This window comes from Temnothorax americanus, unplaced genomic scaffold (genome assembly GCF_048541705.1).
Source record: "Temnothorax americanus isolate GAGA-0224 unplaced genomic scaffold, ASM4854170v1 Scaffold19, whole genome shotgun sequence".
NCBI classification, from domain to species: domain Eukaryota; kingdom Metazoa; phylum Arthropoda; class Insecta; order Hymenoptera; family Formicidae; genus Temnothorax; species Temnothorax americanus.
This window is the reverse complement of record NW_027509329.1, coordinates 3,585,834-3,687,061: the sequence shown is the minus strand read 5'-3', so window position 1 is coordinate 3,687,061 and position 101,228 is coordinate 3,585,834. Positions and strand designations below refer to the sequence as shown.

The window sequence follows — 101,228 nt, the reverse complement described above, 5'->3', positions numbered from 1 at the left end:
CCTATAAAAGTCAGTATATACACGTCGTCCGCCATTTCGGTGCCAACCGCATGTGTGCGTATGTGCGAAAGGTTATATGTTTTTGTATACGTCAATACGCCTTTTAGTCTCGCTATAATGAAATGGAGTAGACACAATGTGACTCCGACACTTAAAAAACGAATTCTGCTGCAGTTTGGTTTCCTTCTCTCTATTCTTCATGGGCCGGTCTATCTATATAATTCGATGGTTTAAACATTCTATTGATGATGCAAAGCATGCGCGAGCGCTCCTGGTGGCAAAATTTGAACTAGCTTAAAGTTGATACACTGGAGCTGATTGGAGAGACTTAACTTCTATAAGTCCCAGTCTACAATAGGTGTTTTAAGCCTCAAGCCCGAAGAAATTGACCAATCAAAGTCAATTATTCTCCTCAAATTCAACTGTAATTGAACAATTTCTTAAGGCTTAGAGATTAAAACACCTATTGTAGACCGATACTGAGTCTTAAGTACAATGAGGACCAAAAATGAGTTTCTTTTTCAATGTAGATGAGCTACCTTTCAGCCAATTACGTGTCTAAAAATGATGCGCTTATTTACACTTATCTATATTGAAAAAGAACCCATTTTTGCTCCTCAATGTACATACGTCTCTCCAATCGGCTCCAATGGGCGCGTTCAGCAGATCAAGCCGCTCAGTAGCAGTCGAACGTGATTGGCTCTTACTTTTAGAACCAACCAATCAGCGCAGAGTGTTGATAAGACAAATTCAACAGTTGTGTCTGCTGAACGCGGCCATAGGCTGGTATTCACAGTCTTCAAGACCGTCTTAAGTAATGTCTTAAGACGCTAATACGACTCTGTGATTGGTTCATGACATCTTAAGATTGAACTTAAGACGGTCTTAAATAACTATGAATACTGGCCATAGTGTCTACTTTACACTAGTTTAGATTTTGCCACCAGGAGCGCGCTCGCGCAGCGCTTTGTGTAAAGTCACTAGATTTATAAAGTTTCATAATCATCCGCCATTTTGGCTCCATCACACAAATAGCGTATATATATATACGGGTACAATTTCATGATGACGTTGGATTCGAGCGTCAAATCTGGTCACGTGACTACGTTTGACGCTCTATCTGTGGAGAGGGCAATAGCATCAAACAGCCAGCATCCATGCTTGCTCGTTTGAACGTCTACGGAGTTATGGCTTATGCACACAGGACGCGGAAACGCTTGCCGCGCGGCAAGGAGCAACGCGGTAGCCAATCAACGTGTTGTTTTTCCGTAAGAACCAAAAGTTTATTGGCTATCGCGTCACTTTTTGCCGCGCGGCAAACGTTTCCGCGTCCTGTGTGCAGAAGCCATTATAATATGTGTCCGTATTTCATTGGTCAAGGTGCAATTTCATGGAAATCTGGTCACGTGATAGATTTTTGAATTCCCGCGTCGAATGAAAAAAACTAAACTGTGTTTAGCTTTGACGTTCGACGCTCATTTTAGTAAATAAAGTTGCAATTTCATGGACGCTAGAAACCAGCGGCAAATATAGTCACGTGACAAATTGCCGCTCGTCTAATGGAGGGAGAAGTAAGCGGTAAAACGTGCGCGTCGTGAAATCGTCGCTTGCGATTGGCATTCATCGTTGATTATTGAATTTCGCGGCACGCTGAAAAAGCTGAGACGGTTTGAACTTTTTCCCCCCACTACATTTTCTCGAAGTCGCCGCTGGTTTCTAGCGTCCTTGAAATTGCACTTTAGCGTTTTTCATTGGCAGAACTGGTGCGCACTCAGTGCACATTAAGGCCGTTGTACACTGATTTAATCTCTAATATTTAAAGTAAAATGCAAATATTTTGACTGATAAAATACCTAGTACATATTTTACCAAATAGTGCAATAAAGAATATTGAGGATTTCATGATTTAACCCGTTTATTAAACATACACATTACGTTGATTTGTGTACAACGGCTTTAATGTGCACCGAGTGCGCACCAGTTCTGCCAAAGAAAAACGCTTAAGTTACATGTAATATGACAAATGTGCACTTTGGTGCACTTTTTGATGCCATTTTTGCTCCAAATGCTAAAGGATTGGAACTATACGTTTACACGGCCGAAGTTATAACATTGATGTTATAACTACTGACGTTAAATGTTGTGTAAACGCTCTTTTACGAAGTTATTACATCAATGTAATAACCTCGTCGTAAAAAAGCGTTTACACGGCATTTAACGTCAGTAATTATTGTTATAACTTCAGCGTAAATCGGGCCGTGTAAACGTAGTCAATGCGGATTGCGGTACTTTATAAATCTAGTGACTTTAGCTTTGCGTCGCCAATGCGACATAAGCGGCCGCTGCGTAAACTAATAAATATGGCCACCGCGTCGACAATGGTTGTTTTCCAGCAACGACACAATGCGACACAAAGTGACACAGTGTTCGACACAATGCTTTCCTACAAAGACACACCTCGACACAAGTATACACAGCTAAAAAGGTGAGTTGAGAGATTTGTGTTCAATTCATGGTTGCCAATTATTTGACGAACATAGGGAAATTTTAAGTTGTAAAAATTAAAACACTGTCTTTTTAGCGCTCTCCTCGTACTGTCAGTACGAATCTGATAGATAATCGGATCCGCATGTGTGATTAATTGAATTTTCGACATACTGCAAACCATTATAAAAATAAAAATGTTGGTATTTATTTAGAATAGCTACTGCACCTCGAAAATTAATAAAAATAGGCTCATTCGACGTATTTGTGGCCATCTAATAACCGTATCCAATTTAGTCAGAAGCCAGTTTACAATTCGTCGTAAAATTCGAAATACGAATGAAATTGAAACATCAAATCTATCAGACAAGGTTCGTAATGGTTCGGTATTTGCAATATACCATAAAAATAATAAAAAGCTCAGTTCTGCAGAGACTGGTTTTGTTCTAAAAGAATGTGATGGAATATAACCAGAAAGTTCCAATTCATCTAAAAATAAATTTTATTATTTTATACTTTTGCATAATGTAAACGACCCAGAAAACATTGAGGTCTTGCAGATATCTAAAAGATATCTTATTAAAGATATCTTCAAGATATTTCTAGAAGATATTTAAAAGCTGTCTGAAAGATGTCTAAAAAGATTTTGTTGAAGATATCTTTGTAGAATTGCTAAAAGATATCTGTAGACATCTGAAAAACATCTTAAAAGATATCTTTGAAATATTAGAAATAGACATATTAAAGATATCTAAATTATATCTCGCTGCGCGAATTCTTCCCGTTATTGATGGTGACCATTGGTGACAAACGAGGTTAAGATGCCATTTGAGAGCGTTACTTTTATCGAGAGGTAATCTTTTTTTTTTTAATTAAACTCTTATTAAACGTTATATAAATTTATGAAAAATATTTCTACACTTAATTTATTTAATATTTGTTATATAGTATATATATACTAGCTTTTCGGCCCGCGCTTCGCGCGGGCCTCAAAGCTATTCCCCCGCCAATCAGCTTTTTGGCCCGCGCTTTGCGCGGGCCTCAAAGCTAATCCCCCCGCTGACTCACTATATTATTAGCTCTGATACAATTTTTTATTTGTTTAATTTATAAAACTTCTTTGTATACGATATTTTTTGTATAAGATTCTGGATTTTCTTCAATGAGATGTCCTTGATTGCTTGTTTCATCAATCTTAATTTTGACATTTTCCTTTTTGGTTGCTCTAGAAAATGCCACATAGAGTTGACCATGAGCAAATACAGGATGTGGCAGATAAATCCCAACTTTTTGTAAAGTTTGTCCTTGAGATTTATTTATTGTCATAGCAAATGATACTCGAATAGGAAACTGTCTCCGTTTAAGCTTGAATGGAACTTCCGAGTCATTTGTAATGAAATCGATTTTTGGGATGAAGACAATCTGGCCTCGAGCAGGACCAGTTAGAACCTCCGCATAAATAAGATTATGTTTCAAATCTGTAACAATAAATCTTGTGCCATTGCAAAGTCCTTTCTTAGTATTTAAATTTCTTAATAAGATAATTGTAACACTGACTTTTATTTTAAGTCGATGAACTGGCATTCCAGAAGGTGTCATAGAATTTAAAAACTCAGTCGGATAATTCAATTGCTCTTGTGGATCATCACTTACAATAGAGTCAATTGATAGATATTCCTTTTCTTCTCCTTCCATTAAACGAAGGATTTCGTCATTAATTTTGAAAGTATCTTCATTTTTAGGACAAAGAATCGCTCGATCTGGATTTTCTCTAATCTGTTCCATGGTGATTCTATCACCAAAAATCTCAGTAATAATAGATTCTTTTGATATAAAATCCTGGGGGATTTCAATTGTATCAAGATGTAATCCATCTGTACTTAACAATTTACCATCTCCTAATTGCATTAGCCAATTTGCAAATTCCTTTTCATCCGCAGTTCTCATATTTTGCTGTAATTTAACCTGAGTTACATTTCTCCATATAGGATTGTATTTGACAGTTGACTCAATTATGGCTGCTTTATGTGCATGAGGTACTACTGGGAGATTTTGTCTGAAATCTCCTGCAAATAAAATAACTTTTCCTCCAAATGGTCTAGGATTCTTCATTAAAACATAAATTATTACAATTTTGTGTTAAATAAATTATATTCATCCCATTTGATTTTAAATTAATAAATTTGATTCTCTTTCTCTCTCTCTCTCTCTCTCTCTCTTGCTCTCTCTTTCTCTAAAAAAATTAAAGAAATTACAAAAAACTATACACTTTATGGCACTCCCCGGGAAATTCTACCCCTATTTCATGTACTCGTAGTAAAAATTCGGTCCCTCTCTCTCTCTCTCTCTTGCTCTCTCTTTCTCTAAAAAAATTAAAAAAATTAGTTTCTAAAAGGTTGTTAACAAAAAACTATACACTTTATGGCACTCCCCGGGAAATTCTACCCCTGTTTCATATATAATTCTTTTAAATTTAGTCAATTATTTCCCAAAAAATTAGAAGAATTATATATATATATATATATATATCAATTAAATAATTTATACTAACTATATATTCTAATTAATAAAGATATATAACCTCGAACTTGTAGGCAGAATAGTTTTATAATCAATTATTCTAATATATATTATGTAACAAATATTACATAAATTAAAAATGTGGAAATACTTTTAACTAAATATTTAGAAATTTTTGAACTTTTTGATATAGGGTGTCTACATGACGTAATAATTTTTTATAATCATAGTCGAAATTTGGAGGCTAAAAAATTGGTCAGCGCTTAATGAATGTATCATTTAATTTATTGTCAAAGAAACGCTCTCAACTGAAACAGGCTGTTAGATGGATTTCAAGAATGTATACTTATTATACGCATAGACTTATTATACGCATAGACTTATTATACATAGAAAATGCCTAATAAAGAAACGATGGTGAAACTATACAATAGAAAACTCTTTGTTCGGTACAATAGAAAAGGTAAATCATAATAAATATACATCATGTAAAATTTGAAATCTACATGTTTAATTTGTATTGTCAAGATAGTTTGTTTGACATATTTTATCTAACAAGGGCAAGATTATTGTATAACTAAACAGTTTTTTAGATTTTATTGATTAATGTTTACTAATCATAAAATTTTTGTATGATTTACATTTACACTAATAAGAATTTTGTTTTTACAAAAGATATATGTGGAAGTGGAAAGAGTAAATACTCAACATTAATTTTTTTTGCTACGATTTGAGTTCTTATAAAATCTTGTTTTACCAAACAGTCTTATTTCTTCTAAAATAAGAGAAGCTTTCTCCTAACGATATACTGTATTGCCATATATATGTTTTTTATCCTATTTAGTAATAGAATAGGGATATCCTATTTAGTAATAGAATCTTTAACATATGGAAACATATAGCAGTACAATATGTCACGTTAGGAGAAAGCTTCTCTTATTTTAGAACAAATAAGACTGTTTGGCAAAACAAAATTTTATATAAGAACTCAAATCATAGCAAAGAAAATTAATGTTAAGTTCTTCAGATGAGAACGACGAAGAAACTCAGACATTGAAATTAATATATTACGAGTACGTATGCCATATTTTGTACCCAAATTTATTATACAAAAGTTTTAATAAATCACATTTTGTATCTAGTTTGATCATAAAATTGGCATGTCATAAGGGTTTTGGCATTTGGAGTTGTGTCGATATAACCGAGCAGTACTAGAAACTCCGACAATTCGGGACGATCCGGAGACATATTGCGTTTTCTCTTTTATCTTATGCTCGCAAATGAGTAGGCTGATTTAATTGACAGATTATGCACTGATAAACTCCTTGATGAGATACACACTTTTACAAGTAATGATTATGATTATTTTGAAATATTTAAATAAAAATATTTAAATGTTTAAATATAAATAAATATTATAAATATTTAAATATTTAAATATTTAAATATTTATATAAAATATTTAAATATAAATATTTAAATATTTAAATATTTAAATATTTATCTATTTCTAATTTTTTTGTAGTCATTTGCGCAAACACGACCTTTTGTTGAAATGTAATATAATATAGGAATATGTAATATGCTGCTATATGTGAGTTATGTGTTGCTATTTGTTTTCTGTAAACAGCAACTCTTAATTAATAAACTTAACATTATTGTGCTATATACATGTAAAATTGGGAACACAGACTTCTGCATAACGCATAATACGTAACGCATAAAGGAATGAACCAATCAGAGTCCTTTACTTTCATCGATTGAAATAATGGATTCTGATTGAGTCATTTCTTTACACGTTATGCATTATGCGTTATGCAGGAGTCTATGCTCCCTGCTTTATAATTCATTTTTCCAATATATGGATTTATCTTTTAAGACATCTTTAAGATATCTTCAAAACATCTCAATCATACCGCGTATATATCTTAAAAAATATTTCCAAGATATCGTCAAAATATCTTTAAGACATCTTAAATGTATCTTCCAGATATCTAAAAGAAATCTTTTAGACATCTGTAAGTGTCACATAAGATATCTCAAGATATCTTGAAGACGTCTTAAAGATATCTCAAACTGTTGCGTAAGACATCTTTTAGATCCCTAAAAGATATCTTTTCGGAAAAAATGCAAGATATCTAAAGACATGGCAAGATATCTTTTAAAATTCTAAAAGATATCTTTTTGTCTATATGGGTAGTCATTGATTGATAAGACCTTCATTGTTATACCAATTAACATTTATGCAGTTTGTTGATTTATTCTCATATGTTGTTTAAATTCTTCATTAGTTCAAGGGTTAATAAGTTCAAGATAATTTTTGACACAGTGTCTTCTCTGACCACTTGTTAAAAATTTTAACAATGGAAATAGTAACAAATCTTCATCTTCACTGCTTGATGATGATTTGATGTTATCTGTACTATCACTACTACTTGATTCATTCAAACTACTATTTGAAGAAGAACTAATAATTAAATTATATTTTTCTATTAATTGATAAATGAATCTATTATCGTTATTTATTTGAAAAATTAAAATATTTAAAAAATTTATTACTTATAAAATTAATATTAAGCGCTAAATGTGTATTTGTGTAAATTATACTTACTATGTGTAAATTATACTTAATTATACTTAATTATATTTAATTATGTGTTACGTTCTGTCGTCCGTTTTTGGGTCAAAACATTTAAGTTATTTACCCGGGATTTGGACCAAGTTGTGTGATTAATCAAGGCCGAAAAGATAGCGAATTTTATAAGTTTTATAACGAGGATCAGACTTTTTAATTATTTCAAAATTAGGGAAATCAACCGTAAAATCCAAAGTAATTAATTTGTATGAAGTTAAGGGTTTTTTAATTTGAATTTTGGTTTCAACTTCCTTTAATTTTAAAAATAATGGAAAGGGGTCGTGATCAAATAGAATAGCTTGTTTAATAAGATATTTTAATTTTTTGATTTGGAATCTTTTGCCCCCTTTTCTGGGCATTCAGGAATCCTGTTGCCACGCTTTTGGCAGCGACAAGAATAATAGGAAATCTCCTGTTGCCACGCTTTTGGCAGCGACAAGATTAATAGGAAGTCTCCTGTTGCCACGCTTTTGGCAGCGACAAGAATAATAGGAAGTCTCCTGTTGCCACGCAGTTTGGCAGCGACAGTTAGTAGTGATGAAATCAAAAAGGTTTTGGATATGAAATTAGTTTCAAAATTAAAATTACCTTTATTCCGGAAAACTCGATTACAAATGTTAAATACGGTTTTTTAAAGTTGTTACTACGAGTTTAGATTTTGACAATAGAGTATCGATTACTCAAAACTCCGGACTTCGAATAACTGCTGAATTAATCCTTCGCTCTTATTTATACTTAAATGGCGAGAACCTCCCCGCCTGAGCTTTCCACCATTTCATTGTCTTATCCTAAGGGGGGAGGAAGGTCTTATTACCAAGTGTAACTCGATTCCCTGTGAACCACGGCCAGAGAACTGTCTCCATGAGAAATCGGATAATTAATCGATATCGATTAGCATTCTTGGCTATTTAAAGACTTTAATATCAATTAGCACTCTTGGTTATTTAAAAGACTAAAATTTTGTTCACACGTAACATATGCTATTACTACACAATTTTTAATATTTTTTAGAAACTGATAGGTTAGGCGAGGTTAAAGATGTAGAATAAAATTTTACGAGAAAAATCACTATTATTAAAGCGCAAACTACCGGCTGTACTGAGAATTAAATAATGTTCCAACAAGCAGCTTTACACAACTCTCCAGTGTCTGACACTGTGTCTATTTGTGTCTCATTGGTGGAAAACGCCCAGTATTAGGTCGATATTTCATGTGTCAAACGACAAATTTTTTAAGCATGTTAACTGACTGTAAGATAGAGAAGTTCTTGAGTTTCTAGAAATTCTCTATCTTGCAGCCAATTAACATGCTTAAAAAATTTGTCGTACACACATAAAATATCGGTCTTAGCATTAGCTTTATGTGGGTAATGATGTAAACAATTATTATTTTGCTAATTTTACATGAGAAATGTTGACACTTCATTTGGACAATTTGTGTAAACATATTTATGCATCACTATATCGTCAAAAAACATGATCATGTTTCTTGATAGTAATGCATAGATATATTCACGCAAGTGTCAACATTTCTCATGTAAAATTAACAAAATAATAATTTTTTCACATCATTATCCATATACAGCTAATGTCAATACTGCATGTCGACGTGGCGGCCATGTTTGTTATGCTAGTGTTCCTTTTCCCACGGTAGATGTTTTCTTTCCCAATAGGCCAGTATTCATTAGTCGGATCTTATGTTTAAGACCGTCTTAAGTACAATCTTAATATGTCATGAACCAATCAGCTGTATTAACATCGTAAGACATTAGTCCCGGTCTACAATAGATATTTTAAGGTCTAAAGGGCCATCTACAATAAGTCGCAGTCGTAAGAGTCATAAGAAATTGACCAATCACAGTCTATTATTCTCCTTGCGGTCAAAGAATAATGAACTGTGATTGGTCAATTTCTTACGACTCTTGTGATTGCAACTCATTGTAGATGGACCTTATGCCTTAAGAAATTGTTCAATCACAGTTGAATTTGAGGAAAATAATTGACTGTGATTGGTCAGTTTCTTATTTAAAGCTTAAAACATTTATTGTAGACCGAGACTTACATAAAACGGTCTTGAAATAAGATCCGACTATTACGAATACCGGCCATAGTCTACTGTTCTTATTTCAAGACCGTCTTAAGTAATGTCTCAAGATGCTAATACGACTTTGTGATTAGTTTAAAACATCTTAAGACACATTCCATTTACAAATAAAAAAATATTAGAAAAAAATTACTTTAGATCGTTTTTCAACACAATTATAAAGTGTTCGGAAAGCTAACATTTTCCCTCGACAATTAATAAATAATCGCGAAAAGAATGTGATACGAAGCCTAGTCATGTGCAGCTTACAAACTTTGTTAAGGAAAAAGGTCAGTTTTCGGATTTTTTTATAAGTGTGATAATATAAGCGATCTAAGGTGTAGTCTCTTTAGCCAAATATCTTTTTATCTGCAAGTACCAGCTAAGAAATACTATATATCTTTCAACGTGTCGTTTCGCGCCTTTGACAAAATTTGTTAAGGCCGTGACACATAAAAAAACTTAAGCAGTAAAACTGAAGCAGTAAGCAAATCAGTCAATCACAGTCAAGAACTTAAGGCACGGCCCTAAGCAGTAGTGAATCCATACTGTTGATTTCTTAAGCGTCGTCTACAATGGCAGCGGGAGTATACAATAAGACGTAAGCAGTAAGTTATTGACTAATGGGATGTTTACAATTCAAGAATAATCGACTGTGGTTGGTCAATAACTTATTGCTTACGTCTTACTGCATACTCCTGCTGCCATTGTAGACGACACTTTACTGCTTAAGTTTTACTGCTTAAGTTTTTTAACGTGTAAAGAAATGACTCAATCAGAATCCTTTATTTCAATCGATGAAAGTAAAGGACTCTGATTGGTTCATTTCTTTATGCGTTACGTATTATGCGTTATGCAGAAGTCTGTGTTCCCAATTTTACATGTATATAGCACAATAATGTTAAGTTTATTAATTAAGAGTTGCTGTTTACAGAAAACAAATAGCAACACATAACTCACATATAGCAACATATTACATATTCCTATATTATATTACATTTCAACAAAAGGTCGTGTTTGCGCAAATGACTACAAAAAAATTAGAAATAGATAAATATTTAAATATTTATATTTAAATATTTTATATAAATATTTAAATATTTAAATATTTAAATATTTATAATATTTATTTATATTTAAACATTTAAATATTTTTATTTAAATATTTCAAAATAATCATAATCATTACTTGTAAAAGTGTGTATCTCATCAAGGAGTTTATCAGTGCATAATCTGTCAATTAAATCAGCCTACTCATTTGCGAGCATAAGATAAAAGAGAAAACGCAATATGTCTCCGGATCGTCCCGAATTGTCGGAGTTTCTAGTACTGCTCGGTTATATCGACACAACTCCAAATGCCAAAACCCTTATGACATGCCAATTTTATGATCAAACTAGATACAAAATGTGATTTATTAAAACTTTTGTATAATAAATTTGGGTACAAAATATGGCATACGTACTCGTAATATATTAATTTCAATGTCTGAGTTTCTTCGTCGTTCTCATCTGAAGAACTTAACATTAATTTTCTTTGCTATGATTTGAGTTCTTATAAAATTTTGTTTTGCCAAACAGTCTTATTTGTTCTAAAATAAGAGAAGCTTTCTCCTAACGTGACATATTGTACTGCTATATGTTTCCATATGTTAAAGATTCTATTACTAAATAGGATATCCCTATTCTATTACTAAATAGGATAAAAAACATATATATGGCAATACAGTATATCGTTAGGAGAAAGCTTCTCTTATTTTAGAAGAAATAAGACTGTTTGGTAAAACAAGATTTTATAAGAACTCAAATCGTAGCAAAAAAAATTAATGTTGAGTATTTACTCTTTCCACTTCCACATATATCTTTTGTAAAAACAAAATTCTTATTAGTGTAAATGTAAATCATACAAAAATTTTATGATTAGTAAACATTAATCAATAAAATCTAAAAAACTGTTTAGTTATACAATAATCTTGCCCTTGTTAGATAAAATATGTCAAACAAACTATCTTGACAATACAAATTAAACATGTAGATTTCAAATTTTACATGATGTATATTTATTATGATTTACCTTTTCTATTGTACCGAACAAAGAGTTTTCTATTGTATAGTTTCACCATCGTTTCTTTATTAGGCATTTTCTATGTATAATAAGTCTATGCGTATAATAAGTCTATGCGTATAATAAGTATACATTCTTGAAATCCATCTAACAGCCTGTTTCAGTTGAGAGCGTTTCTTTGACAATAAATTAAATGATACATTCATTAAGCGCTGACCAATTTTTTAGCCTCCAAATTTCGACTATGATTATAAAAAATTATTACGTCATGTAGACACCCTATATCAAAAAGTTCAAAAATTTCTAAATATTTAGTTAAAAGTATTTTCACATTTTTAATTTATGTAATATTTGTTACATAATATATATTAGAATAATTGATTATAAAACTATTCTGCCTACAAGTTCGAGGTTATATATCTTTATTAATTAGAATATATAGTTAGTATAAATTATTTAATTGATATATATATATATATATATATATATATATATATACTATATAACAAATATTAAATAAATTAAGTGTAGAAATATTTTTCATAAATTTATATAACGTTTAATAAGAGTTTAATTAAAAAAAAAAAGATTACCTCTCGATAAAAGTAACGCTCTCAAATGGCATCTTAACCTCGTTTGTCACCAATGGTCACCATCAATAACGGGAAGAATTCGCGCAGCGAGATATAATTTAGATATCTTTAATATGTCTATTTCTAATATTTCAAAGATATCTTTTAAGATGTTTTTCAGATGTCTACAGATATCTTTTAGCAATTCTACAAAGATATCTTCAACAAAATCTTTTTAGACATCTTTCAGACAGCTTTTAAATATCTTCTAGAAATATCTTGAAGATATCTTTAATAAGATATCTTTTAGATATCTGCAAGACCTCAATGTTTTCTGGGTCGTTTACATTATGCAAAAGTATAAAATAATAAAATTTATTTTTAGATGAATTGGAACTTTCTGGTTATATTCCATCACATTCTTTTAGAACAAAACCAGTCTCTGCAGAACTGAGCTTTTTATTATTTTTATGGTATATTGCAAATACCGAACCATTACGAACCTTGTCTGATAGATTTGATGTTTCAATTTCATTCGTATTTCGAATTTTACGACGAATTGTAAACTGGCTTCTGACTAAATTGGATACGGTTATTAGATGGCCACAAATACGTCGAATGAGCCTATTTTTATTAATTTTCGAGGTGCAGTAGCTATTCTAAATAAATACCAACATTTTTATTTTTATAATGGTTTGCAGTATGTCGAAAATTCAATTAATCACACATGCGGATCCGATTATCTATCAGATTCGTACTGACAGTACGAGGAGAGCGCTAAAAAGACAGTGTTTTAATTTTTATAACTTAAAATTTCCCTATGTTCGTCAAATAATTGGCAACCATGAATTGAACACAAATCTCTCAACTCACCTTTTTAGCTGTGTATACTTGTGTCGAGGTGTGTCTTTGTAGGAAAGCATTGTGTCGAACACTGTGTCACTTTGTGTCGCATTGTGTCGTTGCTGGAAAACAACCATTGTCGACGCGGTGGCCATATTTATTAGTTTACGCAGCGGCCGCTTATGTCGCATTGGCGACGCAAAGCTAAAGTCACTAGATTTATAAAGTACCGCAATCCGCATTGACTACGTTTACACGGCCCGATTTACGCTGAAGTTATAACAATAATTACTGACGTTAAATGCCGTGTAAACGCTTTTTTACGACGAGGTTATTACATTGATGTAATAACTTCGTAAAAGAGCGTTTACACAACATTTAACGTCAGTAGTTATAACATCAATGTTATAACTTCGGCCGTGTAAACGTATAGTTCCAATCCTTTAGCATTTGGAGCAAAAATGGCATCAAAAAGTGCACCAAAGTGCACATTTGTCATATTACATGTAACTTAAGCGTTTTTCTTTGGCAGAACTGGTGCGCACTCGGTGCACATTAAAGCCGTTGTACACAAATCAACGTAATGTGTATGTTTAATAAACGGGTTAAATCATGAAATCCTCAATATTCTTTATTGCACTATTTGGTAAAATATGTACTAGGTATTTTATCAGTCAAAATATTTGCATTTTACTTTAAATATTAGAGATTAAATCAGTGTACAACGGCCTTAATGTGCACTGAGTGCGCACCAGTTCTGCCAATGAAAAACGCTAAAGTGCAATTTCAAGGACGCTAGAAACCAGCGGCGACTTCAAGAAAATGTAGTGGGGGGAAAAAGTTCAAACCGTCTCAGCTTTTTCAGCGTGCCGCGAAATTCAATAATCAACGATGAATGCCAATCGCAAGCGACGATTTCACGACGCGCACGTTTTACCGCTTACTTCTCCCTCCATTAGACGAGCGGCAATTTGTCACGTGACTATATTTGCCGCTGGTTTCTAGCGTCCATGAAATTGCAACTTTATTTACTAAAATGAGCGTCGAACGTCAAAGCTAAACACAGTTTAGTTTTTTTCATTCGACGCGGGAATTCAAAAATCTATCACGTGACCAGATTTCCATGAAATTGCACCTTGACCAATGAAATACGGACACATATTATAATGGCTTCTGCACACAGGACGCGGAAACGTTTGCCGCGCGGCAAAAAGTGACGCGATAGCCAATAAACTTTTGGTTCTTACGGAAAAACAACACGTTGATTGGCTACCGCGTTGCTCCTTGCCGCGCGGCAAGCGTTTCCGCGTCCTGTGTGCATAAGCCATAACTCCGTAGACGTTCAAACGAGCAAGCATGGATGCTGGCTGTTTGATGCTATTGCCCTCTCCACAGATAGAGCGTCAAACGTAGTCACGTGACCAGATTTGACGCTCGAATCCAACGTCATCATGAAATTGTACCCGTATATATATATACGCTATTTGTGTGATGGAGCCAAAATGGCGGATGATTATGAAACTTTATAAATCTAGTGACTTTACACAAAGCGCTGCGCGAGCGCGCTCCTGGTGGCAAAATCTAAACTAGTGTAAAGTAGACACTATGGCCAGTATTCATAGTTATTTAAGACCGTCTTAAGTTCAATCTTAAGATGTCATGAACCAATCACAGAGTCGTATTAGCGTCTTAAGACATTACTTAAGACGGTCTTGAAGACTGTGAATACCAGCCTATGGCCGCGTTCAGCAGACACAACTGTTGAATTTGTCTTATCAACACTCTGCGCTGATTGGTTGGTTCTAAAAGTAAGAGCCAATCACGTTCGACTGCTACTGAGCGGCTTGATCTGCTGAACGCGCCCATTGGAGCCGATTGGAGAGACGTATGTACATTGAGGAGCAAAAATGGGTTCTTTTTCAATATAGATAAGTGTAAATAAGCGCATCATTTTTAGACACGTAATTGGCTGAAAGGTAGCTCATCTACATTGAAAAAGAAACTCATTTTTGGTCCTCATTGTACTTAAGACTCAGTATCGGTCTACAATAGGTGTTTTAATCTCTAAGCCTTAAGAAATTGTTCAATTACAGTTGAATTTGAGGAGAATAATTGACTTTGATTGGTCAATTTCTTCGGGCTTGAGGCTTAAAACACCTATTGTAGACTGGGACTTATAGAAGTTAAGTCTCTCCAATCAGCTCCAGTGTATCAACTTTAAGCTAGTTCAAATTTTGCCACCAGGAGCGCTCGCGCATGCTTTGCATCATCAATAGAATGTTTAAACCATCGAATTATATAGATAGACCGGCCCATGAAGAATAGAGAGAAGGAAACCAAACTGCAGCAGAATTCGTTTTTTAAGTGTCGGAGTCACATTGTGTCTACTCCATTTCATTATAGCGAGACTAAAAGGCGTATTGACGTATACAAAAACATATAACCTTTCGCACATACGCACACATGCGGTTGGCACCGAAATGGCGGACGACGTGTATATACTGACTTTTATAGGGTTTTATTAGTGTAGACTTCTATCCCTACCAAGCAATCAAAAGAAAGAAAAATAACTACAATTGAGGCTATGTCTGCCGTCATGTTCCCACGCTGCCTTTTACGGCAGAAGCCGGTTTATATCTATATAAGTCTATGGTTCAAACTCCCAATAACAGACATTATTAAGGCCGGTATTCATAGTCGGATCTTATTTCCAGACCGTCTTAAGTAATGTCTTAAGACGCGAATGCGGTTCTGTGATTGGTTAATAACATCTCAGGATTGTACTTAAGACGCTGGTCTTAAACATAAAAACCGACTAATTCTTATTTTAAGACCGTCTTAAGTAATGTCTTAAGATGCTAATACGGCTCTGTGATTGGTTCATAACATCTTAAAATCGTACTTAAGATGGGATTAAATATAAGATTCAACTATGAATACCAACCTATGAAAACCGGCCTAAATAAACGTCTTAAAGACGTTATATCATAAGACGTCTTGAACATGTCTTTATGATGTCTTTATGACGTCATTTGTCTAGATTTGAGACATGCATGTTGTCTAGAATACCACATTATTTAAAAATAAAAAGTTATAATATTATATTATAATATTATAATATTGTAATATTATAATATTATAATAAAAAAAGGAGTCAGCATATATAAAATGTTTTAAGTCATCTAAAATCAAGATTTCAATCGTGATGAAAAGTCATTAGTTTGGTCAATATGACATCACAGTGATATTATTTTAACTTTTCAATTCTCCTTAAGACTTGGGATGAACATGTGTGCAATGTGTATGTGCGCAATAACGTTATGTGTGCAATGTGCTAATATGATTTTCTTATTTTATGTGCGCAATAATATTATGTGTGCAATGTGTATGTGCGCAATAAAGTCATGTGTGCAATGTGTATGTGCTCAATATTATCATGGCTGGGTTCCACTTATCGCTCACAACGCTTGCGAGCATCATTTTGTCCTTGTTTAACATTTGACAAACAAGAAGGATGAAATGATTCCACGAGCGTTGCGAGCGATAAGTGGAACGCACCCCATGTGTGCAAAGGGTATGTGTGCAATAACGTTATGTGTGCAATGTGCTAATATGATTTTCTTATCTTATATGCGCAATAATATTATGTGTGCAATGTGTATGTGCGCAATAATGTCATGTGTGCAAAGTGTATGTGTACAATACGTCATGTGTGCAATGTGTTAATATGATTTTTTATTTTATGTGTGCAACGTGTATGTGCGCAATACGTCATGTGTGCAATGTGTTAATATGATTTTTTATTTTATGTGTGCAATATAGCCATGTGTGCAATGTGTATGTGCGCAATAATGTCATGTGTGCAAAGTGTATGTGCGCAATAATGTCATGTGTGCAAAGTGTACGTGTGCAATACGTCATGTGTGCAATGTGTTAATATGATTTTTTATTTTATGTGTGCAATATAGCCATGTGTGCAATGTGTATGTGCGAAATAATGTCATGTGTGCAAAGTGTATGTTTGCAATAATATTATGTGTGCAAAGTGTTGTTGTGCAATACGTCATGTGTGCAATGTGTTAATATGATTTTTTATTTTATGTGTGCAATATAGCCATGTGTGCAATGTGTATGTACGCAATAATGTCATGTGTGCAAAATGAATGTGCGCAATAATGTTATGTGTGCAAAGTGTACGTGTGCAATATGTTATATGTGCAATGTGTATGTGCGCAATAATGTCATGTGTGCAAAGTGTTAAGATGATTGTTTTATTTCATGTGTGCAATATAACCATGTGTGCAATGTGTACGCGCGCAATTAAGTCATGTGTGCAATGTATGTGTGCGCAATAATGTCATGTGTGCAATCTGCTTGTGTGCAATAAAGTTATGTGTGCAATGTGTTTGGCCATGTGTGCAAACGTACGTTCATATTTTTAACTGTAACATGTGTGCAATAATGCTTGTAGGCAATCGCTCTGTAGGCAATCGGGAATGTCGGCAAACGAAGCTGTAGGCAAAATGTTGTGGGCAAACGAAGCTGTTGGCAATCGGGATTGTAGGCAAACGGGACCCCCCCTTTTTTATTATGTCTAGACATAATAAAATTTTTATTATGTCTAATACACCTAGACACCGAAAACTACGAAGCGCGCTATCTGGACCTCGTCATCGGCAACCTGGGACACGTAGACATCAAGTTCAACGTACGATTACACCTGGATACCGAAAACTATGAAGCGCACTATCTGGACCTCGTCATCGGCAACCTGGGATACCTAGACATCGAATTCAAGCTTGATTCATAAGAATCGACTTAAAAATTCCCTAGCGGCAGAATTAAAATTATGTCAAGACATAATAAAAATTGGCTGAATTAAAATTATGTGTACACATAATTTTAATTCATTTTTATTATGTCTAGACCACGGTCGTATACACAGGTCTGGCAACTCCGGTGGTGGGGGGTGACTCACTTATTGAAGCTAGTCGGGCTACTAGATCGCAACGACAGCGGCGGCCAGACAATGAATTACAAAACGCGCCAAATTTAAGTACGGTTATAACGAGACAAATAAAGAACGCGATGCTGACTAGCGGGCAATAAATTCGTTGTACATGCAGGCGAGCACGATAAATATGACCGAGTCTTATTATACCGTGATTTTAAGTAACGTTTAGTCGAGTGTCTTTAGCTATGGCATGAGACATTTTGATGATATTGATGTTCGATTCTGGATGAATCATTCACCAATGAATCATTCACCAATAAATCATTGATACAATTTTAACATTATTTACTCATGAATAATGTTTAAATTGTATAAATTGTATCAGAAATGTGTATAAAAAAACACACATTTCAGGTTTACATGGTAAAAAAAGTACAATATAACATTATTATATATAGAGCAGTTTATTCATTCGTCAATTTTGACAGCTTTTTTTACAACAAATATTTTGCTTAATTTTAAGTTTTGTTGATGAGCGTGTGTTGCCTCATCCTTAACCGAATGTAATAAATCAATGCAAAATATAGTATGTCAGAAGCGTGATCTTTGCACGAAAACGTAAAATCATACGTTGTAATAACGTCATCAAATGTTAACTTAAAAACATCCACATGATATGCATATTTTGCGAAGCATGCTTCTACGTGACGGATAAGATTAAAAAATCTAGGATTGGCGTGAATCAAGCCACCACAAGTTTTTATATCAATCAGTTTCGTTGACGCGTTCGGTACTGAAGCTCGACTGCAGGAATTAATTTTCACAGCTTTTATACAGGTGTCACACGAGTTATAAATTTTTAGAACCTGCTTGCACAAATATCTTACGCCTTTTATTGTTATATTTTTTCTGCATTGCCATCACTTTATGTTTCTCGACTGGGTTTGAAGTGCTCCGAATGCGAAGCAGCGTTTTGCGCTTATTAAACCTCACTTCCTTTTGTAACTGCAGTTTTCTTAGATAACTGCAATTATGACACCTCTTCTTTTTTGTAATTAGAGAACATTTTAGAGCAAGGCAAAGGAAAGGTCGGTGATGATGCAAATGCTGAGGGAGATGGCTAGCCACAGCAGCAATAGCGTCGTTATAGGTTACGTCGTCATTTTGACGGTTATTACTGTGAAGAACGGCGTTCCGGGCCCAATTCAGCGTAAGAAGGAGATAATGCTGGCAAAGGTGGTGAGCAAGTAGTTGAGAAACTGTTGGATAAACGACGTAGGCACTCAGATTAGATTTTTCAAAATTATTAGCTCAGCGGCTATACACGTAACACGACCGTACATTGAACCACTGAACATATGATATAACGGCGGCCGAGGTCGAGGTACGACCGTGATGGCGGCTGTATACTAGATAGTAGCGACACGTGGTGGCGATATCATAAATTAAAAAACCTGCTTCAATAAGTGCTACCTCCACCACTAAAATTCGGCCCGAGTTGCCAGACCTGTGTATACGACCGTGGTCTAGACATAGTAAAAATGGGATGAATTAAAATTATGTGTACACATAATAAAAATGCGGAATTATAATAAAAATTGGCTGAATTAAAATTATGTGTAGACATAATAAAAATTGTATGAATTAAAATTATGTGTACACATAATAAAAATGCGGATTTATTTTTGTCAGACATAATTTTAATTCATCCAATTTTTATTATGTCTAGACATAATTTTAATTCATACAATTTTTATTCTTTTTAATAAAAATTGGATGAATTAAAATTATGTGGGTATAATTAAAATTCAAAATTTGATCATCTAAACATTTATGTATTTAGATAAAATTTTTATTCGTTGAATTAAAATTATGTCAAGGCATAATTTTAATTCTGAATTTTAATTATGTCTTGACATAATAATAATTGTAGGATTAAAAATTATGTCCTGCTATAATAAAAATCTGGTTTTATTTTTATACACGTTGTGCGTTGTATTTGGGCATAATTTTAATTTAGTAAATTAAATAATGTCAGGATGCGTAATACAAATTTTAATTATTTTTATATTTGGACATAATTTTTATTCAGTAAATTATTGTGTCGAAACATAATTCAAGAGACACGGTAGTGTCTCGCGCCAAGTACACGCGGAGCGAGACCGACCGTGACTCTTTTACGCGACGCGACGGGTTGCGAGTACCTGAGATGTTGAGATCTCGATAACGAGTGAACGAATCAAGTTCTAAGTAGGCTTGATCGATAGCTTGGGGTCCAATTAGGGGGGGGTTTCTCTCATAACATTCCGCTACGTGCCCTACGAGCGGAGATATTGCGACGCAAAGTCCAAATGCGAAAATTTATTTTTAAGATACTCCTCCTCCTAACGCTGACGTCTCAATATTATTATGATTATCAGAGAAACGTCCCTTTCACTTTTTCGACGCTGGCGGCGCAGGTATCGCCAGTTTCGATATCGCGCGCGTATTTCGAAATTAGGTCGATAGATTTATCGGTCAGGAGAAAGATTTCTATTTAGGTAAATTAGGTATATATATAATAAATATTGAGTCAACGGAAAAGAAGGTTCTCTACGCTTGGCAGAAAGTGCCGCTAGAGAATTTTTAAGTCGATTCTTATGAATCGAGCTTGAATTTAATGTCTATGTATCCCAGGTTGCCGATGACGAGGTCCAGATAGTGCGCTTTATAGTTTTCGGTGTCCAAGTGTAATCGTATGTTGAATTCGATGTCTAGGTGTCCCAGGTTGCCGATGACGAGGTCCACATAGTGCGCTCCGTAGTTTTCGGTGTCTACGTGTATTAATATTTTGAATTCGATGTCCACGTACCCAGGTTGCCGATGACGGGATCCATATAGTGCGCTTTATAGTTTCCGGTGTCCAGGTATAATCGTACGTTGAATTCGATGTCTAGGTGTCCCAAGTTGCCGATGACAAGGTCCACATAGTGCGCTCCGTAGTTTTCGGTGTCCACGTGTCCCAGGTTGCTGATGACGAGGTCCAGATATCGCGCTCCGTAGTTTTCGGTGTCTAGGTGTAATAATACCTCGAATTTGATGTTCACGTGTCCCAGGTTGCCGATGACGGGATCCAGATAGTGCGCTTTATAGTTTTCGGTGTCCAGGTGTAATTGTACGTTGAATTCGATGTCTAGGTGTCCCAGGTTGCCGATGACAAGGTCCACATAGTGCGCTCCGTAGTTTTCGGTGTCTACGTGTATTAATATTTTGAATTCGATGTCCACGTATCCCAGGTTGCCGATGACGGGATCCAGATAGTGCGCTTCATAGTTTTTGGTGTCTAGGTGTAATCGTACGTTGAATTTGATGTCTAGATGTCCCAGGTTGCCGATGACAAGGTCCAGATAGTGCGCTTCGTAGTTTTCGGTGTCCAGGTGTAATAATATGTTGAATTCAATGTTTAGGTGTCCCAGGTTGCCGATGACAAGGTCCACATATTGCGCTCCGTAGTTTTCGGTGTCTACGTGTATTAATACCTTGAAATTGATGTCCACGTATCCCAGGTTGCCGATGACGGGATCCAGATAGTGCGCTTCATAGTTTTTGGTGTCTAGGTGTATTAATAACTTTAAATCAGAATATGTGCGTTCAGCCGATACTCCGCTAGCCTAGCAATCGTGAGCAGTTGCTCGTTTTTGCTCGTTTCCTCTCTTTTTAATCCAGTAAGTCAAAAAAGAGGAAACGAGCGAAAACGAGCAACTGCTCACGATTGCTAGGCTAGCAAAGTAGGACACGTAAATATCGAATTCGAGGTATTAATACATGTAGACACCGAAAACTACGAAGCGCACTATGTGGACCTCGTCATCGGCAACTTGGAACACGTGGCCATCGAATTCAAGGTATTAATACACCTGGACACCGAAAACTATAGAGCGTGCTATGTGGACCTCGTCATCGGCAACCTGGGATACCTAAACATTGAATTCAAGCTTGATTCATAAAAATCGACTTAAAATTTCCCTAGCGGCAGAATTAAAATTATGTCATGACATAATAAAAATCGCTGAATTAAAATTATGTCTAGACATAATAAAAATTGGACGAAAATTATGTCTAGACATAATAAAAATTGGATGAATTAAAATTATGTCTGACGTAAAAATAATTATCAAAAATATCGATACCTGAAGATATCGGTACATATACAGTTGCGAACAACATTCAGTAAGACACGCAAATAAAAATAAATAAAGAATTTCACAGTTAACGACTTATTAACATTAATCATGCTTTATTGCGATTATGTTTTATGTTGAAATTGAAAAATATATACAAGGTGTACAACTAAAAGGGTTACAGATTATTATTTTTAAAAAACTGAGCAAAATATTAAATTGTTGTTTTCTTTAGAAATAATAGTCCGTAACACTTTTAGCTTCATACCTTGTATTATATACGGTTTATGAGATTATAAGATATATTGTTTATAAGATTAAGATGCGTAACACTACAAAAAGGCGTGATATCCGTACAAAATTACCTTTTTAAAAAAAAGGTAAAATGAGCGCCAAGTACACGCATAATAGTGTATATGTCTTATGTTGTTACTCTGTTATGTTGTTACCTCGAAAAAAACAAAGTGATAGTATAAGAGGTATAATAACCTCCAAATAGCTTTATCCTGTACATACTGTTTATACAATGCGTAATATACTACAAAAAGGCGTGATATCCGCACAAAATTACCTTTTTTAAAAAAAGGTAAAAAAAGGCGCCAAGTACACGTATAGTATAGTGTATATGTTGTTACCTAAAAAAAAAAGAAAGTGGTAGTATTATACCTCGAAAAAAACCTAAGTAACAAGTGGTAGATCTTTATATCTCGAAAAATCTCGAAAAAATCTAAGCAGTAGTATCTTTATTTCCGAAAAATTATAACCCAAGTGATACACGTCACAAAATTATGTTACCTTATCAAAAAGAAGAGTCGCGCTTCAAGTGATCTATTACAATTACAAAAAAGAAATGATATCTCTTTAAGTTAGAGCGCCAATTACAGAGAGGACATGTATATTGCCTCAAAAAATAATTGTTGCACTACATTGAAAAATCTTTACATTGTGTCAATTAGAAAAGAATGTATAATAACAATTTTATAAGATTAAAAAATTTTATTTAAATTTAACAAGGGAATACAAGATATTTAAATACAAAGTTATTTACATGTGTATTTTTTAATGGCCACAAAGAATTACAGAAGTAACAGTACAAAATAAAAATATTTTATTAAAATACATAAATTTTTCTTGTAAAAAAACTTGGCGCTGCTAGACCTCGAAATTTTAAATAAATAAATAAACTTATTCTATACTTAATTATAAGCCGCATTATCCGCCGTCCGCGTAGTCACGCACACCCATATCACTCACTCCCACATCCACGCTGATAATCATTTAATATTACTCCCATTGTATTCTTCTCTGAATTATTTTTATTTATTGTTGTCCTTATTTATTTAAAAGGTCTAGCAGCGCCAAGTTTTTTTACAAGAAAAATTTATGTATTTTAATAAAATATTTTTATTTTGTACTGTTACTTCTGTAATTCTTTGTGGCCATTAAAAAATACACATGTAAATAACTTTGTATTTAAATATCTTGTATTCCCTTGTTAAATTTAAATAAAATTTTTTAATTTTATAAAATTATTATTATACATTCTTTTCTAATTGACACAATGTAAAGATTTTTCAATGTAGTGCAACAATTATTTTTTGAGGCAATATACATGTTCTCTCTGTAATTGGCGCTCTAACTTAAAGAGATATCATTTTTTTTTGTAATTGTAATAGATCACTTGAAGCGCGACTCTTCTTTTTGATAAGGTAACATAATTTTGTGACGTGTATCACTTGGGTTATAATTTTTCGGAAATAAAGATACTACTGCTTAGATTTTTTCGAGATTTTTTGAGATATAAAGATCTACCACTTGTTACTTAGGTTTTTTTCGAGGTATAATACTACCACTTTCTTTTTTTTTTAAGTAACAACGTATACACTATACTATACGTGTACTTGGCGCCTTTTTTACCTTTTTTTAAAAAAGGTAATTTTGTGCGGATTTAGTTTACCGCATTATTGACTCAACATGATAATATTTTAAAGAAATATTATTTATCTAAACCTTCTTAAGCTTTAAATAAGAAAAGTGGGTAATACGGAAATAGTCTTTTATAAAAATAAGGTGAATAAATTTTTTCCTTTACTAAGAATGGTTTTATAAAGTGATTTACTTTCATAATGCAACGCAAAAATAAAATGCTTCTAAATTTAAATAACTGATGTCATAATAAAAATTGACACGCTTAAATTGTGGCAGCATGTAAATTACAAAATTTAAAAATGCGATTTAATCTGTACATTTTAAATAATGCACGCCTTCAATGTGTTTCTACAAAATTGCATTCAATTTTTCAAAATTTTGCAAAGTGAAAGATTATATTATGTTAAGACATAATAAAAATGCATTATAATTATGTCTACACATAATAATAATAATGCTACATTTCTTTATAAAACGCTGTGAAACGCCGTTTTATTTTTCAGCAGCATAAATAATATTTTACTCGATATAAACGTTTTAAAAAATAATTGTCTGAGAAAAATTGCAATTCTTATTCATGAATTAAAATTATGTCTAGACATAATTTTAATTTTAATTAAAATTATGTCTAGACATAATAAAAATTGGACAAATTAAAATTATGTCTAGACATAATAAAAATTAGATAAATTAAAATTATGTCTTGACATAAAAATAATACCGAATTTTTATTATGTGTAGACATAATTTTAATTCGTCCAATTTTTATTTTATGTCTAGACATAATTTTAATTTATTAATAAAAATCGCAATTTTTTTCTTAGACAATTATTTTTCGAAACTTTTATACCGAGTACAATATTATTTATGCTATTGAAAAGTATAACGGTGTGCCATCCAATTTTCATCAAATTTTACTTTGACGAATTAAAATTATGTCTAGACATAATTTTAATTAATTATTTTTATGCCTAGACATAATAATAATGTTCCTAAACCATTTTTCTCTTTATTGTAAATTGGAGAATTAGTTTTTATTTGTATACTAAAAATGTTTGCTATTAAAAAGTAAAACGGCATGCCATACCCAACCGTCGAAAACCGCGCGGACACACGCGAGCGAACCCCGCCTGAGCGGTACACGCATGCCGACCCCTTGCAAATGTCGCGAGGGTATATTGTGAAATAATAAACGTTACTATTGTCAGTTAATTGAGGCACGACTTCATTTCGCTAACCTCGCCACCCGTCTGCTTCTCCGCACCTCCTTCGAACCCAGACCCGCCGCGAGCTAGATCCGCGCTTCGAAGTTAGGTTGTTTTATGGCGCCCGAACAGGGACTCGAACCCTGGACCCTCAGATAAGGGTACATTCGCGTAATATTTACTTTGTCAAAGAGCAGAAAATTTAAAGAACAATGTTTCACACGTGTCTATATATATATATATATATATATATATATATATATGTAGGTCTGGAAGTATGTTCCGGGACTTTTATTTTTGATATCGGTATATTCCGGGACATTTGGCAGTTTCCAGGACTGTCCTGGAAAAAATTGATGTCCTACGGCATTTTTTGGGACAGTTTTTTGAATCTGATTACATATATATGCGTTATATTCCAGGACTGTACATTTCAAAAAACGTAAACAGTCCCGGAACATACCTCTGGACCTACATATATATATATATATATAAGATTTACATTTTGCGCATTAAACATTACTTCTACTTTTCTCATGAATTCATTCATTTTTCACATATATATATATATATATATACTTAATATTAAAGTAATAAACTGTTATATAACTAAATCGATGAAGTTTTATGCAAATATATCACATTAAGTAATATTATAAACATTTCTTATTATACAAATTTAACACTTCAAATAGTTCAAATACAAATACAAACAATAATTTCTAATAGAATTCTGATTATGCTTGATTCGTAAAAATAAGAAAGTTCATTATTAACACGTATATTCAAATATGTATAAGGGAGACTGGGGCAAACTTGACACTAGGTTTTTTGCCAATTTAAATTTATCGTAGAAACTTGCCTTTCCTACTGTAAATGTGTCTATATGTGCCAGTATATTATCAATGGAATTTGGTAACATTTCAGTTATGGTTGACTTTTTAGTGCGACATAAGCGTTTTTGATGGTAAAAAGTAATTTTTCTGATCTCTCGAAAATTTCTACTCTTTCATCGAACTCTAACTCTTACGAACCTATATGTAAGATTTTGACGGGAAAGATGCTGTATTCAAATCCAATAATAGATTTTGAATATTTTCAAAATTTTTATGTTTTTGGAGTGACAAAAGTGAAAAACGACGTCCGGGGCAAAATCAATGCTTCGTCGACTCCCAATAACAAACAATGCTTGTCATGCAGCCGTATGGCTCATGACAAATGTGTATATGCACGTCCGCGATCGCGAGTTTACTTGCATTAATTGTTTTTCAGACATGAGTTTAAATGAAGATAATTGAAAGTTCAACAATTTTTGTTCTTATTATTTCATTTATTTCCAATAATTGTTTTTTACTTTGTTCCGAATTTTTGTACTTTCTAAATACACTATAAACAATGTATTTTTATTTTCAAACAATAAAAAATAAGTTCCAGATCAAATTGTGCATGTTGATCAGACAAAGTATCGAGTTTGCCCCGGCATTTTTCAATTTAAAAGTTTGTGTTCGCGTCACTTTTCCTTTTCTAGGAGCAAAACAAAGTGACGTACAGAAAAACTTCCTGAAGCAATTTTGTATCTGAAAGAATACTATTTAAATGTGTACCATTGAATTCGCTTAAAAAGTTTAATTAATTAGAGAGAGAGAGAGAGAGAGAGAGAGAGAGAGAGAGAAAGAGAGAGAGAGAGAGAGAGAGAGAGAGAGAGAGAGAGAGAGAGAGAGACTATTTGCGTGTCTTATTATATATGTAATTATCGGTAATAATTACCTTGTTATGTAATTTATCGTCAATGAGTGGATGTACAATAATTAGGTACATCGCTAAACCGTCCACAAATTTTTTTATCTAAAACAGGATTATTTTGGTATTTATTTATCTTTAATTAGTACGTCAATTTTATATCATGAAAAACCGGCGCTATGTACATAATATTTTGTAATCAGCATAATTAGAACAACATGTTTGTGATGTATATAGCATATACTTAAGTAAACAACTTTAGTAATAAATATTGAATAATCTATACTAATATATATAAAATCCTTACGGGTGATGTATGTTTGAACGTTAATAACTTAAAAACTATTAGACCAAATTTTTACCACAAGTATATGAAATAGGGGTAGAATTTTTCGGGGAGTGCTATAGAGTGTATAGTTTTTCGTTATCTATTTTCTGGACACCAATTTTTAAAATTTTTTTACCCGTAAGAATTAGAAAAATTAAAAAAATTGGTTTTCAGAAAATCGGTAACAAAGAAATACACACTCTATAGCACATTCCAGAAAATTCTACCCCTATTTCATATACTTGTGGTAAAATTTCGGTCCAATAGTTTTCAAGTTATTAACGTTCAAACATACACCACCCGTAAGGATTTTATATATTACTAGCTGGTTACCCGAGCTTCGCCCCGGAGGACATGTGTAATAATACACGCAAATAATCTCTCTCTTTTCTTTTCCCTCTCCCTCTCCCTCGCCCCCTCCCTCTTCCTTTCCCTCTCCCTCTCCCTCTCCTTCCCCCCTCCCTCTCCCTCTTTCTCTCCCTCTCCCCCTCCCTCTCCCTTTTCCTCTCCCTCTCCTTCTCATAAAAAATTGGATTATTTTACACACATATTTTATCAAAATTTTGGCGTCATTCTTTTTTGTGTAAATTATTTCTTGGAAATTGTTCTTTCCATTAATCCAAATTTTTAATGATAATCTTATTTATATAAAAATTGAATAAGTTGTTTCTTTTGTTTTAACTGCAGGTTATTGCAAGAAAACTCCAATAACTTTTCTATCACTCGCGACAGTCACAAAAACCACGAATTGAAGTGACTCTGTTCACATATAATATGTGAAATAAACAACTTATCCTACATAAAAAAAAAATTGTTATCGAAAAATAATACACATCGTGGCAATTAAATCCATCCTCTAAAAATTAATAAAATTTTTGAAAGATCAGTAACGAAAAACTAATACAGTTTATAACACTTTCCGAGAAATTCTACCTCTGTTTTATATACAATTCTTTAAGAATCAATCAATTATTTCCCGAAAAATTCAAAAAATTTCTGATAACTATTTCCAAAAAGATCAGTAACGAAAAATTATACACTTTATCGATTAAAGGAAAAGAGGCAGTAAGAGCCGGCGCGGTAAATAGGGCGCAAGTTATATATATTTTTCTTATCGTCAATACATAAAAAATAAAATAAAAAATTCGCGAACGTTTCGACCATTTTTTGTGGTCATCTTCAGCGCAATAAATTAAAAACGTGTAAAATTAAAAACTATATTGTAACGCGGTCATTGGGCTATTGTATACTCGCACGTTGCACGTTCCTTTTTCCATGCGGTCATTCCGGTGTGTGTGCGCTACTCCATAGGCAAGCAACCTTGAGTCTCTCCCAAGTTGGAAGGCTAGGAGGACTATGCTGATGCATTTGGTACTTCATTATATGTTGCGCGATACCTGCGTACATACGGAGCGACACACTGATTTACGGTTCACATCGATATAAACTGAAGTTACTTACAATGAAATCGTGAACGGTATAGCGCACAAAACGGTAGACAACAGACGCAAGTTATCTTGGCATTGTTTCGAGAGATAATACTTGATCGTAGAACGGTACAGCGCACAGATAACGGACGCAAACTGTCTCGACAATGTTTCAAGAGGTAATGACCGATCTAATATGTTTCGCTTGTCTCGAGGTTAAAAGATCGATGTATAAGAATTCGGTAACAAACAAATAGCGGTAATGTCAGTTGAGAGATCGATGTATAAGAATATTCGTTGCAAAACAAATAACGGTGATGTCAGTCAAAGACCTTGTAATACGGTAATATATGTATAATACAAATTCACAATAATATAATAAATAAAGCGTGAAACGAGGGACTCTCAAATTTTTGGAAGTCCCTCGATTACATCGAGATAGTTTTCGGGTAAATCCTCGGTGTCCGTCTGCATATTCAGACCATTCTTCTGTCTTTTTATACATATCATTTCAGATATTAACCGTTTATTGATATATGGTTCGCTGTCCAAAATTTCCACCGCATTCCACTCGAAATCATGACCAGACTCTAATCTATGCTCTGTGATTACCGAGCGACTGGTTGTGTTCCTTCTTATGTGGGCCTGATGTTCTTTAATTCTGGTTTGTAGTTGCCTACCGGTCTGACCCACGTAAGAAGCATCACAGTCTCCAAAGTTAATCTTATATACTACGTTGCTATGTGCAAATTTCGGAAGGGCGTCCTTATGTGTTTTAATACAATTCTGCATTTTATTCAGGCTATAATATGATAGCCTCAACTTGTGATTTTTTAAGATGTTTCTATATTGGTCGTTAATATGCGGAATGTACGGTATCGTGAAAAAGGACGCCGCTTCTTCAGGTTGCACATCAGGAGATCTATCTGTCTCAGAACGCACTCTGTTAATGAGCGACTTAATGCGCTCGTGGAAATTTCTAAAAATGAAATCCAGCGGGTAGCAGTTATTTAGTAAAATTTGTACAGCTAATTCTAAATTCTTTGAATGGAACGATGGGTGAGACAACAAAAAAACTCTATCAATTAAACTTATGACTGTACCTCTCTTCTGGCAAACAGGATGTTGAGATATGAAATTCAAGTATCTGCCCGAAAACGTTGGTTTATGAAACCAATCAAATATTATCCGATTGTTTCGACGAATCATTGTAATTTCCAAGAAGTTCAACCTCCCACCCTCCCCAACCTCTACAGTAAACTGGAGCCTTGGATGGAAGGAGTTGAAGACCTCCAATGTGTGGTCTAGTGAGGAGGAAGGAGTTGCGAGAGCAATGTCGTCGACGTATCGCACAAAAAATGGGGGTGTGTATTTTAATGTTGCGAGGGCACTGGCTTCTAAGTCCTGCATAACTATATCCACAGCTGTGGGAGAAAGAGGAGAGCCCATTGGTGAGCCGAAAATTTGTTGGTAAATAATACTATTGAACGTGAAAAAAGTTGAATTTAGAACCAATCTCACCGCTATCAGAAATTCAGATCTTGGAATTTTGCATTTTTTAGAAATTAAGTGCCATCTAACACAAATGCTGTCCAGTACCATTTCTGTCGGTACGTTCGTAAAAAGCGAGACTACATCAAGTGAGATTAGTTCAAAATTGTCACTTAAATGTATTTTTGAAAGTCTTTCAACTAATTTGAAGCTATTAGCGACATGACTGTGAGCGGCCGGGAGGCTTTCATGTATTGTGCGGTGGAGAAAAGCAGCCAACGCGTATGTTGGACTGTTCAAGGACGAAACTATCAGTCGAAACGGGCAATTTGGTTTGTGGATCTTCGGGAGGCCATAGGCTCTCGATAGCACTCCGTCACTAGTAAAAATCCGTTTGTGAGTTGATCTCGAGATGAAATCCGACTTACTCCATCTTGTTAACAAATCGTGTATGCTGTTAGTGAGTTTCCTCGTGGGATCTTTATTAATTCTTATGTATGTATCCGTGTCTCTAAGTATCTCCTCTATACTCTCAACATATTTATCTTTATCCAGAGCCACGGTTACATTACCTTTATCTGCGCGCGTTAAAATTAAATTATCGTTTCTTTTCAGAAATTCTTTTGTTGTTGAAAGTAGTTGTTTGATTTTAAGATTGACATTACTTTTTGGAATCGGGACCTTCGCAATGTTGTTAACAATATGTGCAGTGCGATTTCTTATTGCTGACTGAGTAACCGGAGGGAGCCTTCTCAAATTATGTTCAATGTTTTTGATAAACTCTATCGTTAGTTTCTCTGTGTTGCAAACCGGCAGACTGAAATTATCTCCAAATTGTAAAAGGTTCTGCACATCATTAGGTATAGCAACCGACGATAAATTAATGAACCATTTATCGTTTATTTGCGTAATAGGAGGCTGAATGTCCCTGAATTTTCCCGGATTGATCCTAACTTCGATATCAAGGTCAGAATTATTTGGAGGATGATGGAAAGGTTCCATAGAGAACTTAACGTCATCAGAGGTCGGTTCCGCACGAGAGACTCTACAAAAATACTTAATCGGTTTAACATCGTTAACCCGATTGTTTGATCCTGAGGCTAAGACCCTGAGCTTCGCATCTATCCCGTCATGTAGTTTTTTAAAAAAGAAGTACAGTGCTCTATTTTGTCTAATGAAAAACGAATTGCAAACGGACATCGGGATCTCGAGATCAACTCACAAACGGATTTTTACTAGTGACGGAGTGCTATCGAGAGCCTATGGCCTCCCGAAGATCCACAAACCAAATTGCCCGTTTCGACTGATAGTTTCGTCCTTGAACAGTCCAACATACGCGTTGGCTGCTTTTCTCCACCGCACAATACATGAAAGCCTCCCGGCCGCTCACAGTCATGTCGCTAATAGCTTCAAATTAGTTGAAAGACTTTCAAAAATACATTTAAGTGACAATTTTGAACTAATCTCACTTGATGTAGTCTCGCTTTTTACGAACGTACCGACAGAAATGGTACTGGACAGCATTTGTGTTAGATGGCACTTAATTTCTAAAAAATGCAAAATTCCAAGATCTGAATTTCTGATAGCGGTGAGATTGGTTCTAAATTCAACTTTTTTCACGTTCAATAGTATTATTTACCAACAAATTTTCGGCTCACCAATGGGCTCTCCTCTTTCTCCCACAGCTGTGGATATAGTTATGCAGGACTTAGAAGCCAGTGCCCTCGCAACATTAAAATACACACCCCCATTTTTTGTGCGATACGTCGACGACATTGCTCTCGCAACTCCTTCCTCCTCACTAGACCACACATTGGAGGTCTTCAACTCCTTCCATCCAAGGCTCCAGTTTACTGTAGAGGTTGGGGAGGGTGGGAGGTTGAACTTCTTGGAAATTACAATGATTCGTCGAAACAATCGGATAATATTTGATTGGTTTCATAAACCAACGTTTTCGGGCAGATACTTGAATTTCATATCTCAACATCCTGTTTGCCAGAAGAGAGGTACAGTCATAAGTTTAATTGATAGAGTTTTTTTGTTGTCTCACCCATCGTTCCATTCAAAGAATTTAGAATTAGCTGTACAAATTTTACTAAATAACTGCTACCCGCTGGATTTCATTTTTAGAAATTTCCACGAGCGCATTAAGTCGCTCATTAACAGAGTGCGTTCTGAGACAGATAGATCTCCTGATGTGCAACCTGAAGAAGCGGCGTCTTTTTTCACGATACCGTACATTCCGCATATTAACGACCAATATAGAAACATCTTAAAAAATCACAAGTTGAGGCTATCATATTATAGCCTGAATAAAATGCAGAATTGTATTAAAACACATAAGGACGCCCTTCCGAAATTTGCACATAGCAACGTAGTATATAAGATTAACTTTGGGGACTGTGATGCTTCTTACGTGGGTCAGACCGGTAGGCAACTACAAACCAGAATTAAAGAACATCAGGCCCACATAAGAAGGAACACAACCAGTCGCTCGGTAATCACAGAGCATAGATTAGAGTCTGGTCATGATTTCGAGTGGAATGCGGTGGAAATTTTGGACAGCGAACCATATATCAATAAACGGTTAATATCTGAAATGATATGTATAAAAAGACAGAAGAATGGTCTGAATATGCAGACGGACACCGAGGATTTACCCGAAAACTATCTCGATGTAATCGAGGGACTTCCAAAAATTTGAGAGTCCCTCGTTTCACGCTTTATTTATTATATTATTGTGAATTTGTATTATACATATATTACCGTATTACAAGGTCTTTGACTGACATCACCGTTATTTGTTTTGCAACGAATATTCTTATACATCGATCTCTCAACTGACATTACCGCTATTTGTTTGTTACCGAATTCTTATACATCGATCTTTTAACCTCGAGACAAGCGAAACATATTAGATCGGTCATTACCTCTTGAAACATTGTCGAGACAGTTTGCGTCCGTTATCTGTGCGCTGTACCGTTCTACGATCAAGTATTATCTCTCGAAACAATGCCAAGATAACTTGCGTCTGTTGTCTACCGTTTTGTGCGCTATACCGTTCACGATTTCATTGTAAGTAACTTCAGTTTATATCGATGTGAACCGTAAATCAGTGTGTCGCTTCGTATGTACGCAGGTATCGCGCAACATATAATGAAGTACCAAATGCATCAGCATAGTCCTCCTAGCCTTCCAACTTGGGAGAGACTCAAGGTTGCTTGCCTATGGAGTAGCGCACACACACCGGAATGACCGCATGGAAAAAGGAACGTGCAACGTGCGAGTATACAATAGCCCAATGACCGCGTTACAATATAGTTTTTAATTTTACACGTTTTTAATTTATTGCGCTGAAGATGACCACAAAAAATGGTCGAAACGTTCGCGAATTTTTTATTTTATTTTTTATGTATTGACGATAAGAAAAATATATATAACTTGCGCCCTATTTACCGCGCCGGCTCTTACTGCCTCTTTTCCTTTAATCGATTTAATCACGAGAGCCTTATAATTTTTAATTCTTATACACTTTATATCACAAAATTCAATTCTTTGAAATTCGGGCAATTAATTCCCGAAAAATTGGAAAAATTTTGGTACCATTTTCTAAAAAGATCAGAAACGAAAAATTATACACTTTATATCACTCCCCGGAAAATTCTATCCCTGTTTCATATATAATTCTTTAAGATTTGGTCAATTATTTCGCGTAAGAATTGAAAAATTAGAAAAACCGGTTTCCAGAAGATCGGTAACGAAAAACTACACATTCTATAGCACTCCCCGGAAAATTATATTCCTATTTTATATGGTTCTAATACAAATTCGGTCCAATAGTTTTTAAGTTAAAAACGTTCAAACATACTCCACTTGTAAGAATTAAAAGAATTAAAAAAATGGGTTTCCAGAAAATAGATAACGAAAAACTATACACTTTATAGCACTCGCCGGAAAATTCTACTCCTATTTTATATGGTTCTAATATAAATTCGGTCCAATAGTTTTTAAGTTAATAACGTTTTTTTTTTATTTTTCTAATTCTTACGGGTGGTATATGTTTGAACGTTTTTAACTTAAAAACTATTGGATCAAATTTGTATTAAAACCATATAAAATAGGGATAGAATTTTTCGGGGAGTGCTATAGGGTGTATAATTTTTTATCTATTTTCTGGACACCGATTTTTTTAATTCTTTTACCCGTAAGGATTAAAAAAATTAAAAAAATTGGTTTCCAGAAAATCGGTAACGAAAAAATACACACCCTATAGCACATTCCAGAAAATTCTACCCCTATTTCATGTACTTGTTGTAAAAATTCGGTCCAATAGTTTTTAAGTTATTAACGTTCAAACATACACCACCCGCGTTAGGATTTTATATAATAGTATAGATGAGGGACTACGTTGTTTAGAATTTTTATAGCTTGATGACTAATTATTATTTATTAATACTAAATGTGTATGTGTATGTATATGTTTTTAATCAACCTAATAATTTTATTTTAGATAAAGAAAAACATAATGGATGACGTACTAATAGATGCAATAATTTTTAGGAAAGTTATGCTTCTTAAACTCAAAATAGAATTACGCTCATCTGAAATAATGCAACACGTACTATAGCTGTGTACATTTATACTTATTATATGTACATTTTTATATTTTTTATAGACGATATCAAATGCTTATAAGACAATATAGTATAAAATAAAGTAAAATTTGTTAAATTTTGCAGAAATTTGAGTTTTGGTTATAATAAGTTTAATTTCTTGAAGTTTTAAATTCTATGAATTCTGAATTTAAACTTTGAGTTTTATGTTTTGAATGTTAATATAAAAAAAAAACAATGTAAAACAATGTATTGTACGGAATCCAAAGCCTTAACATATGATTAAATATATACATATATATATATGTATATATATATATATATATATATTATATTTGTTGCAAATTCTACACTGCTCAATACATGTTTATTCAAGTAAACTTTCTTATAATAAAGAATATTCATGAGTATTTTTCAAAAAGTTATAAAATAATATGAAAATATAGATTAATATAAAAAAAAACATAATAGCGACTAAAAGGAGATTACAATTTGCAATGTGCAATCACCGTTATTACTTTTAATACGATTATGAAATACATGTAGTAAAATCATGATATAATTAAGAAACAAGAGCTGTTTATGTTCCTGAGAGTTAACGATAAAGGAATAAAAATATAAAATATAATTTTTATTTTTAACTAAAAATAATCTTTTTAGCTTTTTAACAAAAATTATTATAAAATCCATCTAATTATATATTGAGTGATAATATTTATTAACTAATAATTGTTAACGACCCAGATAACACGTACATACGCATGTCTTTACGATTTTTTTGAAGATATCTTAAAGACATTTTTGCGATTACTTTTAGACATACATGCTATCTAAAACATTTATTTATAATACACCAAAAACGTTGTTAATTTTCGGTTATTTCTTAAGAATATAAAATCATGATTATGTAATATTCTGATATTAATTTCACTCTTTATTTTTACGTTTTTTCCGGTTATTGTATCGTCCCAAACCTGCCGTTAATGCCACCCGTTAATGGCAGGTACCTGAGATTATTTTGAGATAAAAATCGTAATACTAAAATGCCAGGCTATAATAGTTTTTTAAATAAAAAATGTTCAATGTTTACCAATCTAAAATGTTCGAATTTCGCGCGCTCAGTTATGCACGGACACGGACACACACAAGTGGAGACTTTATCGACAGTGCCAGAAAATGGGTATGCTAAATAATGTTGAAAATGGATGCTAGTGGCGTATCAAGCAGTTCAGTAATTCAGTGTCCAGTAAATGAGTAAAACGATACATTGGCGCGCGTGGCCCCTCTCAGCTTTCTCTCTGATTATGCTTATCGTGTGAGATTTTATTATTTATCTTTAAAAAAGCAGTACTTTTGCATGTTGGCGATAGCATTTCGTTATTGATTAATTCTGGCCGTCACTCTGTAATGTAATCAAGGAGCAAATGGAGAGAAAACCGAAAATTATCGTCTTTGACTTAGGTACAGGCAAAATCGTAAATGTTGCATTAATAATTTAAATGTGTAACAAATTCACAAAAACTATTCTTTTCTTTCTGTTGCAATAAAAATTATTCAGTGTGATTTCTGGAAAAATGGAAAGAACAATTGAATTTCAGATTACACCTTGTGGCCGTTTTGGGTTGATACTCATGTAGATCCGCCGTTTAGAAAAGGGTGCGTGCATTAAAAAAATAATAAAATAAAAAAAAACTAATAAAATAATGTATTTTAAGAATTTTTATCAGACTTACATAAGGAAAATTTCAGTGCACAAAATAAAGTAGTAGACGCACATGGTCGTACCGTACTCCACTACTCTGATGTACCTGATGTATTGAAACAATTATCAGGAGAAGGATACGAACTCGGTGTGGCGTCACGTACATTAGAAATAAAGGGAGCTAAACAATTATTAGATCTATTTGGCTGGAAGAGGTACTTTAAGTATATTGAAATATTTCCTGGTAGCAAAGTCACACATTTTTCTAAGTAAGTCTCGTATAAAACGCATAAAGAATCGTGTCGTACACAATAGCTTAAAGCTATAACTTAACTGAATTGTTTTCAGCATTCATAAGAATTCTCATATTGATTATAAAGATATGTTATTTTTTGACGATGAAGCCAGAAATATCATGGAAGTTGGTAAACTTGGGGTATATGCTGTGTTAGTTGGAGACGGTGTGAATCGTCGTGTTGTAGAAGATGCTCTGCGATCATTCAGCAAGCAATAACCGTATAAATATATTAGTATAATTTGTCTATGTTAATTTATAACTCTGTTTCGTAACATATACAAAATATTTATTGATAGGATTCTTCAACAACATGGATTAAACAATAATAAATACTGATAAGGATAGGCAGTATAAAAATTGTTATATAAATTTTTCAATATAGGAAATTAAAATCTATATTAATCAGCCATTCTTTGGTAGTATTGTACCGGACTTTTGATAGTGACATCGTTAACGTCGTCTTTGCGTACAAGTTTTAGAAATGCAGTGCAGAGAACTTCTGGATCTTTAATAGATATATTATTTACAAATTTCTCAATTTTGCCTTCAGTTAATGAAGTTCGTAAAAGACTTCTGAGTGCACTCATATCAAAATCCTTGAAAGGACAACCACCCTCGTACGTTGCTCCACTAATACCAGTCTACAACAGTTTTGATGTTTGAGAAAAATAGCTCTAATGATGAAGTTCAGTATAAAATTATAAAAGAATTTCTTATGCGTGCGTGAAAATTTTTATACTTACGCAAATCAGATTGCAGTCAGGTGTCTTATAATTTCTCCGTGATCCCTCCAAACCGTACATATGTCTGATACTGTATATGAATTTCTTTTCGTTGGATCGCCAATTATGCGAGCATACTGAGGTGCAAGTGTGTGGCTTGGAATATTCCTGCCTCCAAAATACAATTGAATCTTCCAACGTCATTCCTATTTCTTTCAGAAAAAGGCTGTAGTATAAGCGCGCGTAGTGACTGAGACGATGTCTACTTCTTAGTAGAGAATGCAAATGTTGCATGCACAATGGGAATTTCTGTGCTTCCGTCTCTATGTTATTAACAGTTACTTTTCCATGAGCAATGCCCTCTTCAAAGAGATAAGATTGAATTTTCTTATTCAAAATGTGGAATCTAAGGTCGTATTTTACGGTGTGTTGCGCCTGTCTCTTCATGATACTCATTTCACTCGTTACATAACTACTAAATAATGATTGAAGCACTTTTTTCCAATTTGAACAGTACGTGATGATATTTCCATTATTAAGGACTAGTTCTCTCTCTTTCACCAAGTCCGGTACTATCTCGAATCTTACTGAAATGTGAAATAAGAAATATTAGTTAGCTTATTTGAAAATCTCTTGTATGCAAGTGATACTCGTACTTGTACATACCTTTGTATTGAAAATCATTGCAATCGTGACAATTTGACACAAGATGTTTAAAAACTAAGGGTTGCGAATAAAATTTGCATAACTCAATCAGAGTTGTATCAATTGCATTTTTCTTGTCTTTAAATACTTGCAGCTTCCATATAATTTGCTTTAATAATTTATGTAATTGTCTAGGCGATATATTATCTAATCTATGCTTAAATAACAATGATTCTTTGGCTATCCAATACGTACATAAATCTGACGACATGGAAGCTAATAATCTGAAACAAAAAATGACAATCATTAATTGATTAGAAATATACAATATTTTTACAATTCTGACAGTTGTTCAATTCTTTCAGTTGTTCTATTATTTAGGACACGAACTTTTCTTCATTGTATATTACTATTACTGTACTAATATTACTTATCATTCTTTAAATATTCAAGTCATATTGTATTTAATATTAAAGATTGATATACAAAATTGTAACATATGTGCTTACCGTAATACAAAGTGTCCAATTTTATCGTAAGCAGAATTTTCTAATAAATATTCGAATTTTCCATCAAATCCATTAGCAGATCCTTCACTCAAAAGCCTTAAATAATCTAATCTGGTCAAAATACAATCTTCCAAAACATAAAGGGGTATCTCACCATTTGGTGGTATGATGTAAAACATGTCTATGTCTATGTCAATCATATCAGATAACTTCAAGTTTCGTTACACATGAAAATACACAATATTTATAAAAATGCTCCGAATTTAATTTTTGCAAATGACATAATTTTTCCTTCGGAGCACAGATGAAACAGCCTTTCTTTTTCTCTTTTCATAAATTTATAAGTTAACTCGTATTTCTCTAAGTTAACTCGTTTTTGCAAGCATTTAGTATATCTCGTCTTTTACACGTGCATCGTGTATACGTCAACATTCTCGTTCCAAGTTTTTCATTTACATCCTATTCAATTTTCCAACGATGAATCAAACCCATTTCTGTAATTCATATGTATATAATATTCCTAAGAGATTACCATTTCTTCAGTTTATTATAATAAATAAACAGATTTTTTAACAATACATAATAGATATCTTTTTCTTCAGAAAGACTAGCACTTAATTCCCAAAAACTCCAAACATAATTGATATGCGTGACGACGATTCATGCATTCGCTCACTCAAGCATCGAATGAATATTATTAAAGATCTGCCAGTCGTATGAGTCGCATAGCTTGAAAATCTGACGCCTTAAAAATCTAACGCCCTCTCAGCAGATGTTGTAAAGGAAGAAGCGGAAAACCAGAATGAGCACGAATGATAAAAAGGAAAATAAAATCCTCTTCTTTTAAAGAAGGAATGAAATCTCGAACTCGAATGTATCGAAGTCTTGAAGCCTCTTTTTCTGGATGCTGACTGATCATCTCGCTTGTGTGCACGACTTGCTTCGCATGTCATTGCGCGAGTACATCTGTCAAAGAATAACGCAGGTGTCCTAAGGCCAGCTCAGCGAGGACAGAAACCTCGCGTAGAGCAGGTTTACTTTTGACAGTTTGACCGAATGTCGGATAAGAAAATTACGCCCGTATAGAAAGGTACGTATATAAATTTTTACGTCGATGATGAAGACGCGGTGATAGCATTCGTCCATAATATCAATTCTGTTATTTTTCGTGATGAGAGTATCATTAATATAAAGTTAAAGAAGACGAATAAGAGAGGAAGAGACGAGGAAAATCTGCTTAAGAGAAAGTAAAAAGAAAGAGAGAGAGAGAGAGAGAGAGAGAGAGAGAGAGAGAGAGAGAAGGAGGGATGGAGGGAGGGAGGGAGGGAGGGAGGGAGGGAGGTAAATATTTCAAAAATATTCAAATTTATATTGTGTATATACGTATATTTATATTATGTATATTTATATATCTCATGCTTAATGTGTTATAATTTATATTAAAATAAACAATCACGTCAAATTTGTCCATTTCTGACAGATTAACTTTACGTCCCAGTCGTTCCACTCGTTACATACGTACATTATTTTTTATCAGTTACTGGTTTAAAAATTTTTGTTTTCTCGTGTTTAACACGTTGATATTGTCGCTATTATAATCCAAACTTGAATCAAGCTTTGAATTTTCATTTTTTTTTTAATAAATATATTAATTTATTATTAATAAATAGATATTAATATATTTATGTAATTAACTAAAATATATAATATCTAATACATACAATTATATGGAGGGGTAAAAACTACAGTGGTGTAAGTCAAAATTTTTAAAATATTCTCTCGTGTGCATAGATGCAATCTGTACAATATATAAATTACATCTATGCACACGAGAAAATATTTTAAAAAATTTGACTTACATAACTGTGGTTTTTACCCCTCCATATAAATATATCACATGTTATCATTTTTATTAATTTTATATAATAGACAATGTATAAGTACGATATAAAATAAATAACTTTCAGGCACATAAAATAAGTGATTTAAAAAAAAAAGTGCCAACAGTACGCGGTGTTCCCAAACGGTCACCCATTTAAGGGGGGAACCTCGTGTAAACAGCACTTTTTTAAAGATTTTATTACAAAAAAGTGGGAGTAATTATTGAATTCAAATAAAATACATTGTAATATTTAAATTTAAGGGGATCCTAAAGTGAAGGCTGAACTTCCTCGACGTCGGTAATGTTAACATTTCTAATCCTGTTTTCTATGTCATATATCTATATCTGTCCTTGTCTAACGAGAGGCATCTGTCCTTGTTTCGATTGCTGCGCCATCTCTCGCTACACGCAATGTCAACCTGAATGTGCTTTTGCACATATAAAAGTTTATTTAAACTAATCTTTTTTTCTAGGCTTTTAATCTTAGATCTAATTGTACGATATTGTTCTTAAATGTTGTCCCTAGGTCATGCCGGTCTAATTTTGTGGATATTTATTGTGGAATTTTTGTACAAAGCAAATATTGTCGTCACGTATACCAAAAATTAACAAAAATATTAATTTTTTCTCGTTTTTGATGTAAATTCGACCACCATGACCTAGATTTTGATGCGTACTTTAATTCTAGACAAGAATTTTGCATTTCTATAAAGCCAATTAAAAGATTAGTGCTAAGAAAAAAAGCCGGTATTACAGACGGCTTTAGGATCCCCTTAAGGGGGGAGACTCGTCTCTTTGACCCTTTCTTTGATAATTTTTTATAAAGAACTGAGAGTATTTATTGAATCCTAATAAAATACATGATAATGTTGACGATGAAATGTACAAGAAGAAATTTTTTTATAGTACAAAAAATACAAAATGGCTGCGCTGCAGCTGCTCGAAGTTGTCGTCTAGATTTTGCGCGGGAGAATGCCCAGGTCCTTGTAATGAACTGAAATCAACAAACCAAAATTTTTTTGTTAAATTATGATCCTCCGATGCGCATGAACCTAAATTTAGCAAAAAAATTTTTTTTTTAAATAAAGGACGTTTTAAAAACATTTTACGATTTTTTTTTCAAACAAATGGCTAAAAATAATATTTATTATAAAAATTTTAATGTAAATTTAGGTTCATGCGCATCGGAGGATCATAATTTAACGAAAAAATTTTGGTTTGTTGATTTCAGTTCATTACAAGGACCTGGGCATTCTCCCGCGCAAAATCTAAACGACAACTTCGAGCAGCTGCAGCGAGTATTTTTTCTACTATAAAAAATTTTTTTCTTGTACATTTGATCGTCAACATTATCATGTATTTTATTAGGATTCAATAAATACTCTCAGTTTTTTATAAAAAATTATTTAAAAAGGGGTCAAAGGGACGAGTCTCCCCCCTTAACGGGGACAGGAATGCCTTCTCACTTGAAATTGCACGCGTATCGGGGCATATTCAGAGCGCGTGCTCCGTCTCTAGATATTCGTTCATCATGACTGTAAGGGTATCCTCACAAGATTCTCGTATAGTAATGCAGCGTAAACGTAACGTGGATCAGCGCACGAAAAACGTATCGGTTAAGGTGTTATACGTTTTTTGTGCGTTGATCTAACAAAGGCTTTTTCATGTAATTTAACGACACCATTATCGAGCCATAATCACCACACATTACGCGCGTTTTTTTTGTCATCAGAGAAGTCGCTATGTACTTTGAACAAAGCGCTCATCTACGCTTATAATAGCTCACGGGAAGTGTATCGAATGTCAAATTTGATGAAAAATTATTATTAAAATATTGATAAAACATGATACACACACACACACACACACACACACACACACACACACACACACACACACACACACACACACGCGCGCGCGCGCGAAAAGATTAAAGATAATTTGAAATATTATTAGCAATCATTATAAGTTTAATCATTTTCTGTGCCTATTATATCTTAGTTTTTCATCTTTTCTTATCATTGTTAATCAGAGAATACTAATGAAACGTGTCTTTATTGACTGAGTTTTCTAAATTCTTCAATCGTACTTTGGAAGTTTTAGAGTCACTCGGACTGTAAATTTCAAGTGACTCTTTTTTTCTAACACCCACCGCGAAAAAATGTCTTGGCTTTCTCGCATCGGGGAGGATCGTGCCTCTTATTCGATTCACTTTACGAGGTATCGCGTGCGGAATTTCGCGTCGAAGTAACACCCGTGGAACGACCTGGGCTAGGGCTATATAAGGCGTATATATCCTCCTAACTGTCTCATATTAGAGGCGAAGTGCTGCGCACCGGTAACCGAAACAAAATCGCCCGTTTCGCTACGAAACAGCGCGCGCGCGCCCGAACGTTCGTCTGAACGTGTGCGCGCACGGTTTTTTTTTGTTTTTTTTTTCTTGCGGGAAAGCAGTAAAAGCACCCACTTCGACTCGTTACACGCTATTACGGCCGCGCGCAATAAATCGTTATAAAACCACGCCTCCTTTCTTTCAGAAGTTTATAACCTGAGGGTCTCGTCCGCCCACGTTTCGCCGATGATGCGCTAGAAACCAGCTCGTATCCGTTTCGAACAGTATTGCTCTTATAAACGCTCAGCGATATAAGAGGGAAACATGAAAACCATATAATTTTATTCGTGATCCAAGGTTCGAACCGTTTAGCAGTAATTCGCGTAAAAAATGGGGGAACCAGCTTGCCATAAAGCTGGGACCCCCCCATATCAGAAAATAGTCCTACAAAGAAGATAAGTACACTATAATTTAGTGCTAATTAAGTGCTAATTAAGTGCTCTAAAAAAACGATAAAATATTGACAGATTATAACATTTATTTAAATATACCACTATACATATATTGAACACAGTACCGTCGCGGTCGACACAATCACTTAAAAAGATTGCTGCATGAATATATTTGTTACTAAAATGATCGAAAACGTATATTTCCTAAATCTGAGTTCATTGCTAACAGTAAAACAATTATGCCCGATCTACAATAGCTGTAGTAAGCTGTAGTAAGCCTCAAGATGTAAGAAATTGACCAATCACAGTCGATTATTCTCCTCACATTCGCCTGTAATTGGTCAATTTCTTACGGCTTGAGGCTTACTACAGCTTACTACAGCTATTGTAGATCGGGCATTACAATAATTAACTTAAACCAGCCGTTGGTGCTGAGCACTAAGTTCCGTTATCTGATCGTCTACGAATTAGTTGCTCGCATGATAGTATTAAAATAATTCTCAGACATTGTACTTTAAAAGAATTACACGATTCGAATTTAGTGTTAGCTGCTTAGTGTTGAAATTAATTAATTAATCAATGGAGCGCGCGTTTCGCGGATAAACTAATTAATTTCAACGCTATACAACTAGCACTAAATTCGAGTCGTGGTACTTCTTAAAGTATAATGTCTCAGGATTATTTTAAGACAATAATCACGCGAGCACCTACTTAATTCTTTGACGATTCTGTAACGAACTTTAGAGCGCGGCGCGCGCGCTTCATGAGTTAATTAATTGATTTTAACCCTTTGCAGCTAGTACTAAATTTGAATCGTGATATTTTCTTAAAGTACAATGTCTCAGGATTATTTTGGGACCAAAAACACGCGAGCACGTAATTCTTTGACGATGCATAGCGTAGAAATTAATTAGTTTATCCGCGAAGCGTGCACGCTGCGCTCTAAAGTTTGTTACCGAATCGTCAAAAAATTAGGTGCTCGCGTGATTATGGTGCCAAAATAATCGTGATACATTGTACTTTAAGAAAATATCACGATTCGAATTTAGTGCTAGCTTTAAAAGGTTGAAATCAATTAATAACTCATGAAGCGCGCGCGCCGCGCTTTAAAGTTCGTTACAGAATCGTCAAAGAATTAGGTACTCGCGTGATTAAGGTCTTAAAATAATCCTGAGACATTGTACTTTAAGAAAATATTACGATTTGAATTTAGTGCTAGCTGTATAGCGTTGAAATTAACTTATTTATCCATGGAACGCGCGCGCCGCGTTCTATAATTCGTTACAGAATCGTCAAAGAATTAGGTGCTTGCATGATTATGGTCTTAAAATAATCCTAAGACATTGTACTTTAAGAAAATATCACGATTCGAATTTAGTGCTAGCTGCAAAGGGTTGAAATCAATTAATTAACTTATGGAGCGCGCGCGCCGCGTTCTAAAGTTCGTTACAGAATCGTCAAAGAATTAGGTGCTCACGCGTGATTATGGTCTTAAAATAATCCTGAGACATTGTACTTTAAGAAGTATCACGACTCGAATTTAGTGCTAGTTGTATAGCGTTGAAATTAATTAGTTTATCCGCGAAGCGCGCGCTTTATTGATTAATTAATTAATTTCAACACTAAGCAGCTAACACTAAATTCGAATCGTGTAATTCTTTTAAAGTACAATGTCTGAGAATTATTTTAATACTATCATGCGAGCAACTAATTCGTAGACGATCAGATGACGGAACTTAGTGCTCAGCACCAACGGCTGGTCTAAGTTAATTATTGTAATTGTTTTACTGTTAGCAATAAACTCAGATTTAGGAAATATACGTTTTCGATCACTTTAGTAACGAATATATTCATGCAGCAATCTTTTTAAGTGATTGTGTCGACCGCGACGGTACTGTGTTCAATATATGTATAGTGGTATATTTAAATAAATGTTATAATCTGTCAATATTTTATCGTTTTTTTAGAGCACTTCATTAGCACTTAATTAACACTAAATTATAGTGTACTTATCTTCTCTGTAGGACCATTTTCTGATATGGGGGGGTCCCAGCTTTATGGCAAGCTAGACCCCCCATTTTTTACGCGATTTCCTGCTAAACGGTTTGAGGACCAAAATTCGGACTAGGACACTTAATTAGCACCTAAATAGCACTAAATTTTTGACCTAGTGCGAACTTGATTTGCGCTAATGGGGGGTCCAGCTTAATAGAGGTGCCTTTAGAACCACGACGTGTCAACGACGACCCCGGCGGTCGTAACGGCGCCCATGGCCATGGCGACGACGTCGACGACAGCAACTGCTCCGACGGCAACTCAGCCGATCGTATTAAACGTAAGTGTTAAAATAATGGGATAATTTCTTATCATTATTAATAATGTTAACACTTTGCAACGACAGTTGCATATATCACATGTGACGCATACGTGACAGCGTTCGACAAAGTGTTAATAATGAAATTTATTTACGTGTATACATATATACATATATATATATATAACATATGTGTGTGTGTATTGCTCTGAAAAATAATTGTTGTGCAATTACTTTTAAAAAATAAAACCCAAGGTGATTTTTGCCCAATTATATATATATATATATATATATATATATATATATATGTCAGACGTATTTTTTGGGACACCCTATTTTTTTAATTGCAAACCATGTTAGATAATCCCCCGAACTTTGGATAAGTGTTCTTTTTTAAAATAAAGCAATATTTTGGGTGTTAAAACATTTTTTATACTCAACGTTTACTATGAGGACTCATGAATGTAACGTATTTTCCTAGGACATGTCCTCGAATTATACTTTAAACAGACTATTCGCAATTAAAGTTAGATGTCCCAAAATAATACGTTTAAAATAAAGCAATTAAGATATTTTTTATACTCAACGTTTACTACGAGGACTCATGAACGTAATGTATTTTTCTAGGACAGTCCTCGAATTATACTTTAAACAGGCTATTCGGCAATTAAAGTTAGATGTCCCGAAATAATACGTTTAAAATAAAGCAATATTTTGACTGTTAAGGTATTTTTTATACTCAACGTTTACTACGAGGACTCATGAATATATTGTATTTTTCTAGGACATGTCCTCGAATTATACTTTAAACAGACTATTCGGCAATTAAAAAGTTAGGTGTCCCGAAATAATACGTTCAAATTTTACGTAGTTTATTTATCGTAAGCTTACTTCGAGGTCATCATATAAAAGATGTCCCGAAATAATACGTTTAAATTTTACGTAGTTTATATATCGTAAGCTTACTTCGAGGACATCATATAAAAGATGACCTCGAAGTAAACTTACGATATATAAATTACGTAAAATTTGAACGTATTATTTCGGGACACCTAACTTTAATTGCCGAATAGTATATATGTTTAAAGTATAATTCGAGGATATGTCCTAGGAAAATACATTACATTCATGAGCTAACTTTAATTGCCGAATAGTTTTTATGAATAAAGTAACTTTTGAAGTTAAATTACTACATGTTTGTATGTGATATGTTACCTTATATTATGTGGCATATTACCTATATGGTTGGGTAATATGCCACTTTTTTATTTCTTTTTTAAACAATCAAAATATTTTATTAAAATCATATACAAATAACAGATAAAAGAAGGAAGAAGGAGACCAGTATGCAAAGATAGTTCAAGGAAAAAGAAAAATATGAAAAAAGTCAAATTTTTGTTAAGTGTGGCATATTCCCCTGAGTTACCCTATATTTCGGAAATTATGTCTAACTAGGTTTACATGTTTCTACGTATACTTTGAGGACGTTGAGAGTTTGAGGACATTTATAGAAAGATAATTCGATTTAAATAAATTTAGAAGCAAGTTAGATATATCATTTATTTTATTTCGGAACATTTATATTAAAATGTAATATGTTACATTACATAAAAATATATATCTTTTATAAACGATTATTTTTAATATAATATATCACTTTGACTTTTTAAAATAGGAACCTGGCGTATCTATATAGTTGACGTCGAGATGTTTTCGAAATATTAGTTACAAATTCTTTTTCGATTAGGACTTCTTCAATTATAACCATAGTAACCTTTGCGTGATCTTAATATCTTCATCTAACATCAAACAAATAGTTTTTTATGACCCTCTCAGAACTAAATAAATTTTGTCTGAAACACGAACATGTCATTTATAAGATATTTGAGGAGTGCAAATAAAATGGGACACCCTATATATTATACATTAGATGTAAATAAATAACCATTTAAAAAATAAATATAATGTTCGAGTAAAACATTCTACTTCACCAAACCACTTAGATTTATTAAAAAACTTTACCAAGTAGTTTGTGTGTGTGTGTGATTTAAAAAATATTATTAAAAACAAAGGCAATCAATTTTATATACTTTTTGAAATACTGATGATTAATGTTATTACACAACTAATATACTTATTAAATATCAACATCGATAATATTTTACTGATAACTGACATTGAATGTCACTAATTTTTATATTATTGACTTCTTAAAAATAAAAAAATTACACTTATTATTTATTAATATTAACAGACTTATTCATTAGGCAATATTGTAGCAGTAATTTTTTCTTACTAACCTTATCGAATGGCAAGAATAAACTCTATCTGATCGAATCCGAATAGCTCGGATAAGTATGCCGCAGTAATATGATAATCGCAGCTCACTATGTGCACAAGCCGAAACAGCGTGTGTCGAAAGTTATTGTTTACGTTTCAGGTTATCGTTCCGCGTGTACTTGGCGCGAAAAACTACTAGTACAGGGAAATTAAACAAAAAAATGTCAAATCTGCGGAATAATTCACATGTAGCTAAATTTTTGCATGGACCTTTATTTCGTCGTTAAAAACAATATGTGAAAAGTCCCCATCGATGTGACCCCTGCTAAAAATTTTACAGAGGGTCAAAGGTAAAGAAAAACAGTTTTTCGCGAATATTTCTTTATTCATTAGTCCTACGGTAAAAATAGTTATTACAAAATTTGTAGCTTATAAAATTCTCTACAAAAAATGTTCTATAAGTTTTTTTGTACAAGCAATACTTTTCACGTAATAAATTTTGCAAGATATGCGCTGCGCGGTAAATTTACGGAGCGCGCTGACAGACGTCAAATAAATTGAAGCGTCGCACGCGCGCACAAAAAATGTCATATCTTTTGAACGAATCATCGTACAAAAATGATCGAAAAATCGTTGGAAAGCAAAAACTTTCAGCTTTTTAATGCAATTTGGTTCGTTATTCTATGATAATTTTTGAAAATTCTACGATGGTTTAAACAAATTGTTACATGCATTTTTTGCCTTTTTTCATAAAATTAGCCACAAGTAGGTTCCAAATTGTTTAAAAAAAAAAACGCCAGCAGGATATTACAGTATATACTTCATACTTTGACCCTACCAGAGGAAAAAAATTACAAAAATTTTTTGCTTTAAAATCAAGCTATTGACATTTTCAGTAATTTTTAAAATTTTTGATGAAACGTTAAAATTAAAATCGTCATAACTTGGCGAAAAATTGAGCTAGAAATTTTTTTTAAAAAGCAATCGAAAGCTTGAAATGTCTACTTTTAGGTCCTACATTGCAATAGTCCTCATTTTCTTGCATTTTTATTTATTTATGTAAATATACGAGTTGTCGCGAAAAATCTTATTTAAACAAAGGACTATATATTTACTTATAGTAGTTTTGTATAAAAATTTACGTTTCTCGGGGATAATGCACTGTTTTTCACACCACCTCGGAGGTACAGTGCTAAGCGCGTTTTTTTCTACGTGATGTCCCCATTAGGTCTAATCCACTGTTTTTTTAAAAGGAATAAAGCAAATCAATTTCTATTGCTTCCGCCAAGAAATCTGGAGATTCGTCTTCGTAGCTGACATAGCATTTTTCGATTATATTAGGTGCTGCGTTAAGGCAAGTCTGGCAAGGCCATGGCAATGTCTACATACTGCTGAACATTTTAAACCCATTTTTCTGCAGCCACAGTTGAATCCGCAATTTTTCGAGCAGTTGAAAAAAATGGAGTTTAACAGAGTGTCCGAAGCAAGTGGTAGCAAAGATGGAATCGACTCCAAAAAATATCATTCCTCCTTATCCATCCCCAGTGTTTAGGATTGAGATCGTTCCCAAGCCATGTTTTCACTTGATAGTACACCCGATACAAATGCTGTTGAGCAGCACTAGATGTTGGTGGAAGAGTAAATAAATAAAGGTAAATTGAAAGCTTTAAAATTATTAGAAAAACGTGATGATTTGAGAAATTCTGCGAAAGTTTTTAAAATAAAAGGATGTTCGCCAGAATTAATTTTTAGTAATGGAGTACGCTTTCTTTTGGCGATGTATGGCGTTCCACATAATGAGGAATCGATAGATATATTTAGGTATTATTGTTTTGCTAAATCAACGCGGCTTACTAAGGCAGTGAAATTATCTACTCTTCCACCAACATCTAGTGCTGCTCAACAGCATTTGTATCGGGTGTACTATCAAGTGCAAACATGGCTCGGGAACGATCTCAATCCTGAAGATTGGGGATGGATAAGGAGGAATAATATTTTGGAGCCGATTCCATCTCTGCTACCACCTGCTCCGGACACTCTATTAAACTCCATTTTTTGCAACTGCTCAAAAAGTTGCGGATTTAATTGTGGCTGCAGAAAAATGGGTTTAAAATGTTCAGCAGTGTGTGGACATTGCCATGGCCAGTCTTGCCTTAACACAGCACCTGATGCAATCGAAGATTGCTATATCGACAGCTACGAAGACGAACCTGCAGATTTCTTGGGGGAAGCCATGGAAATTGAAGAAGTTGACGCGGAAATTATGGATATCGAGCTAACGGAGGGAATTGAAGAAGAAGCAGAGACTTAATAGCAAAATGTGTGTTTTTTCACGTTTGCAAAAGAATGTTTACCATGGAAATTGATTTGCTTCATTTCTCTTAGAAAAACAGTGGATTAAGCCTAATGGGGACACCACGTTAAAAAAAAAAAACGCGCTTAGCACTGTACCTCCGAGGTGGTGTGGAAAACAGTGCATTATCCCCGAGAAACGTAAATTTTTATACAAAACTACTATAAGTAAATATATAGTTCTTTGTTTAAATAAGATTTTTCGCAACAACTCGTATATTTACATAAATAAATAAAAATGCAAGAAAATGAGGAATATTGCAATGTAGGACCTAAAAGTAGACATTTCAAGTTTTCGATTGTTTTTTAAAAAAATTTTCTAGCTCAGTTTTTCGCCAAGTTATGACGATTTTAATTTTAACGTTTCATCAAAAAATTTAAAAATTACTGAAAATGTCAATAGCTTGATTTTAAAGCAAAAAATTTTTGTAATTTTTTTCCTCTGGTAGGGTCAAAGTATGAAGTATATACTGTAATATCCTGCTGGCGTTTTTTTTTTAAACAATTTGGAACCTACTTGTGGCTGATTTTATGAAAAAAGGCAAAAAATGCATGTAACAATTTGTTTAAACTATCGTAGAATTTTCAAAAATTATCATAGAATAACGAACCAAATTGCATTAAAAAGCTGAAAGTTTCTGCTTTTCAACGATTTTTCGATCATTTTTGTACGATGATTCGTTCAAAAAATATGGCATTTTTTGTGCGCGCGTGCGACGCTTCAATTTATTTGACGTCTGTCAGCGCGCTCCGTAAATTTACCGCGCAGCGCATATCTTGCAAAATTTATTACGTGAAAAGTATTGCTTGTACAAAAAAACTTATACAACATTTTTTGTAGAGAATTTTATAAGCTACAAATTTTGTAATAACTATTTTTACCGTAGGACTAATGAATAAAGAAATATTCGCGAAAAACTGTTTTTCTTTACCTTTGACCCTCTGTAAAATTTTTAGCAGGGGTCACATTGATGGGGATTTTTCACATATTGTTTTTAACGACGAAATAAAGGTCCATGCAAAAATTTAGCTACATGCGAATTATTCCGCAGAAAAATCCTAATTTCCCTGTACTATACCGTGTCTGTTGATTCAAATTCGTCGTCGTCCGTGAGAGCGTGTGTTTACATGTGACGCTTTTGATTGTTTTCATCGACATAAAGGCGGTCTAGAAAAGAATAGAGATGTGCAACCAATATCTATCTCTTTCTATTCAACACCGTAATATTGGTCGAAAAGAGACAGAAAAGGCCGGTATTCATAGTCGGTTCTTATATTTAAGACCATCTTAAGTACAATCTTAAAATGTCATTAACCAATCACAGAGCCGTATCAGCATCATAAGATATTACTTAAGACGGTCTTGAAATAAGATCTGATTATGAATACCGGCCAAGAGATTGGCCGTACATGCATTCTACTCTCTAATTTTGAGGGCCATTTTGGTAAAATTAAATAATAAAAAAATCAAATACGGTAAAAAACGATGAAATAAAATCAAACACGGTAAAATACGGTGAAATTAAGTCAAATACGGTAAAATACGGCGAAGTAAAATCAAATACGGTAAAATACAGTGAAATGAAATCTAATACGGTAAAATACGGCGAAATAAAATCAAATACGGTCAAATAAAATCAAATACGGTAAATATGGCGAAATAAAATGAAATACGGTAAAAAAACGTTGAAATAAAATCAAACACGATAAAATACGATAAAATTCAATCAAATACGGTAAAATACGGTGAAATATAATCAAATACGTTAAAATATGGCGAAATAAAAACAAATACGGTAAAAAACGTTGAAATAAAATCAAACACGGTAAAATACGGTGAAGTAAAATCAAATACGGTAAAATACGGCGAAATAAAATCAAATATGATAAAATACGGTGGAATAAAATCAAATACGGTAAAATACGGTCAAATAAAATCAAATACGGTAAATACAGCGGAATAATATCAAATACGGTCAAATAAAATCAAATACGGTAAATACGGCAGAATAATATCAAATACGGTAAAATACGGCAAAATAATATCAAATACGGTCAAATACGGTCAAATAAAATCAAATACGGTCAAATACGGTCAAATAAAATCAAATACGGTAAATACGGCGGAATAGTATCAAATACGGTCAAATACGGTCAAATAAAATCAAATACGGTAAAATACGGTCAAATAAAATCAAATACGGCGAAATAAAATCTTGAATACGGTAAAAAACGTTGAAATAAAATCAAACACGGTAAAATACGGCGAAATAATATCAAATACGGTCAAATACGGCAGAATAATATCAAATACGGTCAAATACGGTCAAATAAAATCAAATACGGTAAATACGGCGGAATAATATCAAATACGGTCAAACTTTTGTGAATTATTTTGTTAGGGAGAAATAAAGCTACTACTATTTAGGATTTTCATACATTGCGCGTGTACGTGGCATCTTTTTTTTTTACCTTTTTTGAAAAAGGTAATTTGGAGTACACTTCAAGCGCGCGATGGATTATAGTTTAATGTCATATGTCAGACTTGCGGCGACTGGATTATAAAGATCTATCGGCTAAGCCGTAATGCAATTCGATATGGTGAAGATAAGGCGGCGAACACGTAGGAGATTAATGAATTAAGCGATATCGGACGTAGTCTGAATGGAACACTTGACGGGGAACGATTCTCGTGCATAACTTGTTCATAATGCTGCTGCGATTTGTGGTAAGAACGGTAATTTTGAAATATTGCATTGACAAAAAGATATAAAAAAGTTATACCAATATATTAATTATGTAAAATATTGTATATATTGAATATATTGTAGCAAAGAGAGAGAGAGAGAGAGAGAGAGAGAGAGAGAAAATTAACTAAAAAAGTAGTTTTGCTTTCTCATAGAGAAAGCTGTTTTTGTAAATTTTTTTGAGTTGCTTTTGCCAATGTGTTCAGAATGTTCTAAAACGTCGAAAAATCGCTATTTTAAAAAAATGTCGGTATATGTGTATGTATGTGTGTATGTGTGTATGTGTGTTTGTGTGTATTTGTGTATGTGTGTATGTATGTGCCAAATTTACCGAAATTTCTATAACTCCAGAACTAATCAACCAAATCTTAACGAATTATATATGAAATAGAGGTAGAAAAAACTGGAGAATATAACAGAATTAATAAAAATTGCTAATAATCAAGGGGTTCTTTTTTAATAAAATTTTGAATTTGCAGAAATGTTTGTTTATGCTTTAATTTCCGCAAATTTGGAGATATCGATCTATTTCTAATTTTATTATATTTTTCAGTCTTTTCTACCCTTATATTTCATATATAATTTTTTAAGATTTGGTTGATTAGACTCAGCTTTATACGCGATCAAAGGTCCCTAATTTTTAGAAAAATGTCTGTAATAACTTTAACTTCTAGAAATTTTAAGATATCGGTTTATTTTTTATTTTGTTATATTCTTCAGTCTTCTCTATTTCTATTTTTTTTTAAATTTCACAATCATGAAATTAGAATTCTTATTTGATTGTTTACCTGCTTTCCAGCTTTCAGACAGAATGCGACTCTCACTGTCTTGTATGCTTGTATTTTCGTGCAATATTTCCATAGTGTTCTCCATGAGTAAGTCTTTCATAATCTAAAATATCGGAATTAAATATGATGAAAGGATATAGATTAAACCGTACGTTATATGAATAAAAGTAATTAAAGTTCTTAAGATAAATGTTTAAACTAAACTATAAGCAAAATCTGCAAGAATTCTTCAATGCTTTGCCTTTAACAAAATATATAAATTGTATAAAATTCATAAATTGTATAAACGAATACGAATAATATTTTCCAGGATTATTTTAAATAAGAAAAATTGTTATTACTATTTTTGAATAAAAATATTTATAACAAATTTTCTGAAATGAAAAATTTCTCCATCGAAAAATTCTATTAAATAGATTTCTATCGAAAACACATAATGCTGTAGTAAATTTAATGATTCATCGTAGTCGATGTAACGAAACATCCTAGCTGGTCACTGTTGGAGCACAATAACTGTGGTAATTCCAACAACGATCGCATTATCGGCGGCAAAAATGCGAGCCTCGGCGCATATCCTTGGATCGCGAGAATAGGATACAACATGCCTAACGCGCCTGGCACATTAAGCTACAGATGTGGCGGCACGATCATTAATCGACAATACATAGTCACGGCTGCCCATTGCGTGGTAAATCTACCCGAAAAGTACGTATAAATATCATTAAAAGAAAAGTAAGGAAATAAAACCTTTACTATATATATTACCAAGTACGCTCAGCGTTCAATCAAAGATAAATTATTTTTAGTCCTTGAGATGGGAAGGGACTAAATAAACATTTCTTCATTGAACTTCATTTCTTCTTCATTAAATTTTATATTTTATTTGTAAAATAGACGGCGCCCTGGTGGAAAAATATCTCAGAATTTTTTATATTATTAATTAGAATTTCTATAAAAATTTTTAGATTTATTCAAATTTTTTTATACAAATTTTATACGAACGTTTTTCAGAAAAACTGAGACAAAATAATAATAAAGTATTTCAGATTTTTCCCGCCAACATATATCTTTGTAAAAATTTGAATAAATATAAGAGAATTTGTGCAATTTGTCAGAAATTTTCGTACATACGGAAATATTTCGAAAACTTTTATCCAATTATTTCTAAAAGTATCTGTGATATATATTCTTAGAATTTTTTATAAGTCTCAATTCTTATAAAATTTCTGGGAAAATATAAGAAATTTTTTCACCAGAGTGACATTGTACGATTTCGTAGTTTTGTTATCTTTTTTAGAAGAAAAGTATCGAAGAGACGCTCCAGATAATTTGATAATTTTTTTTTCAGAAAAATTATTACAGAATATAATAAATTATATTCTATAATTTGACTTTTTGTTATTTAATGTACATAAATCTAAGTTTCAAGGTGGGTGGAATTATAATATCCTATAATAACGTTGGAATAATATATTAATTATTCCTCTTCTCCTTTTCTTCCACTCTCGTTTGCGTTTGCGGTATCATAATCTTCTCTCGCTCCCTCACTTTGCCGTCTAACCAATGCCGCCGTTATTCACCTTTCCCTTCCTCGTCCCAATTTAAAGAAGTTTCTCAAGCCGTGGTTTTGCCATGTCCCCCTTCCGTTCCTTCCCCGGATTAATGATGAAATCTGCCATTGCCAGAACGACCGTTCACTAGTTAAGGTTTGAATACGCCGGGTTTAATCCTTGCGCACATAGTAGCGCGGGTAAGTGGCAATTTCCATAGATAATGTTACTCGTAATTGTACGGAAATAGGATGATGCGTCGGAGATATGCGATTGCGATGGTGCGGGTGCAACGATCATGCAGGATACAGCCGAGTTGAAGCTCGATTATGCACATTAAATAGCATAGCTGCCGCTGTTATAATATTAAGTGATATATAGCAATGTATAGTTTTTACGTGCGAAATATCAAATTGATTGAGGCATAATTCCTCGTGAATATTGTGACTATTTTTGACTTATTTGAATACAATGCAACAAAGTCTTGTGTTTACTGTTTGTTTTTTTTAGAAATAAATTTTATTTTATTGAGATACGTAAAATATATGTAATTAAAGTAAATAGATACGTGAATATTTAATTTTTTTTATTAAAGAAGGAAAGGGATTTGTTATCGTGCGTTCGACATACTGTGAGAAAGCGAAAAATTCTACCGTTTTATTTAATAACAGAAAGACAGAAACTCGTATTACATCATACAATATTATATAGTAAAGCACATCGTAGTTATTGAAGTGAAATATAAGAAGTATCCGTGCTCTTTTCTCGAGATCCTCTCTTATCGGCGATGCGGGCGATTCAAAACTCGTTATTTCTCGAATCTTTTTCGCATGCCTCAAAGTCAGCGAAAGAAAGCTTCCCTCTCTCTCTCTCTCTCTCTCTCTCTCTCTCTCTCTTTTTCTCTAAGATATTCCCACGAGTTATACTTTCCGTAATGGCTTCTCGTTATTCATTTGCCAAGTCTGTACGCATCCGCTCGTCGATACGATAATTAAATAAGCTGATGCAATAGCGATATAGGAAGCAGAGCTCGATTCAGTTAAGCTACCGAAGCGGCAACAATTCAGCGGGAAACAAATACGGAGATATCGTTATTCAAATATCACGTGTATTATAACGTTGTACCTGCCCGCGTACCGAAGCGAACGGGATACATAATACAAACGTTTTAGCGATTCTTTCTTGCAGGAATCACTCCGGAGGAGGCCGGACCTGCCCGCGCTGCTCTCGGTCGCGACGTAGGGTTCGTTGCACCCGTAGCGTTTGTTGTATACTTTACGGTCTTCCGCCGTTTCGTACCGAAATCAAATTGGCATTCTCGAGATACGGCCAGACTCTCTCGCATCCCATCTGTAGCAATCTAATCCCGCGCTCCAGGGTCCGCTCTCCCAGCTTCTCAGCGGCAGGCGGCTGCAGCGGCAGTGATGGCGCGGCGCGGCGCGGCGCACCAACCTTCTCGCGCGCGCGCCGACCTGACCTGACCCCCTTTTCCCAGGTTCAAACCGACGACGACGGTCAGGGAGGAGGGGGCGCGTATAGCCGGCCGGCTACTTACCGAAAAACTTCGTCTCTCTCTCGTGAGATTATTCTGCATCCCCTCACCCTCTTGGCGCTCGTCCGGCCGGAGTAGGTAGTAGGTAGTCCCTGGCAAATGCACCGCCGTCGCGCTTTCTATTTTAACGGCGCCCGCGCGCAGCAACTCGCGAGAGCACTACGTCGTCGCGCTCTCGTCGCTTAAGAAATCTCCCTCCGCAAGCAAGTAGGCCGCCGGAGGCGCGAGGTTGGCGAGGGCTAGAGATTGGGGGTTGAACCGATTCTCCTTCGGGAACTCGCTCCCTTACGCGGAGCGAATCGCCTCCGGTTATATATCTGGTAAATAACGCCGTGTTCCGGGGACATGCAGAACGAATGGTCTCCGGAAAATGTAACGAATTCGTTCGCGGTATTTTTCTAATCTTGGAATGGCCGTTATAGAAAGATGCTATTGCTTAGTAACGGCGCATGTTTAATTTTGTCAGCTGAATTAATCCAATGCTTCACAATTTAATTAAATTAAGAACATGTAGATAAAGAAATCGCTGCTGGACCATCCCTCATCCTCATGTACTTGTATATCTCGCTGTAATTGTTACTGCAATTCTGATGTCAGAATTTATAGGACTGCATATTCATTAATCGCATTTAGGTCAGCTTTAAGAGGAAACCTCAAATACACTTGAGAAATCTTCTCGCGTGTAGGAAAGAGAGTGGCTGGCAGTATATCATGAGTACACAGGAGGAAACTGATTTTCGGCAGAAGAGGTTCTCCATGTATAATTAGAAACTTTAATTTAGATGAATACTAAACAGGTTCTATCTCTCATTTTGAAAGTACGTTTTATATTATTTCATATTATTTGAGAATTTAAAATACCTATGTTACAAATATAAACACATAATTTAGAAAATAATATCTGCAGTTGTGTAATTTTGTATGCTTATATAGATTATATCATGATTCGTACACTTTAAATAAGTTGTAAAACGCCAAATAGACTTCCCATATTGTAATTCTCCGTCGATGACGTAACGACTTCACAATACGCTACAATCGGGAAGCATAAAATTACATTACCCGGTAATTGATCCGCCAGATGTACAGTGATTAACTGTTGAATGGTCTTATTGTACATAATTGAACTCTCGGCCTTCATATATACGTTGATAATGCGACTCGTCAGATAATGTTTTCGGGTTTCAATTATCGGGGATCCCGGCAACGTTTCCGTCGATGCACGTGCGCGCTTGCGTTATCGTACGTACGTACATACGCAGGCGTACACTGACGATATCGTGCACGTGGGATTTATCCGGAGAAACTCGCGAATAAATCTAATTTCTTTATTCGCAATGTCAAAGTCTTCTTGAGTCTATCAAAGTTACATCATGTCGTCTTCCATCAAGGATATTATTGTTTTATGGACATTGATGGCACACAGTTAATCAATGTTGCTCGAGAAAATGTAGAATTGATACATTTAAAAACTACACGTTTCTACAAAATCGATTTTCGCGAGACAATTTGAATAATTCAGTGGCGAACGAAAAAAGCGTCTTATGGCTGCGTCGCGCCAATAGTTATACGAATGAAGCAATTTTTGCCATCCGTTGCTTTAAAAATTGCGCTTAACGTGCAGTTACTCGGGGCGAATAGAGAGAAACGCTCACAACCAGAAAAAAGGGAAGCGTGTTGAGTGGCAAAAGAGAGAGAGTGAGAGAGAGAGAGAGAGAGAGAGAGAGAGAGAGAGAGAGAGAGAGAGGAAGGGAAAAAGGAGGAGCACAGGTTCATGAGGTAGGAGAGAAAAAATGAGGAACGAGCGTTGTGCGCTCGCGACCGGGGAAAAAGGAGGGGGGAGGGGGAGGCACACGACTTTTCATTTCCGAGAAGGGCTGTAAAGATTGCTCGCGTGCAATCACCCTTCCCCGGCCCCACACGTTGTTCCCTGGCAAACTCGCGGCCCGTATTACCGCCGTAATAATAAGGTTAATGCCTTGCAAATTAAGCGGACGCGAAAGGCCTCTCGCGTGGGTTTTATGCCCATTTTAGTGCCAATGCCTGATCTTTGTCGACGAGCCGCAATTATCGCGATAGCGGATACCGAACGCGATCTCAATGAGCTTTTAGCGGGCTTCAACGAGATTTGTTGGGATTCTCTTTGCATCTCGAATTGCGTAAGCAACTATAATCGGGCCGTCGATATGTGGGTCTCGATGTGGGTAAATAGACATTTAGTTATATACAGTTAGAAACTCGAAAGTAACTCGGGTATATTTTAGATCGAATGAAAAGTATGCGCTACAATTGCGCTGTCATTACGTAATCAACCGGGCTGTTTTGTGGAACGCTTACATAAACTTGAGTATGAAACATAGTTGTATTTTCACTCTATTAAGAATTCTTTGTTTCATAGTTAATTATAGGATCCAAGAGAAAATGCTAATTAGGCTGGGAAGGAGGGTATCGGCGGATCGCGAATTAAAGGAAGAAAATAGATCGAGAGATTCTTATTCGTTGCGAGTACACTTTGATCTTCGTTAATGTCATCCTATTATAAGATCCGATAAGAGACGATGCACTTTCTCTTGTTTTAATGAAATTTCGCATTGCCGTGTAATTCGCGGAACAACGTAGGAGATGGGCTTTGCTGTTCCTCCTTTTCCACATTAATGCAGTTTTCAAGTTCAGGTAATTAGCCCGTCGATATAAGACGCGTTCGTTTATCGGGGATATTGTCGTGGGGATGAAAATATTAAAGTAAACCGTTTATATAACAACGTTTGCGCATGACTGTCACTCTTTTGTGCTGAATTCTCCAGACGTCGGAGATGGAGCCGTAAGTAATCTGCGCGAGTATTGTCGAGACCTGATACAGGAGAATCGATCGCTTTGTTCGGATGTACTCGCGTCACGAGCATCTGACGACAGTGCTCGTAAATCACGAACGCGTTTCGTTTTGTTGAGGGCCGGCGAGAATCTCGTTTATTCTGTAAGCGAGGGAGGACGACGCGTTTCTTTTATACGCCAATCGATTCTCTATTCTGAAATCGTCCAATTAACCCGGCGAGAGATCGCATGCTCATATCCCGGAATAAGCTTCATTCGCCCCTTCGAGCGGAAGGATGGGAAGGATGTCACGTGGCTATCGGCCGGCATCCGGTATACAGGTCATTGTCAGAACGTCCACGTCACGTTGACGCTGGCCCGCCGATATATGGACATAATGCATGTTATCCTCAGGGAATCTTGACAGACCGTGGGAAACTACGGCTAACTCTGCACCAGTTTTGATTTAATTGAGGCGACTAACTGTCTCCTGTGTAATTCAGGTCTGCCACGCTAAATTAATGAAACGTAAAAACGTCGGCTCTTGTCTTATTTACCAATTTACCTGATTGACCATCTTTCAAATTTTTGCGTATATAACGGAAATATAATAAGTGTAAAGTAAAGATGTTTTGAGCTGCTGCTATAATATTATATAATTTAAAATATTATAATTTAATCTTCTTAATATCCTTAAAGGCTACATGGTCCATATATGGACCTCGCGGAACCTCGCATATGGACCTTTGATCGCGTATAAAGCTGGGTCTCATCAACTAAATTTTAAAGAATTGTATATGAAATGAGGGTAGAGAAAAAAAAAAGACCGAAGAATATAATAAAATTAAAAAAATTGCCAACAATTACTATTAAATTGTTGAAAGACATCAATTTTTGGAGAGTCAAGTAGTTGAGATTCGAAGTGTAGCCTTTAATATACACGTAAGAAATTAATTTACCATGTTATTTCATTTACTTCTCTTTACACGCTTACGAATATATTGATCGATCAATGTGCGATGCATATTAAATTACTTCTCGAGTATTCCGTGGCACATAGAGAGATCATACGTCTGCGAAAGGGAGAAAAGTTAAACTTGCTCTATATAACCCGTAAGAAATTCGGATCGTATGTGGTATACGTATAAGTTTACCGTTGCATCGGGGGCGACGTACACGATCCCAGTTTTTCGACTGGCCGGATACGGATCGCAATTTTCGAAGCACTCGTGCGTGCTTTTTTAAGTCTTTCACGTCGTGCAAAACGTGAACGGATACACTTCTAAATTCGACTACGGCGGCGCGGTAGCCTATTTCGCTGCAGAAGTTTGCAACTTTTCGCAGCACGCTTTGCAAGTCCATTTCCGTTTCCCCGATACCTTTATCCGGTATCTTTATCCGCGCGGGCAAAGTACAAAGCGAAACGGGAGCGCCCGCCGACGTTAGCGATGGCGGACGGGCAGTGCGGCGCGGCGCGGCGCGGCGAGCTGATTTCTCGCGCATATATACACTCCGTCTTTCTGTAAATATTGCGTATTGGATATATACGTACATAATGAATACATGAATGTGGCAATGTAACATTTAATATTACGCAAATACATAATCGACGTCGCGCCCGATCGTTCCCACTGTGGCGATCGAAGCTTCGCCATCAGCGTCTCGCGTTCAACGTCAAATTTTCATTAATTACATCGATATCTCGCCGTACGATGTGAAACGACGTAATGAATTTTCATCTCGCACACACGATGAAACCAATTTCAATTTTATCGATATATCGGGCTATGGCTGCGCATCGAAACGTACGATTTCGTCGTTTCTCATAAATGATTTATTCCGAGAAATATCTGAAGAACGCGAGGAACAGATTAGCATTGTACGTGGAACCGTGGAAAAGATTAGCATTGTATAATACGATCACTTGCCAACTTATGCGTGAAGTAGAGAAAAGGAGAAAAAGAAAGAGGGAGAGGATGGAAAGAGAGGTTTAGTCAAATTAGATGGAACAGGGGCCTAAATAAATGAGAAGAAGGATATAGTTACCTTACTCCGAGGCCACTTCCTGAAAGATAAACATCTGCTCCTCACTTCGCGAAGAAATTTCGAGTACCGCGGTCTCGACGGATTTATAACGCGATATTCCGCGCTTATTAAAACAGACAGAAATATTTACTCAGAAGAATGCTGGAGAATACGACGAAGACGGAGGAAGACAATTAATACTCGCTATCAAGTGGAAGTAACGGATGCTTTTTGAGCAAATTTTCGTGCGTTCTTACTTGAAGTTTCCATCTTTTTCTTTTCAATATTAGACGTCTCACGTTATTACCTTGGTAAATATGCTAACGTTGGCGAAGGTTTCTAAGAGGTCAAGTCAAATAAATAATCCATTATGACAATCAGGCTGAAAAGATGAATGTTCGTATCCGCGGGGATTTGCCCCAATTGTGATTCACGTCGCGGGAAATTCAATAGAAGCTCGAGGCATAGAAACGTTCTTGCGATAGACTTTGTCCGCGCGGGAAATAAACGAAGAATAAGATCGTTATACTTTGCGGCGAACTCATCGCAGCGGGTGGTTAACTCTTTCTTGCTCTCTCGCTTTCTCTTTTCTCCCATTGCGCAAAGAGGCCTCAAGTACAGAGTTTACGGCGAACTTACGACGCGATGGAGCAGGATATTTGCACCTCTAAAAACGACCCAATCCGTAGTTCCATGATGTCGACAACGTCGCGAGAACGCCGCGGATCGGAGAGGTTCTCCCATGCGACAACGGGCAACGCGCTGCCCCAGATTGAGTACATTTCGCGATACTAGAAGCGCCGAGGTAATAGCGGTTCTCCGACGGTCACAATGACAGCGTCGCTGACGTCGCGGTGGATGTTTTCTACGGATTATACTCGAATACCACCGAAACGAAAGTTTACGGCGTTAAGCGAACGGCGCAAAACGCAATCACCGTCCCCGTTCGCGTTCTATATTCCGCTCTCTCGCAAAAGTTCGGACAAAATTCGCGTTTGTCCCGGTTTGTCCGATCGGACAATACTTTTTTGGCGACAAAAAGAGATTCGTTTTGCGCCTCTGTACTTCCGTACTTAGAAGGGAAATTATTTCTGCAAATAATTTTCCCGAGAAACGCCGCAAATTGTTTTAACTGCGCGTGCTGGCGCTGTTATAAAATTTCTCTGGCGGCAAATCCGCGGATGCAATCGTGGCAAATCGATCGAGGTAAGGTTAACAAAACGAATCGGAACTAGCTGAGTATTACTTTCAGGATGATAGTTTCGTAAGCTATGCAAAGTGATATTTTGGATTCAGCATGCTGGTATATCTTCTCTCTCTTCTCCAACACGTTTTTCATTAGCATTCTGAGTGCCCAAACCACAAAACTGAATTAGATTGCTCTTTTCTCTCTTTCACCGAATGAGGGAAAAAAGTAATTTCTCTCACATATAAAGTTTGATAAACATGATTACATTTCAGAGTGTACAAATATTATACATGCAAAAGATACTATATTGTGTACATACATAATTTATTATACAGGAGATATGATTCGTATTTACGATAAGCAAAACAAATATTCATATAATTTTAATATTTACACGCATAATATGTATATTGTAGTTTCGCGCTTTCAGTTTCTCATTTGTATCGCGCGATGTCACCTTCGAGAAACCAATTGCGAATCTTGATCGTGGGAGTTTCTCAAGAATTTGACATCTTTCAATCCACTATGAATCTTTCACACGGACTACCTCGAAATTTCTCCAAAATGCAACGCATGACAGTCCAACGTCTCAAAGAGCTTCGTGATAATGGAAAATTCAAGCGCGCGCGCGGTGTCCGTTTTTATTGTATACACTATGCAAGCCGGGCTTCCCGTGGGATAATGTGACCGCGAAATTGCGAGAACGAATGCCAGCGCATACCGCGGGATATGTGCATTAAGAAGTGCATCCTGATACGATAAAATGCGAATGAGCACAAAAGTCGCGTTGAATTTAACGCTCCACTTAAGTGCTATCAATTTAAACTATATTCCACTTGTATATTTACAGGGGCGCGTATACATAATTCAGTGAAATTTTGCAGAAATAGTTGCCTGCGAATGTAACGTCTGTATTAACTAACGGAGGAACGCTCCCCGGCTCTTCTGCATCTGCTTGACCGGCGCTATGAACCTCGCTTTGAGGAAAAGTTAAAAAGGAAACGGATAAAGAGAAGGATAAAAAGCAGATTTTCATTTTCCTCGCGTTGAAAAAGCTACTGAAGATTGCGCACATTCTCTCTGTGTCTCTCTCTCTCTCTCTCTCTCTCTCTCTCTCTCTCTCTCTCTCTCTCGGAGATATATCCTATAAATAATTTAAAATAAGAATAGAATTTCAATACCGTACTTTATCTCAATGTACATCGCGTATATATGCTCTGAAAATATTATACTATATATATAAATATATATATATATATATATATGGTGTCTTTTCAGAGCTCTACCAAATATAATAATATAGAGATCCAAAGATTAACAATGTATGTCTTTGCATCTTACGTCACTACCGATATGTTTTACATAATTCGATTGTACCTTATTAAAAATTGAAGAAACCAATAGTCTAAAAGTTTGAAAATCTCAAAATATTCGGATAGCACGAACTTTCGCGAGCAAGACCGCGCGTGAGTTTAAGTGAAAAGCAAGGGAAGAAAGTGCGAGCGACGGGTCGTCGTATATTCTTTTTTGATGGCCGCCAGCAATTTGATACGGTGATACCTGCCGGCGCCATTTGAGCCGCTTTATGTACCGAGTAAATAAATCCTCGCTTCATATACATACACACATACACACACACATGCACACATGGACGCGGTGCTTCTCGTCCGTCGCGGCCGCCAGGAACCGACTGATTTCGATTAGGGACCTGGATTGTCCTGCGGATCGTGTATCCCGGCAAAGTGATCTATTGTTCCAGCAAAGCTTTGCGCGCCTCGGCCGAACTTTCCGGCGTTTCCGCCCGCTGTGCAACCCCCGCCTCCCCGCGATACCGGGGACACACTTTTATCTTCATTCTTTATCCATCGCGCCTCTCTGTCCATACTAATATATAACACGTAAAGAATTTAATTACATAAAATAAGAGAAGGTTTAAGTAGTACTAATTTAAAATTTAGACGGCGTATTGCACACAAAATTACCGTAAAGCCTCCCGGAATTCTTCTACCGTATCGCGTTAACGCCCATTTGTCCGGAGTTTAACGAAACAACGGACAAGAGGTTGTTGATCGTAAAGACTGATAATTGCCGTGCTAAAGTTCCCGTATACGTGTCGCAGTGGGTCAGTCGAAGGCCGAACGAACGTTAAGGGTCGCGCAACAAAGAACAGGCCCACGTCGTCTCGAACGTCGTACCAATTAGGAGGCCCATTGTTACGCGGGGTCGGTTCATCCTATTGGCGTCACACGTGATATATATCGCGAGATATATTACCGCCCTCGTTTCGGGACCTACATGCACGCGCGCGCGCGCGTCACGTCCCGTGAGTCATCTCACGGCTTTTAATCGGGCCTCGTTAACGTGAATAAACGCCACGCGGGTCTATGCGCAAACCCGCGCAAACCCATCGGCATCGTTAGCATCAACGACAGGTAAATATCGGAAGCGCCAGCCTGAAATCGGAATCAGAATGTGCGAATCGCTGCCCGCGGAGTTAAGAGCTTTGATATAATATTACACACAACTGTCAAAATATGCTATGACAACCGCTCACGAAGTTGGCGCAGCAACAGAATCAATCAGCATCGCGGAAAAGAGCCAACAAAGCAATTCGAGATTTTCGAGAAGACTTCGAGAGATGCGAGTATCGATTTAACATGCCTTTTTTTAGAAAGGATTTTATGTACAAAAGTGTCAAGGTAAAGTAGTTGAAAGGTGAATACTTTAGACTAACGAGATATTTCTTATTTTATATTATAAAAATATCACGAAAAAATTTAAAATATCTCAAGAAATCTTTAACGAAAGAGAGATTAGTGTTTCGAAAACGTCTCGAGATCTGCAACTTTTCTCTCAAAGGCAAAATCAAGTTATTTAAAAAATTAATTGCCTTTAAAATTTCTTAAAAACGACATCTACGACATAACTCACGTAAGAATTATGTTCCTCTTTTCAAACCAAACAACTTTTGTCTAAAGCAATTTTTTTCTACAATCAAAAATGAAAAAGTTTTGGGTGTAATTTGAACAGTCAAATATCGATATCTCATGTAGTTTTAGGAAAAAATGTTTTAGACAAAAGTTGTATATGACTTGGAGGAGGACAAATAATGGTAAAATCAATTTTTTAAATTAATTTTTTAGGTCACATAAAATCATCGTCATATAAAATTCTATTTTTTTAAATAGAATTGTATGATTTTTTTACACTGCAATAAAGTTCTCTTTTGTTAAGGAATTTTCTTATATTTTAAATTATATCATGATATTTTTAATATAAAATATGAAATATCTCGTAAAGTATTCACTTTTCGATGACTTTACCTTCATATTTTTATACACAGAATAGTAAAAGAAATCGAATAATAATATTAGTTTTTATATTTGCAATTTGCAAATTAAATGCGTCTACAAAATGCGGTTTTTAAAATAATTTTTTTTGTTTTCTTTTTACAACAATCGATTCCTTTCATTATTCTATGTATAAAATTATCGAGGTAAAGTCAATCGAAAAGTTAATACGTCACAAAATATTTCATACTTTATATTTAAAAAATATCATTAACAAAATTTAAAATATCTTATAAAATTCTTTGATTCTTTTATGAGCCTTTTTTCATGTAATCCAATTATTCTGTTTCTATCTGTTTAATGTAACGGTAAAGATAAGTTATTTATTTCAATGAGTAATGAGTAACGGTAACAAGTTACTTCTTTCAATAAGAATAACGAGTTATATACTTACAGTAACGATGAGTTACTTTTTTCAGTGAATAACGAGCAACGGTAACGAGTTACTCCCGGAAAGAACGGTTTTGTTGAAGTATCTAAAAATTTAGCTAGATACAGAAAATAATTTTGTTGCAAGATCAAAATAATTATAGCAGGTCGCTAGAATATAATAATAATTTTGTAAAAAATTTTGACATTTTAGAAATCAGTTTGAACGTTCTACATAATTATTTTGATGGTGCAACAAAATATAATCAAATTATTTTCAGATCTGTATCTAGCTAAATTTTTTAAATTTTTAGCAAAACCGTTCTTTCGGTGTTTTTATTGCAATGAGAATAACGAGTTACGGTAACGATAAGTTACTTTTTGGAATGAATAACGGTAACGAATAACGGTAACGAGTTACGGTAACGATGAGTTACTTCTTTCAATGAGTAACAAGTAACGGTAACGAGTTACTTCTTTTAAGAATAACGAGTTGTATACGGTAACAATAAGTTACTTTTTCAATGAGTAACGAATTACGCGGTAACGAGTTACTTTTCAAGCGTAACTTTTCCTGATATTATATTATTAATTAATACACCCTAAAATTATATATATTATTAATGAATTATTTATTTATTTGAAATATATTATTATAAAATATTCTTAAAATATATGTTGGGACAACTTTGCCGAGTAATTAAGAGCTTCTGCACAAGACTCTCGTATAGTAATGTAGCGTAACGTAACGTAGATCAACGCACAAAAAACGTATAACACTTTAACCGATACGTTTCTCGTGCGCTGATCCACGTTACGTTACGCTGCATTACTATACGAGAGTCTTGTGAGGATACCCTTACAGTCATGATGAACGAATATCTAGAGACAGAGCACGCGCTCTGAATATGCCCTGATACTCATGCAATTTCAAGTGAGAAGGCATTCCTGTCCCCGTGGAAAAATTTTTTTGTTGTAAAAAAAGAACAAAATAGCAACGCTACAGCTACTTGAAGTTGGCTCTTCGAGTTTGCGCCGGACAACGCTCAGGTCCTTGTAATTATCTGAAATCAACGAATTAAATTTTTTTCATTGAAATAAATTATTTTGTACTTCATAAACCTAAATTTAGAAAAAAAACAAAAAAATATAAAATTGGGGACATTTAAAAAAAAATATATAATTTTTTGTTCCAAACAAATTGTTAAAAACAATATTTATTATTACAATTTTAATATATTTTTAAGTTCATGAAATACACGATACATATACAAATATCTATACAAAATTTCAAGTTAATCGGCTATTAACTTTTTGAGTTATATTGTCCAACGCAAAAAAAAGCGTTTTGAGAAAAACGCGTTTCAAGTTTTTGCTACCAAAAAATTATGTTTAGAGTGACTTATCTTTATCTAAGCTTAATCTGCGATGCCAGGGCCGTAAAGTAATCCTTCCTCTTCTAGAAAAACATTTAATTGTGCTGCATTTTTCTCTTTTCGAGCAGTCCTAGCCTCTTTTGTCGCGTTTTGTGATCGTCGATTTTGCCTCTTTACTCGATTCTTATCATAAGTATCAGCAAATTTGTTGCACTCCGGGCCAATTTCCAGTTCTAGATCGTTCATAACTCTCAATACAAACATATAGCCGTCGTTGAACATACCTCCGGCCAAGTATGCAGCAATTTTGATGATTTTTGAACCGCAGTTCAAATGCTTCAGAGCCAAACGCCACACAGTTGCATTGAAAGATTCGTTTGCATTCTGTGTGAAGCCACCCACACACCGTTCCAACAAGTCATAATATACATCGAATACGTTGCAATATTTTCTTTACAGAGCAAACTAATAAATTTTGTTGCACGAGAAATAGAAAGGTAAACGTCGAGAGCGAGTGCGCTCATATGTACCTGCTTTTTATACCATTAAAGCGCATCACTTTAATGATTTCTTAGGGACCTTTAGGATTTAATTTAGGCTTTGAAACTTTGGAAATATATTCTTCAGATAGTACATGAATTTTTCAAGCCATAAAAAAATGCAAAAAAAAAATTTTTACACGAGGTTTCCTTCTTAAGGTAGTCGTCTCGTCAGGGAATGTATTAGATAAAGTTTTCGATTTCGGATTTTATATCAAATTATATGATCACCTTTGCAGTCGATTTTTTCTGTGGCTCCTTACCGACTATTTACTCTAGAAAATCGATCTCGAAAATCACAAATTTTGCATTACTTCATACAGACGGCCAGAAAAAGAAGGCTCTATCACGGTTTCAATCACATATTTTCACATTTTTCGATTAGATGAAATGAGAAAAAACATTGCTTTTTGTACATTAGATTTCGAAGAATCCGATGCAACCATAAAATATATAGTTTACCGGAGATTTTGCTGCTAATTTTTTAGTTTATTTTAGTGAAAATGCGGTAATCGAGCAGACATTTTTTGGTCGAGGTGAGGTTGGGAAGACTTGGCAACGCCGCTGGCTAATCACTGTAGTTGCAGATTATGGGGCTCGTCTTTCTTAGCCGAATTGGATAATGATTGACACCCCTTCATGCGTTTTGAAAAATCGCCATTTTCAGATAGCCAGAACTTTTTCTTTTCAACTCGAAATTCTTTGAAATTTTCAGGGAATATACTTTATTATATCCTTAAACAACCTTAAAATCAATTTTGGAATAAAAGTGGTTTCCGAATTATAAAGTTTTAAATGTCAACTTTTCGATTTAATGACATTTTTTGTGGTTTTATCATCAATTTTGTAAATTTAATGTAAATAATTAATATTTTTCGGAAAATATATATTCCAAAATAAGGAGCAAAACAGATTGTTTGAGAAAATTGAGGGAAAAAATTAATATTTTTTATTTTGATTTATTGGTTAAAATTGTTCAAAGTTTATAGTACTAACGTTAATACTGTTATTTTTAATGTAATTTTGTTGTTATTTGGAAATTTGTATTCAACATATTATTAAAAAAAATAAACAAATATTAACTTTTTAAAAATTTTAAACAAATAAATCAAAATAAAAAATATTAATTTTTTTCTCTCAATTTTCTCAAACAATCCGCGTTTTGTTTCTTATTTTCGAATATATTTTCCGAAAAATATTAATTATTTACATTAAATTTACAAAATTGATGATAAAACCACAAAAAATGTCATATTAAATCGAAAAGTTGACATTTTAAAAACTTCATAACTCGGAAACCACTTCTATTCCAAAATTGAAATTTTCAGGGTTGTTTAAGGATATAATGAAGTATATTCCCTGAAAATTTCAAAGGATTTCGAGTTGAAAGAAAAAAGTTCTGGCTATCTGAAAATGGCGATTTTTCGAAAATCGATCGACTTTAGATAGCCAGAACTTAACAAAATAAAAGCAATCAAGCAAAAAGTGGGTAGATTTCTTCAGAGTATACCTGAACAAAAAATATCAGTTGCTGATCAACCCTTTACTTCGAAAACTGTAGATATGACAGCATTTGAAAAATGGGCAAAATTTCTCTAAAACAGTGGTTTAGTTAGCAGCTCGCTGTGAAGCCGGACTTAAGTGTAAACTAATGACCAATTTTGTCCTTAAAAGTAGAGAGTTTACAGAAAAGAATGCGGCCTCAAACGAGTCTCTAAGTTATATAGAAGCTGAGATATAAATTTTTGAAAATGACTAAAAAATCGATTTTCAAAATTCAAAAAATTGTCCAGCGGCCGGATTTGATCGAATCGGGTTCAAATTTTCAGGATTATCTCCTTTTCTAGTGTACTTTCGAGGAAAAAATCGGCATTAAAATCGGTGACCCACCCCCGCAACCTTTGGTCGAAAAGTAATGGATCTGCCCATATATAATATATACATATGTCAATTTATTATTGATATTAATAAATAAATATTAATATATATTTATGTATTCAACTAAAATATAATAATATATATAATTATAATACATATTATATTATGTTATCATTTTAATTAATTTTATATAACAGACAATGTATATATGTGTTAATGTATAATTTACTCTTAAAAAAGCATTAAATCGAATCAAATCCATTGTTATATTAGTTATATATGGGAGAAAAAAAGAAACGACAAAAGATTGATAACTACACATATATTATAGAAACAGGAACGAAATGAGAAGATAGAGGACATATATAATATAATATAATATAATGCATGTCCTGACATTGTAAAGCAACAAGAGACGAAATTCAAATAGAGATTTTAAAAGAAAGATGGAATATATATTTAATTTTATTTTCGATTTATATATATATATATATATATATATATATATATATAAAGTTTCTAATACGTTTTTGTTTTTTATTAAAGACAGAAGTATAGAGATTAATAAATTACGTAAATTTAAGTTAATTTTATAATGTGATATTGTGTTTATTTCATGTTTCAATTCAACTTTTAAGCGAATTAAAAAATTTGAATATTAATACAATAATATATTCAGAAGTTAAAATAGGAAGGAAAAATATTATTATATGGATTAGTATGTTATTATGTTTTTGTATGTGGAAACTAGAAGTCATTTAAAGCATCAAAAAAAATATATATATGTATATATATGTATGTAACAGCGATAATTTATCTTTCAATTTGCACATAAACAATCTATATCTAATTTACACAATTACAAATAGATGTAAGTACATTGGGATTTATGGTAAGAATTCTTCAAATAAGCTGTAACGAACGTGTTGAGCAATATATTAAATAGAATAGTAATTAATTTGTTTTAATGTAAATAAAAATTAGAAAAGAAATTGTATAAGACTCAAAGAAATGAAAATTCAAACAATATGTCAAGGAGCAATGAAAGACACGCAATGCTTTCATCGCTTCTTTACATATTGTTTGAATGTTTCAATTTAGTTATCTTAGTTTTAAATAAAATTTTAAATTTTCTAAAATTATAAAATTTTCACTTATTTAGGCGTATACAAGACGAATAAAAATTGCAGGATATTTTATTCATGATATTTGTTGTAAGTTATTCTTTATTCGTCATCCAGTTTCTGATGCTTAATTTACATAAATTGCAGATGTATGTTACATTAGGATCTGCCCATTCATTTATGCTTTTTTGTTTACCGGTTTTCCCAATAAATTGTAGGTGTGCCCAACGCCTAAATAAATTGCACATCACTAGATCTCTTTTCTTAATATTAAAGCAAAACAGGCATCTCTCTTTCATGTTAGATGACGTAGGGGAGACCGGGGCTAACTCGACACTATTGTTTCAAAGGCAATTTTTAATATTTAATTATGTGTATTTAAAAAGTACAAAAATTTGGAATATAGTAGCTAAAACAATCATTTGAAATAATGAGAACAAAAATTGTTGAACTTTCAATTATCTTCATCTAAACTTATGTCTGAAAAACAATTAATGCAGGTAAACTCGCGATCGCGGACGTGCGCATACATTTGTCATGAGCCATACGGCTGCATGACAAGCATCGTTTGTTACTGGGAGCCGACGAAACGGCGTGGTGTTGACTTTGCCCCGGACGTCGTTTTTCACTTTTGTCACTTCAAAAACATGAAAATTTTGAAAATATCCAAAATCGATTATCGGATTCATATAGAGCATCAAACTTTTCATGAAAATTACTTACATATAGGTTTGCAAGAGTAAAGCTCGATGAAAGAGTAGAAATTTTCGAGAAATCAGAAAAATTATTTTTCACCATCAAAAACGCTTATGTCGCGCTAAAAATTATACCATAATTCAGAATGTCATCAAATCCCGTTGATAATACTGGCACATAAAGACGCATTTACAGTAGGAAAGGCAAGTTTCTACGATAGATTTAAATTAGCAAAAAGTCTAGTGTCAAGTTTTCCCCGATGTCGAGTTAGCCCCGGTCTCCCCTATTTACCAAAGTTTCCGCAATTTCTTTTTGAACAATTGTTGGTTCTAACAATGTACCAAAATCTTGATCTTCGGCAATGCATTTTATAAATGCAAAATGTACACTCCGCAGTTATTTGCATCGTCAGTTTTTTGGAACGGACGATTGTTAAACATTTTCTTTCGCTTGAAGTCAATATTGTGTAGTATGTTCAAGGATGTTTTGGGACAAGCTTCTAAGAATCTCTTGAATGATTCTTCCGCTCTTTTGTCATCTTTACCACATTTATAAGGATCCAGTATAGTAATGGTTCCAGTACAGTCTTTCGTCGATGTCAACTACCTATAATCTCCAGTGCGATCAATATAAATATGATAATAACATCTTCCCGTGAACTTTCTCTGTTATATTATACATTAGCCAATTTTTATGTGGTTTCCTATCGCAATAATCGCCTAATATATAGGAAGTATGATCTGTTGGCACATATACAATATTTTTCTAGTTATTTATTTGGGAAACAACAAAGCAATCTATGATTGTTCCATCAATCCATCGATCTGGATTCAACGTTCTGAACTGTTCTGAAAATAAATAAAATTCCTTATCCGATAGTATTGCCATACTTCTGTCTGCGAAATAACGACCAACAGTTATATTACATTCTGTGTCTTGCATATAATATTCGGTGTCTGGAAATAAACCGTTATTCAAAGCACGATTGTGCGTTGAGCTGCTACTTTGCTGCGTAAGGATTTGTCTATGTTCTTCTCCGACATCACATACAGGTGTATGAAACGTAGACTCACAGTTTTTTGCTATTTGAGATAGTTGACGTTCTTCCATCAGACTATATTTTGCCTTTTTACGACGTTGCCACATCTCTCTCACAAACGGATTTAACGGTCTTTCGGGATATAAACGTTTAGTCTTCTTCTGGCGACTTTTAATAGGAACTTTTATCATTGCTTTGGCAATTAAGATACATTTGTAGTTCTTCATTTTTTATTAATGAACCGACCAATCTTTAATTTTACTTGTCCTTGTAAAATTTCGTTCTTTACTACATTGAAGTAACTTTCTACATACGCATTACTTAATCTGGCGTTAGGTACAATTTGTGACAATAAAATACTCGACCACATTGGCACAAATGGCATCAGTTTGTACGTAACATATTCCGCAATTTCGGGATTGTAATATTTATTGGTGATGTCTTCTTCTTTGTCATTACTTTTTTGAATCATCTTTTTTAAATGTACATATTTATGATTATATCTTCTAAAAAAAGGAGATGCGCTAAAGATTCTTACTTCATTCTTCTCATTTATTAGTACATTTTCATGTTCAAAATCTTGATTTCCGCTTTCTTCTTCCTCTTCTCCGTCATCTTCAAAATCTGCTTCGTTAAATTCGATGTTTAGGTATCCTAGGTTGCCGATGACGAGGTCCACATAGTGCGCTCCGTAGTTTTCGGTGTCTACGTGTATTAATACTTTAATTGAATTCGATGTCCACGTGTCCCAGGTTGCCGATAATGGGATCCAGATAGTGCGCTTCATAGTTTTCGGTGTCCAGGTGTAATTGTACGTTGAATTCAATGTCTAGGTGTTCCATGTTGCCGATGACGGAGGACCACATAATGCGCTCTGTAGTTTTCGGTGTCTACGTGTATTAATACCTTGAATTCGATGTCTAGGTGTCCCAGGTTGCCGATGACGAGGTCCACATAGTGCGCTCCGTAGTTTTTGGTGTCTACGTGTATTAATACTTTGAATTCGACGTCCACGTGTCCCAGGTTGCCGATGACGGGATCCAGATAATGCACTTCATAGTTTTCGGTGTCCAGGTGTAATCGTACGTTGAATTCGATGTCTAGGTGTCCCAGGTTGCCGATGACGAGGTCCACATAGTGCGCTCCGTAGTTTTCGGTGTCCAGGTGTAATAATACGTTGAATGCGATGTCTAGGTGTTCCAGGTTGCCGATGACGATGTCTAAATAGTGAGCTCCGTAGTTTTCGGTGTCTAGGTGTAATAATACCTCGAATTCGATGTCTACGTGTCCTGCAATTTTTATTCGTCCTGTATACGCCTAAATAAGTGAAAATTTTACAATTTTAGAAAATTTAAAATTTTATTTAAAACTAAGATAACTAAATTGAAACATTCAAACAATATGTCAAGATGCGATGAAAGCATTGCGTGTCTTTCTCTTATTGCTCCTTGACATATTGTTTGAATTTTTATTCCTTTGAGTCTTATACAATTTCATTTTTAATTTTTATTTACATTAAAACAAATTAATTACTATTCTATTCAATATATTGCTCAACATGTTTGTTACAGCTTATTTGAAGAATTTTTACCATAAATCCCAATGTACTTACATCTACCCAAGCAGCATTTTTCGGTTAACTTTCCGACTAAGGACTACTTTTCAAGAAAGTTCAAGAAAATTATAAAATGTAACTTATAATTACTAACGTTTTTTGGACGTTGTCTAAACGTTAAAAACACGACGTGCTTTTTTTATCACTTTTTCAACGTCAAATTCGAAACAGTTTAAGTCCTATTACCCGACGTTAAGATATTTAACGTTCGCCTGACGTTATACTCTGCACTACACTTTTCGAGCGACTTCAATACGTAATTCCCAACGTAAACCAACGTTTTTTTATCAAACGTTGTAAAACGCTAACGTTGTGAAACGTCGCCTGTGGTCATTTCTGACTGACGTTAAGAAATCGCGAGAAATGGTAACAAATTCTGCCTAAAAAAATGTAGAGCAGATTACTGCTGCGTCAAGCGGGCATCGTCGACGGCAATTCGCGGCGTCGTGCGTGAGCTACGAGGACTATGCGACGAATGTTGACGATCCACGGCCGAACCGGTCCATTTCATCTCACGCGGTTATCGTCGCGTCGTCGGGAAACAACGCGCGCGCGCCGCGCGGTTCACAGCTCGAGAGCGCGTTCGCTCGGCTGCACGGCTGCCATAACCATGCTCTAGATCACCATATAGATGGTATTGCATAGGTCGGATTTGGTTAAGATATACGACTCATTCACAAATCTAGTATAGAATTTTCAACTAATTAATACTTTATCGACATGCTAAGTCAGTTTGGCGACCTTGTTAAGATTTTTAGTCAATATAGGTACAATTTTGCCTACAGTGGTATACTACTTAGTTTGGAAAAATCGGAAAAAGTTAATTATTTTATACGAAAAGACAAATTTTAGTAGAATTTATCGCACCTTTTACTACGTAAAGTTTAATATAGTGTGGAACGCTGACTTCGCCATTTTCATTCCTCAAAGAGGAAGGCAAATAATCCGCCATTTTCCAGTATATTTAGATTTAAATTTTTTAACGCACTTTATTAACAATTTAAAGCATTTATATAATATCTGTTGTTAAAGTTTTGACAACATATTTATCTTAAAAGTAATTTTGATGAAAAAAAATTAAAATCTACACTTTGGAAAATTTTAGTTATTTATTAGAATATTTAGTAAATTGGAATATTTTAGAAAGGATTCGTCTAATTTTGACTTATCATTTCCACATTTATCAATAAAGTGGGTTTTGTTATACAGTTTCAGTGCTGGGTTCGTGTATTTATGGCAAAATTACAATAGTATCAAAGACTGCGCAAACTATATTTTTCCTATAAAGCCATTTTATTTGTGCCAAATTGATAAGTACGTATTATGATACATTTATTACACCAATGCCGTCATATGGTTTGAATGGAACCACGAAAACTACACCTAAAATGTACGTTGTAAAAAAATAACTTCAGGTCTAGCAGAGTGTACAAAATCAAAGTTTACATACCAACGTTAAAACTGGTGGAAAAAATGTAACCTCAATTTGACTTATATAAGTCGGATTCCAACGTTGGTACAACCTAAATTTGATTCCCCAAATTAGTGCAAAAGAGAGTTGAAACGACGTAGCAAAAACGTTGGATACCAACGTTAAGTGTGTTTATCTTAACGTCGGGCGGACGTCAAAATGCTGCTTGGGTATTTGTAGTTGTGTAAATTTGATATAGATTGTTTATGTGCAAATTGAAAGATAAATTATCGCTGTTACATATATATATATATATATATATATATATATATATTTATTTATTTATGTGTGTGTGTGTGTAGTAGTAGTAGCAAAACACGCGTGTTAAGAAGATATCAACTGCTTGTTGAATAGTGTCACATATTTTTTTTTCTAGTCTGGCTCATACAAGATAGTACAATCGTACTGTCCTTCGGTGGTACAAAAAGCTGAGAACGTCAGCAGAAATTTTTGTCGGGGTTTAGGTGCGCGCGAGCATGAACTTTGTCGAGTACGGAGGACTTCCGAGTCCTCACTTTTAATAAACCAATTTTTTTCCAATTCCTAACGTCCAACGACTAACGACCTATAACAATTTTGTCAATTGATGGTACAATTTGCCGGAGTTCTCGGTAGGAATTTTAAATGGTGACAATGTTTGCGCGCGTTCAGTCTTCGCGTTGAACGGAGGACTTCCGGGGCCTGATTATTAATCAAGTATTTTTTTCTTAACTTGCACATTCCAGGAATTTTAAATGAGGTGTAAATTTGTGGCACAAAACTCCGATAATTCTGTTGAATGATTTGAGATTTCAATATTTGTAATGTTTTTCGCGTTCTCTTTGGTTATTTATATTAATATTGTCACTTTTAACCCAGTTTTATTGTTTTCTACCTATTTTTGCTTTTTTACTTTGGTTAAATTTTGGAAAAAATCATTTTTTATTTTTGTTCAAAGATCGCTCCAAACTTCAACCACGTACGAATGCAGTGTTTCCAAAGATCGTTGAGAAAGGTGGTTTTTTCAAGTTTTTGCTTTTTAACGTTTTTTTTTTGTTCTCTTCTGTACGCCTTATCAGAATTAAATAAAATTGGTAATTTAGTTTGTTATTTAATTACTCCTCAGTTTTTTTCTTTTTTTTTAATTGAATAAAGGGTTTTAAAGGGTTATTTTTTAAAATGATAAAAAAACGTGATTTTTTGAAATTTAATAGCTATAACTTTTCAATGAAGTGTTTCCGGGTTTATGTTTACAGGAACTTTTTTGTTCCTAATTCAATTTTCTGTAAGAAAGTTTTATTGACCTGACCTGGAACAGCCTGTACATCATACATAATAATCTTAATATATGGATGTAGTTACTTAATCTCTCTTATCGCGAACGCGTCTGATATTTCATCTCGTTTGTCCTTCGAGCGCGAGTTCCACTGGAGATATAGAATTCGAGCATTTCCCTGAGGAGTACTCAAAGACGGATAGACATTCATGCAACTTCCGCTCAAAGCTCCAGACATTGACCAGTTCACTTTAAAGACGAACTAATCTTTGCCATCTGAGAGACGACGACCAGTCAAAACGTTGTTCCGTAGTAGCGCATGGGTATGGAATAATAGATAGAATTAATTAATTTCGTCGCCGGAACAAAGCTCCAATTTGGCGGCAGAACCTGGTTAATTAGGGGCGCTTTATCGATCATTGCTATTGGCTACTTTGCCATCGGGTTACTGCGTCGATGGGATTGACCCCCCCCCCCGGTCCTCCCTATATTGTAGAGTACGACGGTAATGCAATAAGCCGCGTTCACACCTCGCATTGAAGTTGTTGCAGTATAAATCAGATGTGATGATCTCCGCTCCTCGCAGACTGACGGTTAAGCCCCTTGCACAATAGGCGATAGCGATAGCGATAGCGACAACGACAAGGTTGCCGACAAAGCTATACCTTTGTCGGCAACCTTGTCGCTGTCGCTATCGCTATCGCTATCGCCTATTGTGCAAGCTAGGGGCTTTAGAACTCTGATCGCTTACATTAATATAAAAAATAATAAATCGTGATGACGAAGATCCAAAATCTGTGTAAAATTTATATATCTTATAAAATTTTAATTGCGTAATTTTCAGGATTAGGTAGTAGTGCTTATTGCTAATATATTATTTGTAATAGTAATTTTAGTAATCTATTATATATTACATTACTATATTCGTGATATTACGATATCAATTTAAATTATTTTGTCTGACGACTTCAAATATCTTGTAAAAAGATTTAAAAACATTAATAAATATTTGTTGCTACATATATAGAAATTTTGCGCGTACACGGAAAGAATTTTTTCTTAAAATTTACCCTGAAATCATGGTAGTTGTGGGACAACATGTACCACCAAGAATGTTATGTGAGCTATTCTGATTGATATCTACCATATAATAAAAAATATTAATATCTATTACATTAAAATATAAAATATGTTTGATTAATTTTACTAAAATATATCTAGGAAATTTCAATAATTTTTTAAAATTTACCAATCTTATACCTTCTGGTGTAATTGGTCGCTCATTTTTGCAACGATGTCGCGAGCTTTTGATTCTTCCGTTTTTGTCATTCTTTTTCTGACATTCCCAAATTTTTATAATACTAAAAAAAATCAAATATCATGAATTACTTTATTATTATAAAAATATTTATATTTATTTTTATTTCTATTTCTATTTATTTATTTTTATATAAATTTATTTATATTTTTTATTTAACAATTATACTGTTAATGTTGCATTACTTCTCTGCATTCTCAGCAATCCCTGCCGTCTAACTTTGCTCTTTCAGCTTTACACCGTAAGCTACTTTGAAAGTTGAAGCTCCTTCTTTTTTTACCTACAATAAATAATGTTTTCATTACATATATAAAAGCTACTTACGTTACTGCAATTGTTAATTAAGTGATATTTATACGTTAAACTTATCCAATTACATCTTTTTTTAGGTGGTTTGTTTTTTGTGTCATCCATAATTATCCATGTCATTTATATTTTGAATAAATACTTTATTTTTTTTTTATTAATATTTTATTTTTCATTTGAGTTTTAACCGATTTTTCAGTATTAACAGCAGTATTCATCAAGGATTTATCTTTCATTTGCATAGAAGCAGTAGGCGAAGGACATATTTCAAAATCTATACGCTTATTTACAGACATTTTCCTCTTGAGTTTTAAATATTCTTTTAATTTTGACGCACGACTTATTTGCGTAGAACTGGCTTCTATCACATCGTCATCGGAAATTTCACTACTGTTGTTCACTACTGTTGTAGCACTATTTTCAGTAATAGTTGCATTTTCAGTAGCATTTGCTGTAGAAAAATCGTGAATAACAGCACTATGCAATATATTAACTGCCTTATGTTCTCATCTATACTTGAGTATATCTTTTCAATATTCTTGATTGGAGAAAATCTAAGTCGAGATTGTTTCAATCTCTTCCTTTGATATGGTCTATAAGATAACTTTGATGGACTTGTTGCCCTTGTTGGCTGATTATTTTCGTCAGTATAATTTTTGTGCAAAAATTCATTTTTTGTTTCAAAATTAAAATTAATAAGACCTATATTTTTATTGTATTTAATTCCAATACTGTTTTCTCGCACATTAGCGTTATTCCAGTGTTGTGACATCGCTTTATCCTATTTTCATACAAGGCGTATTAACCGTCATTTCGGATAAAAAATAAGTATAAAATCATTTTGACTGTTTTCACTGGATATGTACGTATACGTATGTATGTAGTATGTACTCTTATGTAAGTATTTCCTGACCGGCAGGAATGCCTGGACATTCCAATAACTCGAAATATCGAACATTACCAGTCGGGCGTATCGTGTCTAAATATTCGTGCGCTATGACTGATTATTCAAGAACTGACAACGCATACGTTAAAAGATGTTAAAAGATAAGAGGTTGCATAAATAAAATAAATAATAAGCTCTATCACTGTTGATATCATATATGCTTGTGATAAAACCATTTATTTCTTTCTATTACGATTTGATATTCAGTGGTTTACAGTTACTCGAATTCTGCATTGAAATAATAGAATTATTTAAATATATTTAAAATGTATTTGAAATATATTTTAATACTTTCCGGAAACTGTAAACGATTGAATATTAAGTTGATAATTAATTATTCGATACATAAGAGACTTGATGTAATGTTACAACTTATTTGTATGACGAACAATGGCCAGTCTTTATTTTGGTTTCGATGCTGACTTTTATGTACAGCTCAGGAATTTGCGGTTTGTCTTAAGAATTTAATCCTATCTAAAAAAAGAGATATAAAGTCGATACTCGAATTTTGACAGTTATGTATATCAAGGAGTTAATAGTGTAAAGCAATAGCATAATGTTAAAGCTAAATAGCGCGAAGCGCGCGTCTGTGCTGTATGCTAAAAAATAAATAAATGTGTATAAGTTACAAATTTAAATTATATATGTATTTACTAAATAAAATGTATTTATTTATAACAAAGAATTAAGTTTTATGTCTTGTATTTATAAACTTACAATTAATTCTTAAACATTATAAGTGGATTTACTAATTAATATAATCAGTATTATTTTAAAATATTCAATATTTATAAATAGAATTATAGTAAACATAAATATTATAAGTTTATGAACCCAAGCAGCAAAGCAGGGCATCTTAACCAAACCAAAATCAGATTGCCCTAATTAAGTGAAGAATTACCAACTTTCGACATAAAAAATGTCTTAAAAATCAAATAGCGTTTGAAGTCTTAAGTACAGGTTGAAAATTACGTAGTTCAAACCTACAAAATGCCTTCAAAGTTTAGTGACTTTAAAGTTATACATTAGGTTGTAAATGACTAAATTTTGATCAAAGGTATGCCTTCAAAGTCGATTCAACTTATAAGTCAAAATTAGACCCCCATTTGAAGGAAATGTGACCTGGTTGTATTACCTAATTTCAATTTTGTAGGCGATATGACTTAATTGGTCAGGATTACCTAATTTTTACCATATATAAGTCCTGTGTGTTTGACTTGACTAATAGGGAATATTTTAGGCGCGAAATAAACCTCGCGGCCGTACTACGAGTTAACTACAAAGTTGAGATTACCACGGAAAATGACCTATAAGGGAAATTAGTCCGAGTTTAGGTCGAAATGCCCAGCAAAATTGCCCTGAGAGTTAGTTATTGGTCTTGGACCTTAAATTATTGAAAGTTACCATAACCTATCTATAATTATTGTACGTATCGATTCCTGTTTGCTGATAAATAATTTTGTAAGACCTTTTGATAAATGAATAATTTGAGGTTAACGCCCGACACACACTAATATCTTCCTACTGTATTTTTCTCATTGTACAAGGCTTGCGATCGTTATGCTAGGAAACGCAAACACACGGGAATTAATTCGGCGCTCGTCACCCGGGGGGATGAGATTTTTCAAGAAGTTACAAAGTACAGAAGAAACTTTCTATATTGTAATAAATAAAATAATCGAGACAATTCGCGCGAGCAACAGCGAATTTGCGAGAAAGAGTCGTTACAGAACAAAACACGTTCGCACTCGACCGCGTCACACGGTGAACTCATGATCAATGTTTACGTTCGCGGCACAGCCGACCGGCATTTCTCGATATATCGATCCACAGATCTCGAAGCACGCCGTGTCTCGAAGTCGATCTTTGAAGTCAATTTAACTTATAAATAGGGAAATCAGACTTATTAGTCAAAATGCCTTATTGATCGACAAAACGATTTTAAAGTCAACGACTTTGAAGTAAAAATGCCCTAATTAAGGAAATCTGCCCTCAAAATTTAGTATTTGGTTTTCACAGTAGAGAAATTCGACTTACAGGTCGAAATTCAGACGAAAACGTTAAATCAGCCATTATTATGAGAACCAGTATGTCTGCCATGATACATCAAAACGCTTTATAAAATTATAGGCATTATAAAATAAATTATATTATATCTTTCAGAGTAACTAAGAATCGAAAAAAAATCTATTTTACGATACTTTTCACGTTAGGTGCAAGATTAAAATATTTTTATTGTGCTAAATGCAAAAAATATTATTGCTAAATAATTAACGATTAATTAATAATTGCTTAAATTATTTATTTTCGACATCGCGTTGCTTTTAACGAAGTAAAATAAAATTCTGTACAGAAAATTTTTTTTCGCACTTATATTTCTGTTACATGTCACACGATATTCAGTTTCAAAACCGACGTAGTGGTGGACTCTATTAATATTTTACTCTGAGTTTCCATGGCTGGTTTGAACCATATGCTATGACTGTAGCATAGACCCGTCTTGGTAGAACTAATATGGAATATATATTTTTTCGTGATGTGCAGCGCTGCCATCTACTAGATGTCTCAAAGACAAAAGTTAGGTCGAAGAGAGGGCACAAATTGGTCAAAATTACCAAAATATTACCGATATTCGACCTTCTGATAGGTCCATTTCACCGAATCAGACTATGACTTATAAGGCGAAATGCCTTGCATTACCTAATTTCAACCGTAAAATTACTTCAACTTTATTCCCCACTTACCTTCTTTCGACGTCGATTCGACGTAAGTTGGGCTTGGTCGAACAGACTTTTGAACCTATCAGAAGGTCGAATAAACGTAATTTCGCCCTATTTTGCTGCTTGGGAATATAAGACGTAAGGCTTAATTATTTAATTGTTATAAATAAATACATAATATATTTGGTAAATATATAATTAAATATATAACTTATTATATACAGTCAATTGTTTTTTAATTGTTAATTAATTAAATTCTTAGTTAATGAGTCACTAAAAAGGTAAGTTGCAAATTCCTGAGCTGTACATAAAAGTCAACATTGAAACCAAAGTAAAGACTGGCCAGTGTTCGTCACATAAATGAGCTGTAACATTATAATAATAACAGGTCTCTTATATCAAATAATTAATTATCAACTTAATATCCAATTGTCTACAGTTTCTGAAATGTTTCTGAAATGTTTTAGAATATATTTCAAATACATTTCAAATATATTTAAATAATTTCTATATTATTTTTTAATGCCGAATTCGAGTAATTGTATACCACTGGATATTAAGTCGTGATAGAAAGAGGTAAATCGTTTTATAAAAGCATATGATATCGGTAGTGATATAGCTTATTTATTTTATTTATTTATGCAACCTCTTATCTTTTAATACCTTTTAACGTTGCCGGTTCTTGAATATAATCATGAATAATGAATATTTAGACACACAATATCCAACTGCAGATATCTCGAGATATCGGAATGTCCATCAGGCATTCATGCCGGTCAGTGTACATCGATATATTTATAGTATAGACTGTGCTCAATTATAAAACAATATATGATCAGCCAAAGCAGATTCGAAAAAAACATATATCTTTCTAATCAGTAGCGCAGAGAGAGCAATTGGCCGCAATTTTGTTCCTTATTCTTTGTCTCGGGTGCCGTCCCATGACAGTCGGAGTTTTAGAAAACGGAATCTTGGAAAAGTAATAGAGTGAGAATCAATCAATGTCATGAGACGGCACCCTAATTTTACACTTTTCAAAGAACTTCCTGCATGTACGAATTACGTAGTCCATACTATCATTATATATATGTCGATGGGCATATGACGTTCAGAAACAATGCGTAGCCAAATTTTAAATCTATGCACATCATGGGGCTGCAGTCCACTTGATATATCTATTTTCTTTATTAAAAAGAAAGAAAAATTTTTCAAAACATTTGTAGCATCAAGTGGACCACAATCCATAACAGTAGATTGAAGTTAGAAAATATTATAATACTTTTTGGCGATTATTTTTTACAGTATTTGTAATATCAGCACTTTTCTTGCTTTTCACTCTTTGACTAAGCGTGGCCTTGAATTTCACAGCTGCTTTTCTTGGCTGATTACTGTCAAATAAACTTTCACCTTTCATTTCTTTGCGCATTATATCTTGTTTAATCGCTGTGCCTCAAGGATACATTTATCATAATTTTCTGCAAAAGACAACAGCTACAGTAAAAATTCAGAAATTGCATTTCAGAAACGTTATCTTAATTCTAAACGTATTGAACGATTTTTTGGTAAAATTTTCTTTTTGATAATCTATTTCATGAGTGAGAGGATAATTAGATAAATTTCTCTGTTTCTCTCCTTAACTATAATGAGAAGGAATATATGAAACGATTTAAAATAAAATCTTTTAAATCACTATATACAAGAATACAGATGACGTATTCTTTCAATGTACATTAAAGCCTAGAATAAATGGCATAACCTAACATAATAATATAACATACATAAGTTCTGCATTATTCAAAGAATTAATAAGTATTTCGATGTATGTCATAGAGGGAAAAGATCACTGTTTTATTATTATTTTAATACTCACCATCCATGAAACGAATTTTTCCCACACATTCTTTCTTATTCCAAAAAAAAATACTTCGTCGCCTACTTTAAGGGGATGCTAAAGCCGTCCAAATTACCGACAATTACATTTCAAAGGTCTCATTTTGAAACGGCTTTACAGATCGCAAAATCCTTTTACAGGGATAAAGTAGAGGTACTAATGAAGGGTGGGATTATCAAATAATTAGTAATAATTGAAAAAAAAATTTTACATGCTGTCACCTCATTGCTTTTCAAAACATCTTTTTCGAGGAAAATGTAATTGAACATCTATAGTATATGTAACGTAAACTATAGTTATTTGAATAACATTTTCCTTAAATAGGATGTTTTGGTATACAACATAAAATATATAGAAATATATAGAATATATAAGAATAAGAAGATATAGAAAGATATAGAAAAATATAGAACGAGTTGTTCTGTGTGATTTAGCATTTAGGTAAGTGCTTTATAGATTTATTTACTGAAAACAATGAAGGATGTGGCATAAAAGTGGAAGCTAAATAAAACAATTAATATAATAATATAGTGGATATAAAAGAATACTTGGGGTATGTGATACAATGTTCCCTTCATGTAGTCATATCATTATTTACCATTATTTTCGATTCTACAATACGTGTAGTAAGCCTGTATTATGTTATTCATTAAAAGAAATTGTATTTCGTTTTATTATACCTTCACTATCTTCTTCTCTCTCTTGTACATTATGTAAGTTTTTATCTATGTCTCTTATGTTTGTGACATCCTTTAATGGTGGAGTGCACATAAATAATTTTTCCTCTTCGCATATTGGGTCATCAGGATCAATAGACTCTTCACATATTATTGAGTCATCAGGATCAATAGAATCTGAATTATGTACATCTTCTATACCAATCAACATTTTACTAGTACTGTCACCTTCAGTATTCCTGTGCTGCGAGACTACATGCTCGGAATGTTTGCCCAGAATATATAATTTTAGTCTATTTTTTACTTCTACAGGTGCAGGATGATCATATGCACTTCCCATTAATCTTATATATGAAAAAAAATTTTCTAAAATATTCTGGTTTAATCGTCTTGTTAATATATATTTCACGTCAAATTCTTCAGACGAATACTTATGTTGTATGTACACGAACATTTCCCGCAAGGACTTGTTGCACAATAAAATGCTCTTCTGAAATTGCATCATACTTTTTCTTTGGCCAACCCGCATTTCCTCGATAAATTTATCCATATTAATGATTATTTTATTTTGTTTTTCTAGATCAATGCCATATGCATGTGATGAATCACATTTACCATATTTCAATGAACTATTGAAAATGTCAAACCAATCGTTAAATAGTTTTAGTACGTCAGAGGTGTATTTCCAATTAGTGGAAGATATTAAACCGTTTTCTCATCTTATTGCTGACGCATTTTGATTGGAAAACATTTGTGCAGCCAGTTTTACCTTTTGTCGCTGTGTTCCTTTGACATCAATATGCGTTCTGTTTAGTTTATGCGCTATTTTCAGATCTCTTTCATTTAATTTTAATAATTCTTCTAAACACGTTTTATTGACATAAATTCCGTTCGTGTTAAATCCAAAGTCCAAAAAATTGTTTCTTGCAAGTTTTATCAAATGTGGTATGTCGGCATAAAAGAATATTTTTAGAGCGTCGTTACAAGGATGCACAATAAAACATTTCTTCTCAGTGTTTGTACTGCTTTTGTCAGTGGAATTATTATTATCAGTTCCGATTTGTAATTCTTACCATAATCTCATGTTCGTTGGACCCATATCGCATGTTATAGCGATAACAATATAGCCAATATCATATAGATGTTGTATGATACTAAATAAAATTTCCCAAGTCATTGCAGTATCAAAATTTTAATAAACAGGTTGCCTCCAGTTTTTAAATAAACCTCGACTCATGATAAATTGGCAGGTTTTATAAGATCCATACACCTTTTGTTGCTTTCGTTCTATTTGTAATTGATTGGACACATATAATTTATCGAATGTCAGAACAGTCAATTTTTCTGTTATTGATAGGTCATCTCATTTACTAGACATTATTTTTAATACGTCATTTAAAATGCCTGGTAACACATTAAATTTAGAAACCCAATTCCGTAAAGTGGATGAAATTTTCTGGACATTTCTTAAGTATCTGTAAGCTTTTAGCGCTTAATGATCTTAGACCTATTGCAGACACAATATCTTCGGGCGACCAGCGTATACGGCTATTCGTCGATGACTTTAACCTCGCAATTTGATCTGGTGTAAATACTTTCCTTAAAACTTCAACGGATATTACGTCAGTTTGCTTCTTTCTATCCGTAGTCATTTTGGTTACTTCTGCTTCTAAGTGTGTTACTCCTGTTTGTAACTTTGTCACTTCCATACGCAATTGCTCATTTTTTTGATTTAGTATGTCTTTTTCTTTCAATAACTTTCGATTTTTTTCTTCTGACTCTTGTAGATGCATCAATAATGTGTCCATTGCATTTCTCATTGAAACATTTGTATGATTATCAACCTTTTTGTCTCTGTAAAATAAAACTTTCGATACAAACTGTATATGGGCAGATCCATTACTTTTCGACCAAAGGTTGCGGGGGTGGGTCACCGATTTTGATGCCGATTTTTTCCTCGAAAGTACACTAGAAAAGGAGATAATCCTAAAAATTTGAGCCCGATTCGATCAAATCCGGCCGCTGGAGAATTTTTTGAATTTTGAAAAAAGTTGATTTTTCAGTCATTTTCAAAAATTTATATCTCAGCTTCTATATAACTTAGAGACTCGTTTGAGGCCGCATTCTTTTCTGTAAACTCTCTACTTTTAAGGAAAAAATTGGTCATTAGTTTACACTCAAGTCCGGCTTCACGGCGAGCTGCTAACTAAACCACTGTTTTAGAGAAATTTTGCCTATTTTTGAAATGCTGTCATATCTACAGTTTTCGAAGCAGAGGGTTGATCAGCAGCTGATGTTTTTTGTTCAGGTATACTCTGAAAAAATTTACCAATTTTTTGCTTGATTGCTTTCATTTCGTTAAGTTGTGGCCATCTAAAGCCGATCGATTTTCGAAAAATCGCCATCTTCAGATAGCCAGAACTTTTTTCTTTCAACTCAAAATTCTTTGAAATTTTTAGGGAATATACTTCATTATATCCTTAAACAACCCTGAAAATTTCAATTTTGGAATTGAAGTGGTTTCCGAGTTTTGAAGTTTTTAAAATGTCAACTTTTCGATTTAATATGACATTTTTTGTGGTTTTATCATCAATTTTGTAAATTTAATGTAAATAATTGATATTTTTCGGAAAATATATTCGAAAATAAAGAGCAAAACGGATTGTTTGAGAAAATTGAGGGAAAAAATTAATATTTTTTATTTTGATTTATTTATTTAAAATTGTTCAAAGTTTATATATATATATATATATATATATATATATATATATAGTACTAACGTTAATACTGTTATTTTTAATGTTATTTTGTTGTTATTTGGAAATTTGTATTCAACATATTATTAAAAGAAATAAACAAATATTTGCTTTTTAAAAATTTTAAACAAATAAATCAAAATAAAAAATATTAATTTTTTCCCTCAATTTTCTCAAACATTCCGTTTTGCTCTTTATTTTCGAATATATTTTCCGAAAAATATTAATTATTTACAAAATTGATGATAAAATGGACTTCGAAATACGTAAAATATTAATTATTACAATACACCCTTTCGTCATAATAACAATTATAGATGAATAAAGATGAACACACGTGGCACAGAAACACACGTCATAAACACGTACGAAGCTCGAGAGAAACTGCCGCAACTACGCTGTGATTGGCTGATTGCGCTACATCTGTCGATGGCTGCGCCGCATAGTGGCGATGCCAAGTCCTAAAACCGGGGACAATAAGCGAGACATCCCCACCCTCGAAATTTGATCCCGTTTCAAGACCTGTATGTAAGACCGTGGTACATACACCTTATCATGGTGTAATAAGACAGGTGAATCATTCCCGTGGATGCGCAGTAGTACGCGCTTCGACCAATCGCGTTTGGGTCCAAATGCACCCGCAAAATTTGAATACGCAAACAATTACATATAATTAAAATAGATTTCTAATTAAGATTTGTGAAAGATTAATGTAAAAAATACGTGGAATTAGTGGTGAGCTAAACAATAACGTAATGAGACAAGTATTCATTTCCATGGATGCGCAGTAGTACGGATCTCGATCAACCATTTTTAAATCCAAATACTAAAAGATTGCTGTCAGATTGCTATCAGATTGCTGTCAGATTGTGTTATCAAGGTAGTATATATTATGCAATATATAGCGCATAGCATATATTAGGTGGTTTCCATTTACACTCAAGGGAAGTGATTCACTCAGTTATGTGAGTATCCTTACTCGGAATGAATGACGTCATACCTGCTTATTTTGGTGATAAAACTATCTCATAACAATACAGGTTAAACCTCACTTTTAATTTGAGTCTGTTAGACTCATTAAAGCACACGGTTTCAATTGTGTGCTGTAGCGTCATAAAAACTCAGTTGAATCTCACTTGCCAGCATCAAAAGGGACGTGCATTTAACTGAGTTATGACGTCACAAGTGAGATTTATCTGAGTTTTGATGTAAATGGAAAGCACCTATTATATGTAATATATATGATTTTTTTCTCCTACATATAGAAACCATGCCAGCGTGTTATGTGCACAATTGCAAAAGTCGCACAGACTGTACGTACACAAGAAATATAAAATTGTTTCGTTTCCCAAAAGAATTAACTATACGCCAGCAATGGCTTGAAGCCTGTAGAAGAAATGAAAAAGAAATAAAAATTGATTCTGGTAAGTATATGTGTGCGTATGTGTATAATATTACTTGTTTTTAACCTGTTAATATTTTAGCAAGAATATGCAATCTTCATTTTGAAGAGGATTGTTTTGAAATGAAGTGGACAAAGCCACGTTCAACGAATATACCAAAGAAACAGATGTGTAGGTTGAAAAAGAATTCTATACCTACTTTAATGTTAAACGTGGAACAAAGACGAAGAAAAACTAGAGATGAAACAGATATAATAGCAAGTAAAAAGATAAAATTAGCGTAAGTAGTAATTCCTATTTATAAATATATAAATCTATTGTGTGTGTGTGTGTGTGTGTGTGTGCTACCTTATGCATTAAAGTATAGAGGTATTTTTCCTAATATTTTAACAATTAAATACTATACACTTGTCTCTGAACGATTTACGTATATTTTTCATAATGAAATTACAGCATTTCAAGTTGTCGTAATTGAGAGGCACTATGCGTATTTGAGTATTTGAGTTATATAGTAATGTATAACAATAATGACTTTCAACTATGACAATGTGAAATACTATTACTTCATTGAGAAAAATATATGCAAATAGTTTTAGGACCGAATATATATCTAAGTAAATCCTATATGCTTAAGTATCTTAAAGTAAAATATAGGATAGCTTGTAAAATATGTACATACATGTACTTCTGAGGAAATGAAAAGAACATTAGACATATTGTAAAACAGGTATAGTCGCATTAATAACTTTTTCAGAGAAAGAACAAGTATGTCGACAAATACTGAACTTTTAAAATGCATACAAGGAAAACAATTGATCAAGATACATAAAGATGTATCAAACAGTTCGAAAGACACAAAACAGCAAAAAGATGCAAAGGAGAGATTCGAAAGTGGAGATATTTTTGAATCAAATGTTGCAGAAAAAGAGAGCACAACGTATGCACAAATTTATGTTTTTGTCCTCATTACATTCTTCTCTCTCTCTCTCTCTCTCTCTCTCTCTCTCTCTCTCTCTCTCTCTCTCTCTCTCTCTCTCTCATTACATATATACATATATCGATATATTAAAATACAATTGTGTTTTTTTGCAGAAATGAAATAATTGTTCACAAAACAGATCAAAATAAAGAAACATTACTGAGGCTATTGAAAAAAGCAGAAGAAGAAAAAAATAAACTTTTAGAGGAACGATAAGAACTTATTGGAAAAAATTAACAATTAAGTTTACATATTAAAGAATTAGAAACAAATCTCGTGCAAAAGTCGAATACCAATGATCAGATGGCATTTGATAAACAGAAACAGGTGGAAGAAATGGTTAATAAAGTTTTGCGAAAAGTATTTACTGTTGGACAAATTAAAATATTAATGTCGTAAAATGAGAATGTTCGGATTCGATGGACGCCAGAGGATATTACATCTGCTATAGCGTTACAATCGCTAAGTCCAAAGGCATACCGATACTTACGAGACGTAAAAAAAATTCCACTACCGTGTTTAACAACTCTACATAAGTGGTGTTCATCTTTCAACATTCCACCCAGAATTTTGAAAGATGTCTTTAAGATAATGAAAGAAAAAGGACAGAATTTTAGTATAGAACAAAGATTAATTGTATTAACATTTGATGAATTATATATATCAAATAAAGTAGACTTAGATCGCAAGGAACAAAAAATTTATGGGCCACATAAAACATGCCAATTCGTAATGGTCCGAGGGTTATTCGATAAATGGAAACAGCCGATATACTATGACTTTGATAAGTCAATGTCTGCAGATACTTTGCTGACAGTGATAAAAAGTCTTTACGAAATAAATTATATAGTTGTAGCTGTAACGTGCGACATGGGACCTACAAATATAAAATTATGGAACGAATTGAACGTTGGAATAAATATTTCAACACATTCCGGAAAAAGAAATGTAAAACAAGACATCGAGAAATTAAATTATATTGCACATCCAGCTGATAACAGTTTAAAAATATATTTTTATGCAGATGTTCCTCACTTGTTAAAATTGGCCAGAAACAACTTATTTGACTCTGGTTTTAAAGTGAAAGAAAAATTATTGAACAAGTGCTTTTTGGAGGAGTTACTGGCAATTAATGCTGGAGATTTGAAAATAGCTCACAAGTTAAGCAGAGCACACCTGGATGTCCGAGGAACACAGAGGCAAAACGTTAGAATGGCAGCACAAGTCTTTTCAAATAAAAATGCGTCAGCAATTCAGTGGTGCGGAGAGAAAAAATTACTTGCTTACAATTATTGGAAAAAAACTGCAAATGTGCTGAAATTATTCAATGATTGGTTCGATATTTTTAACAGCAAACTGAAATATGGTCATAATGGCTCGCATGCATACGAAGTAAATTTAGAAGAGCAGAATAAAATAATTGATAACATGAATCAATTTATAGCAGAAATGCGAGTTGGAGAAAGCACAGTACCCCCCTGGTTGAGGGTGAGCCTGGGTTAGGCGAGGTTGAATCGGACCGGAGGCCTTGATGTTCTCCCGGCTCTGGTTTTGACTTCTGTGGTTGGTTGATCCTTTTGCTCTGCCTTCTCGTCTTCCTTGGCTGTTTGGCTGTGACTGTCCTCCTCCAAGGTGTAGGCTGGTTTGATGCGATCTATTGACACATTGATAGTTGCAATGCCCCATGTGGTGCATCATGCCTTAGGAACACTCTTGGCGTTGTTTGCATGTTTTTGAAGACAAATGTAGACCTCTGACCATGGCGTTTGATTTTCGGTCTTAGCCGATCTATCGTCTGCTTCAATCTCGTTATCAGGTCGTCTGTGTCTGCTGTACTTGTTGTCTCTTGCGTGCTTAGAAATTGTCCTGGTAAGCGGATTGATTCTCCAAACACTAGTTCCGCTGGTGTTGCGTTTAGGTCCTCCTTCCAAGCTGCCCTGATGCCCATTAGTACTACTGGTAATACTTCGGTCCAGTGTGTGGTTTCATGACACTTTATAGCTGCTTTCATCTGTCGATGGAATCTCTCTACCATCCCGTTAGCTGCTGGGTGGTAGGCTGTTGTCCAGATGTGATTGGATCCAGTCAAGCGTGTTAATCTCCGGAAGAGGTCTGCTTCAAACTGGCGTCCTTGGTCCGTTGTTATCCTGGTCGGAGTGCCGTATCTTGCTATCCATTCTCTAAATATGTGTTCGGCTACTGTTTCTGCCGTTATGTCGGGCACCGGGGTTGCTTCTGGCCATCGTGTGAATCGGTCGATGATGGTCAGGCAGTACTTGTATTCTTTCGACATCGGAAGAGGCCCCACCAGGTCGACGTGTATGTGTTCGAATCTCCTCGTCGGAGCCCTGAAGTTCCCAACTGGCGAGTTGTTGTGTCGGGTAATCTTGGATTTCTGGCAATGAGTGCATGCCTGTGCCCACTGCTTGCAATCTCTCTGGATCCCCGGCCATACGTATCGCTCTGCTACCATCCTGGCCGTTGCCTTCGTTTCTGGGTACGACAAGCCATGCAGGGATTGAAAGACCTGCTGTCTATATGGCTTTGTCACGTAAGGTCGGGCTGTTGGCGTGGATGTGTCGCATAGTATGGTCGTCTTGCTTCCTGGGACGGGAATCTCTGTGAGCCTAAGTGATTTGCTGTTCTCTTTTAGCTCTTTTGTTTCTGGTTCTTCCTTCTGTGATCTGGCCAGTGCTTCGAAGTCGATGGCCTGGTGTACTGCATCCACCCTCGATAATGCGTCGGCTACGACATTGTCTTTTCCTGACACATGTCGTATGTCCGTGGTGAACTGTGCGATATATTCGAGGTGTCGTGTCTGCCGTGGTGAGCTGCGTAGAGGATCCTGGTTGAGGGCGTATGTTAAAGGCTTGTGGTCGGTGTATATCACGAAATCCCTTCCTTCAAGCATGTGTCTGAAGTGTTTTATTGCCGTGTATATCCCTAGGAGCTCGCGATCGTACGGGCTGTACTTTGTCTGTGCGCGGTTGAGCTTCTTACTTAGGAACGCGAGTGGCTGCCATCCCTTGTCCGTTCTCTGCTGCATTACTGCTCCTATTGCCATCTCTGAGGCGTCTGTCGTAACTGCTAGTTCTGCTCTTGGGTCCGGATGTGCCAGTACGGTAGCTCGAGATAGGCTATCCTTGCAGCTCTGGAAAGCCTTCTCCGTTTCCGTTGTCCATGGGACTGGTATTTTGCCTTTCATCTGAGGCCCCTTGAGCATCTCGTTCAACAGGGCTTGATCCTTTGCTGCGCCTGGAATGAAACGGCGGTAAAAGTTTATCGTGCCCAGGAATCGTCGTAGCTGCTTTATGTTCTGAGGTTTGGGGAATTTCCGGATTGCCTCTACTTTCTCTGGTAGTGGTGTGGTACCCTCGGCTGATACCAGGTATCCCAAGAACTTTACTTGTTTTGCGCCGAATACGCATTTTGCCGGATTGACCTTTATTCCGTATTGTTCTAATCTTTCGAACAATTGGCGTAGGTGATCTCTGTGTTCTTCTTCCGTGTCGGATGCTACGATGATGTCGTCGATGTAGGCATAACAGAAGTTGAGGCCCCTCAGTATTTCGTCTATAAACCTCTGAAACGTCTGTGCTGCGTTGCGAAGTTCGAATGGCATGTAGAGGTACTCAAATAAGCCGAAGGGCGTAGTGATCGTTGTTTTTGATATGTCGTCCGGGTTTACGGGTATTTGGTTGTATGCCCGTACGAGGTCCAATGTGTTGAAAATCCTCTTTCCGTGAAAGGTTTGCGCAAAATCTTCAATGTGAGGTACTGGGTACTTGTCGGCCTCTGTTCTTGCGTTTACTCTGCGGTAGTCTCCGCAGGCTCGCCATTCGCCATGTGCCGTTTCCTTTCGGTACCATGTGCAGTGGTGATGCCCATGGGCTTTTTGAAGGTCTTATTATCTCTTCTTGTAGCAGGAGATTGAACTCCGTTTTGGCCGCTTGGAGTTTGTCCGGAGCCAGTCGGCGTGGACGGCAAGCCTCTGGTTGACCTTGTGTTGTTTTAATGTGATGTGTAGTGTTATGCCTTCCTAGCTTGGTCTTGGTGCTGGGGTTCATGATTCCTGGATACTTGGCCAGGATATCATGATATCCCGTTTCTATCCTCAGTGTCTTTATTGGTGTCAGATTGCTCGTGCCAGTGGATCCGGGCGCCGCGAGTCCTGTCTGCCCGTCGATTAGCTTCTTATTTCTTACGTCCGGTAGCAGGTGGTAGTGTGACAAGAAGTCTGACCCGATTATCGGTACTGTTACGTCCGCGACGATGAATCGCCACGGGTGTGCTCTTCTCAATCCGAAATCTGGTTGCAGAGTGGTGAATCCATATGTTTCTATTACGGATCCGTTTGCCGCGAAGAGTTGATAAGCTCCTGCTTTTCTCTCTCCCTGAGTACTGATGTAGGGAGATACGCTGACGTCTGATCCGGTGTCTATGAGGTATCTCTTCTGGGTCGTGCGATCTGTGACGTACAGGCGGCGGGATCCGGGGCTGTTGTCATTGGCCGCCTTCAATGACTGCTCTCCTTGTTTTCCGCCTTGAATGTGCACGGTTGCGTACACTTCTGTGCCTCCGCTCCGAAACGGCGGTGATAGTAGCACACCCCGTCTCGGCGGGGTGTCTTGCTGCGTTGGCGGCTTCGGCTGCGATTTCTCTGGCGGTTTCTGCCTTGTGCTTGAATGGATTTGACCATCTTCTCCACTTGCAGAGTGAGCGCTGCTATTTGTTTGCTCAGCGCGTCCCTTTGTGCCTCGTCGGTGTTTACGGTTGTACTTGTGGGCGTTGGCGCGGTTGTCGCCAGGGCGAGCGCTTTGCTGTTGACCTCGTGTATTCGGTCAGCCTGGTCCGCTACATCCTCCAGTCTATCTTCCGTTCGTGTAGCCAAGATAGCTTGTGTTTGTGGGGGTAGTCGCCCTAACCAGAGCGTTCGTAGAAGTTCGTTTGAGACGGTGGTCCCGGCTAGTGTCGATAAGTGCCGGAGAAACTGCGATGGCTTCCTGTCTCCTAGCTCCTCGTGCTCTAGTAGCTGTCTGATCCGTTGTCCCTGTGAGTCCGTGAGCCTCTGGATCAGCGCCTTCTTGATTGCCTCGTATTTATGCTCTGCCGGGGGATGTGTTATGACATCTTTGATTTCCTTGGCTTGTTTCGGCTGGATTCGCGAGATGACGTATGCGTATTTGGCATCGTTTTCTTTGATCTCGCATAGGGCGAATTGTCCCTCTAGTTGTGCAAACCAAAGCTCGGGTTCTTCCGGCCAGAAAGAGGGAATCCGTATTGACACTCTCTTCGCGTTGAATTCCTCCATCTCTTTGTAGTTGTCGTCGCTCTCTATCTCCACCGTGTGGTTCGCTCTTGACATTGGTCTTCCTCTCCGACGTCGGGGTCACCAATTTGTGGGCGCTAGCCACTTACGCTGGGGCGTCGCGTGCCCTTCGCAGAGGATATGACGTAGCGAGAGAGGGATCGCCGAGTGAGCTGAGAGACAGAGGTGTACAATAAATAGGTCGTTTATTCTAGGTCCTGTTATACAGATGGCGGTGTGTCAGTGTGCTGAAGAAGGCCCTGAGAAGGGCCGTAAAGGCGGCCCTGAAAAGGGCCGTTTGGGCTCTTCTTGTTGTGTGGCCCTGAAAAGGGCCGATTGGTTTCTTCTCCTCCTAGTCGCGGAGTCGCTCACGCCAGGTGATGCTCGGCTGCGTCGTGGTCCTCCGGAAGGAACTGAACTTCCGCCACGCCGGCGGTGTCCCCGGTGGTGTGAGGGACTGCTCCGGTTCCGCAGTCGGTGTCGACTCCGATAGGAGTGTCGCTGGCTCCTCGGTCTGCGTCCCTTGGGAAGAGGTGACCTCCCACTCCGTGTCCGTCTGCACTTCCTGAGTGCCGCGTGATGGCTGGTGCTGCACGCCTCGGTGTACTCGCGCAGGCGGGATGGTCTGCGTCCCCTGGTGTACCCGCTCGGAGGCTGACGGTGGCAGCGGCGACAGGAGTGGAGGCGCCGTCCACGATAGTCGTGTAGCGCCGAACTCGTACGTCCCACGTTGTGATGAGCGCACGTGGAGGACGAGTCAGTCGCACCGGCGGGACGAGCTTCCACGGTTGGCCTGGGCGGTAGTCCAGGGGCCGCTGAGGTTGTGGCGGTAGCGGCAGGCAAAGTGGCACAGCTCGTCTCGGTGGTGGCCGTAGCTTCGGCGGCGGCAAGGTGACGGCGAGATCGGTTACCAAAATGCTTCTCCTGTTCTCGGCTATGAGCCGAAAAGCAGTCGAAAGCTGTCAGGGGGTACAAACTCCCTCTCCCGTACATACATACATACGTACGTACATACATACGTACGTACGTACATACATCCTCTTGCTTCTCACGAACGAAGCATCTCCGTTAATCCGTATTCGCCAATTGAGCAACATGTCTGGACGCGGAAAGGGTGGCAAAGTCAAGGGAAAGGCGAAGTCTCGTTCCAACAGGGCGGGACTGCAGTTCCCCGTGGGCCGTATTCACAGACTGCTGAGGAAAGGAAATTACGCCGAGCGCGTTGGCGCCGGTGCACCGGTCTACTTGGCCGCGGTGATGGAATATCTCGCCGCTGAAGTATTGGAGTTGGCCGGTAACGCCGCTCGTGACAACAAGAAGACCAGGATCATTCCCCGTCACCTGCAACTCGCCATCCGCAACGACGAGGAATTGAACAAGCTGTTGTCCGGCGTGACCATTGCCCAGGGTGGCGTCCTGCCGAACATCCAGGCCGTCCTGCTGCCCAAGAAGACGGAAAAAAAAGCATAAATCCGGCATCGATCGCATACATACGTACGTACGTACATACATACGTACATACATACATACGTACGTACGTACATACGTACGTACATACATACGTACGTACATACATACGTACGTACATACATACGTACGTACATACATACGTACGTACATACATACGTACGTACATACATACATACATACATACATACAAAATGTTCTAAAAATTATTTATAGTAATAAAGAATTTCAATACATATGGTAAATACAATAAATGACAAAATTTATTTCTTTTTTTTCGATATACATTATTTATAATCATTTGACATGCGTTTTCTGTTACATTTTTCCTCTCTAAACATCTCTCGTTTTTTTCATTTTATATGTAAATACAATAAATGACAAAATTTATTTCTTTTTTATGTTTGATATATATTGTTTATAATCATTTGACATGCGTTGAATTTGCTAATAATTATTCGTATCATCGTTTTAAGCGCATTATTATGATGCTCGACACAATCATACCAATCAATTTTAACATGCCAATTGTCAAAATGCTCTAACAATATTTTTAATATACCTCGTCGATGAGCTCGCGTTTGTAACAATTTATTAAGCCTGCTTAATATGTACTTTACGAAAATTGGAAATTCACTATATGTCAAACAGGTATTACATTCTTTATAATAATTGATTTGTTTTAAAATAGCAGTGATAATTTCTTGTAAATATTCTGATGCAAAATCTACGGTTGATTCTTCATGAACAGTTACATTACTTATCAATTCATGTGGTTCATCAGGTTCATCATTGTTTTCGCAACTAACATCAAACACCTCAGCATTTGAAAGATTATCTTCCAAGCATTTTTCTAGCAAAAACAACATGAAGCTATCATGTACAGTTTCGCAATTACCGCCTTTAATTTTAAAAGATTTCATGTTGCTCACCAATAAAGTTATAAATGAATTTTCGAATTGTCGAGGTGTCGGATTTACATTACGAACTCCATGACTTCTAATTTGGCCAAACAAATTTTCAAGTGGATCCTGATTGCAAAAGCGCGTGTTCAAAGATTTAAAATCATATTTTTTATTAAGTACGTTCCAAATTTTTTGAAATCCATCTATAGTGAATAACCAATTTTTTAAACTTGGGATATTTTTTTGAATTTTATGTGTTACCTTATCTATAAATGTCATATTTCGAAGTACATTTTTAGCATTCGTCCAGAATTCATGATGGACACTTTCTTCCGTTACGGGAGATTGTAAATTATTATTATCCACTATGTTAACGCTATTAACCGAGTCAAACAAGTCATTGAAGAAATTCACGACTTCCGCAGTTGCAATTCCTTCTTCGAAGTCAATTTTAAGCGTTTGGTCCTTAATTTGTGTAGTACCTGCAAAAGTAAAAATAATTTATTATAAACATTTATTTTTAAAAGAAATACGTTTTTCTCTTTATTTTTCTCTTTATTATATATATATATATATATATATATATATATATGTAATAAATATATATGTATAAAATACTTACATTGTGCTCTTGTCAGCATCTCAACACAACTTGCAACTGATCCACTGAGTATTTGCGATGCGTATTTTACACGCATTTTTTTAATTTTATTTTCCATTACGTGCTCCTTTGTTATTTTTTTTAATTGTGGACGGATTATGTTCATTGCTCGGTCCATTAACCACGCTGTTTTTATCACATCCCATGATGCTATTCGTTTAGGAATATTATCCTCACAAGTTATCGCGAGATCTTTCGTTAATAAGTTGTTCCTAATACCTTTTAGAAGATGCGGAGGATCAAATAAAGGAACAACTTCTGCTTCGCCGACTTCAAATGTTTGTCCTGTAAACAATAAGTAATTTTATTATTTGTTTTTACAACACGTGTAACAATATAATGAACAATATAATAACAATTTACTTTGTTTTCGTTTTTCAAAATTCCGTCTCATATCCGTTCTTAATAATAATTCATTAATAGCTGCAATGTTCGTTGACCCTTGATCGCAGACAGTAGCAATGATGTGAAAGCCTGCTTTGCTGATTTTATTTATATGCTCTTTAATACAACGTATTAACTGTGGTGTATTTGTTGTTTTTGAGCAAAAATTATATGATACGGGCATTTTCCAGCCCATATTTAACCCACGTAACATGAAAACTAACGAGTGGTCCGCAACTTTACTCGTACGGTAGTTGCCCCAATCTTCAAAGCCGTATATAACATCTCTTCGAGTATCATACATGACGTTAGGTTGTATAGAAACCTCATCCCATATTAAGATACATACTTTGTCCTTTGTTGACATTTTTTGAGCCATTAAATTTGTAATGCAGTGATAGTACCAATATCAGCAGAACTAGTACTGGGAATATCTACTGCAATATTTGTATCTGATAAATACAATGTAGGCATTGCAGTGTCCTTAAGACGCCGCTTCTGCCCATAAGGTATTATCATACTTTCAGAAAAATGTAAGGAGCAAATTCTTAATTTGTCCTTTGCTTCTTTTGTTGCATCTATAATAAAAAAATACATATCGAAACATATTACTATAAGAAATACCTTATGGTATAAAATATATATAAAAATTATCAATACAAGACTATCATTGTAGTATATATTTTTATAAATCATTATAAATAAAAAAATACATAAAATAAAAGTCTTTCTTATTCAACCGGACTGGCCAAAAATTAAGAAATTTATTGCTCACAGTAAGCAATAAATTTCTTAATTTTTGGCCAGTCCGGTCGAGTAGAAACGACTTTTATTTTGAATTCATACACTGGCGAAAAAAATACATATCTAATATTAATTTAATTTAATTTTTTTATACATGTGGAATATGCAATTTATAAATGCAACATAAGTACGTACGAAAAAGTATTCTATATTATTAATACATATATTAATTCTTAAAAACTTACCAATTACATCACTTCTTCCGATTGCTCTCAACCATGCCTGAGCCTTTGTTTCATCTCGTGGTAACATATGAGCAGGAACTTTATTTGCTGATGATGTGCACCCTGGCACACAGCATTTCCACACCATTGTAGCTTTTCTTAAAATAAATATATACATTGTAAATAAATATATTAAAATAAAAACATACATATACAATATACATATACATAAAAATATATATACATACATATATGTATATATATATATATATATATGTATACATATATACATATATATAACAGACAAAATAAATTAATCCTTTTCCAAAATATGTGTATTTGTTGCATGTACATATTGTTGTATACAATATTATTATGTGTGTAAGTATGTGTGTGTTAATATTATATGTATATACAGAGGTTAGGTTAATCTATTTCTTCTTCTAATATTTCTGTTAGTTTAATTATAACATGCAATTACCTTGCTTTGGCTTGCTCGTTCTTGTTTGATGTAGCACGTGGTAGCACGTGATAGCACGTGAAAGCACGTGAAAGCACGTGAAAGCACGTGAAAGCACGCTGTTTCTTATGGCTAACACCCGGACTAAAATTGAAGCAAAGACGGTTGAC

General features: G+C 34.8%; 7 protein-coding genes and 4 long non-coding RNA genes across 14 annotated transcripts; 6 read left to right on the top strand and 5 right to left on the bottom strand.

Moving 5' to 3' along the window:
• Positions 1-28,688: 28,688 nt before the first annotated feature.
• LOC143896639 (uncharacterized) lies at positions 28,689-29,647 on the bottom strand. The gene is made up of 2 exons (XR_013256719.1): positions 28,978-29,647; positions 28,689-28,913 (listed from the first exon to the last, which is right to left on the bottom strand). It is a non-coding gene; the product is annotated as an uncharacterized LOC143896639 (long non-coding RNA).
• Positions 29,648-29,666: 19 nt separating this feature from the next.
• LOC143896565 (uncharacterized) lies at positions 29,667-31,436 on the bottom strand (the record flags this gene model as incomplete). The annotated part of the gene is made up of 1 exon (XM_077404507.1): positions 29,667-31,436. A coding segment is annotated over exon 1 (1,770 nt), but the record flags the coding sequence as incomplete, so codon positions are not given.
• A 346-nt stretch (positions 31,437-31,782) lies between these two features.
• LOC143896564 (uncharacterized) lies at positions 31,783-32,652 on the top strand (the record flags this gene model as incomplete). Its single annotated transcript, XM_077404506.1, has 1 exon — positions 31,783-32,652. A coding segment is annotated over exon 1 (711 nt), but the record flags the coding sequence as incomplete, so codon positions are not given.
• Positions 32,653-32,666: 14 nt separating this feature from the next.
• On the top strand, positions 32,667-33,798 carry LOC143896638 (uncharacterized). The gene is made up of 2 exons (XR_013256718.1): positions 32,667-33,509; positions 33,574-33,798. It is a non-coding gene; the product is annotated as an uncharacterized LOC143896638 (long non-coding RNA).
• A 2,484-nt stretch (positions 33,799-36,282) lies between these two features.
• Positions 36,283-37,979, top strand: LOC143896598 (magnesium-dependent phosphatase 1). Its single transcript, XM_077404552.1, has 4 exons — positions 36,283-36,508; positions 36,646-36,703; positions 36,797-37,018; positions 37,098-37,979. The coding sequence occupies exons 1-4, from the start codon at positions 36,472-36,474 to the stop codon at positions 37,261-37,263; spliced, it is 483 nt and encodes a 160-aa protein (XP_077260678.1). The 5' UTR covers positions 36,283-36,471; the 3' UTR covers positions 37,264-37,979.
• LOC143896597 (uncharacterized) lies at positions 37,446-39,613 on the bottom strand. 2 transcript variants are annotated; one of them, XM_077404550.1, is made up of 5 exons: positions 39,503-39,613; positions 38,924-39,417; positions 38,436-38,698; positions 37,791-38,356; positions 37,446-37,688 (listed from the first exon to the last, which is right to left on the bottom strand). In XM_077404550.1, the coding sequence occupies exons 2-5, from the start codon at positions 39,121-39,123 to the stop codon at positions 37,446-37,448; spliced, it is 1,272 nt and encodes a 423-aa protein (XP_077260676.1). In that variant the 5' UTR covers positions 39,124-39,417; positions 39,503-39,613. The 2 variants fall into 2 exon arrangements, with proteins under 2 accessions (XP_077260676.1, XP_077260677.1); XM_077404551.1 differs by having other exon boundaries at positions 38,924-39,382; positions 39,456-39,596.
• Positions 39,614-45,702: 6,089 nt separating this feature from the next.
• Positions 45,703-91,158, top strand: LOC143896664 (uncharacterized). 3 transcript variants are annotated; one of them, XM_077404635.1, is made up of 5 exons: positions 45,703-45,924; positions 89,789-89,947; positions 90,008-90,206; positions 90,681-90,863; positions 91,019-91,158. In XM_077404635.1, exons 2-5 carry the CDS (start codon positions 89,794-89,796, stop codon positions 91,119-91,121), a joined length of 639 nt encoding a protein of 212 aa, XP_077260761.1. In that variant the 5' UTR covers positions 45,703-45,924; positions 89,789-89,793; the 3' UTR covers positions 91,122-91,158. The 3 variants fall into 3 exon arrangements, with proteins under 3 accessions (XP_077260761.1, XP_077260759.1, XP_077260760.1); XM_077404633.1 differs by lacking the exon at positions 45,703-45,924 and adding an exon at positions 88,590-89,403; XM_077404634.1 differs by lacking the exon at positions 45,703-45,924 and adding an exon at positions 89,453-89,708.
• On the top strand, positions 52,943-54,997 carry LOC143896631 (CLIP domain-containing serine protease B4-like). The gene is made up of 3 exons (XM_077404582.1): positions 52,943-53,263; positions 54,082-54,157; positions 54,538-54,997. The coding sequence occupies exons 1-3, from the start codon at positions 53,246-53,248 to the stop codon at positions 54,783-54,785; spliced, it is 342 nt and encodes a 113-aa protein (XP_077260708.1). The 5' UTR covers positions 52,943-53,245; the 3' UTR covers positions 54,786-54,997.
• Positions 77,709-81,175, bottom strand: LOC143896612 (uncharacterized). Its single transcript, XR_013256708.1, has 3 exons — positions 79,605-81,175; positions 79,413-79,507; positions 77,709-79,270 (listed from the first exon to the last, which is right to left on the bottom strand). It is a non-coding gene; the product is annotated as an uncharacterized LOC143896612 (long non-coding RNA).
• On the bottom strand, positions 83,380-88,421 carry LOC143896613 (uncharacterized). Its single transcript, XR_013256709.1, has 2 exons — positions 83,863-88,421; positions 83,380-83,564 (listed from the first exon to the last, which is right to left on the bottom strand). It is a non-coding gene; the product is annotated as an uncharacterized LOC143896613 (long non-coding RNA).
• Positions 91,159-97,182: 6,024 nt separating the features above from the next.
• Positions 97,183-97,861, top strand: LOC143896666 (histone H2A). Its single transcript, XM_077404637.1, has one exon. It carries the CDS (start codon positions 97,309-97,311, stop codon positions 97,681-97,683), a length of 375 nt encoding a protein of 124 aa, XP_077260763.1. The 5' UTR covers positions 97,183-97,308; the 3' UTR covers positions 97,684-97,861.
• Positions 97,862-101,228: the final 3,367 nt, after the last annotated feature.

Coding starts and splice junctions, on each gene's coding strand:
- LOC143896598 (XM_077404552.1), top strand. CDS start 36,472: ATGGAGAGAAAACCGAAAATTATCGTCTTTGACTTAG. Junction 36,704..36,796: donor GATCCGCCGTTTAGAAAAGG/GTGCGTGCATTA, acceptor GGAAAATTTCAG/TGCACAAAATAAAGTAGTAG. Junction 37,019..37,097: donor AAAGTCACACATTTTTCTAA/GTAAGTCTCGTA, acceptor AATTGTTTTCAG/CATTCATAAGAATTCTCATA.
- LOC143896631 (XM_077404582.1), top strand. Junction 54,158..54,537: donor TTCCATAGTGTTCTCCATGA/GTAAGTCTTTCA, acceptor GATTCATCGTAG/TCGATGTAACGAAACATCCT.
- LOC143896666 (XM_077404637.1), top strand. CDS start 97,309: ATGTCTGGACGCGGAAAGGGTGGCAAAGTCAAGGGAAAGGCGAAGTCT.
- LOC143896597 (XM_077404550.1), bottom strand. CDS start 39,123: ATGATTGACATAGACATAGACATGTTTTACATCATACCACCAAATGGT. Junction 38,357..38,435: donor CAATGATTTTCAATACAAAG/GTATGTACAAGT, acceptor TTCACATTTCAG/TAAGATTCGAGATAGTACCG. Junction 37,689..37,790: donor CTGACTGCAATCTGATTTGC/GTAAGTATAAAA, acceptor AAACTGTTGTAG/ACTGGTATTAGTGGAGCAAC.
- LOC143896664 (XM_077404633.1), top strand. CDS start 89,304: ATGCGCAGTAGTACGGATCTCGATCAACCATTTTTAAATCCAAATACT. Junction 89,404..89,788: donor TGTCAGATTGTGTTATCAAG/GTAGTATATATT, acceptor TCCTACATATAG/AAACCATGCCAGCGTGTTAT. Junction 90,207..90,680: donor AGTAAAAAGATAAAATTAGC/GTAAGTAGTAAT, acceptor TAACTTTTTCAG/AGAAAGAACAAGTATGTCGA.